General features: G+C 50.5%; 1 protein-coding gene, 1 long non-coding RNA gene and 1 pseudogene across 3 annotated transcripts; 2 read left to right on the forward strand and 1 right to left on the reverse strand.

Annotated features, from left to right (window-relative positions):
• Positions 1-35,433: 35,433 nt before the first annotated feature.
• Positions 35,434-95,965, reverse strand: SLC9A1 (solute carrier family 9 member A1). 2 transcript variants are annotated; one of them, XR_004028425.1, is made up of 13 exons: positions 94,779-95,965; positions 55,113-55,573; positions 50,828-51,078; positions 48,982-49,199; positions 46,015-46,217; positions 43,371-43,460; positions 42,820-42,890; positions 42,532-42,705; positions 42,164-42,278; positions 41,874-41,975; positions 41,348-41,420; positions 38,953-40,774; positions 35,434-36,068 (listed from the first exon to the last, which is right to left on the reverse strand). XR_004028425.1 is itself a non-coding variant. In XM_003271670.4 (12 exons), the coding sequence occupies exons 1-12, from the start codon at positions 95,128-95,130 to the stop codon at positions 40,437-40,439; spliced, it is 2,448 nt and encodes an 815-aa protein (XP_003271718.2). In that variant the 5' UTR covers positions 95,131-95,965; the 3' UTR covers positions 38,937-40,436. The 2 variants fall into 2 exon arrangements, 1 of the variants encoding a protein (XP_003271718.2); XM_003271670.4 differs by lacking the exon at positions 35,434-36,068 and having other exon boundaries at positions 38,937-40,774.
• On the forward strand, positions 57,388-62,169 carry LOC115833002. Its single transcript, XR_004028426.1, has 2 exons — positions 57,388-57,425; positions 62,074-62,169. It is a non-coding gene; the product is annotated as an uncharacterized LOC115833002 (long non-coding RNA).
• Positions 95,966-117,072: 21,107 nt separating the features above from the next.
• LOC100581621 lies at positions 117,073-117,598 on the forward strand (annotated as a pseudogene).
• The last annotated feature ends 4,298 nt before the right edge of the window (positions 117,599-121,896 follow it).

The raw sequence follows: 121,896 nt of genomic DNA on the forward strand, positions 1-121,896 counted from the left end.
CCCGTAGGCAGAACCCATGGTTGGTAGCTGGGGTCCGCCAGCCCACTGGGATTGAAATAAGGCTGGCTCAGACCGTATCCCTTACTTTCCACAAGGCTTCTGCAATTTCTCAGGCTTACAATTGTGTGCCTCTGATTTCCGGCTTCTGCTGAATTCTAGCAGCTGTTCCCTTTATTTCTGCCCTGGAATTGACTCAAATGTAGGATGCAGCCCGTTTCTTCTCCCAAGAAACCGTGGATACCAGACTGCTCTGTAAGCAGAATTTCACTGAAGATTTGTGGGTCCCTGGAAGAGTTACAGAGTGGCTCAGCACACGACTGAAAGTGGCACCGGGACGTCTCTGCTCTTCCAAGCTGGTTCCTCAGGCATCCTCCAGCCCCGCCCGCGCAGGGCTGCTGCTCCCATCTGCTGGTGCCCATCTACCCGCCTCCCTCCTTCAGCCCCTGCGGGACACCTGGATGCCCCAGGGGCTTCCAATTCTCACACAGGAGACCCTGCATTTCAGCTCTCCCTAGCCCCTCCTGCTCTTCCCAAACCAGGCTGCCAAGCCAAACCCAGTCAGGGCCCTTTAAGAACAAAAGGGCCTTTTAGTTAATGCAGCAGGATCTACTTTCCTTAGAAGGAAGCTTTGATTATAAATAACAACCCTTCCCCTCTGGATTCCTCCAGGTGCATTGGAAATTCAAATTTCAGAATAAGCTGACTGCCAAGAGGGCCCTCCCCGTGTTGGGACCTGTCTGAGCCCCTTAGTCCGTGGGAAATTCACAGAGAAGGAAACGGTCACTTTTCCTGCACCTGAGAAGGTAAAAATCAAACTGCCTTAGAAAGATACTGTCCTCCTAAAAACTGGTGCCTCTGTACACCTCAAGGAGTCAGCAGGCTCTGCCTCCGAGGCTTAAAAGCCTCAGGGATTTCTTTCTTTCTGTCTGTCTGTCTGTCTTTTTTTGAGACAGGGTCTTGCTCTGTTACCCAGGCTGGAGTGCAGTGGTGTGATCTTGGCTCCCCTGCAGTCTCAACCTCCCAGGCTCAAGCCATCCTCCTACCTCACCCTCCCACATAGCTGGGACTACAGGCGCACATCACCACATCTGGCTGATTTTTGTATTTTTTGTAGAGAAGGGGTTTCGCCATGTTGGCCAGGCTGGTCTGGAACTCCTGGACTCAAGAGATCCACCTGCCTCGGCCTCCCAAAGCCCACGCCCAACCAGCCTCAGTGATTTTTGTTTTGTTTTGTTTTGTTTTTGAGACGGAGTCTCGCTCTGTCGCCCGGACTGGAGCGCAGTGGCACGGTCTCGGCTCACTGCAACGTCTGCCTGCCGGGTTCAAGGGATTTTCCCGCCTCAGCCACCTGTGAGCCACCATGCAGGCCAGCCTCAGGGATTTCTTAGGAGCCTGTTGTATGCAATCTTGAGAGCTGAAGAAGTGAGAGGGACCCACCCCATCCTACTTCTACAGAATCCTTGGCACCCCCACCAATGTTCCTAGACTTCATCTCAGGACCAAGGTAATGCAGACCCGAAGCCCAGCCCTATCCTGGCTCCCATGCATCCCACAGCCTCTGGGGGAGAGGTGGTTAGAGGCACCAGCTCCAGACCTTGGCTGCCTTCTGTCTGCCCTCAGGGTCTGCTCAGATCAGGGCACCCCCTCCCCCAGGCTGGGGCTCAGCCTCAGCATCCTCAGCAGGGCTTCCCACAGCGGCATTTCCACAACTTGCCAGCCCTGGCGCCTGTTCAAGGGTTTGGCCTCGGGCAGGACTAGAGCTGAGTGGCAGAGGAGGAGGAGGAGCGGGGAGAGAGCCGAGTAGTTCAGGTTGCCGCAGGGGAGAGAGGAGGGAGGAGAAGAGGAGGAGGGGAGGGAGCGAAGGTCCTCAGAACCCAAGTGCGGGGCGGCGTCAGGAAGGTGACTTCTGTTATTCTCCCTGTGCGCTGTGTCTTTAGGAAAATCCCCCTCACACGACAGCCCAACAGCCTTATCCCCGCAGTTGCTCTGGGAGCAGGAGAAAGCGTCCTGCAGTTCTTGCCCCTCATTTGGGTCAACTCCAGGGCAGAATTAAAGGCGACAGCTGCAAGGAATCAGCAGAAGCAAGACAGCTGCCATGAGCACGAGCCCCCAGAGCTGGCAGAAACCTTGGAGGCTTCGTGTAGCTACAGCGATGGCCACGTCTGGGCTGGCACTCACCTTATGCCAGTCTCTAGGGAGGAGCCTGCATTTGCAGACTGGGTTACATCTTTTCTTTTCCCCTCTTCCACGCTGGGATTCTTTTTTTTTTTTTTTTTTTGAGACAGAGTCTCGCTCTGTTGCCCAGGCTGGAGTGCAGTGGCGTGATCTCGGCTCACTGCAACCTCTGCCTCCCAGGTTCAAGCGATTCTCCTGCCTCAGCCTCCTGAGTAGCTGGGATTACAGGCGCCCACCCCCATGCCCGGCTAATTTTTGTATTTTTAGTAGAGACGGGGTTTCGCCATGTTGGCCAAGCTGGTCTCAAACTCCTGACCTCAGGTGATCCGCCTGCTTTGGCCTCCCAAAGTGCTGGGATTACAAGCGTGAGCCACCGTGCCTGGCCTGGAAATTGTTTTTTTTTTTAAACCCTTAGGTGATTCTGACTCTCCTGGAACCTGAGAACCATCAGTCTATGGGAACAGAGCCCTGCTTTGGGTCAGGTGTGTAGAACTATGGTATTCCCTTTCTTTTCTGCCTCTATTTGTTGTTGTTGTTGTTTTGTGTTTTGTTTTTTTTGAAACGGAGTCTCGCTGTCACCCAGGCTGGAGTGCAGTGGTGCAATCTCGGCTCACTACAATCTCCGCCTCCCGGGTTCACACCATTCTCCTGCCTCAGCCTCCCGAGTAGCTGGTAAGGGAGGAGACCACCCCTCATATTGTCTTATGCCCAATTTCTGCCTCCAAAGAAAGAAGTAAAAACTAAAAGGCAGAAATGAAATCCACAGGCAGACAGTCCGGTGCTGCTGGGCCTGGTAGTTAAAGATTGACCCCTGACCTAATCAGTTATGTTGTCTATAGATTACAGACATTGTATAGAAATGCACTGTGAGGCTGGGTGCGGTGGCTCACGCCTGTAATGCCAGCACTTTGGGAGGCCCAGGCAGGCGGATCACTTGAGGTCAGGAGTTCGAGACCAGCCTGACCAACATGGAGAAACCCTGTCTCTACTAAAAATACAAAATTAGCTGGGTGTGGTGATGCATGCCTGTAATCCCAGCTACTCCGGAGGCTGAGGCAGGAGAATCACTTGAACCTAGGAGGTGGAGGTTGCGGTGAGCCGAGATTGTGCCATTGCACTCCAGCCTGGGCAACAAGAGCAAAAAACTCTGTCTCCAAAAAAAAAAAAAAAAAAAAAAAAGAAATGCACTGTGAAAATCCCTATCCTGTTTTGTTCCGATCTAATTACCAGTGCATGCAGCCCCCAGTCACGTACCCCCTGCTTGCTCAATCAATCATGACCCCCTCACACGCACCCCCCCTTAGAGTTGTGAGCCCTTAAAAGGGATAGGAATTGCTCACTCGGGGAGCCTGGCTGTCAAGATAGGAGTCTTGCCGATATGCTCCCGGCCGAATAAACCCCTTCCTTCTTTTTTTTTTGAGACAGAGTCTGGCTCTGTCCCCCAGGCTGGAGTGCAGTGGCACCATCTCGGCTCACTGCAAGCTCCGCCTCCCGGGTTCACGCCATTCTCCTGCCTCAGCCTCCCAAGTAGCTGGGACTACAGGCGCCTGCCACCACGCCCGGCTAATTTTTTTTTGTATTTTTAGTAGAGACAGGGTTTCACTATGTTGTCCAGGATGGTCTCGAACTCCTGACCTCGTGATCCGCCCACCTCGGCCTCCCAAAGTGCTAGGATTACAGGCTTGAGCCACCGCGCCCGGCCATCCCCCTTCCTTCTTTAACTCGGTGTCTGAGGAGTTTTGTCTGCGGCTGGTCCTGCTACACTGGGACTACAGGCGCTCGCCACCACACCCGGCTAATTTTTTATATTTTTTAGTAGAGGCAGGGTTTCACCGTGTTAGCCAGGATGGTCTCGATCGCCTGACCTCATGATCCATCTGCCTTGGCCTCCCAAAGTGCTGGGATTACAGGCGTGAGCCACCGCGCCCAGCCCTACTCTCTGCCTCTGTTTGTTTAGGGGCAGGCATAGAATCCCATTCTAGTCAATGAGACAGAAGGGGGTTCCGGAAAGGTCCCCCACCCCCTTATGAAACAAGGAGGACGTCTGAGGAGAAGCTTTGCCGTGGCCTTTTGCCTTTGGATACTGCCAGAGGGATTAGAAGGCGGAGCTCCACAGTCAGGCAGCTGGGGTGTGTCTCCTAGTGCGGGGAGAGCAAGAGATAGTGGGACAAAAATAATAACAGTAACAGCAGCAATGCTTCTTGAGGACTTTCTGCATGGCAGGCCCTATTCTAAGCACCTCATGTAGCATATTTCACCCTCAAACAGTCCTAAGGTAGGTTCTGTTATTCCCATTTTATAAATGAGGAAACTGAAGCACAGACAAGTTTAAATACCTTGTTCAAAGTCATACAGCTCATACATGGAGCCAGCATGCAGACCAGGTGCGTGGGGTATGGGCATTGCGGGCTACTGTAGGGACTCTGGCCTTTTCCTCAGCACGGTGGGAAGCTGGTGAAAGGTTTTAAGCAGGGGTGGCCCCTCTGATTTACCTTTTTTTTTTTTTTTTTTTTGAGACAGGGTCTCACTCTGTTGCCCAGGCTGGCACGCACTGGTGAGATCTCGGCTCACTGCAGCCTCAAACTCCTGGGCTCAAGCGATCCTCCCACCTCAGCCTCCTGAGAAGCTGGGACTACAGGCAAATGCCACAGTGGCTGGCTCCTTTTTGTATTTTTTGTAGAGACGGAGTTTCACCATGTTACCCAGGCTGGTTTTGAACTCCTGAGCTCAAGCAATCCGTCCATCTCTGCCTCCCAAAGTGCTGGGATTACAGGCATGAGCCACCACATCTGGCCTGATTTACTTTTAAAAGTCACTGAAATGCTTTGCTCATAAAATTCTCTGCTGGGGACAAGCCAGCCATACTTGCACGGCCTGTTCTTCAGCCTCTTTTCCTCCCTGAGACATCAGTCCCTTAGCAAACCCAGCGTCTTGGGTGACTGGGACCAGGGTGACTCAATGGCAGGTGCTGATGGGTGAGACAGCCACAAAGATGATCTTTGGAGAGTGAGTTATAGGTGATTTGTTTTATTTAATTTTTTATTTTTTTTGAGACGGAGTCTCACTCTGTCACCTAGGCTGGAGTGCAGTGGCATGATCTCAGCTCACTGCAACCTCCTCCTCCCGGTTCAAGCTACTGTCCTGCCTCAGCCTCCAGAGTAGCTGGGATTCCAGGCATGTGCCACCACACCCAGCTAATCTTTGTATTTTTAGTATAGACAGGGTTTCACCATATTGGCCAGGCTGTTCTCCAACTCCTTACCTCAAGTGATCCACCAACCTTGGCCTCCCAAAGTGTTGGGATTACAGGAGTGAGCCACCACCTCTGGCCAGGTGATTTGTTTTAAATCTGAATTTTTACATTTTTCTATAGTAAGTGACCATATATCACTTGCTATTTAAAAAACAATTTTCTTTTTGAGACAGAGTTTCACCCTTGTTGCCCAGGCTGGAGTGCAATGGCACGATCTTGGGCCACTGCAATCTCTGCCTCCCGGGTTCAAGCGATTCTCCTGCCTCAGCCTCCGAGTAGCTGGGACTACAGGCATGCGCCACCACGCCCAGATAATTTTTGTATTTTTAGTAGAGACGGGGTTTCACCATGTTGGCCAGGCTGGTCTCAAACTCCTGACCTCTGGTGAGTCTCCTGCCTTGGCCTCCCAAAGTGCTGGGATTACAGGCATGAGCCACTGTGCCCAGCCAAAAGTCATTATTTATAAAGAGAAAGATGAGGGGCCAGCACCCCGCCCTCCCCAGGGTTGTTGACTCCTGCTGGTACTGGCTGTAGCGGAAGTCATCATCGCGGAGGCTATAACCCTTGGAGGGCGGATAGTGCAGTGGCAGCGTCCTAAGTGCTTTATGTGACCTGTATGAACTCATTTAATTCCCACTGGCTTGGCCAAGGCCACAGAGCTGAAGAGTGGCAGGCTAGTGTCCGGACTCTCAGCTATGTACCAGGCTGCTTTTCTGGAAATGGTTTCCACTTCCCCCGTGGGTGAAAGGCCTGTCCTTCCCACACCTTCCACAGTGGAAGTGCCCTCCATTCTCTGCTGTGCAGAATTGCTGGTGGAGAAGTGGGTGTTGGGGAGCTGGGGGCAGGAAATAGAAGAGATTGGACAGAAATGTCCTGCAGTTGTTTGAAGCCTAAACAAAAACCCTTTCTTGGCCAGGCACGGTGGCTCATGCCTATAATGCCAGCACTTTGGGAGGCTGAGGTGGGCCGATCACTTGAGGTCAGGAGTTCAAAACCAGCCTGGCTAACATGGCGAAACTCCATCTATTCTAAAAATACAAAAATTAGCCGAGTGTGGTGGTGGGTGCCTCTAATCCCAGCTACTCGGGAGGCTGAGGCAGGAGAATCACTTGAACCCGGGAGGCGGAGGTTGCAGTGAGCCGAGATCGCACCACTGCACTCCAGCCTGGGTGACACAGCGAGACTCCATCTCAAAAAAAACAAACTCATTCTTCTTGTGGTGTCAGCCCACAGAGCCGTCACCTTAGATAGGCTCTGCCCTTCTCGGGACCTTAGGCTCCTGGATCTGTCACGGTACGAGTGGGCAGGGAGGGGTGGTCATTTGAGGGATGTAGACACCTGATAATTATGGTTAAGAATTTGTAGGCCGGGCGCGGTGGCTCACACCTGTAATCCTAGCACTCTGGGGGGCTGAGGTGGGTGGATCACGAGGTCAGGAGTTCGAGACCAGCCTGACCAACATGGTGAAACCCCGTCTCTACTAAAAATACAAAAATTAGCTGGGAGTGGTGGCATGTGCCTATAATCTCAGCTACTCAGGAGGCTGAGGCAGGAGAATCGCTTGACCCTGGGAGGCAGAGGTTGCAGCGAGCCGAGGTTGCGCCAATGCACTCCAACCTGGGCAAAAAAAAAAAAAAAAAAAATTTGCATATTCAAATTTCTGCTCTGACACTTACCAGCTATGAGACCTTTGGCAAGTACCTAAGTTTTGTGAGTCTCCATTTATTTTTATTTAGAGATGGGGTCTCGCTCTGTTGCCCAGGCTAGATTGCAGTTGCATGATCATAACTCACTGTAACTTAGAACTCCTGGACTCAAGTAATCCTCCCGCCTCAGCCTCCCAAATAGCTAACACTATAGGTTCATGCCAGCATGCCTATGCCTGGCTAATTAAGAAAAAATTTTTTTTGTAGAGGCAGAGTTTCCCTATGTTGTCCAGGCTGGTCTTGAACTCCAGGTCTCAAGAGATCCTCCTACCTCAGCTTCCCAAAGTGTGGGGATTATAGGCATAAGCTACAACATTCAGCCTGAATCTTAGTTTCTTTATGGGTAAAATGAAGATTTTGGCAGTTGTCAGGGTCAAATGGCAGAATATATGTAAAGTCCTTAGCATGGTGCCTGGCACATGGTAAGCACTTATTAAATAATGGTTGTCATTATTAATTCAACAAGCGTTTACTGAGCATCCCTGTGGTACCTGGCACTGCATCAGAAGCAGACCCACTGGCAGTGCCAGAGCCCAGCAATTGTACCTCGAGGCTCCAAACACGCACAGACTTAAGAATTCAGCAGAAGCAAGAAGCCAGAGTTAGAAGTTCCCTGAGAACAAAAATCCCTAGAGTGTACAGAGGATGGAGGGAGGGCTTCCATGACCCAGGGCATGGGATGGGGCTTGAGGAAAACTTGCCTCAGTCTCATGGGCACCCCTGACACCCAGTTTATAGACATGGCAGAGTGTGCCCCCTCCTCCTGGCTGGCAGAGGCCTGACTCTGTGAAGGTGTTGGGGCGACATCCCCAGGTGGAGGGGGTGAATTTTGTTTGGTCCTAATTAAATATGGCTTCCATTCCTTTTTTATTTTTGTTTGTTTTGAGACAGTCTCACTCTGTTGCCCAGGTTGCAGAGCAGTGGCACGATCTTGACTTACTGAAACCTCCGTCTCCCGGGTTCAAGCAATTCTCCCGCCTCAGCCTCCCGAGTAGCTGGGATTAAAGGTGCCCACTACCACGCCCGGCTAATTTTTGTATTTTTCGTAGAGATGGGGTTTCATCATGTTGGCCAGGCTGGTCTTGAACTCTTGACCTCAAGTGATCTGCCCGCCTCAGCCTCCCAAAGAGCTGAGATTACAGGTGTGAGCCACCGCACCCCACCACATTCCCTTTCATTAGCAAAGAACTTGCTCAGAGTCATGAAGGTAGCAAGCAGGCAAAGCTCATCTTTCTGAGTAGTTTGGGTTGAGGGGTGGGTTGTGTGTGTCCCTGTTCCAGAAGATAAGAAATAGTAGGACCAGGCTGGGCACGGTGGCTCATGCCTGTAATCCCAGCGCTTTGGGAGGCCGAGGTGGGCAGATCACGAGGTCAAGAGTTCGAGACCAGCCTGACCAACATGGTGAAACCCCGTCTTTACTAAAAATACAAAAAATTAGCTGGTTGTGGTGGTGCATGCCTGTAATCCCAACTACTCAGGAGGCTGAGGCAGGAGAATCGCTTGAACCAGCGATTCTCTGAACCAGGGAGGCGGAGGTAGCAGTGAGCTGAGATCACGCCACTGTACTCCAGCCTGGGTGACAGAGTGAGACTCCATCTCAAAAAAAAAAAAAAAAAAAAAAAAAAGTAGGTCCAACCTCACAGAATTGTGGGAGAAATTAGGCTTAGAACTGTAACTGGCACTCAGGAAGTACACAATTGAGGTTAGCCGATTTTATGTTTAGCTTGCGCCATCTTCTCCCTCTCTCTATTTTAGCTTCTTTTTTTTGAGATGGAGTCTTGCTCTGTCGCCCAGGCTGGAGTACAGTGGCGCGATCTCGACTCACTGCAAGCTCCGCCTCCTGGGTTCACGCCATTCTCCTGCCTCAGCCTTCCGAGTAGCTGGGACTACAGGTGCCCGCCACCACACCCGGCTAATTTTTTAATATTTTTAGTAGAGATGGGGTTTCACCGTGTTAGCCAGGATGGTCTCGATCTCCTGACCTCGTGATCCACCCGCCTCGGCCTCCCAAAGTGCTGGGATTACAGGCGTGAGTTACTGCGCCTGGCCTTTCTTTTTTTTTTTTTTTTTTTTTTGAGACAGAGTTTCGCTCTTGTTGCCCAGGCTGGAGTACAATGGCACGATCTCGGCTCACTGCAACCTACGCCTCCCAGGTTCAACCGATTCTCCTGCCTCAGCCTCCCAAGTGGCTGGGATTACAGGCATTAGCCATCACGCCTGGCTAATTTTTGTATTTTTAGTAGAGACGGGGTTTCACCCCGTTAGTCAAGCTGGCCTCGAACTCCTGACCTCAGGTGATCCACCTGCCTCGGCCTCCCAAAGTGCTGCGATTACAGGTGTGAGCCACTGTGCCCGGCCTGTTTCAGCTTCTTTAGATACTCTTTGTGTGCCTTAAATCACTATCTACAAAAAATTAAATACATTTCTACATTTTCCCACCTCCCTTGCAGTAGCTGTAGCCAAAATAACTAAGTTCTGGCACGTGTAAGTGGCATATGCAACTTTCAAGAATTGCCCTTAAATGGAGGCATTGTGTCTTTCTCCTCCCCTTTCGTCTTTCCTGCTGCATGAAATGTAGGCATGATGGCTCGAGCTGGAGCAGCTATTTTGGGCCATGAGACAAAAGACGAATGCAGAGAATTTGGGAGCAACAAGACAGAAAAAGTCTAGGTCCCCAATGATTGTGGCATCACTGTGCCAGCATGGACTGTATTCCTAGAGAGAATAAAATTTAAATGTGAGAAACAAAATTCTATCACATTTAGGCTTCTGTTATTCAGGTATCCATCATTCGTAGCTGAAATGAATCCAGATTAATGCTGGAGTAGAACTGGGATTTACATTGAGGCTTGCCTGAGCCTGAGAAACTCCACCAGTGTTTCTTAAAGTGTTGATGGGTGACTACCTGAATCAGAATCATGGTGAGAAGCATGTTTAAAACACAGATTATAGGCCAGGTGCAGTGGCTTACATCTATCATCCTAGCACTTCGGGAGGCTGAGGAGGGAGGATCACTTGAGTCTGGCAGTTTGAGACCAGGCTGGGCAACATAGCAAGATCCCATCTCTACAAAAGAATTTTTTTTTTTTTTTTTTTGAGACAAAGTCTGGCTGTCGCCCAGGCTGGAGTGCAGTGGCGCCATCTCAGCTCACTGCAAGCTCCACCTCCCAGGTTCAAGTGATTCTCCTGCCTCAGCCTCCCAAGTAGCTATGATTACAGATGCACGCCACCACGCTTGGCTACTTTTTGTTGTGGTTGTTCGTTTGTTTTTTTTTGAGACGGAGTCTTGCTCTGTCGTCCAGGCTGGAGTGCAGTGGCGTGATCTCGGCTCACTGCAACCTTCACCTCCTGGTTTCAAGCAGTTCTCTGCCTCAGCCTCCCAAGTAGCTGGGATTACAGACACCCGCCACCACGCCCAGCTAATTTTTGTATTTTTAGTAGTGATGAGGTTTCACCATCTCGGCCAGGCTGGTCTTAATCTCCTGACCTCGTGATCCACCCACCTCGGTCTCCCAAAGTGCTGGGATTACAGGCGTGAACCACTGCGCCCGGCCTTTTTTTGTATTTTTAGTAGAGACGGGGTTTCACCATGTTGGCCAGGCTGGTCTCAAACTCCTGACCTCAAGTGATCTGCCTGCTTTGGCCTCCCAGAGTGCTGGGATTACAGGAGTGAGCCACTATGTCCAGTCCCTACACAAATTTTTTAATTAGCCAGGTGTGGTGACGCACACCTCTCTATAGTCCCAGCTACTCAGGAGGCTGAGGCAGGAGGATCACTTGAGCCCAGGAGTTTGGGGTTGAAGTGAGTGCCACTGCATTCCAGCCTGGGTGACAGAAGTAGACCCTGTCTCTAAAAAAAATAAATAAAATAAGTCTATTCTGGTATACCACTCAGCTCTGCTGAATTAGACTCTCTAGAGCTGGGACCTGAGCAGCTCTCCTTTAACCACGTTCCCCAGGCAGAGGACTTCGAGGCACACTCAAGTTGGAGACCACAGGCCTTCATTCTGTGTCCTCATGTAACTCTTAAGAAAATCAGGAGTCCATTCCGATCCCTTGGGTGAACTGAATGCAGATGGAGATCAGGGGACTTGGGGGAGGCAGTGAGGGTGGAGGGCAGGGGTCAAGCACCCAGGGCCTCAGGTCATGTGTGTTCATCCCCTAAGGCAGGCTCTGGGCAGCCCTCCCTGAGGAGGTAGGCCTGTCCCCAGGGCCCTGGATGGTGAGGATGACCCAGCCTTCATACCCCTGCCCTCACACACAGCGCTCACTCTAAAGTTTGCTGGAATCATCTGAGGCCACCAGTGTCTACAGCACAATGAGCTGCCTTTATGGAGCCTGGGACCAGCCCCAGGAAGCCAATCTCAGCTCAGGGGCCAGGATTTTAATGCAAAGCTCTGCCCTCTTCTGTAAACCATGGTTCTCCTGAGAAACAGCTCATGCCTTTGGTAAGCTGCTGGGCCCTGGGGAGATGGAACACCTGACTTGTGGCACCTGGGGACCACGTGACCAGAGCCGAGCACTGTCTGACCTTGCCACAAAGTCAGGTGTGCCCAGCAGTTTCTGTCATCAAGGCAAGAAAGCACACGTGGGTGAGGGCTGAGTGCAGGCGTGTCCTAAAGCCCAGCTGAGCCTCTCAGCAGGCGGCTCCTTCCCCAGAGTCCCTTCTCCAGCTTCCCAAAGCCCCTGCCTCCGCCCATACCTTGGGTACAGGTCCCTAAGACCAACTGAACACTCGAGCCTGAGCCAGGCAGAGAGCCTGGGTGGATGCCAGCAGAAAGATTGGTGAAGACTGGATCTCCTGGGCAGAAGTGACAGGCACGTGGCGTCCAGTGTGAGGCTGGAGGCATCAGGGAGCAGAGGGATGCAAGCCCCTCTACGGTCTCCCTTGTCATGGCTGGGTGTGAGAATGACCTTGGGCAGTGGGGTGGGGCATGAATATTTTGAGCTTGTGCCAGCTGTGTGGCAGAGTGCGGGCCTGTACGGAGGCCTCCACCCCTCGGCTCCCATCTCCCTCCGTGGGAAGCTGAGTTCAGGCACTGCCCCTCCTGCAGGGACAGGGAGCCACTGGTCCCAGCTTGCTGGTTGCCAGGCAACCCAGGATGAGCCTTCGAGGTCATTCCTGAGACAACTCTGAGCTCTCTCCACAGCCTGGGAACAGATGGCTTCCGCAGCAGCCAGCCCCAGCCTGAAATGAGTTGCGGAGGCACTGCTGCCTGTCTCCACCAGCAAGAGGGAGGAGAGGCCCTTCCCGTGCCTGCAGTAGTCCAGGGTAGATGCAAGCAGAAAGACTGGTGAAGACTGGAGCTCCTGGACAGAAGCACTGACAGGCAGGTGAGGTCCTGTATGAAGAGTTGCACTTTGTGTGAAAGGAAATGTGGCCCGAGGTCTGGCTCTACTTCAGCCGGTGCAGTGGCTGATGGTCTTGCCGGGTGGGCCAGTCTTGGGAGGGCGTGATGGGGAAGTTGGTGAAACACAGGCACTGGGTGAGCAACTATGTGGCAGGACTCTCAGAAACGGCCCAGATTACAAGAGAATGCTTGACCAGAGTGACTGTTTACCAAAGCCCTCCCCCTCAAAAGAGGCTTTTAACAGGTGACACCTGTGGGTGTCACCATCTTCCCTTTCTCTATTATTAGGACTTGGACAAAATTCAAGAAGATGTCCCAACCACATGTAGCCTTACCTTTGATACTTCCAATTGCAATGAGACTTAAGTTTTAGAATAAGAGATACAGGCTGGGCACGGTGGCTCACATCTGTAATCCCAGCACTTTGGGAGGCCAAGGTGGGTGGATCACCTGAGGTCAGGAGTTTGAGACCAGCCTGGCTAACATGGCAAAACCCCATGTCTACTAAAAATACGAAAATTAGCCGAGTGTGGTAATGCACGCCTGTAATCCCAGCTACTCAGGAGGTGGAAGCAGGAGAATCGCTTGAACTCGGGAGGCAGAGGTTGCAGTGAGCCGAGATTGTGCCATTGCACTCCAGCCTGGGTGACAGAGCAAGACTCCCTCAAAAAAAAAAAAAATAATAATAATAATAAAAAGAGATACAGACCATTTACAGGGTTTTTCCTGGTCCATTTTCCTGCTGTAATAATGCCAATCAACATCTGATCATTATTCCCTGGGGACAGAACTGGTCACCACTAGTTTGTGACTCTATCTCATTTGAGGTGGCATCCAGGGTGACATCCCAGACTTCCTTACCTTACTTGAAGCACAATGAGCCTTAATTTTCGAATAGAAATGTTGACCAGCAAGCCAGCTTTTTTTTTTTTTTTTTTTTTTTCCAGGACAAGGATAGATTCCCTTAAGAATTTTGTGAACATCACATGTTTTCTTTCCCCTTGTTGCAATATATGTAATTTATCTCCTGGTGTAACTTGCTTAATAGTTACCGTTTGTTAATTCCATCTGCTTCCCAAGAGGAGAACACACTGTTATGTGGTGATGTCCTGGGTTCTGTGAGTCTCCCATAAGCCGCGGCTGGTCAAGAAACGGATCAATGGGACCACGAACAAAGTGGCCATGGACGCAGGTATGGGGGTAGGCACGGGGGCAGGCACGGGGGCAGGCACGGGGGCAGGCACGGGGGCAGGCACGGAGGTTTTGCCCAGCTTCTCCAGTACGAGCTTCCCTCACCAAAGCCAACCTGGCTGCCATCACCTCTGAGTGGCCACACCTGAGCCAGCTCAGGTGACTGCCTGATTACACAAACATTTTCCTTCATGGAAGACAGCAATTTGTCCTCCTTCGATGGATCCTTGTTGTCGAGCTGGACTTGCATTTCCATCCTCCCTCTGCACCTCCAATCAGGGTCTCACTGAAGGCCACCGGTTGGGTGTCCTACAGAGCATTGCCTCCTGCCGAGAAGCTCATGCTTCTGTGAAGGCTGCAGAGGTGTGAAACAGTGGGCCGGGCCAGGCACAGTGGCTCACGCCTGTAATCCCAGCACTTTGGGAGGCTGAGGCAGGTGGATCACCTGAGGTCCGAGGTTCAAGACCAGCCTGGCCAACATGGTGAAACCCCATCTCTACTAAAAATATAAAAATTAGCTGGGCATGGTGGCAGGTGCCTGTAGTCCCAGCTACTCAGGAGGCTGAGGCAGGAGAATCACTTGAACCTGGGAGGTGGAGGCTGGAGTGAGCCGAGATCAAGCCACTGCACTCCAGCCTGGGCAACAGAGTAAGACTCTGTCTCAAAAACAAAAAAAAACAAACAAACCAACAACAGCAACAAAAAAAAAACAGTGGGCCGGTCCCTGTGGGGCTCATTGGACTTTCCTTATACCCATGACCCTGGGTTTAGGTGGTCTCTGCATGGTGAACTGCCCTGGCAGCCAAGTCACACCACCTTGGAAGCCTGCAGATCTGCAGGAGGGGGCATATGTTCTGTGCCAGTAACAACATGTGATGCGGCCGGGTGCGGTGACTCCGCGACTGAAATCCCAGCACTTTGCGAGGCCAAGGCGGGAGGATTGCTTGAGCACAGGAGTTTAAGACCAGCCTGAGCAATGTAGTGAGACCCTGTGTTTTTTTTTTTTTTTTTTTTTTTTTTGAGACGGAGTCTCGCTCTGTCGCCCAGGCTGGAGTGCAGTGGCGCGATCTCGGCTCACTGCAAGCTCCGCCTCCCGGGCTCACGCCATTCTCCTGCCTCAGCCTCTCCGAGTAGCTGGGACTACAGGCGCCCGCCACTACGCCCGGCTAATTTTTTGTATTTTAGTAGAGACGGGTTTCACCGTGGTCTCGATCTCCTGACCTCGTGATCCGCCCGCCTCGGCCTCCCAAAGTGCTGGGATTACAAGCGTGAGCCTGTCTTTAAAAAAAAAAAAAAAATTAGCCAGGTATAGTGGCACACACCTGTAGTCTCAGGTACTTGGGCAGCTGAGGTGGGTGGATCACCCGAGCCTTTAAGGTCGAGGCTGCAGTTAGCCGTGATCACACCACTGCACTCCAACCTGGGTGACAGAGCAAGGCTTTGTCTCACAAAAACACATGATGCTATTTCTCCTGGAGTTAACGTCCATGGGTCTGGGAGCCAGCGCAGGGAGTGGCACATTCTTGGTCCTCAGGGGAGGACTGGGTCCATCAGGAGGTTAAAAAATGATTCCTCTGAAGTGGAAGCTGAGACTGTCACCGCCACTGAGAGAACAGATGATAAAATAAGAGTCATTATGGTGTTGACCCTGAGTCTCAAAGGGAAGTAGAACCTGCTGTTGAGCAGAGATAGGGAGGATCTGAAGAGCCCAGGGTGGGGTTGGATCATCTGCGATGCCTCCTGGTTCCCCCATGCCCAGTGGTGAAATCAATGGAGAAACCTCACCCTAGATGGGCAAACACACAAGGGTTCAGGTTCTTCCTGAATAACAGTTTGTGTCATGAATGAATCCTCTAGCTGCAGTGCCCGTGCTGGCTAAAAGCAAAAGGAACTTAAAATAGGTAGAACTGGAGAGTAATACTGCCCTCAGGACCAACAGGATGAGAAGCCCCTTCGTGCGGCCTGTGGAGGGACTTGGGGGCTGGCCTGGAGCAGTCAGAGGGAGCCTGGCCAGACTCTTCCAGCCCCTCCTGGAGTCACCCATGACCGCAAGTCCTTCCAGCCTTTCTTTCCTCCTTCTCCAGCCCCAGGGGCCTGGTTCTCTCTTTCTGTAGGAAAGGACAGGGCCACTGGCCCTAGAGAATAGTTTGGTGTGGTTCCTTCTTTCCAGAGAACCCTACTACCTTGAGGAGGAGGCCCCACTGCCCCTTTCAGAAGTGGCACCGAGCGGTGTCAGAGCCTGGGTCTGTAGCCTACTGCCTGGATTCCTGTTCCAGCTTCCAGCACAATCACTTACTAGGATTGTGTGTGTGCACATGGCTGTGCATGTGTGTGCCCAAGTGCAAGTTACTTAGCCTTTCTATGGCCTTAGTTTCCTCCCCTATAAAGAAAGAAAAACACCATCTAATTATTATTATTATTATTATTATTATTATTACTATTACTATTTGAGTCAGAGTCTCGCTCTGTGACCCAGGCTGTGCAGTGGCATGATCTCGGCTCACTGCAACCTCTGCCTCCCAGTTCAGGTAATTCTCCTGCCTTAGCATCCGAGTAGCTGGGATTACAGGCACGCACCACCATGCCCAGCTAATTTTTGTATTTTTAGTAGAGATGGGGTTTCACCATGTTGGCCAGGCTGGTCTTGAACTCCTGACCTCAGGTGGTCCTCCCACCTTGGCCTCCCAAAGTGCTGGGATTACAGGCATGAGCCACCGCACCCTGCCAAATTCTTGAGTTGTTGTCAAAATTAAATGTCGAACTAAAACCACACAGGTTCTAGAAGAAAACGGGAGAAAATCTTAGCAACCTGGGGGTAGGCAACATTTTCTTTCTTTTGTTCTTTTTTTTTTTTTTTTTTTTTTTTGAGATGGAGTCTTGCTCTGTTGCCCAGGCTGGAGTACAATAGTGGGATCTCAGCTCACTGCAACCTCCACCTCCTGGGTTCAAGCTATTCTCCTGCCTCAGCCTCCCGAGTAGCTGAGATTACAGGCGCCCGCCACCACACCCAGCTAATTTTTGTATTTTAGAAGAGACAGGGTTTCACCATGTTGGCCAGGCTGGTCTTCAACTCCTGATCTCAGGTGATCTGCCCACCTCAGCCTCCCAAAATGCTGGGATTACAGGCATGAGCCACCGAGCCCAGCCAGCAACTGTTTCTTAGACTGGACACAGCAATAATCATTAAAAAATGATAAATTTGACTTCATCATAATTTCAAACTTCTATCATCAAAAGTCATCATTAGGCCGGCCACGGTGACTCACGCCTGTAATCCCAGCATGTTGGGAGGCCGAGGCAGGTGGATCACTTGAGGTCAGAATTTTGCGACCACCCTGGCCAACATGGCTAACATACAAAAATTAGCTGGGCGTGGTGGCTCACACCTTGTAATCCCAGCTACTTGGGAGGCTGAGGCAGGGGAATTGCTTGAACCCAGGAGGCGGAGGTTGCAGTGAGCTGAGATCATGCCACTGCACTCCAGCCTGGGTGACAGAGTGAGACTCTGGCTCAAAAAAAAAAAAAAAGTCATCACTGAGAAAATGAATAGACAAGCCACTTCGGAAGAAAATATTCACAAAGCATGTATCATGACAAATGATTTGTTTCCAGAATATACACAACTTTTTTTTTGTTTTGACAATCTTACTCTGTCACCCAGGCTGGAGTGCAGTGGCATGATCTCAGCTCACAGCAGCCTCTGTCTCCCGGGTTTAAATGATTCTCATGGCTCAGCCTCCTAATCAGCTGGGATTACAGGTGTGGTCCGCAATGCCTGGCTAATATTTGTATTTTTATTAGGTTGGTGCAGAAGTAATTGTGGTTTTTGTCATTTGTAAGTAACGTAATAGTAGGGACAGGGTTTTGCCATGTTGGCCAGGCTGGTCTCGAACTCCTGGCCTCAAGTAATCTGCCCACCTCGGCCTCCCAAAGTGCTGGCATTACAGGCATGAGCCACTGTGACTGGCCAGAATATAAATAATTTCTAAAACTCAATAATAAAAAGCCAAACACCCAATTTTAAAATGGGTGAAAGATTTGAACAAACATTTGACAAAGAAAGATATGTGCATAACCAATAAATATAAGACAAAATGTTCAATATCATTAGCCATCAAGGAAATGCAAATTAAAACCCCAATGAGATGCTATGGAATAAAATGACCCATCAGAATGGCTAAAAATGAAGACTGTCAACACCAAGTGTGTCCAAGACAAGGATCAACTGAAACTCATATATTGTTGACAAGAGGAAAAGTTTTCCTTCCTTCTTTCCTTCCTTCCTCCTTCCTTCCCTCCTTTCCTTTTTTTCCCTCCTCTTTTCTCCCCTCCCTTCCCATTCCCTTCTTCCCCTTCCCCTTCCTTCTTTCTTTCTTTCTCTTTTAGAAATGGGGTCTTGCTATGTTGCTAAGGCTGTACTTAATACTTCTGAGCTCAAGTGATTCTCCTGCCTCAGCCTCCCAATGGCAGTTTCTTATAAAACTAAATATTTGTGTACCCCATGATCAGTAATTCCACTTGCAGGTATTTACCTGCAATGAAATGAAATGAAAATATATATCCACAAAAAAATTCGTACAAGGTTCATAGCCGCTTTGTTACAGTCCAAAATTGGAAACAGCCCAAGTGTTCATCAAAATAATAATTTTGTTGTACTCAAACAATAGAATACCACTCATCAACAAAACAGAAGGGACTGCTATACAGACAGCAGTGTGGATGAGTCTCAGAAACATTGGGCTGAGTGAAAGAAGGCAGGGCCAGGCACTGTGGATCACACCTGTAATTCCAGCTACTTGGGAGGCTGAGGCAGGGAGAATCGCTTGAACCTGGGAGGCGGAGGTTACAGTGAGCCGAGATCGCGCCACTATACTCCAGCCTGGGTGACAGAGCAAGACTCCGTCTCAAAAAAAACAACAACAACAACAACAAAAAAAGGCAGACACGAAAGAGCACTTATTGCATGAAGTTCTAGAAGGGGCAAAACCTATCTCTGGAAAATAACTAAAAAAAATGTGTTGATGAATCAATAGAGGGATAGCTCTATGATAAAGCAAATAGAGAAAAATATTAGCAACTATAGAATCTAGGTGGTGAGTATATGTGCATTTACTGTACAGTTATCTCCATTTTTCTTTATGTTTGAAAATTTTCATAATAAAATGTTGGAAAGATTAGGTATAGAACATAGTACGAGTGTAAATTAGTACAACATTCCTGGAAAAGAAATCAGCAGCATTTGTCAAGAGCTTTGCCTCATTAATTTCCCCGTTCTAAGGGAATAATTGGAAATGAGGACAACGATTTATGTAAGATCAGAATTGTTACTTTAACACTTGGCAGAACTGAGCAGGCATGGGTGGAGTTTTCTTTACGGGAAGATATTTGACTACTGATTCAATTCCTTTACTCACAAGGTGGGCAGACTCCATGACCCCCAGTGATCGCTGCCTCTTGTTATCAACCCTTTGTATAATCCCCTGCCCTTGAGTGTGGGTGGGATGAGTGGTTCGTTTCTTTTTCTTTCTCTTTCTTTTCTTTTCTTTTCTTTTTTTTTTTGAGACAGTTTCCCTCTTATTGCCCAGGCTGGAGTGCAGTGGCTTGATCTCAGCTCACTGCAACCTCTGCCTCCTGGGTTCAAGCGATTCTCTTGCCTCAGCCTCCCAAGTAGCTGGGATTACAGGCGCCCACCACCACACACGGCTAATTTTTTGTATTTTTAGTGGAGACAGGGTTTCGCCATGTTGGGCAGGCTGGTCTCGAACTCCTGATCTCACGTGATCTGCCCGCCTCAGCCTCCCAAAGTGCTGGGATTACAGGCATGAGCCACCTCGCCCAGCAGGGTAAGTGATTTGTTTCTAACCAATAGAATATGGCAAAGGTAATGCAATGTCACTTCCATGATTAGATTACATAAGATGGTAACTTTTGTCTTGCTAGCAGCCTCTCCCTATTGCCTTTTTTTTTTTTGACAGCACCTCTGTTGTTCCGGCTGGAGTGGAGTGGGACTACAGGCACAAGCCACCATGCCCAGCTAATTAAAAAAAAAATGTTGTGGCCGGATGCAGCAGCTCACGCCTGTAATCCCAGCACTTTGGGAGGCCGAGACGGGTGGATCATGAGGTCAGGAGATCGAGACCATCCTGGCTAACATGGTGAAACCCCATCTCTACTAAAAATACAAAAAAATTAGCTGGGCGTGGTGGCGGGTGCCTGTAGTCCCAGCTATTCAGGAGGCTGAGACAGGAGAATGGCGGGAACCCAGGAGGCGGAGCTTGCAGTGAGCCAAGATCATGCCACTGCACTCCAGCCTGGGCGACAGAGCGAGGCTCCGTCTCAAAAAAAAAAAAAAAAATGTTGTAGAAATGGGGTCCCACTATGTTGCCCAGGCTTCTATTGCCTCTCTGATTGCACACTTTGATGAAGCAAGTGGCTGTATGGGAGAGGTCCATCCCGCAAGAAACAGAGGGTGTCCTCTGGCCAATAGCCAGCTAGGAACTGAGGCCCATGGTGCAACAACCCTTTAATAACTGGGTGCTGCCAACAACTGTGTGAACTTGGACATGGGTCTTTCCCCAGTTGAGTCTGCAGATGACACCTCAGCCCTGGCCAACAACTGCAACCCTGTGAGAGACTGACACAGAGCACCCAGCTAAGCCATGCCAGGACTCCTAACCCACAGAAACCATCAGGTAGTAAATGTGTAAATGTGTGCCTTTTTCTTGTTTTTGTTTTTTTGCGATGGAGTCTCACTCTGTCACCCAGACTGGAGTATAGTGGTGTGATCTTGGCTCACTGCAACCTCCTCCTCCTAGATTCAAGCGATTCTCCTGCCTCAGCCTCCCAAGTAGTTGGTACTACAGGCACCCGCCACCACGCCTGGCTAATTTTTTGTATTTTTAGTAGAGATAGGGTTTCACCGTGTTAGCCAGGATGGTCTCGATCTCCTGACCTCGTGATCTGCCCACCTTGGCCTCCTAAAGTGCTGGGATTACAGGCATGAGCCGCTGTGCCTGGCTGCAAATGTGTGTTTTTAAGCAGCTGAGTTTGTGGTAATTTGTTACACAGCAATAGCTAACTAGTGCAACTAGTAATAGAACTATTCAGGTATTTTATTTCTGTTTGATTCAGTTTTGGAGAGTAATAGTTTTCTAGAAATTTGTTCATTTTGCCTATTTATTTATTTATTTTTTTTTTGAGATAGAGTTTCGCTCTGTTGCCCAGGCTGGAGTGCAGTTGTGCAATCTCGGCTCGCTGCAACCTCCACTTCCCTGGTTCAAGTGATTCTCCTGCCTCAGCCTCCCCAATAGGTGGGATTACAGGTGCCCACCACCATGCCTGGCTAATTTTTGTATTTTTAGTAGAGACAGGGTTTCACCATGTTGGCCAGGCTGGTCTCAAGCTCCTGACCTCAAGTGATCCACCCGCCTCAGCCTCCCAAAGTGTTGAGATTACAGGCGTGAGCCACTGCATCTGGCCTATTTTGCCTGAATCTTTAAATATATTAGCATAAAGCTATTCATAATAACTTCTTTCTGTTTAAAAGCTTAACTATAAAATATAGCTCACGAACAGAAAGGTACATAAATTAGAATTGCATAATATAATGTGTAATTATAAAATAAACATCTGTGTATTCATCACCCGACTCAAGAAATAGAAATAATTCCAGCACCACAGGAATCCCCACGTGCCCCTTTTCAATCACATCCCTCCTTTCCTCTTAAGGGTAATCATCCTTGTATTTTTATGATAATCTCTGTCTGCCAGTATAGTTTTATGGTTCTTTATAGTTTATCCATCCCTATACAATATAATTTAGATTTTTCTGTTCTTGAACTTTATGTAAATGGAATCATTCCCTGTAGATCTCTTGTGTTTTGCTTCTTTTGCTCACTATTGGATTCACAACATCAATATATGTTATTGTGAAGTTCTAGCTTGTTTTCATTGCTGTTTAATATTCCATAGTATGATTATAAAAATTATCCACTTTACTGTATATATATATATATGTGTATGTATTTTTTTTCTTTTTTTTTTATTTTTTTGTGGAGACAGTCTTACTCTGTTGCCTAGGCTGGATGTGATCTTGGCTCATTGCAGCCTCAACCTCCAGGGCTCGTGATCCTCTCAACTTAGCCTCCCGAGTAGCCAGGACTACAGGCATGTGCCACTACGCCTGGCTAATTTTTGTATTTTTTGTAGAAACAGGGGTCTTGCCATATTGCCTAGGCTGGTCTCGAACTCCTAGGCTCAAGTGATCTGCTCACCTTGGCCTCCCAAAGTGCTGAGACCACTTTACTATTGACAGGCATTTGAATTATTTCACTTTGAGTGTACATGAACAATTCTACTCTGAACATTTGTGGACATGTTTTCTGGTACATAGTGCATATACTTCTTAGGGGATTTTTCCTGTCCTGTTTCTGAGTCTTAGGGCATGAGTATTTATACCACTTTACTGGAAAATGCCAAACTCTCCTGGCGGTCGTTATGCTGATATACGCTAGCAGCATATGAGAGGCTATGCTGCACCACGTCCTTGCCACTATTTGACATTACCAGGCTTTTGCATTTTCCTAACTGGCACATGTATCATGGTATTTCGTTACAGTTTTTGCATTTCCCTGATTATTTATGGAGTGAAGCACTTTTCCATATATTTATTAGCCATTTGAGTTTTCTTTTTCTGTCATATGTCTATTATATGTATTTATTTTTCTTTTCTTTTTTTAAATTGAGACAGAATCTTGCTCTGTCGCCCAGGTTGGAGTGCAGTGGCGTGATCTCGGCTCACTGCAGCCTTGATCTCCCAGACTCAAGCCATCCTCCCACCTCAGCCTCCTGAGTAGCTGGAACTATAGGCTCATGCCATCACACCTGGCTAATCTTTGTATATTTTGTAGAGATGGGGTCTCACCATTTTGCCTAGGCCGGTCTCGAACTCCCAGGTTCAAGTGATCTGTAGGCCTCAGCCTCCCAAACTGCTGGGAATTACAGGTGTGCCAGTTTGTCTATTTTTCTATTCGTGGATTTGTCTTTTTCTCTTTTTTATTGAGATGGAGTCTTGCTCTGTCGCCAGGCTGGAGTGCAGTGGTGCGATCTCAGCTCACTGCACCCTCCGACTCCCTGGTTCAAGTGATTCTCCTGCCTCAGCCTCCTGAGTAGCTGGGATTACAGGCTATGCGCCACCACGCCCAGCTAGTTTTTATATTTTTAGTAGAGATGAAGTTTCACCATGTTGGCCAGACTGGTCTCGATCTCCTGACCTCATGATTTGCCTGCCTCAGCCTCCCAAAGTGCTGGGATTTATAGGCCGGAGCCACCGCGCCCAGTTGGATTTGTCTTTTTCTTATTGATTTGTAGGAGTACTTCATATATTCTGGATAGAACTCCTTTATTAGTTTTATGAGTTCAAGTATTATTCTATGTTATGCCTCATTTTTTCATTCTCTTTATGGGGTCTCTGAATTTTAACATACTTAAAAGTGTCTGCCTTTTATGGTCTCTCATAGTACCTTATTCCCTTGTTTGCATGGTTAACAGTTCACTTTTCTTTTTTTTTGAGACAGAGTCTTGCTCTGTCTCCCAGGCTGGAGTGCAGTGGCTCGATCCTGGCTCACTGCGACCTCTGCCCCCCGGGTTCAAGCGATTCTCCTGCCTCAGCTTCCCGAGTAGCTGGGACTCCAGGCGCCTGCCACCACGCCCGGCTAGTTTTTGTATTTTTAGTAGAGACAAGGTTTCACTATCTTGGCCAGGCTGCTCTTGAACTCCTGACCCTGTGATCCACTCGCCTCGGCCTCCCAGAGTGCTAGGATTACAGGCGTGAGCCACTGTGCCCAGCCGACCCTGTCTCTTTTTTTTTTCTTTTTTGAGACGGAGTTTTGCTCTTTTTGTTTTTTTTTTTTTTTTTTTTTAGATGGAGTCTCACTCTGTCGCCCAGGCTGGAGTGCAGTGGCGCAATCTTGGCTCACTGCAAGCTCCGCCTCCCAGGTTCACGCCATTCTCCTGCCTCAGCCTCTCCGAGTAGCTGGGACTACAGGCGCCTGCCACCACGCCCAGCTAATTTTTTGTAGTTTTAGTAGAGACGGGGTTTCACCGTGGTCTCGATCTCCTGACCTCGTGATCCGCCCGAGTTTCGCTCTTCTTGCCCAGGCTGGAGTGCAGTGGCGCGACCTTGGCTCACCGCAACCTCCGCCTCCCAGGTTCAAGCGATTCTCCTGCCCTCAGCCTCCCAAGTAGCTGGGATTACAGGCATGCGCCATCATGCCTGGCTAATTTTGTATTTTTAGTAGAGACGGGGTTTCTCCATGTTGGTCAGGCTGGTCTTGAACTCCTGACTTCAGGTGATCCACCAGCCTCGGCCTCCCAAAGTGCTCGGATTACAGGCGTGAGCCACCACGCCCAGCCCCGACCCTGTCTCTTAAAAGCCCAGTTCGCATTTTTAAAAAACATAATTTATTGAAATCTTGAGGCTGAGGATGATGGTGCATTCCTTCAGAGAGCAGTTGCATTTGCTTCTATCAGGTGCTAGGGGCATTACAAGCCCAGGGTCATTTTAAACTGAATTCACAGTTTGAAGATGTGTAGAGCATGGGAGGTGATGTGTTTCATGTGTGATTCTGCATAACGGATAGTGTCAGGATGCAACTTCTCATATATCTGATTGTCTTCTTCCTGCTCTTTGTGGCACCAGGGCATATTTCCTTGCAGTCCCCTGGCGGGGGGGATTGGTTTATGCTGGCTCACCCTTACCCTGAGAGTATGACACTTTGGGGTCTCATATCAGATTCTCCTTCTTGGTTAAGTTCTGGACTTTGTGAGACCACCCAAGCTGAAGCCCCTGTATACCTGGCTAGCAAATGATCTCAGGAAAAACAGGCTTAACTCTCATTTCACTTAGATTTGTCTGGTGATTTCATTATTAGCTGGTCATTGCTTTTCAGGAAGATGTTTTTAGGAAGATGTTTACCAGAAACTGTACTCTCTAAAGCTTATGTACTGAGATGTCAATTGGCAAACTAGTTATAATAGGTAAAATGTTATAATAGGCAAATGTGTTCAAAACAGGGGAATTATTAAATAAATTTACGAGATAACATATTACAATTATCATGCTCATTTGCTAAAATACCCTTTATGGCAAAGACTGCTGGGTGTCCACCAAAATCTATTCTTTCTTTTGTATAAACAGTAGAGTTACTTAGCTGCCCACCTAGAGACTACAGTTCCCAGCCTCTCTGCAGCTGGGTGGGGCTACGTGATGTTATTGGCAATGGATGTGAGCAGAATTGACGTGTGTCACCTCCAAGTACAGGCTTTAGAATTTAGGTGCCTTCTCCTTCATGCTCATTTCCTTCCCATGGGTTAAACATGGACCATGGTTTGACCATGAAAATTAGGAGGACACCTTAGGGGATGTCAGAGGAGCAATGAGATGGAAGGAACCTGGCATTGAATGACTGCAGGGCACACAGTGGCCCCAACAACCTGGACCACTTATCTCAGGATCGTTACATGAGAAAAAAACTAACTTATGCGAAGCTGCTGTATTTGGGGACATCTTTGTGACAGCACCTTAGCCTAATCCCCAACTAACAGAGATCCATTTAATAATGTTCCCATCCAGGCATATGTCCAGTACATTAATCCTAGTTCTCAGCTTCCTCCAGTCTTAACCTCTCTTTGGGTCTCTTCTAGGGTCTATGGTTTGTCATTATCACCATCTCTTTGCGAATACCTGGAACTCCGTAACCCCTCTTTGACTTCATCTTATTTGCCCGGCAAAACCCATCTGTCTTGGTGCCTGCACTCAAGTATCTGAAGATCACTGACACATTCGTACAGCTGAGCTGAGCAGTGCCACTATTCTCAAACATCGAAGGGCCTCGACAGGGAAAACTCTACTGTTTTTCTAATACGAACAGTTTCTTCTCCACTTTCTCAAGGTAAGTATTTCACTTCTTTTCCTCTTTCTTCAAATTTCCTATTTCCCTTTCTAGATTCATTCTCATTTGATTTGGTAACCTTGCCTCATTATTTATTGAGAGAATTAATGCCTTCAATCACACAGACACCTTTTCATCTTTCCTCCACAAAATCTGCAAACCCACCTGCTTCTTCCTACCTTGGAGATGTTGTCCCTGCTTTTCTCGAGGGTGTCTTTTTTTTTTTTTTTCTCTTCTTTCTTTTCTTCTTCTTCTCCTCCTTCTTCTTCCCCTTCTTTTCATCCTTCTCCTTCTTTTTAAGACAGGATCTCGCTCTGTCACCAAGACTGGAGTGCAGTGGTGCAATCATGCCTCAATCTCCTGGGCCAAGCGATCCACCCACCTCAGCCTCCTGAGTAGCTGGGGCCACAGGCATGGGCCACCACCCACGCCTGGCTTGTTTTTTTGTCTTTTGTTTTTTTGTAGAGACACAGTCTATGTTGCCCAGGCTTGTCTTGAACTCCTGGGCTCAAGAGCTCCTCCTGCCTCAGCCTCCCAAAGTGCTGGGATTACAGATGTGAGCCACTGTGCCTGGCCTCAAGAATGTCTTGATTCTGAATCTGTACCTCTTTTACTTTATCAAAGTGTTTCTTTCTCTACTGGGTCATTTCCCACCACTTTAAAAACATTTCTAATATCCACTCTCCAACCGCAACACACACACAAACAAAACAAAAGTAAACTAATGGCTGTATTAGTTTTCTATTGCTGTGTAATACATTACCACAAACTTAGTGGCTTAAAAGAACACACATTTGCCAGGCGTGGTGGCTCATGCCTATAATCTCAGCACTTTGGGAGGATGAGGTGGGTGGATCACCTGAGGTCAGGAGTTCGAGACCACCCTGGTCAACATGGCGAAACCCTGTCTCTACTAAAAATACAAAAATTAGCCAGGTGTGGTGGCGTGCGCCTGTAATCCCAGCTACTTGGGAGGCTGAGGCAGGAGAATCTCTTGAACCCAGGAGGTGGAAGTTGCAGTGAGCCGAGATTGTGCCATTGCACTCCAGCCTGGGTGACAGGGCGAGACTCTGTCAAAACAAACAAAAAACACATTTATTGTGTCAGTTTCTGTGGGTCAGAAGCCCAGCATGTTTTGAGTCCTCTGCTTAGCATCTCACCAGGCTGAAATCAAGGAACTGGCCCAGACTGTGACCCCAGCTGGGGCTCAGGGTCATCTTCCAAGCTTATTGGTTGTTGCAGAATTCAGTTTCCTGCAATTGGAGGACTGAGGTTTCCACTTTCTTGCTGGCTGCCAACAGGGGGCCATTCGTAGCTCCTAGAGGCCACCAGTTGCTCACTGACGTGTGACCCCCTTCATAAGAGGACAGTTTGCTCCTTCAAGGCCAGCAGTAAAGTGCTCTGTAAAAGGCTCACCTGATTAGATCAGGCCCACCAAGATGAGTTTCTTCTGATTAATTCAAAGTCAACTGATTAGGGGCCTTAATTATATTTGCAATATTCACCTTTGCTATATAATGTAACCTAAATCACAGCAATATCCCACCATACAGCTTCTGCCTGTATACCCTCAAGGGGAGGGGATTATACATGTCTTGTACAATAAGAGGCAGGAATCTTGGAGGCCATCTTAGAATTCTGCCAACCACAACACACACCATACACCACACACCCCACACACCTCACACATGCCACACCACACACCTCCCCACACACATCACATCACACACACACCCCACGACACACACACTACACACCACACAACCCACACACCACACACACACCACACCCACACCGCACACCCCACATACCACACCACACACACACACCACACATACCACCATACACACCAAACACCACACATACCCCACACACCACACACACGAGACATACTACATACCCCACATAGCACAAACACCACACAGGCAACACAGAAACCATACACACCACACACACACCACACAACACACCACACACCACACACCCTACACACACAACACGCACACCATACACACCACACATATCACACACCCCCACGCACACCACACACACCACACCACATACCACACACACAACACACACACACCATATACACGAAACGCCACACACGCAACACACACTATATACACCAACACCATGCACACATCGCACACACACCACACGCCTGACACATCACACACACCCCACACACCATACACATACACCACACACAAACCACGTGCCACACACACACACGCACTCCCTCCACACATACCACACACACATCACACACAAAGATGACACACACACACCACATACCCCACGTACCACACAGACACCACACACCACATCCATACACCACACCACACACCCCATACACACCCTGCACACCACACACATCACACAGAGACACTGCATATCCCACACCCACCACACACATGCACTGCACCCACACCACACACCCACATAATACCAGACCACACACACACCACATCCACACACACACCATACACAACACCCATAGACAACACACACCACACACACACATAACCACACACCACATGCATACCTCACACCACACACTCACACCACCCCCTGCCACACAACACACACACACACAGCAGGTGCTCTGGACCTATCTGTCAAATTGCATGGGGCAGCTGAGCCTCAGTTTTCTTTGAGACAGAGTCTCACTCTTGTCACCCAGACTGGAGTGCAGTGGCACGACGTTGGCTCACCGCAACCTCCACCTCCTGGGTTCAAGCAATTCTCTTGCCTCAGCCTCTTGAGTAGCTGGGATTACAGGCATGCGCCCAGCTAATTTTTGTATTTTTAGTAAAGACAGGTTTCACCATGTTGGCCAAGCTGGTTTTGAACTCCTGACCTCAAGTCATCTGCCTGCTTCAGCCTCCCAAAGTGCTGGGATTGCAGGCGAGTCACTGCACCTCGCCCAGTCTTCTTATCTGTAAAATGGGTGTCGGGTCATATGTTCCTCCTGCCAGTCCAGGTGCTCTCTTCACCTTTCTCCATTCTGTGCTGGGCCTAGAGGCTGACCTCTCCCCAGGCTCCAGCTCTCACCAGATTCCAGGACCTTCCCTGCTCTCCGGCTGGTAAGAGCTTCCTGCTGCTGCAGACCCTGCAGGCTTCACCAGCCTTTCTTGGTTCCTTTAACTCTGCCCAGCACTTTGTAAGAGTCCCTTCATCAAACCCACAATACCCCTTTGAATGTGCCATCTGTTTCCACCCAGGGCCCTGATTGCTGCAATAATTGGTACCAGAATAGCTCTGGGAGACAGATCCTTGGAAGGGATGCTGGGGTTGGGTTGCTCACGCTTCTTGATTAGTGCGTGAATAACCTCCTCGACATGGGGTAATGGACAATGGTCATCTATGGCACGCAGTGGCATCACAGTTAGTTACTTTATGACCAGTGGTGGCTTGATGTTGGGAGATCAAGTGGCTATGGCATTTGGTCAATATGATGACAATAATGACTAACAAATAGTGACAAAGACTGTGGCATGGGCTTCTGACTGTACATTTGACTGCCCTAGAAACACACACAAAGGAACAGATTGCAAACCTTGAATTCCCGACTCAGTGCAAGGCTGGAGATTCCGAAAGGCCCCAGGGTGGCTCTGAAAGTATCTTTGATCTCTGCCAGCCACAGGGCAGATGTGGCTGAGAACCAAGCTCAGGCTCTGACTGTGAGGATCACAGAGTTGCAGAGCCAATTAAATGCACAACCTCGCTCAGTCTCTTCTGCTAAGGGAAGGGCACTGGTTAAGAAGGAACAGATCCCAAGATGGGGACATTTGGATAGAACTTTGAACACCAGCACCTCCTGAATCTTTCCTGTTGGTAAAGGCAGCACCCCTTGTCTTCAGTCTGAGAAAACTGGTCTTTCCCAGCACAGAACTCTTTCAGTGACTTCACTTGAGGCGGCTGCCTCACCAGGGAAGATGCACCCCAGGATCCACTCCCATCACCTCTTGTTTCCTCCAGGCCTATAATGAGAATTATATCCCCATAGAGCCCAGCCAAGAAAAGGACAAGGTGTATCCCAGGAGGAGATAGTTTATACATTAAAGGAGTTGCAGAACCTTGACAATTTGTATTGGCAGGAGTCTGGGTTGCATCCAAGGGTGGTAGATTAAGGAAGACAAAATATAAGATTAGGCCGGGCATGGTGGCTCACGCCTGTAATCCCAGCACTTTGGGAGGCCAAGGTGGGCGGATCACAAGGTCAGGAGATCAAGACCATCTTGGTTAACATGATGAAACCCTGTCTCTACTAAAAATACAAAAAATTAGCCGGGCGTGGTGGCGGGCACCTGTAGTCCCAGCTACTTGGGAGGCTGAGGCAGGAGAATGGCGTGAACCCGGGAGGTGGAGCTTGCAGTGAGCCAAGATAGTGCCACTGCACTCCAGCCTGGGTGACAGAGCGAGACTCTGTCTCAAAACAAAACAAAAAAACAGTTCCCGGCCAGATGCAGTGGCTCACACCTGAAATCCCAGCACTTTGGAAGTCGAGGTGGGTAGATCACCTGAGATCAGCAGTTCAAGACCAACCTGGCCAATGTGGTGAAACCCCGTGTCTACTAAAAATACAAAAATTAGCCGGGCATGATGGTGGGTGCCTGTAGTCCCAGCTACTCGGGAGGTTGAGGCGGGAGAATCGCTTGAACCCAGGTGGCGGAGGTTGCAGTGAGCCAAGATCACGCCATTGCACTCCAGCCTGGGTGACAGAGTGAGACTCTGTCTCAAAAAAATAAAAAAACAGCTCCTGGTTCACAACTGGACACGGTGAAGGTGTAATGCCTGACTGTGGGACACCAAGTGACCCACACCACCAGAAGTAGATGTGATCTGATCCACCTGATTGTAAGATTGGACATGCATGGAAGTGTTCTGTTATTTTTCTCTCCTCCCCCTCTGTCAACCAGTTGCCAGCACTAGGAATGGCAATTCTATTACTGAATAGTATATGTAAGATCGGGTCTGAGCAAGTCCACAAGGTACAAAGAAGTTGCATGAGCAGGTGGTTCAAATTCCCTGGGTACCCACCCTTACTGCCTCACTGTTTCTCTCTCTACCCACACTTGGTGAAGTTGCTATGACCAGTTAACACAGAGGAAAAAGCACAGACCTGATTTCTAAATGAGTCTGCATGGTACTCAGCACAACTACGAAGAGACAGCTACTGCATTATAGCCACACTCAGGGTGTCCCTGCAGGACAGCGATGACGGTTCTGTCCCAGCAGGCAGAACCTCTGACTGTGTGGATTATCCACTTGCACGGAAGGAAAGATGACCTGAGGGGCAGATCCACACTGACTCATGAGCAGTGGCTAACAAGTTAGGGGCTGGTTGGGGGCTTACAAATCACAAGACTGAGAGATTGGTGATGAGCAGGTGTAAGGGAGAGAACTATGGATGGGCTGCTTGAAATGGGCATAGGTGGTGAAGCTAATTTTAACACACGCAAGTACCCTGAGAGGGCATCTATTGTAGAGAAGCCCTCAGTAATCAGGTGGACAAGGTGACCCGCCCTGTAGATGGCAACTTCGATTCCCAGCTACCCTGGTTCTTGCTTAATGGGCCTATATACATGCTGGGGTGGCAGGGATGGCTGGCTATGTGTGGTGTGGTAGGCAGAGTAACAGCACTCCAAAAATGTCCATGTTCTAATCCTCAGAACTAAATATGTTGCATGGTACATGGCAAAGGGTGATTTTTTATTCTGAGACAGTGTCTTGCTCTCTCACTCAGGCTGGAGTGCAGTGGTGCGATCTCAGCTCACTGCAACCTCTGCTTCCCGGGTTCAAGATTCTTCTGCCTCAGCCTCCCGAGTAGCTTGGTACTACAGATACCCACCATGCCCGATTAGTTTTTGTATTTTTAGTAGAGATGGGGTTTCCCCATGTTGGCCAGGCTGGTTTCGAACTCCTGACCTCAAGAGATCCACCCACCTCAGCCTCCCAAAGTGCTGGGATTACAGGCGTGAGCCACTGTGCCCAGCTGCAAAGGGTGAATTAAGGCAGAAGATGGAATAAGGTTGCTAATCAGCTGACCTTAAAAATAGGGCGATTACGGCTGGGTGCGGTGGCTCCCATCTGTAGTCCCAGCACTTTTGGAGGCCGAGGCAGGAGGATCGCTTGAACTCAGGGGGCCGAGACCAGCCTGGACAACACAGGAAGATCTCATCTCTACTACTTAATAAAAAAAAAAAATTAGCTGGGTGTGGTGGTGTGCACCTGTAGTCCCAGCTACTTGGGAGGCTGACCCAGGAGGATCGCTTGAGCCTGGGAGATGGAAGCTGCAGTGAGCTACGACTGTGCCACTGCACTCCAGCTCGGGCAACAGAGAGAGACCATCTTAAAAAAGGTGGGGTTGGAGGTTACCCTGAATTATCTGGGTTGGCCTAATGTAATCACAATGTGGAAGAAGTCTTTTTTTTTTTTTGAGACAGAGTTTTGCTCTTGTTGCCCAGGCTGGAGTGCAAGGGCACGATCTCAGCTCACCACAACCTCTACCTCCCAGGTTCAAGCGATTCTCCTGCCTCAGCCTCCCGAGTAGCTGAGATTACAGGCATAATTTTGTATTTTTAGTAGATACGGGGTTTCTCCATGTTGGTCAGGCTGGTCTCAAACTCCCAACCTCAGGTGATCTGCCCTCCTCGGCCTCCCAAAGTGCTGGGATTACAAGCGTGAGCCACCGCACCTGGCCGGAAGAAGTCTTTAAATCCAGAAGAGTTGGGCAGAGTGATGTGATGTGAGAAACACCCAACCAGATGTTACCGGCTTTCAAGATGGTAGGGGGCGTCTAGAAACTGGCAATGGCAAGACAAGATTCTCTTCAGAACCTCCAGAAAGGAGGGCAGACTTGCTGACACCTTGATTTCAGTCTAGGGAAATGCATTTCAGACTTTTAGAGCTGTAAGAAAATAGTGTTTCAAGCTACTAAGCTTGTGATAATTTGTTACAGCAGCCACAGAAAACTAATACACATAGACTCAACACATTTCCCTCACCAAATCTGACACGGCAATGGCGTTGTTCAGTGCCAAGCTGTCCAACAGCAAAGACCAAGCTGAGTTTCCTACATGGCACCATTCGCTGGGGGTCCCCAAGACCCCTGCAGGAATTCTGTGAGGTCAAATCTATTTTCATATGAATACTAAGACATTATTTGCCCTCTTCACTGTCATTGAGTCTAATGGAGTGGAATTTCCCATAGGCTACATGACAAGTACACAACAGATCAAATGCTGAAGATCTGAGAATGTTGCTATCTTCTATTAAGCCAGCTCTAGAGATCTGCCAAAATGTCAAATGCCATTCTAACAATTTTTGTTTTGAAAAAGTTATTTTTCATTAAAAATTTTATATTTATATTAACATGGAATGGGCTTATTAGTTTTTAATTAATACAATTTTAATTTCTAATTCAGGAAAATTGATAGATCTAACTCACATAAAAAAAAAAGAACCCACTGGGATCCTCAAAGATTCTAAGTTTCTAAGACTGTAAAAGACTCCTGAGACCAAAAATGGTGAGACTCACTTAAGGGGGCAAGGTAGTCACCCACTGGCAGATTGACTACACCGACCCCTGTCATGAAAAGAGCAGTCTTTCTTTATTCTTTTCTTCTCTTTTTTCTTTCTTTCCTTTTTTTTTTTTTTTTTTCTTTTTTTTTTCGGAATCTCACTCTGTCGCCCAGGCTGGAGTGCAGTGGCGTGATCTCAGCTCACTGTCACCTCCTGCTCCCTGGTTCCAGCAATTCTCCTGCCTCAGCTTCCTGAGTAGCTGGGATTATAGGTGCCTGCCACCACGCCCGGCTAATTTTTGTATTTTTGTTAGAAACAGGGTTTCACCATGTTGGCTAGGCTGGTCTCGAACTCCTGACTTCAAGTGATCTGCCCACCTCGACCGCCTAAAGTGCTGGGATTACAGGCGTGAGACACTGCGCCCAGCTCAGAACACACTGGTCTTAAAACAGGCCCTGCAACCAGAAGAAGCTGACTGGGCAGAATAGTTACGGTGCCAGGGGAGAGACAACCCCCGCAGCTGAGCTGTTGATGGGTAGGAGGCAGCACACACTTGAAATCAGTGGCTAATATATGGTCCTACCTCTTTGACAGCTGAAATACACAGGCCCAGGGACCAAGGAATGGAGATAGGAGTAGCTTTTCTCACCACTATTCTCAATTACCTACTGGAGGAGTTTGGGCTTCCTATCCCCTCAATTTTGTGTTCAGTGGGCGAACTTAATGCTTAAAGGAGGAACACTCCCTCCAGGGAATGTGGATATGACTCCTTTAGAATTGGAAGTAGAGCGGCTGGGCGTGGTGGCTCACACCTGTAATCCCAGCATTTCGGGAGGCCGAGGCGGGTGGGTCACTTGAGGTCAGGAGTTTAAGACCAGCCTGGCCAACATGGTGAAACTCCATCCCTACTAACAATACAAAAATTAGTCGGGCATGGTGGTGCAGGCCTGTAATCCCAGCTACTCGGGAGGCTGGGGCACGAGTATCACTTGAACCCAGGAGGCAGAGGTTGCAGTGAGCCGAGATCGTGCCACTGCACTCCAGCCTGGGTGACAGAGCGAGATTCTTGTCTCAAAAAAAAAAAAAAGAATTGGAAGTAGAATGTTCTCCCCTGGTCATTTTGAGGTCTGTATGTTGCTTAACTAAAAGGCAGAGAAGAGGGTCAACTGTTCTGTACCTGACAGGGTGATCAGCTAGGATTGCCAGAAGGAAAGTAAGTTCCTGCTACACAATGTGGGGAGGGCAGACGACAATGACAGAAAAGAGGGGATTCACCAGGTGCCTCAGTCCCCCCAGTCCCCCTTCCAGTATTGACAGTGAAGGGGAAATGTGACAGTCCAACAAACATAAGACCAGAAGAGGCTGCATTGCACAAGAGTAAAGGTTTAGGACACCCCACCTATAAAAACCCCAGTCAGCCACAGTGCTGTACACGGTTAGAGGAAAGTGGGGGTGGAGGAAGGATGCTGTGATTGCTAACTTGGGCCTGGTGACCAGCTGCCAAAGTGGGGGCTGTAGCAATTTTCTGTTATTTGCATGCCCCGTTGTCTTATTTAAAGAGCCCGGTTGCATGGTGGCTCATGCCTGTAATCTCAGTGCTTTGGGAGGCCGAGGCGGGCAGATCGAGAGGTCAGGAGATCGAGACCATCCTGACACGGCTAACACGGTGGAACCCCGTCTCTACTAAAAACACAAAAAGTCAGCCGGGCGTGGTGGCGGGCGCCTGTAGTCCCAGCTACTTGGGAGGCTGAGGCAGGAGAATGGCGTGAACCCGGGAGGCAGAGCTTGCAGTGAGCTGAGATCACGCCACTGCACTCCTGCCTGGGCAACACAGCAAGACTCCGTCTCAAAAAAAAAAAAAAAAAAAAGCCCTGTTGATGACTAATGTGTTAAGTTAGGTGCTCCAGGTGAATATGACTGAAGGTTAATAAGAACAGGGTGAATCTGACAAGGTTGATGGTGTTGACGAGATTGTTCCTTCCATTAAAAAAAGATGAAATTCACATAACATAAAACTAACCTTTTTTTTGAGACGGAGTCTTGCTCTGTCACCCAGGCTGGAGTGCAGTGGCCCGATCTCGGCTCACTGCAAGCTCCGCCTCCCGGGTTCACGCCATTCTCCTGCCTCAGCCTCTCCGAGTAGCTGGGACTACAGGCGCCCACCACCACGCCCGGCTAATTTTTTGTATTTTTAGTAGAGACGGGGTTTCATCGTGGTCTCGATCTCCTGACCTCGTGATCCGCCTGCCTCGGCCTCCCAACGTGCTGGGATTACAAGCGTGAGCCACCGCGCCCGGCCTAAAACTAACCGTTTTAAAGCAAACACTTCAGTGGTATCTAGTACATTCACAATATTGTACAATCATCACCACAACCTATTTCCCAAACTTTTTCATCATCCCAAACAGCAATTCTGCAACCATTAAGCAATAGGGACACAAGTTTTTCACCCAAAGGACAAGAGTGGGTGCTGAGGGGTAAAAGGAATAGCCCTGCTTGGACCTCCTGTTTCCCTTCCACATCCACACACCCCATTCGACGAAGGGCCGACCTGCTCTGGCTGCCTTCCTTTCAGGCTTTCAGCTGGGACTGGCCAGTGGGAGGCACCATCAGGATGAAAACTGTCCACCCCCAACCTCCCCGGGTCCTCCTCTGGCAGGGGCTGTTCTAAGCATGGCCACAGTTCTAGCTGGGCAGCCCCCTCCCATGATGAGAGCTTCCTCCTCTTGCCCTTTCAGGTCTATGGGTTGTAATGGCTTCCTGTAGTGTGAGCCCTGCTGGGTCCCATCCCTGGTAGGTTCCCACGACCCCACCCACACCTTTAATTAATCCCTTAGTTGAAGGCTCTTGGTACCCCTTTGAATATACAGTCGGCCTCTGTACCCTCGGGTTCTGCAGCCTCAGTTTCAACCTAGCACAAATTGAAAACATAAAAATGAGTAAACAAAAAATAACAACACAATCAAAATACAACTTTAAAACCAGTATAACAACTTTTTTTTTTTTTTTTTTAGACAGGGTCTTGCTCTGTTGCCCAGGCTAGAGTGCAGTGGCATGAACGTGGCTCACTGCAGCCTCGACCTCCTGGGCTCAAGCAGTCCTTCCACCTCAGCCTCCCAAGTAGCTGGACCGGTGCACGACCATGCCTGGCCAATTTTTGTATTTTTTGTAGAGATGGGGTTTCACCATGTTGCACAGGCTGGTCTTGAATTCCTAGGCTCAAGTGATCCGCCCATCTCCACCTCCCAAAGTGCCAAGATTATAGGAGTGGGCTACCGTACCCAGCTGACAACTACTTACACAGCATTTACATTGTATTAGGTATTATAGGTAGTCTACGGATGATTTAAAGTATATGGGAAGATGAGTGTTGGTTATATGCAAATGCATCCATCTCTTGGTATCCATGATACCTCCCAGGTACCAAAATCCAAGGAAACTCAAGTCCCTTATATAAAATAAGGTAGTATTTGTCTATAACCTACATACATTCTCCCATATACCTTTTTTGTCACCCAGGCTGGAGTGCAGTGGCACAATCTTGGCTCACTGGAAAGTCCACCTCCCGGATTCAAGTGATTCTCCTGCCTCAGCCTCCCTAGTAGCTGGGACTACAAGCATGCACCACCACATCCAGCTAATTTTCTTATTTTTAGTAGAGACGGGGTTTCACCATGTTGGTCAGGCTGGTCTCAAACTCCTGTCCGCAAATGATCTGCCCGCCTCGGCCTCCCAAAGTGCTGGGATTACAGGCGTGAACCGTTGTGCCCAGCCATTCTCCCATATAGGTTAAATCATCTTTAGATTACAATGTAAATACTATGTAAATAGCTGTTACACTTTATTATTTGAATTTTTTTCCCCCAAATAGTCTCAATTTGCAGTTGGTTGAATCCATGGATGCAGAATCTATGAAGGGCCAACAGCACTACACCATTTTACATCAGGAACCTGAGCATGCAAGGATTTTGGTTTCCATGTGGGTCCTGGAACCAATCCCCGGAAAATATGGAGGGATGGCTGTAACATCCATTTCCTGCTAGGGAACCGATGGATACAAGAATAATCCTTTAATAATAACCCTGTAATCCTCTTGGCACTAACCACTTCAGATTTTGTGAGTCAAACCAGCTCCATTCTCAGGTCCCAGACTGGGCAAAGGAGATGCTTTCCTGGACAGCCCAGGTTCGAAGGGTGCCCAGGGGTGCGCGCCAAGGCCCCACTGCCCTCTGGTGGTTGGATCCAGGAAATGCACCTCGGGGCTCCAACCTCTGCTGAACCGAGCCCACTAGGGATTGAGCAATCCTTACCCCAAATGCTTGAAAGCAGAAGTGTTTCAGATTTTGGAATATTTGCACATACATAATGAGATATCTTGGGGATAGAATCCAAGTCTAAACACGAAATTCATTTATGTTTCATATACAGTTTCTATCCATAGCCTGAAATTAATGTTATATATTTTATTTTTTTTGAGACAGAGTCTTGCTCTGTTGCCCAGGCTGGAGTGCAGTGGTTAGATCTCAGCTCACTGCAACCTCCGCCTCCTGGGTTCAAGTGACTCTCCTGCCTCAGCCTCCCGAGTAGCTGGGATTACATGCATACATCACCATGCCCAGCTAATTTTCGTATTTTTAGTAGAGATGGGGTTTTGCCATGTTGGCCAGGCTGGTCTCGAACTCCTGACCTCAGGTGATCCACCCAGCTTGGCCTCCCAAAGTACTGGGATTACAGGCGTGAGCCACCGCGCCCTGCCCAATTTTATATATTTTAAATATTGCACATGAAGCAAAGTCTTGACTGCAACCTGTCTCATGAGGTCAGGTCTGCATTCTCCATTCTGGCGTTGTGTTGGGTTTTCTGATTAGGGATGCTCAGTCTGTACACACCTGAGCTTATCTCATGCAGGGGTCACTGTCCCCACTTTACAGGTGAGAACTTGAGGGCTTCAGTGACTTCCCACTGCCCTTTTGGTCTTCCCACGGTTAAGAGCAAAATCTTAGGCCGGGCACGGTGGCTCATGCTTATAATCCCAGCACTTTGGGAGGCCGAGGCGGGCAGATCACGAGGTCAGGAGATCGAGAGCACGGTGAAACCCTGTCTCTACTAAAAATACAAAAAAATTAGCTGGGCGTGGTGGCGGGCGCCTGTAGTCCCAGCTACTCGGAGAGGCTGAGGCGGGAGAATGGCGTGAACCTGGGAGGCGGAGCTTGCAGTGAGCCGAGATTGCGCCACTGCACTCCAGCCTGGGTGACAGAGCGAGACTCCGTCTCAACAGAAAAAAAAAAAAAAAAAAAAAAAGAGCAAAATCTTAACCGTGGAACATGCAGCCCCATCCTTGCCTCCCCTGTCACTCTGACCCAGCCACCTGGCCTTTTCTCAGGGCCCAGCGTTCGTGGGCACAGCTCCCAGTTACAACGTTTGGGAACTTTCTGGGTCCTTTTCCACCCGGAAGCCCCCAGCTCCTTCTTCAGTCCCCTCCTGGGATCTCACTCACTCAGGACTCAGGAGGGTTCTCCTTGCCGTCCCCTCCCTCCCCTCTGCTTCTTATTCACCTCTTGCACAAACACTGGGCACTGGTTAGTGCCGCTCTCCCCCGTGGGGCAGGGCACGTCCTGCTCAGCTTGTTGTGGTATCTCAGTGCCTGGCATGTGGGAACAACCACCCCAGCAGCTGACAGCCATGAAGTGTTTCTGTGCCAGCCTTTGAACGAAGTACTTCAGGCCCTCAGGCCACCCTCCCTCCTAAAGACCCTCGTCCCCAGGAAGCAGCCCTTGACTCTATTAAAAACTCACGTTGATTTATTAGAGTATGAAAAAGATTCAGTTTCTTCTGTACAGGCGGCAGAGTGGCAGCAGCTGCGGTGGCTTGGTACGTGGTTGTCGACGTCACCCTTGCATGGTGACTCCTGCCCAAACAGCACTTGCATGGAGAGGAGGATGGACAGATGGGCCGAGGACCCATGGCCCAGTCCCCTGCAAAGAGGGACACTCTATTGCACAATCCTGAGGGAGTGCCCCAGGGACAAGGGGAAGGAGTGTGTGTGAGCAAAGGTCTCTGGGGGCCCAGGATTCTGCCCAACCCACCAGCCCTGGGGGACAGGAGATCCTCAGGGGAGGCCTTCTCCCCTCCCACCACCTCCACAATGGGCTCCACAGCAGGTAGGGTGTGGTACACACAAGGGAAAGGTTCCAGGGGACAAACCCAGGGTGGGGGAAGTAACAGCAGGCCAGCAGGACTGGAGGTCAGGCCCAAGAGCTAGGCAGGTGCCAAGAGGCCAGCATCTGTGAGGCTGGAGAGACTCTTGATTAGGAGTGGGAGTTACTTCTGATGTCACAGTCTTCGAGCAACAGTTAAGAGCCCAGCAGGCAGAGAAACGTGGGGGAGGGGGTTGGACAGACAGGCACAAATGAGGAAGGGTAATTCCTGGAGTGTGAGGAGGGAGTTAGAGGCAGAGCACTGTTCAGCCAGGAGTTTTCAAAATGTTTTAAAAACAGGAGTGCCCTCTGTGCAAACAATTATATATAGAAGTGTGAACAAACGAAACTTTAAAAGGCAGCACATTCTGGAGCCACGGCCAGTCCTTCCCCTAGCAGCATCCCCTGAGGGGCCCACTGGTCCCTGTGGGAGCATAGTTCGAAAAGCTCTGAGTCACGTCACTGTCATCGTAGAAACCACCCCTGCTCCAGGCAGAGACGCTCAGAGATGCCCTCAGCCCGCAGCTCTGAGTAAGGACAGGTTGGGTGGTAGCCAGGGTGACAGAGCTGGCAGGAGGACTATGAGACCTTGGTGGGTCAGCAGCCCCTCCCCCAGCCATGTGCCTGGTACCCCTGGTGTGTCCCCTGATAAAGCAGGGCCTGCTCGAGGGAGGCCTCAGCTCCCTCCCTTCCTGGGTGGGACCACAGCTGAGCCAGAGACTCTTTGGTTAGAAACTAAGATTGGTCTGAATGAGGAGGAGGAGGCTGAGGCAGAGGGAGGAGCCTCCGAGGCCCTAGTCCAGGTCTGGGAGAAGCCTGGATCTAGGGAGGGGCAGGGGCGGCCTCACCAGCCCCAGCAGTTCTGCCAAATGGATTGGGGAGGCAGCTCTGGTGGGGAGGATGCTTCCCAGGAGGCGGCGGGGGAGGAGCTGTGCTGGGGTGGGGGCTGTGGGCCCAGCTGCCATGCGGTAGGGGGAGGGGCAGGGCCAATCCGGGTCAGGAAGGGCAAGGGGAGCCCCCAGCAGCCCCCGCTCTGGTGGGAGAGTCTGTGAGGGGACGGGCGCTGCCTGCTGGCCCTGGTGCTACTGCCCCTTGGGGATGAACGGTTCTCCCTCCCCAGGCTCAGGGTGGGGGCCTGGGTCGCTGAGGCAGCGCTGTATCCTCTGGGAGCTGGGGCTGTCACTGGGCGCGGGGGTGAAGACATCGTCGGTTCCTGGGGACGAAGTCTCCTTGCTCCTCATCATGATGCCCCCATCGTCGTCCTCGTCCTCCTCGGCCACCTTTGCAGGATCCCGGCTCAACCCCAAGACTTTGCCCTTCAGCTCCTCGTTCACCAGGTCCACAGACTCGGGTGACTGCGGGGAAGCCGGGTCGATGGTGATCACAGGCAGGTCCTCTTTCGGCTCATAGGCCAGTGGGTCTGGGGACCAAGAGCAAGGCACAAGCTGGGTTCCGCTCTGGAGCCCGGCCCAGCACGTGCCACTCGGCTGCATCAGCGCCTCCTGCAGGCCTTCTCAAGAGCACAGCCGTCCCCGTCCCGACAGGCCTCAGAAGCGGGCCTCTGCCACCCTCCACCCCACAGCTTCTCTTCCTCAGACTGTGGCCCTCTCCTCTGACAGGGGCTCCCAGAGGTGTCCCTCCACAGGCCAAGACCTGGGGCTCCTCCCCGAGTCACAGTCTGCCCTGGGGCCCTGCCCTCACGTTCCCCACACGTGCTGGGGGTCTTGATGGGGCAGATACCCTGCCTTCCTGCCAGGCACCGTGGCTCTCCCAGCTCCCCACACAGCCCTCACCCGGAACGTCTCTCTCCCTAGGGATGGCCCCTGACCTAGAAGCAGCTCATGGCTTGGGAGGGGCCCCTGAGGTCAGCGAGGGCCAGGCCTGTCCTCCCAGTGGCTGAGGCCTGTTCCTGTGGAGCCCTATCTGCAGGAGATGGTGGCAGGAGATGGCGGCTCAGAGCGCCCCGTCCTGAGGCCCCTCGCCAGGCCCTTACCTGAGCCGATGCGGGCCCGAGACATGGTGGGCGAGTCCAGCTTGTGGGCTGGCACTGTCAGGTAGTTGTTGATCTGACAGAGAGGACAGACGGGGTGAGCACAGGCAGCTGGGCAGACGGAGCCCCTCAGGACAGAACCCAGCCAGTGCACATCCCACCTTCCGTATATGCGGAGTGCTCGCTCCCCCTCCCTCGTGCCTGTGTGGGCGCCCGTACTGGCCCTTCAGGAGCTCCTGAGGGCTCATCCCAGGCTCCTGTCACAGCCTCCCTGAACACACCCACACTGCCCAGCCTTAAATCCACCCATTCCTCTGTCCCCTGCCACTGCCCTAACCCAGGACACGTCCCACACCCCCACGCCAATCCCTGGCTTAGAACTCTTCATGGCTCTCCATGCCCTTACACTGCCAACAAGCCCCTCGAAAGCCAAACCCTGTTCCTAGAATGGTTACATTTCCTCAGAGGCTGTGGTGGGGCTTGGGCGAGTGGGGTGGGATACAGATTCCCAGAGAAAGGCAGAGGCTACCTTCTGCTCCAGCTGCCGGGCCTTCTGCCTCCGGAGAAGCATCTGGTTCCAGGCTTCCTCGTAGGGGTCTGCCACCAGCGTGTGTCTGTTGTAGGACCGCAGCTGTGGGAGGGACAGCGTCAGGGCAGTGCAGGCCCCGGAAGTCTCTGCTCATGGAGGGGTGGGGGCAGTGCCGGAGGGCGGGCCAGTCCCGGGGTGGGTGCCGAGGGGCACGGGCAGGGCAGGGCTGCGGTGGAGAGGGGCTGAAGGCTCCTGTACCCTGGGGTCGGGCTGGGGAGCAGGTCCCTCACCCGCTGCCTGGTCTTCTGCAAGTTGTTCCTCAGGATTTTGCGGATCTCCTCCTCCTTGTCCTTGGACAGTGCTGGCAGGATACGCTCGGAAGGCAGGGACTTGGGGTGGATGTTCCTGGGGCAATAGGGCATAGGTTAGGTCCCCAAGATTCTTGGGATCCTGGTGCCTCCCAGGTTTGGCCAGAAGGAAGTCACCCTAGGGATGACCCAGGTGGGCACCAAAGCCTCAGGTCCTTGGTGCGAGCCCACAGCTCTCTTGTCTGCCCCAACAGGACGACAGAGGGCCCCGCCCCCGGGTGGCCACCTCCAGCTGGGCTTGAGGGGCCGGTGTGTGGGAGCAGAAGCTGCCTGGTTGCCCTGGCACTCACTGCATGGAGACGGTGGAGACGGCAGAGGGGATCTTGCCCATGCCCCCGCTCTCCACCAGCTCGATGGCCTGCTTCATCTCCATCTTGTGGTAGAAGGCGATGAGCTGGGGCTCCTTGGAGCGCTCGCCGGCTATCAGACACTTCTTCACATATTTCTTATTAAACCGGTTGAGCCTGGTGGGAGGAGGAGGGAGACGGATGGAGCCAGCTTCCAGGAGTGGGGAGATGCCCAGGCCCAGGAGACCCTTACCTGCCCCTCCCTGCCTGCCCACCAGGCCTGCCACCTACTTGTCCTTCCAGTGGTGGTGACCGTAGTGGCCACAGATGTCCTCGATGCCTGTCAGAAGGTGGTCCAGGAACTGAAAGGGGCCCAGGGCCAGGTCAAGCCTCGCTGTGGGGCGCCTTCCCTACCAAGACCTCTGACTAGCCCCACTCCCTCCTGTAGGGGCAGCCCTGCTGGGTCCGGCCCTGTGGTTCCACGAGCAGCCAGGAGGTGGCGCCCACACTCCACTCATCGAACCCAGTGGCCCTGACTCTGGGTATCTCCAAGCCTTGCCTGTGTCCAGCTGAGCCCCCTTCTCTAATCCCACCTGGGACCCATGCCTGGGATAGGTTTCAAATGGAGGCAGAGATGGCATGATGCCCCCTCCTCAGGCTCCCAGCTGCTCACACCACACCTTCCTATGGCTAGACCCTGGCGGCCTCCTGGGGCAGAGGGAGCCCCTGGGCACCGGCACAGGGAGAAGGGGCTGATGGGGGGCAGGGACTTGAGGCCCAGCTGCTCCCTATCTCCCTGGTTCCTCCTTCTGCAACCGAGGGCCCAGCCCGCACTCCAGTACCTGTGTGTGGATCTCTTCGTTGATGGAGCGCTTCGTCTCTTGCTTTTTCTTCACAGCCAACAGGTCTACCAGGGGCCGAATGGTCATGCCCTGGGGGGCAGGCAGGTGTCATGCACTCCAGTTCTGCTACCCAGGCAGGGAGGCCGCAGAGCCTCCCTCCCTCACCCCAGGCCCCCAAGGCTAGGATGCCTTCTCTGCTCTGCTCTCTCCCAGGACCCAAGGGTGTGAGAACTCTCCCACCTCCCAGCGCTCATCTAAAGACAGGTCCTTAAGGCCTGCTTCTTCCTGGAGACACGGTCAGAGGTGTGACCGCCAAATGCCCCCCACACTGGTCATCTGGCCTGGGCCAGGCAGCAGACAGCCTGGGTTCGGATGTGGACTGCACCACAGACTTGCTCTGCAACCCCACGGACGTCAGGCCCCACACACAGGGAAAGCTGCCTCTGCACTGCCTCCCCACCAGGACTGCGAGGAGGACCGAGTAGCAACAGCAGCGGCGGATGGAACTGCACACCTGCCGTGTGACCAACACATGTGCTTGGAAGTGTTCTAGCATCAGCTCTCCAATACCCACAACACAAAGAGGAAGGTCCTTCCATTGTCGCTATTTAACAGACGCAGAAACTGAGGCTCAGAGAGGTTAAGCAGCTTGCTAAGATCCCACAGAAGCAGTAAAGCCACGATTCAAACCCAGGCAGGCTGGCTCTGGAGGGAGGCCCCCTCCCCAATGCTGCCTTCAATGAAAATGGGCTTGGAAAATCACTAGCACATACAACTGCAAAATCAAGGTAAAAAAAACATTTTGAAGATGGAAGCAGGGCAAGAGGACAAAAGTGGCAGCCTCCTCCTCTTTTTCTTTTTTTTTTTTGAGATGGAGTCTTGCTCTGTCACCTAGGCTGGAGTGCAGTGGCGTGATTTCAGCTCACTGCAACCTCCACCTACCGGGTTCAAGTGATTCTCCTGCCTCAGCCTCCCGAATAGCTGGGATTACAGGCACCCGCCACCATGCTCAGCTAATTTTTGTATTTTTAGTAGAGACAGGGTTTCACCATGTTGGCCAGGCTGGTCTCGAACTCCTGACCTCAGGCGATCCGCCTGCCTCGGCCTCCCAAAGTGCTGGGATTACAAGCGTGAGCCACCACGCCCAGCCTCTCTCCTTTTTCTTAACTCGAGACAGAGTCTCACTCTGTCACACAGGCTGGAGGAGCGCAGTGGCTCAATCACAGCTCACAGCTGCCTCAATCTCCTGGGCTCAAGCTATCCTCCCACCTCAGCTTCCCAAGTAGCTGGGACTACAGGTGTGTACTACCATACCTACTAATTTTTTTTTATTTTTTGTAGAGACAAGGTCTTGCCATGTTGCCTAGGCTGCTCTTGAACTCCTGGGCTCAAGGGATCCTCCCGCCTCAGCCTCTCAAAGTCCTGGGATCATAGGCGTGAGCCACTGCACCAGGGTCCCCTCTCCCTTTAAAGGACAGAAAATAAGCCCAGCCCCAGGTTTCCCCTATTTTTTTTTCTCAAGAGAATGCAGAGATGTACCCCATCTAGGGCTTTTTGAGTATCAGTGCCCAGAAAAGACAGAAGGGATGGTAAAGAAATGGAGGCTCAGACAGAGTGTTTTTCATTTGCCCAAGGTCAGGCAAAGTCAGGTAAGGCACAGCAATTTGCACCATCACAGGCTGGGCTTCCTTGGGGACCTTAGGCAGGAGAGTGGCTCTCAGCTAAGCGTGAGCCGTTTAAATGCACAGAAATCACTGAGCAGCAGGCTGGAAGGATTCTTGGGAATCATCTCGCCTGGTTCCCTCACTTTACAGATGGGAACTGAGACCCAGAGAAGGGTGGGGGTCTTTCTTAGGGTCAAACGGACACCAACACAGAGCTAGGGCTGACTCCAGGCCTCCTGCTGCCTGGCTCATGGCCCTTTCCAGTTCCCCAGGCTGTGATATTATTCCCATTTTACAGATGCAGAAACTGAGACCCTAAGATATGAAATCTCTTGCTAAAGCCCTACAATGAGTTAGTAGCAAAGAGAGATCTTGGGCCTGTTGACTGTACCCACTTCTTTTTTTTTTTTTTTTGAGATGGAATTTCACTCTTGTTGCCCAGGCTGGAGTGCAATGGCACGATCTCAGCTCACTGCAACCTCCACCTCCCGGGTTCAAGTGATTCTCCTGCCTCAGCCTCCCAAGTAGCTGGGATTACAGGCATGCATCACCATGCCCACTAATTTTGTATTTTTAGTAGAAATGGGGTTTCACCATGTTGGTCAGGCTGGTCTCAAACTCCTGACCTCAGGTGATCCACCCCCCTCAGCCTCCCAAAGTGCTGGGATTACAGGCATGTGTCACCGTGCCCGGCCAGTACCCACTTCTCTTAATGCTCTATGAGTTCCAAATTAAGTTGGGCAGCATTCTGGTTCCTTTACATTCTGATCAGTCACTCTGCAATGACTCATCACAATTCTCACTTCGCGATTGAAGGAACTGAGGCCCAGAAAGGGGGAGTGGCTTGCCCAAGGTCACACAGCAAGTTAGTGGTGGAGCTGGGACTAGAATCGCATTTCAAATCACACGCTTTCCTCTCTTTCCACGGGAACAGCGTGAGGGTCCCCAAGGCAAGGGCCTGCCCTGCCCTGGCCCAGCACCTGCACAAAGACGGTGAAGAAGATGACGGTGATGATGGCAGTGAGGAAGAGGTCACACATGGGGAAGTGCTTCTTGTCCAGGAGGTAGCCCAGAGAGAAGGCGATGGCCCCTCGCAGGCCCCCATAGGCGATGATGAACTGGTCCTTGGGGGTCAGCTTCACGATACGGAATTTGTTGATGAACCAGGTCAGGCCCAGCACCCCTGCAGGGGAGGGCAGGGGGTGATGAGGGTCAGGTCGGGCTGTCCCCAGTCCCTCCTGGCTTCTACATCAGTGATTTCTCTGTGCATCCAGGAAGTCTCCATTACTAAACCCACCCCGCTCACTCAATTCCTGGATCCCTCAGCCCAGAGTGCCCTGAACCCCTCAATCCAAGAGCTGGGTGGATCCTTAAGGGACTTCCCCAACCTGGATGTGCTTTAGAGACACCATGGAGGCCTCCAGTGGCTGGAGGGCTGGGGGCAGGAAGAGGGAGAAAAGATCAAACAAGATGGGTCACAGGTCAACACTTGTTAAACGTGATGGGTACGTGGGGGGTCATGATCCTATTCTCTCTACTTTTCTAAGTACTTGAAATTTTCCATAATAAAGCTTAAAAAATGCAGAGGGCTGGGCCCAACCTCCACCCACAGAACTAGAATCCCTGGAGGATGAGGCTCAGGAACAAAGGGGATTTCAAAAGTGCACCAAATAAATGTGAGGTCCTGCCAGGCTTGGGGGCACGGGCCTAACCCTCAGAGAGGAAGCGAGAGATCCAGGGAGGAGGCGACTGAGACGCTGGGGTGAGGCATGTGGGGCACATGTGAGTGGAACCCATGCACCTGGGGCCTGCTCCCCACGTGTGCCCCGGCCTGCTGCATAGGTTTGGAGGACTGCACGTGGCTCTGCACGCGATTCGGCACGTGCTCACGTCACCTGTCTTGAGACGGTGCAGAGAGCACTCAGCTCAGAGTCACAGACCTGGGTTCTGTGGGCCTCAGGCCCCTCATCAGGACAGCCACAGGCTCAGAGTCTCAGGGCCCCCTCACTTTGACACAGCCTAACTCTGTCTCCAGAGACCACAGCCTTGCTGTGACACAGGCTTCTTCCTGCTGAAGGGCCCATCATGGAAAAGGGAAGTCCCTCCTGTCCAGCTGTACTGGGAGCAGGCAGGAAGCCTGCACCCACAAACTTCATCACACACACACCCCCAGCCCCTCCACACACACACACACCCCCAGCCCCTCCACACACACACACCCCCCCACACACACACCCAGCCCCTCCACACACACACATACACCCAGCCCCTCCACACACCACACACCCCCCCCACACACACACCCAGCCCCTCCACACCCCCCACACACACACACACCCAGCCCCTCCACACACACACCCCCCACACACCCCCCCACACACCCAGCCCCTCCACACACACACACCCACACACACACCCCCAGCCCCTCCACACACACACACACACACACACCCACACACCCAGCCCCTCCACACACACACACCCACACACACACCCCCAGCCCCTCCACACACACACACACACAGCCCCTCCACATACACACACCCAGCCCCTCCACACACACACAGCCCCTCCACACACACACACACACAGCCCCTCCACACACACCCCCCCCACACACACCCAGCCCCTCCACACACACACACCCAGCCCCTCCACACATACACACCCACACACACACCCCCAGCCCCTCCACACACACACACACACCCACCCACACACCCAGCCCCTCCACACACACAGCCCCTCCACAAACACACCCAGCCCCTCCACACACACAGCCCCTCCACACACACACACACACCCAGCCCCTCCACACACACACACACAGCCCCTCCACACACACACACACCCAGCCCCTCCACACACACACACACACCCAGCCCCTCCACACACACACACACACACCCAGCCCCTCCACACACACACACACACCCAGCCCCTCCACACACACACACACCCAGCCCCTCCACACACACACACCCACACCCAGCCCCTCCACACACACCCACACCCAGCCCCTACACACACACACACACCCAGCCCCTACACACACACACACACCCAGCCCCTCCACACACACACACCCAGCCCCATCCACACACACACATCCAGCCTCATCCACACACACACCCAGCCCTCCACACACACACACACACACACACACACACACCCAGCCCCTCCACACACACACCCAGCCCCATCCACATGCATACACCCAGCCCCTCCACACGCATACACCCAGCCCCATCCACACACACACACACAGCCCCATCCACACACACACACAGCTCCATCCACACGCACACACACCCAGCCCCTCCACACGCATACACCCAGCCCCTCCACACACACACACACAGCTCCATCCACACGCACACACACACAGCCCCTCCATACACACACCCATCTCCACACACACACACCCATCTCCACACACACACACCCAGCCCCTCCACCCCCACCTCCCCACACCCAGCCCCTCCACACACACCCAGCCCCTCACACACACACCCAGCCCCTTCACACACACACCCAGCCCCTACACACATACACACACAAAGCCCCTTCACACAACACTACACACACACCCAGCGCCTCCACACACACCCAACCCCTACACACACACCCAGTCCCTCCACACAACTATACACACACTGCACCACAGCCCAACCCCTCCACACAACACACACACATATACAAAGCCCTCCACACAACATACTACACACACACGCCCCCAAGCCCTCCACACACTACACACACACCATACACACACACACACACACACCACACATGCAATATGCACACACACACACACCACACATGCAATATGCACACACACACACACACACACACCACACATGCAATATGCACACACACACACACACAGCACCACAGCCCCCCACCCCTCACCACACCCCCCACCCCGCCCCAGCCCTGGCCCTCACCCAGCACGCGGGCGATGAGGCAGAAGAGCAGGGTGCTGATGACGAAGGTCCAGTTCCAGTGGTGGGAGCCGGCCACCGTGGAGACGCCGAGGAAGATGAAGATGAGGGTCTCGCTGACGCTGCTCCACATCTTCAGGAAGTATTTGATGGTGGTGTGGGACTTGTGGGAGATGTTGGCCTCCACATAGGGGCGCATCACCACCCCCGAGGCTATGAGCCTGGAGCAGGAAAGAGCGGGGTCAGGGCTCCGTGTTGAGCTGCACCTGCCCGAGCCCCTCCACTGCCAGGGGCAATGGGGCCACGACCCAGCTGCCCGTGTTCCAAGCTCCTCTATGGGCCAGGGGCCCGCTGCGTGCTTTACACCCTGTTGCCACTCATGCTCGCATCAACCCTACAGACACGGTGTATTCCTCTATTTTTTTTTTCTTTTTTTTTTGAGACGAGTCTCACTCTGTCGCCCAGGCTGGAGTGCAGTAGCGCGATGTCGGCTCACTGCAACCTCCGCCTCCCGGGTTTAAGCAATTCTCTGCCTCAGCCTCCCGAGTGGCTGGGATTACACGCGCCCACCACCATGCCTGGCTAATTTTTTTGTATTTTTAGTAGAGACGGGGTTTCACCATCTTGGCCACGCTGGTCTTGAACTCCTGACCTTGTGATCCACCTGCCTCAGCCTCCCAAAGTGCTGGGATTACAGGCGTGAGCCACCGTGCCCGGCCCTATTCCTCCATTTTTAAAATGAGTGATCTTGGCTGGGCACAGTGGCTCACGCCTGTAATCCCAGTACTTTGGGAGACCGACAAAGGTGGATCACTTGAGGCCAGGAGTTCGAGACCAGCTTGGCCAATGTGGTGAAACCCAGTATCTTCTAAAAATACAAAAATTAGCCAGGTGCGGTGGTGGGCACCTGTAATCCCACCTAATTGAGAGGCTGAGGTGGGAGAATCTCGAACCCAGACGGGGGAGGCTGCAGAGTGGGACCCCGTCTCAAATAAAAAAAATGAGAGATCTTATGCTAAGAGAAATAGTCACCTGTCCCGTCATGCTGCCTGCGGGGCAGCAAAGCCAAGACACACAAACCACACTGTGCCCAACTCCAAAGCCTGCACCTTTGCCCCAATGCCACACTGCCTCTTGACCCAACAGGAGTCAATGACACAGACCCATGGTCTTCTGGGTTCATTCCCCTCAAGGGTGGCATCTGCCATTACACAGGGGTCTCCACAGGGAGCTGTGTTCCAAGCAGCTGCTTGGAGCTCGGAGTCCTCCCAGCCCAGTGCTCACACCCAGGCTCTGCTCCTGGGAGCCAGGGGCCCTGAACCCCAGTTCTGCCCTGCCTCAGCACTGGAACACCTTCACCCCTCACTGCCTCTCCACAGCCCATTCTCCCCATTTCCAGACCCGGCGGAGACCTCAGGACCGCCAGGACTCAGGCCTGGTGAGCCTCCTACTGGGGCTGCTGAGGGGACTCCCTTCGAGACAATGAAGTAGCAGGGCTGTGGCTTTCTTCAACCTGAAGCTTAGTGGCTTCGAAGGCTCTGCTCTCCTATACCCTGGGCTTGCCCTCATGCAGGTCACTCTTGCATCATCTGCTCATAGCCTGAAATGCCCTCTCCAGATTCCTGGACCCCAGGGGGCGCTGCAGAAGGGCTCCTCTTCTAGGAAGCCACTGATGCCCTTGGCCATTTAAATGGCTACCAAGCAGGTCTGGAGCCTGGAGCTCATGTCTCATCCCTGGAGCTCAAGGCTGGGCCCTGGGAGCTCCGTGACCCTACGAGCTTGGGGAATCCAAGCTGGCAGCCCCCACCCCCACCCTGCCAAGCCCACTGCCTGCTGCACGCAGACTCACGCCATGATGCCTGACAGGTGGAAGAGCTCGGCTGACAAGTAGGCCATGTAGCTGTAGAGGAAGACGAAGAGCGGCTCGATGACGCGGATGTGGGAGGTAAATCGGGAGGTGAAGGCTGCGATGACCCCGTAGACCACGCCCACAAACACCCCGCCCAGGGCCACCACGAAGAAGCTCAGGAAGCCGAGGAAGATGTCCACGATGCCCACGTGTTCGTAGTTGGCAAACTCCTCAAACAGGTGATACAGGACCTGAGGAGGATGTGCAGGCTGGTGGGTGGGAGGAGAGGGCCCTGGCCCCACGGCTCCCTGGGGTCCACCCAGGGCGATCCAGTCCCCTCCGTTAACCATGGCCACAAGAAGAGGCCACACGGTAGCAGAGAAACCCTAGAGCCAAGCAGGTGCTCAAAACCTCAGCCTGGGGCTGAGGGGCTTGCTCTGGGCCGGCCACGTGCCACACTGGTGAAGGGTGGGCCCTGGGAAGCTCTGTGAAGACCCTGAAGCCAAACTGCCTGGACTGGAATCCTGGCTCTGCCACTCCTGAGCTGTGTACAGGAAGCAAATTCATCTCCCTGTGTTTCAGTTTTCCCGTCTATAAAATGAGGATAAGAATGCCAAATCTTAGGACTGCTGTGAGGACTAAATCAGTGAATCCAGTGCTCGGAGCCTTACCTGATGCAGTGTTAGCCACGCCTGGTGCTATCAAGTCTGCCTCTCATTGCCTGACCTTGGGCATGTCATGCCCATCACTGGGTTTCAGTCCCTCCTTCAGCACAAAAAAGGGACGTTCACACAATGAACTAGAATGTGATTTCTTAACCTCTGGAGCTTTCTGAAAATACACATGTTCAGGCCATACTGGACTTGGACTCTCTGGGATAGGGCCAAGAATTCTCTATGTAACAAGCACCCCAGGGGTTGCAATGAACAGCCAAGTTCAGATGCTATGGAATCAGAGGCTAAGGCGTCCCTGTCTCCTGGACTGGGCAATAGATGGTCATTGCAACACTACCATCAGACGTTTAAGTGGCACTTCATACACTGTAAAGCCCTTTGATGGTCTTTATCTGAATCGACACTCAACAACCATGTGAGGCAGGTGGGTCAAGGATGCTCCTTTGCTAAACCGAGGCTCACAGTGGTAAAACAACATGCCAGGGGGCCCCCAGCCCAGAAGCAGAAGAACTGGGCCCAGAACTTGTTCCCTGACAGCCATGGCTGAGGCCTCCCCAGGAGGCTCAGCTTTGAGGGTCTACCCCTCCTACTGCTAGGTCCCTGAGCTGCCTGGCTTACTCAAGTCTGTCCTAGACAGCTCTGCCAGGAAGGAGCAGGGAGTTTCCAGGCCTGGGGGAAGGGAGGGAAGGACTTGAGGATCCATGACAGGGAACCCCCCGAAGCCCCCAGGACCTGGAGCAGGAGGAATGGACTGTGAGGAGTGACCTGTCTAGGGCACAGACCTGAGACCAGGCAGCTCAGGGTCAGCCTCTGGCTTTACTCTCTGGGAAATGGGGCACTCATACTCACGCCGAGAGCTCCAGAAAGACCTGACTTGGGCCAGGCAGCAAGGGGAGATGCAGAGCACTGGCCAGGCCTGGTGCTGCCTGGCCCCAGCCGTCTGGGGGATAGGACAGGGCCCCAGCGGCAGAGAGCCTCTTAGCAGGTGTGTGTTCAGCCGTGGGCTACCTAAACTCATTCCTGGCCTGAGGGGATTCATGGGTCCGCATGGTCTACCACATGGGCCCATGGAGTGGGCACAGAGGGGAAAGTCCTCCTTTCTGGCCTGGTGCTATTACCCCTGGAACTATAGAGAAGCAGAGTAACACACTAGTAAGCACTTGGGCTTTGGACTCAGACCACGGATTTGAACCTCAGCTGTATCATGTATCAGGCTTATGTAACCTCTCGGTTCCTCAGTTTCCTCATCTCAAAGAAATTGGAATATAACCGTGTCAACCTCATGGAGTTACTGTATAGATTAAATGAAGCAATACAGGCCAGGCACAGTGGCTCACACCTGTAATCTCAGCACTTTGGGAGGCCAAGGAGGGAGCATCGCTTGTGCCCGGGAGCTTGAGACCAGCCCAGGCAACATAATGAGACCCCATATTTACAAAATAAATAAACAAATAAATAAATTAGCTGGGTGTGATGGCCAGCACCTACAGTCCCAGCTACTCGGGAGGCTAAGAGGGGAGGATCATTTGAGGAGTTTGAGGGTGCAATGAGCTAGATTGTGCCACTGCACTCCTGGGCGACACTGTCTGTGTGACAGGAGACTCTGTCCCTAAATAAATAAATAAAAATGAGGCAATACACATTCAGACAGGAAGCACCCAGTGAACACCAGCAATCACTACCACCGCTGCCACTGCCTTTGGGAGACACGACCGTGGGTCCACAAATGGCTGGGTCTGTTACCGGCTTGATGCAACCATGCCCCAAGCTCCACAGCAGTGCTCACCTGAACCCCAACACCCAGATCCCACTGGAGAGGGCTTTATCTTTGGCACCCACTGGCTTCACAGACATTAGTATGACTCACTAATGTAAGTAACCCTGTAAGAAGCCTGGGAGGATGACGGGCTGAGTACTGCAATCCGTGTGTCACAGATGGGGAAACTGAGGCTCATGTGGTAACCCTGGGCAAGAGCTACTGCTAGAGGAGGCCAGGACGGAGGGCTGCCTGCTCAGGTCAGGCTGCTATTCTACCCAGCCCCATGAGGAGGCGGGGGAGGAACAGGAAGCCAAGGCTGCCAGCAGCTGAACACCACAGTCTGTCTCTACTCTGAGGTGCTGCTTCCTGAAGGCTGGGGCTGCAGAGGAGGGAGTCATGGCCTGGGCACGCACATGTGCCCTTGAGCTTTCGTGTGTGTGCAGCTGCTCTGAGGGGGACAGCTCAGGAGGGGGTGGGAGTGTTCTCACAACACAACGTGAGCATGCACACGCACACATCTGTTTCCCAAGGAAACCAGCTGGGAGCAAGGGCATGTGCAGGTGTATATGGTGCCACCACGTGCAGACCCTGGAGGAAAGCACTAATCCTCTGCCACTTTGCAGCTATCAAAGGTGAGGCCGGCTGGGCGCGGCGGCTCACGCCTGTAATCCCAGGCTGAGGTGGGCGGATCACCTGAGGTCAGGAGTTCGAGATTAGCCTGGCCAACATGGCGAAACCCAGTCTCTACTAAAAACACAAAAATTAGCTGGGCATGGTGACACACGCCTGTAATCCCAGCTACTTGGGAGACTGAGGCAGGAGAATTGCTTGAACCTGGGAGGCGGAGGTTGCAGTGAGCTGAGATTGCATCACTGCACTCCTGTCTGGGAGACACAGCAAGACTCCGTCTCAAAAAAAAAAAAAAAAAAAAAGGTGAGGGCCACAGAGGTATAGCATTTGCTTAAGGTCACACAGCAAGCAAGTGGCCAACTTATTTTACTTATCACCTTCTAGATGTTTTGGAGACAAGGCCCCTTTCCATAATCTCTGCCCAAAAACTGTGCACAAACCGAATTCTAACTTAAGATATAGCCAACACGAGAGCTGAAAGGCCCCTCACAGATGATATGGTCTGTGAAGAGGGAACTGAGGCACAGAGAGTATAAGTAATTTGCCCAAGATCACATCAAAATGCAAGTGAAGGGCCAGGCTTGTTGGCTCAGGTCTGTAATCTCAGCACTTTGGGAGGCCGAGGCAGGAGGATCTTTTGAGGCCAAGAGTTCGAGACCAGCCTGGGCAACATGGTCAAACCCCATCTCCACAAAAAATTTAAAAAATTAGCCAGGTGTGGTGGTGCATGCCTGTAGTCCTAGCCACTCGGAAGGCTGAGGCAAGAGGATCTCAGGCCCAGGTATTTGAGGCTGCAGTGAGTTATGACCGTACCATTTCACCAGCCTAGAAGACAGGGCAAGACCCTGTCTCTCAAAAAACAAAAAGCAAGTCAAGTCAAGGAGGGAGCATATAACCTAGCAAAACCAAGAGCTTAGGCCCTGGAGTCAGAAAGACCTGGTTCAACCACAAACTGGTTCATACTCCAACAGGTTATTTAACTTCTTTGGGCCTGTGTCTCCCCTGGAAAATGAGAATAATAAGCACCTCCTAAGGCAGCCATGAGGACTTAAATGAGATAATCCATGCCGAAGGGCTCAGCACGGTGCCTGGCACACAGAGGGTGGGAATGGGCCTCAGCTGTTTTTATTACTGTTATTAGCGGGCGGATGAGGGATTCACTGGTGGGCCTGGATTCGGGTTTGTACCGTTTGGACATGGGCATGGCCCCTGGCCTCCTCACCACAGTGACGGCGTCATTGAGCAAGGACTCCCCAAAAACAAGGATGTGCAGCAGCTCATTGATGTGAATTTCCTCAAAGACAGCCAGAACCGCCACGGGGTCCACGGCCGAGATGATGCTGCCGAAGAGCAGGTTGTCCAGGAGGCCGATGTTGTTGATCTGTTCACCGCCCACCAGGCACACGGCGTACATGAGGCCGCCCAGGAAGAAGGCGTTCCACAGCGTGCCCACCACGGCAAAGATCAGGATGGTGCCCAGGTTTTCCGTGAACTGCCGCAGTGGCAGGAAGTAGCCCGCGTCCAGGATGATGGGCGGCAGCAGGAAGAGGAAGAAGACGTCGGACTGCAGGAAGGGGGGTGTCTCGCCTACACCCTTGATCAGGCCCCCCACCAGCAGCCCCACCACGATCAGCAGGCAGCTCTCCGGGACGATGCTTGAGATAGTGGGGATCACATGGAAACCTGCGGAGGGCGAGAGAACGGGAGGCCGTGGGCTTTTGGAGGAGCCAGGAGAATAGAAGGCTGGGGACGGGCCGGGGATGAGGAGCGCAGCTGGCGAGAGGTGCACAGGCTGGGTCTCAGAGGGCTGCTCTGTTAACTCTCTGAGCCTCCACTTCCTCGCCTGTAAAATGGAAGGGACAATGCTAGCTTCACAGGTTTGCCATCATAAACCAAGTGACAGTGTTTTTAAAGCACTTTTTTCAAAGGATATATACATGCTATCTTTGTCGCTGTCATAAAGTGTTAGAAAGCAGCAGTTCTATATGCCTCCAGAAGGCAGAAATTATAAATTGATTACGGACGTGCCAAGTACCTACGGGCATCACCTACGCCTGAACCCAAGGCATTATTCCAGGCACAAGCTCAGGGAGGCAGATCTGAGCTCAACCTGAGGAATAACAATCTAACAATTCTGTCTGAGGGAAGATGGTAGTTCCCCATCACGGAGCTGTTTAAGCAGAAGGCAGACAACCAGCTGGTGGGGAGTGGCAGAGGAGACAGAAGAAAGCACAGAAGAATCTAAGAATACCAGCGTGGGAAGGAACTTGGGGATAATAAGGCCCGGGGTCTGCAAACCTGCAAAACAGCAGGCTTTCCGACTGAGTCCAGGCAGCTGCTCGAGACACGGCTCAAGGGTGTCAATGGCAACCAGCTTTGGCAGGTGAGATAAAATCTATTTGCTATGCCGCTTCTAGCTCAATGCCACCCACTTTAAAGATGGAGCAACTAAGGCTCAGAAAAGGGAAGGGACTTGCCCAAAGTCACACAGCAAATGGGGAGCAGAACCAGAATAGAACACAGGTCTGATGCCCCAGGTCCCATCAAACTGCACAGTTCTGTAATTCAAGCTCTCCTATCCTTCCCTCCCATCAAGGCCTCCTCACACACCCCTCTGCCTGGGACCCACCAGCCATCTCCCCAGGCCATGTCCTGGCCAGCAGCAGGCCACTCTACTGTAGTCCACCTTGAGGCTCCAAACCCAGAGCTGAGAAGTAGCAAAAATCCCCGTGAGAGGGCCTCTCTCAATACCAGGTATGGCCAGAGAACCCTGAGCTCCTGTGAGTGGTTTACTTGTTTGTTTTGTTTTGGGGTAGGAAAGTAGTTGGAAAAAATCTGAGCATCTAGTTGTATGTTGGGTACTATGCTCCCAGGGTTGGCATAGCCAAGAGGGTATGACCCTTTGCTCAAGAGGAAAGCTCTCTCTGGCCTGGCATGGTGACTCATGCCTGTATTCCAGCACTTTAGGAGGCTGAGGTGGGAGGATCACTTGAGGCCAATAATTTGACACCAGCTTGTACAACATAGGAGACCTCATTTCCACTTAAAAAAAAAATAGCTGGGCATGGCATGCGCCTGTAGTCTCAGCTAGTCAGGAGGGCTGAGGCAGGAAGATCACTTGAGCCAAGCCTCAAAAAAAAAAAAAAAAAAAAAAAAAAAAAGAAAGCAAAGCTCTCTCTCCTGCCCTTCCCTATCTTGCAAGCTCTGTGCAGGCAGATCCCATAACTGCTCATCATTATACACCCAGGGCTAGGACACAAGAGGAGCTCAACAAACATCGGCTGACTTGAAAATACACAGGGCTGGGACATCACCCAAGATTTCCGATAACCTGCATGCCTGGCCAGGCCTCTGCTCTCATTACTTACTCTCGAGATCCCTGGGACAGAGGAGGACCTTCCCTCTCCATGCCCAAAGCCCTTCCTACTCTCAGGTAGGAATCTGGGCAGTGCTAGTACAGTGACAAGTCAAAGTTCACACTGCTGGCTGGGCACGGTGGCTCACGCCTGTAATCCCAGCACTTTGGGAGGCCAAGGTGGGTGGATCACCTGAAGTCAGGAATTCAAGACCAGCCTGACCAATACGGTGAAACCCTGTCTCTACTAAAAATATAAAAATTGGCCAGGCGTGGTGGCGGGCGCCTGTAGTCCCAGCTACTTGGGAGGCTGAGACAGGAGAATTGCTTGAACACGGGAGGTGGAAGTTGCAGTGAGCTGAGATCACGCCACTGAACTCCAGCCGAGATCACACCACTGCACTCCAGCCTGGGCAACAGAGCAAGACTCCATCTCAAAAAAAAAAAGGAAAAAAAAAAAAAAGTTCACACAGTGAACACTATCCAGGCCCAGAATCCTGGCACAGTGCCAAGCACCCTGAAGACACTCAAAACACATTGGGAAAAAAAGACGTCTCCATCCTAGGCCAAGAAGACCTCGAAGGCACCGTGTGCATTCTCCTAATTTCAAAATAGACACGACCAAAAGTCGCTTTTTGTTCATCTACTTCCCACATCGATAAAAGGGAAAATAATTCCCAAATCACCCCTTTTGCTGAAAAGTCCCCCAGTCTTTGTACTGTCCACCAGTCAACATCCAGTGTGTAGCTGCCTGGTCCACTGGGAAGGGCTAGTCGTGTTGAACCCAAGTCTCTCCTGCTGCAGAGGATAAAGCCCACATTTTCAGCACTGCCTCTGTCATCTGGTCTTGCCTCATGTCCCATTCTCCCCACTGTCAACTCTTAGGTTTCAGCCTTGCCAAATTCCTTGCAATTGCCCCATATGAGCCACATCCTCTTTTGCCTGCCAACCTTCACCTAGTCTAGTTCCTCTCTCTAGAAATCATTCCTCTACCTCTACCTCTACCCCCACCATATGTGGCTGACACCATATCCTCTGCCTGCCTCCTCCTCCAGGAAGCATTCCCTGACCACCACCTGTCTGCCCAGGTTAGGGCAGGAATCTTCTGGTGCCTCCCTCTCTCATAACCTTCAATCCACAGTCATCTCCCAGGTTCCTCTCTCTCTTCCTGGCATCCACTGAGATCAGTCAGACAACCTAGGCAGAAGCAGCTGAGACAAGACAATGACACCACACCCCAAAGACCTGCAGTGTGCTGGAGGGGAGACAGGCACAGTGCAGGGGAGATAAGCAGGATGAAGATTTAGGGGAGCAGAGCTCCTATAGGCAGGGACCAGAAAGCACCTTCCCAAGGCCAGAAGTCCAGCTCCAGCCAGCTGCATGCTGACCTCCCCTCCACAGCCTCCCTGCCCCTGTCCTGGTGTTAGCACCAAGAGCTGCCTTAAGAGAAGGCAGAGTCTAAAGAGATAGTTCAGGGTAGGCAGATGATGGCTTCCACCTCCACCTAAGGGGTCAGGCTCTAAAAATGCCTCCTACCCTCACTCTGTGCCATCAGCCCAATCCACAGAGCTTTCCTGGGCCCATAAATCGCCAGACAGTGCCTGGGAGACCCAGAGAAGAGTTGGCCACAGCTCCTGCCTGGGGAGGGGGCAGGCATGTGAAACAAGCCAAGAGCAGCAACATGAAGATGGCTCCTCAGGTCTGAGGGCGTCCCATGAGCCAGAACCATGCTGGGAGCCTGGCACGCACCATCTCATTCAGTCCTCACCACAGCCCTTGGGATAGGTGTTGCCTCCATTTTGCAGAAGAGAAAGCTGAGGCTCAGCAAGGTTATGCCGCTTCCCTAGTGTCTAAGGGAGGACCTCTATTCCAGCTTAGCTGTCTCAAACCCGTAGCAGAGAGCGCTGATTAATTCTTTACTCAAAGCTCGGTTTTTTCTCCGAGCCGGGCCATATTGGACACTGGGGACATTGAGGTGACTCAGACTCTGAAGCTCCGGGAGCAGCTGATGGGGAGGGCCATGCTATTCCAGTCCTTGGAGCCTCTATGACCAGGTGAAAGGAGAGCTGGCATTCCTACTGAACACAAGAAAAACTAGCTCTGAGAGGAGGCTGCATGCACTCAGCCAGGCCAACCAGGACCAGGTCCCGGGCCTCCTGACTACAGCGCAGCGACCTCCTTCTCCTTCAGCCAGCTCCAGGGTACCTGGGGCTGCAGCCACGTTCCTGGAACTGGTTTCCCCGGCTTTCCTGTTTTGTCTCTGGCGCTCAGTGAGCTGAAGGAGCTCTAGGCCCTGATGGGCTCTCTGGGCTCGAGGGGAGGGCTGGGCCGGGCCAGGCTGAGGAGAAAGGTCTGAGATCCACTCTTGGCTCCCTGCCCGTGGGTAGGTGGCACATTACTGGAAAGTGCTTCTAGGGCTGGGGGAGGAAGGGATTTTGTCATCAAGAGGAGGCTCCTTCAGGAGCAACAGCTCAGGGAAGTGGGAAGCAACCCCCGGACCTGCGCTGGCTTGTCCCTCTCCTAATGCCCTGACTCCACCAACTGCGCTCACTCTGCATCCCTACAGAGTCCCCACAAAGTGTAGGATGCTTGCTGACACCCAGTGTGGTGAAAGGGGCACAGAAGGATGGCTGGGGCCCCTGGTACCCTGACAAAAGCTCTGCATGGAGGCAAGATCCCAGGATGCCAAGAGATGAGGCAAAACTTTCAGGGCCCAAACATGCAGCAGCAGTGATGTCACCAGGGTGAAATCAGGGGTGGGAAGAGGCAGTTAGAGTAAGAACCAGAGACGTGAGAGCCGGAATGGATCTTGGAGAGCATCTAAATTCTCCATTATACAGTCAGGGAAACGGAGACAGAGACAGCCAGCGACCTGTCAATGATCACATGTCCAGTTCTACCCCAGCAGTCTGTGACACTCCAAGCCCCGTGGTCTGCACAAGCCACACAGCCTCCTTCGAGGACGTCCAGTCCTCCCAGGACAAGGAGGCACGGAAGTGTGGAATTCGGCATCTCCAAGCACAGCCACAGGCCAAACCTTCTGACACAGTTCAGAGTTGGCTCTCCTTTTAGAAGAGGCTGGGGGATGGGAGAAGTGTTTTTCAACCTATCTAGTGTAGGTGGTAGCTGGAACGAACACACACACACACACACACACACACACACACACACACACACACACACTCTTGCTGAGCAGATACCTCACCAAACTTCCAATTGATGGAAGCTCCCAGCCCCCTGCAGCTGCTCTGCACCACAAGAATGTTTTATTTATATCTCCTCGGACGGTCCCCATCTGCTGAGACTGGCTCAGTGGAGCAGGCAAGGCTGTCCCACATCACCCTGGGTTGCCAGGGTGACCAGACATGCCTGATCCCCCTTCCCGCAACCCTCCTCTGGCCTGGGAAGTCAGAGGGGAGTGCTGGGAAGAGGGGTCTCTTTGGCCCATAGTGCCAGGTCACCAGGGACCCAGGGGCACACTGAGGGCTCTGTCGCCCTACTTCCAGGCCTGAGGACTGCTCTGGGGCTGCAACTCGGCCAGGTCCCAAGGGATTCCTAGTTGCACAACGATTCCATTTCTTTAACTCCCTCTTCAACTGCCCCAGCAACCAGTCTCAACTGCAGCAATGGAAGGTAATACTTCCCAATGAAAGCCCAGCACTCTACAGTTTGCAGCAGCACACTCTCAACCCGTTTGCTCTTCACCACAGTTCTGGGAAGTCACAATTACCATCCCCTTATTTTACAGATGAGGAAACTGAAGCACACAATGGTTAAGCAACTTGATCAAAGTCACATAGCTGGTAACTGGGATTCAAACCCAGGTAGTCTGGCTCCAGAGTCTGTGTTCTTGGCCACTCACTGTATTATCCCTGGCTTTCTTCTTACCTTGTTTCTAAGGGGTGTGTGAGCCTAGGACTAAAGAGGCCCAAAGCAGTTCCCAAAGGGCCAGAGGTAGGTTTTTCTTTCCATGAGCTCTTCTCCAGGAAGTCTCCCCCTGCTCCCCTTCTACTCTAGTGGCCTAGTAAAGACTTCATGAAATCCTTCCTGTCTTCTAAGGCTGCCCTCTCCAGGAAGCCCTCCTGAGTTAACTCAGCCAGGAGGGGTCAATCATTTCTACCAAACTTGCAGGGCAAGAAGTGATAATTATTCAGACTGTTCAGCCCCTGCCTGGCTGATCTGCACTCAGCCCTGGTGTCCACCGGGCTGGAGGCCCCATGGGTCCGGGAGGGCTCTGACTCCTTTTGCGTCTGAATCTCCTCAAAGCTGATTATTCCTACCATCAATGTCAGCTATGAGGACCAGGGAGAAAGAAAAGTCACATTATGACAGACTCAGCCACTGCCTCAGCAGGTTCACAGCCAGGCCTGCAGAGGAGACAAAGACATGTGGCGCTGACCACCCCACCCTATGTTCCCACTGTCAGAAAACTGAGTTCTAATCAGAGCCCAGCCACAACTTGCTGGGTGGCTTTAGACAAGTTACTTTACATCCCTCCCCTCAAAGTTTCTCCATCTGTGTAAAAGCCTATTTCAGAGGGTTTCTGGAGTACAAGAGGAGATAAGGATAAAGAGCACCAAGCAATAATGGTACTCAATGTTAGCCAAAGGTGGTGACTACTATTACTATTATAATTTTCTTTAAAACCCAAGTATAATACAATTCACTCTGCATTATTGTGACCTGTTGGTGTGCATGTGTTCATCACTGGGCTATAAGCTCCCTGAGGGTAGGAACTGTCTAGATTCATGTGGGTCTCCAGCTTCTAGCACAGAGTAGGCATCAAATATTTGTGAGCTGAAGCAAACTGACTCCAGCACTTTGGGAGGCCGAAGAGAGAAGACTGCTTGAGACTAGGAATTTAGAGCAGTCTGGGCAATATAGTGAGACCCCATCTCTACAAAAATAAAAACAAAAATAATTAGCTGGATGTGGGGGTGTACGAGGCAGGAGGATTGCTTACGTCCAGGAGTTTGGGACTGCAGTGAGCTATGACAGTGCCACTACTCTCCAGCCTGGAAGACAAAGTGAGACCTTATCTCTAATTTAAAAAGGAAAGAAAAATGAAGTCAACTTCACTTGTTAGATGTGAAGTATGGGAAAGAAAGAGGTGGGGATGGGTCTGGACTTTCAAGACTAAGTGGTGTTCCCAGAGCAGGGACCATTTGAATTGGGCTTTGAAGGATCAATAGAAGTTTGCCAGAAGAGAAGGGTTTGTATCCTTTAAAAAGTCTAGTATAGTACCTTGCACATAGTAAATGGATATGTGGGTAATGAATGAAAGAAAAACAAGTAAAGGAGACAATAAATAGGAAGGCAGGCTGACTTCACCAAGCTTTTGTCAATATCCAAACAAGAGGGCTCTTGTGAAGATTAAATATGATTAAAGATATGGTGTACATAAAAGACTTAGCACAATACCTGGTACATGTGTCTTTTAGTCTCATTTTGTCTCTGTAACTGGGATGATGATGATTAAAAGCAACTTTGAGATAATTTAATTAGAACTCCCGAAAAAGCGGGTTAAGGGAATGATGAACACTTCCTGAAGGATGTAGGACTAATGTTTGGTCTCAAAGGTGGGTGACTAAAGGGGGAAGAGTGTGAACAAATGAAAGGAGAGGGAACCTCAAAAGCCTTCTGAGGATCCTGAAGCCTGCAGCCAGCCTGGAAATGAGAGTGAACAGTGCAGGAGATGCTGGCACACAGGCCTGACCTGGGCAGACCAAGGAAGGAACTGAGTCAAGGAGCCTGAGCTGACACAGCAGGCCTCAGAGGGTCCCCTGACCTTCAGCCTGGCCCTGAATGCCCCATCCTAGCCTGCAGCCTGGTTCTACCGCCACCAGCCTTCTCCCTGGGTCTCAAGGACCCATTTCCGTAACCCCTATACCACTCCAAGCTGGGGCAGCACCTCTTGGTATCCAGCCCGACCTTCCCAATCATCCAAGCTCTGCATAAACATTTGTTGAATAAATTTCACTCCAGCAGATTGCCCCTCCCCCTGCAGGAAAGGCGCTGGATCAAGAGTCCCCATGCAGTGAAGAAGAGGATGACTCACAGGGGAGGGGGGGGACAGGGACTGGGACTGGCAGTAAACAGCCTGTGTGTGTTGACAAGAGGCAGAGCTCCAACAGGCCCAACAGTGCCTGGCAAGGGAGAGGTGCCAGGCAGTGGGGTGCTTACCTGGGGAGGGGGTTACCTGGGGAAGCGGTGGGGGGCAGCTCAGGGGGTGGGCTTTACTTGGGGCAGGGGTAGGACCTCAAGCTCCAAAGACTGTCATGGCTGGACTGGGTGTCTGATAGGTGACCATATGCTACACACTGGTTTCTTTTGATTTTCTCAAAATGGAAATACATTATATTGCTTTGGTGATTTTAAATAAAACTTATGGTCATTAAAATTTTTTTCTAACAGTCATATAAGTGTTTAAGTATAAGGACAATCATCTCACAGTGATTCTCCCCCTTCCCCTTTACCAACTATACCAGTCTCCCCCACAACCGAATTTCTGTTAAGTTTGGTATATATTCCTGAAGACTTTTCTGTATCTATAGGTTGTTTAAAATTACGTGTGAATGGCAAATCACACATGCTGTGCTTCAACTGCTTCTATGGGGCAGAGACTGCACTAAGTACTGAGGCATCTCATTTAATTCTCTCAACAACCCTAATGCAGTGGGTATAATTATTATCCGCTTTTTATTTTTATTGGGCTTTTTTTTTTTTTTTTTAGACGGAGTCTCGCTCTGTCACCCAGGCTGGAGTGTTGGAGTGCAATGGCACAATCTTGGCTCACTGCAACCTCCACCTCCTGGGTTCAAGTGATCCTCCTGCCTCAGCCTCCCGAGTAGCTGGGATTACAGATGCCCACCACCACACCTGGCTAATTTTTGTGTTTTTAGTAGAGATGGGGTTTCACTATGTTGGCCAGGCTGGTCTTGGACTCCTGACCTCAGCTGATCCACCTGCCTTGGCGTCCCAAAGTGCTGGGATTACAGGCGTGAGCCATCGTGCCCAGCCCTTTTATTGGGCTTAAAAAAAACTTTTTTTTTTTTTTTTGAGACAGAGTCCCGCACAGTCACCCAGGCTGGAGTGCAGTGGCATGATCTCGGCTCACTGCAACCTCTGCCTCCCGGGTTCAAGCGATTCTCCTGCCTCAGCCTCCTGAGTAGCTGGGATTACAGGTGCGTGCCACGCCCGGCTAATTTTGTATTTCAAGCCACCATCTCCCTCCTTTCCTCTCCCAGTGTCCCGGGTGTGTGGCTCCCCAGCTCAGGTGCTCCCTTCCCCACTCCATCTCTATCCCTGGCCTGTCCTTGCCTCTTGCCAGACTGCTGTCAGGACTTACAGACGGTATCAGGTGCTCCAGGCACCAGTTTGCCCCACACCTGGGGTGGGGCAGAGATGGGGGAAGAAGCAGAGGCTCGGCCGGGCGCGGTGGCTCACGCTTGTAATCCCAGCACTTTGGGAGGCCGAGGCGGGCGGATCACGAGGTCAGGAGATCGAGACCACGGTGAAACCCCGTCTCTACTAAAAATACAAAAAAATTAGCCGGGCGTGGTGGCGGGCGCCTGTAGTCCCAGCTACTCGGAGAGGCTGAGGCAGGAAAATGGTGTGAATCCAGGAGGCGGAGCTTGCAGTGAGCCGAGATTGCGCCACTGCACTCCAGCCTGGGCGACAGAGCGAGACTCCGTCTCAAAAAAAAAAAAAAAAAGAAGCAGAGGCTCAGTAAGAGAGCTTCCATTTCTAGAAACTTTAGAGCCATGGGAAAGCTAGATTGTTCTTTCCTCTTTGCTGGAGGTACAGTAGAGCTTGCAAAATGCAAATCTGAGAGAAAAAAAATTGAGTGTACCAAATATCTGTTGTTCTTAGTATTGCTTCCAGTTGAAAGTCAGTTAGCTTAGAAGCTTACCAATGTGTTAAGTTCATTATATGTAACTTCAACTTGCTTGAAATCTCATCCTACTTGGCTACAGAGAGGTGGAATATAGAGAGACAGCAGTAGGAAAGCAACACGAAAAGAAATTCTACAATTTCCAGGACAATTGCCCTGCAGAAAGCAAGTCACAGTGTCCTATTTTCAGCACTACAAGGAATGCGGGGGACTGCAAAGGAAGAACAAAACACAGGTGGCACTGGCTGGGTGGGGAAGAGAGACCAGCAGCCTCTGGGAGGCCACTGGGGCCCCTTCTATCCCTTGTAGCTTAATGAGCTTTATGGGGTCTATTGCGTGCTTCACAGCATCTGAGGGCAGTCATGAAGAAGGGGTGTTAGCCATCTTCCACTTGGGCATTTTACTGACCTCTCAGAAGGGCCAGAAAATGATCAGTGAGAGAAAATGACTCTCAGGGGACAGAGCCTGGAGTAGGGCAGAAAAGATGGGGGGCCTTCCCAGAGGGGTGAGGCATGAGCATCCTTAGGCTGGTGTGTTACCGTGTGCGTGGGGTGGACTGCAGAATGGCAAATGCACAGGAACTGGGTGCTCCTGACAGGAAATTCTTATTTTCTCGTCCCCAAACCTGCTCCTCAGGCCCCAAACTTTGGAGTTCTCCCGACTCCTTTCTTCCTCTCACTCCTGACATCCAATCCATCATCAAACCCTGCCGGCTCTGCCTTCTAGATGTGAACAGACCCTGACACTTCTCACCACCTCCATTGCTAACACCCATCCAAGCCAGAATGATCACTTGCCTGGACCATGGCAGCAGCATCCAATCAGTCTCCTGCATCCACTTTTCTTTCTCTCTTTCTTTCCTTCCTTCCTTCTTTCTTTTTTTTTTGAGAAAGAGTCTCGCTCTGTTGTCTAGGCTGGAGTGCAATGGCGCAATCTTGGCTCACTTCAACCTCCGCCTCCTGGGTTCAAGCGATTCTTGTGCCTCAGCCACCTGAGTAGCTGGGATTACGGGCACATGCTACCACACCTGGCCAATTTTTATATTTTCAGTAGAGACAGGGTTTCACCATGTTGGTCAGGCTGGTCTCGAACTACTGGCCTCAAGTGATCTGCCCACCGTGGTCTCCCAAAGTGCTGGGATTACAGTCGTGAGCCACTGTGCCTGGCCAAGAGTGAAGCTTTATAAGAGGTAAGACATACTACTGAAAGGTAGGGACTACACCCCCCTCCGCGTCTTTCCACCACACCTGAATCTCCACTCACTCTCCCCTAGCTCCACCAGCCTCCTTGCTTTTCCTTGAGCACAAACATGCTTCCACCTCAGGGCCTTTGCATTTGCTGTTCCCTGTGCCTGAGACACTCTTCCCCATGTAGGTGAACAACAGATTCCCTCCCTTCTTTCAGGTCCCTGCTCAGATGCCACCTCCCCAGAGAGGTCCTCCCAACCCTCTCTATCCGCTTACTCTTGCCACTTCCTGATGTCTAGATGTGCTTTCTGACCATTCCCCACCCAGAACATAAGCCTCGTGAGGGCAGCCTCTGTCCCAATCACTGTTGTATCCCTGGCACCTCAGGCTGTACCTGGCACACAGGAGGCTCGCAATCAATGTTTGCTGGATGGATGACTTTCTCTTACCTCAGTGACCTCACGAGGCTGTTGTGAGGATTACATGAGACCACAAACACAAAAGCACCGGGCAAACCACAAGATGTTGTCAGGGTGGGTCACCATCAGCTTGTCCCTTGGAGAGCCACTCCTCCTCCAAGGTGCCGCTGAGCAGCTTTTCCCAAATACCCCAGGGAGAAGAACCCAGTCACGCTCAGTTCTGTGGCCTGCAGAGCCTGGGATCACACAGCCCTCTATTAAGCGTCTGATGACACGGCACAGCTGGTTGGTCTGTCTCCCCCTCCAGACCACAAGCAAGTTTCCACCTGCAAGCAACCGTAGGGACCCGGTCCTATTCGTCTTTCACTCGCTAGGCCTCAGCACGGAGCCTGACACATGGGAACGATAGAGACTTGTTGAGCCAGCAGAACTGTTTGAGGGCAAAAGTCATGTCTGGTTTAACTTTTTTTCCTTCCCTTTTGTGTATATATCTTTCGGTTTAACTTAAACTCCAGTGTTCGGCACTAAGCACATGGACACTAAACTCCAGCTGAACTGGCCTTTTCGTTGAAGGAAGGGTGAGAGTTAGGCACCAAGAAGGCCTGGCAGGCAAATCAGCAGCATCTGGAAAGGCAGGACAGGGAAACGAGAGTGGTGCAGGTAGAAGATTTTTTTTTTTTTTGGTGGGGAGGGGGCAAGGAAAACAGAGTCTGGCTGTGTTGCCCAGGCTGGAGTGCAGTGGTGCAAACACGGCTCACTGCAGCCTTGACTTCCTGGGCTGAAGTGATCCTCTCGCCTCAGCCCTCCACGTAACTGGGACTACAGGCGCACGCCGGCACGTCTGGCTAGTTTTTGTATTTTTTGTAGAGATGGGGGTTTTGCCATGTTGCCCAGGGTGGTCTCAAACTCCTGAGCTCAAGAGATCTGCCTGCCTTGGCCTCCCAAAGTGCTGAGATTACAGGTGTGAGCCACCGAGCCCAGCCCAGGTAGAGGATTTCTATTGCAGCAAATGGCAGTGGACTGGAGTGGAAATCATTACTTAGATGCTATAAAGCAGCCTTTTCTCTCACCCTCACAACAAGCCCTGGCAGTGGGCAACAGATGAGAGAACAGACATTGAGAGAGGTCCAGACACAGGCCCAAGATCACACGGGTGGCAATGGAGACGGGTCCCAAACCCAGAACTACTGACTCCCAATCCAGCACTCAGCCAAGCCAGTTAGGAAAGGCCACAAATACCCTGCGGGAAGAGAATTCCCAATCACCCTGCTGAGCCAGGCAGAGCCACTGGAGGGCTCTGGCCTGGGGAACAACATGAAATTCTGCCACCTCAGGGAGATGGTCAAGGGAGACAGCGCTGGCCACCCAGGCTCAGCACCTGGCGTAAGGCAAAGTTGTCCAACTGCATAGCCATTTAGTCTCAGCTCCAGGGACAGCTGGCACTGCCTCCTGCACAATACCAGCAGGATGGGTGAGCTCCCCCCCCGCCCATCCTACCTCCAAATGCCTCAAAAGACCAGAAAACTACAATTCTGAGAAAAGAAAGGCCTGAGTCAAGCCCAGGCTGGGGATCAGGGGAACTGGGCTTCAGTCTAGACTCACCCACTAACATTCTGTGGGCTTTGAACAAGCCCTTGCTTTTCTTTGGTCTCAGTTTTTCCATCCTTGGGGGCTTGTTGAGAGCCTCTCTACCTCTGACATCTGACTGATGAACTCTGCAGCTGGACAAAGTCGGGCCATGTGATACTCACCATCTCTGTCCATGCCAGCAACTGTGGCATCTGGGTACAGAATAGCATTCGTGCCATAGCAAGCTTGCACGGGGCAGCAGCGGGCAGCGTAAAGAGCTCTGGTCCATCAATGAGGGAGGTAGTTTCTGTCCCAATTCTAAATCTTAACTTTCTCTGTGACCTAATAAGGCAAATCACAGTACTGCCCTGAACCTCAGTTTCTTCCTAACACTGGGATAAAGAATGTCTATGGCACAGGGTTGCTGTAAGAGGAGAGAACAGAGACAAAAACACTCAGAAAAAAGCAAAAACAAAAATATATGCCCAGGCCAGGTGAGGTGGCTCACAACTGTAATCCCAGCAGCTGGGGAGGCCAAGGCGAGAGGATAACTTGAGCCCAGGAGTTTGAGACCAGCCTGGGTAACGTGGCAAAACCCATCTCTACAAAAAATTTAAAAATTAGCTGGGCATGGTTGGTGCATACCTGTAGTCCCAGCTACTAGGGAGGCTGAGGTGGGAGAATCACCTGAGCCCAGGAGGTTGAGGTTTCAGTGAGCCAAGATCCTGCCAACTGCACTCTAGCCTGGGCAACAGGGTGAGACCCTGTCTTAAAAAAAAAAAAAAAAAAAGGCCAGGCGTAGTGGCTCGTGCCTATAATCCCAGCACTTTTGAGACGCCACGGGGCGGATCACCTGAGGTCAGGAGTTTGAGACCAGCCTGGCCAACATGGTGAAACCCCATCTCTACTAAAAATACAAAATTAGGCCAGGCGCGGTGGCTCACGCTTGTAATCCCAGCACTTTGGGAGGCCAAGGCGGGCGGATCATGAGGTCAGGAGATCGAGACCACAGTGAAACCCCGTCTCTACTAAAAATACAAAAAATTAGCCGGGCGTGGTGGCGGGCGCCTGTAGTCCCAGCCACTCGGAGAGGCTGAGGCAGGAGAATGGCGTGAACCCGGGAGGCGGAGCTTGCAGTGAGCCGAGATTGCGCCACTGCACTCCAGCCTGGGTGACAGAGCAAGACTCTGTCTCAAAAATAAATAAATAAATAAATAAATAAAAATAAAAATACAAAATTAGCTGGGCGTGGTGCTGCATGCCTGTAATCCCAGCTACTTGGGAGGCTGAGGCAGGAGAATCACTTGAACCCAGGAGGTGAAGGTTGCAGTGAGCCGAGATCCTCACACCATTGCACTCCAGCCTGGGCAAAAAGAGGGAAACTCCATAAATAAATAAGTAAATAAACAAACAAACAAATAAATAAATGCACGCACGCACGCATGCCAGACGCTCCCGTGCAGATCTAGGTTCCCAGAAACCGGCAGCAGCAGGGTCCCAGAGGCAAGCTGGCAGCACGAAGGAGGCAAGAGCTTCTCCTAAACAGGCGCCTGAGGGGGAAGCTGTCCAAGTGCACAGCATTAAGGCTCCATGGGCAGCAGGCACTGCCTCCTGCATAATACCAGCAAGATGGGTGAGCCCTCCTGATACCGGATCCTCTATCTCAAGGGGATCCCTTAAGGGTCTCCCATACACTTCTGATAACAATCCAGCTGGCTGGGCTACGTGTGTGGTGGGAGAGACAGGGCATGCTTGGAGGGCCTCTCCCTGCCTCCTCTCCCACCACACTGGGGTTAGTTTGTCACTTCAGGCCTCTAGGAGCCATGAGATGTAGAGTGGATAGGAAAACTGAGCATGCTCGGAGGAGGCTGCCCTTTAGAGGACACTGCAGAGAAAAGATGAGGACACAGCCAGCTGCAGGGCTTGGTCCTGGTGCCAGGAGGGCCCAGCGCTCTAGGAACAGCAATGGGAGGTCAGGTCTCTCCTGCGGGAGAAAAGGGGCAGCAAGAAGTCAGAGATTAGAAGAGGGAGGGCCCTCTGAGACCATCCAGTGCAACCCCTCTATTTCACAGATGCAAAGGATGAAGTCCAGAGAGGGGATGGAACTTGGCTGAGGTTACACGGCAAAGTGGTAGCAGAGCTGGGACACACACCCAGGATGGTCCACTCCAAAACTGGTCCTTGCTTGGAACATGGTGCCAACGCCCCATTCCACTCCCACTTTTTTTTTTTAATTACCTTCTATTGAGTGCCTCGCTTTGATGCTCTGTATACTTCAACCACATGATTCTCCCAGCAGCCCTCTGACACAGGGCTCACTCTCCTCATTCTACAGCTGAGCAAACTGGGGCAGACAGAAATGGTCTGACTCCAGAGCCATGGCCCCAACCATGCTGCCTGCAGCTCTGAGCCCCAGTTTTCTGGACCAAATGGTGGATGTGGGGAGCAGGAGCCCTGATTTATTGCCAGGTCTGTCACTCCTTTGCTGTGTGACCTTGGGCAGGTCACTCACCCATTCTAAACTGCTGGTCTTTCGTTTTGTTTGTTTGAGACAGTCTCATTCTGTCACCCAGGCTGGAGTGCAGTGGCACGATCTTGGCTCACTGCAACCTCCGCCTCCTGGGTTCACGTGATTCTTCTGCCTCAGCCTCCTGAGTAGCTGGGATTACAGGCGCACACCACCACACCTGGCTAATTTTTTGTGTATTTTTAGTAGAGACAGGGTTTCACTATGTTGAAACCAGACTGGTCTCGAATGCCTGACCTCGTGATCCGCCCACCTCAGCCTCCCAGAGTGCTGGGATTATAGGCGTGAGCCACCGCACCCGGCCTAAACTGCTCGTCCTTCTAAGACCCCTAGCAGTATCAGTGTGCCTTCGTTCTGTGTGTGCCTTGCAAGGAGAGAAGCAGGAGCTATCTGGCACTCTAGTAATGGGGAATGGAGCTCCACTGGCAGCAGCTCCCCAGACTGGGTCTAACCTGCAGGCCTCTGCTCAAAACCCATGTGCAATGCCTCAGGAGACACAGTGTAGCCCTCCAGCACATGCCACTGTGGGAAGGGAGAATTACTACCAAGCCCTGTGCCTTCTCATTTAGCCTCAGCAATGCCATGAGGTAGACATTACTGTTTCCATTTTCCAGTAGAGAAATTGAGGCTCAGAGCTTAATGAAGTAGCTCAAATGACACACAGCCAGGAAACAACCAAACTGGTATTTGATCCCAGAAGCCGAGCTCTGCCCTCAAGCCGGGCCTGGTTAACTGCTTCCTGCTGGCACTCTGGTCCTCAGGGCACAGGTTCTAGAGCCCACTGGTGATAAGCTGAGCACAAAGGGCCAAGGGTTCTGGCAGGCTGAGAGGTTGCCTGCCTGCCTACTTGTCTGCCAACCAGTCCACCCCATAGAAGTGCCCCATGCCCAGGAAGGAGATAAGGAAGCCTTTGTCAGTGCCCCACTTCCGCCTGGCCTGTGCTGGCTGCTGAGACTGGGCAGGGTCCATCGTATGATCCTGCACATGGCACTGGCACGAGGTGCACCTGCCTCCCTCCAGCAGGGCAGGGGAGATACCTGGGGCAGCCGGAACTGGGGAAGCAGCCACCACTGGGCAGGACAAGAAGGGTCAAGAATTCAGGCAAGAGCCATGGTTCTTTTTTCTTTTTTGCCACCCCGCCCCCAGACCATGGTTCTAATCAGCCCTGTCACACAGCTTCCAGTTGAAATGGGGATGTTAATAATAATAATAGTGGCTGGGTGTGGTGGCTCACACCTGTACTCTCAGCACTTTGGGAGGCTTAGGGGGAGTGGATCACTTGAGGTCAAGAGTTCAAGACCAGCCTGGCCAACATGGTGAAACCCCATCTCTACTAAAAATACAAAAAAAAAAAAAAAAAAAAAAAAAAGGGCCGTGCACGGTGGCTGATGCCTGTAATCCCAGTACTTTGGGAGGCCAAGGTGGGTGGATCACAAGGTCAAGAAATCAAGACCATCCTGGCCAGCATGGTGAAACCCCATCTCTACTCAAAATACAAAAATTAGCTGGGCGTGGTGGCACACGCCTGTAGTCCCAGCTACTCAGAAAGCTGGGGCAGGAGAATTGCTTGAACCCAGAGGGTGGAGTTGCAGTGATCTGAGATCACACCACTGCACTCCAGCCTGGCGACAGAATGAAACTCTGTCTCAAAAAAAAAAAAAAAAAATTATCCAGGCATGGTGGCACACCCCTAAAATACCATAATCTCAGCTACATGGGAGGCCAAGGCAGTAGAATTGCCTGAACCCAGGAGGCGGAGGTTGCAGTGAGCAGAGATGGCACCGCTGCATTCTAGCCTGGGCAATAAAGGGAGACTCCATCTCAAAAACAAGAAGAAGAAAAAAAAATACATATATATATATATAAAATTATGGCTACACTTATTGAAGGTTTCTTAATCTTCACAACTATTCAAAGAGGTAGGCGCTATCACACCCATATCACAGATGAGGAAACTGAGGCTCAGAGAGGCTACATTACAGGGCCAAGCAGGACTCAAGCCCAGAAACTGACTCTACAGCAGACAGGTGCTCATGCTCAACTACTTCCTCATACGAGCCACAGAGAAAATGATCTGGATGAGTATTTTCTCAATTCTCCAAAAGGAGGACACAACCACAGTTCTCCCAGAATGTTCAAAGGAGCAGGCTGGGGGCCTCAGTATGGTAATGGTGACTGTTGTCATCAATGGAGAGGAAAGAACACTGTCCCTGATCGCCAGTCCCCATACTACCCTCTTTCAGGAAGTGACTCTCTGGGTCTCAGGTTTGCTCAGCCATATAATGAGGGGAATGGACTATGTGACCTCAAATGGCTCTTTTGCCCTGACTCCCTAGGATTCAAGGCCACCCAGTTCCACTACTTTCTTGTGTGTGTGATCCCGGGTAAGTTAGTTACTCTCTATGGACCTCAGGGTCTTTATTTTTAAAATGAAGATGCCTCTCCCCTCCTCACAGGGTCAGGTGAGGACCACTCAAAATGATGAAGGCAGAGAGCCTAGCATAGGACCAGACAAAGCAAGTACTGAAACATGAGGTGGGGGTGCCTCCTACTATTAGAGCAGGACTTTTTCTCATCACTGTTCACTGCCACTGGAATGAGTGTCACTCCATGACCTCACCCTGAAAGCAGATACCAGGGCTAGCAGTCCCTCCCCAACTCCCACCATGGGCCAACAGGGCACTTCCGGACAGCCCCGCCTAGCTCCCTGATTATCATTGCCACAGTGCTTGCTTAATGAGCTGTGGCTCCAGGGAAGGGCGGACGCCGGAGCACCAGGAGCCATTTCCACTGCCTGGTACCTGGTACTGCACTGTGACGTGATAGCTAAACACCCGGCAGAGTGGGGCCCACCTGGCTCAGTACCATGGAAATCTTATCATGCCAAGTGCTTCCTGGGAGGGAGCGGGGTGGGTGAGGCAAAGGCCTAGCCCAAGCCCATCAGGGTTTCGTTTCCTGATTCTTTTTTTTTTTTTTTTTTTGAGATGGAGTCTCACTCTGTTGCCCAGGCTGGAGTGCAGTGGTGCGATCTCAGCTCACTGCAACCTCCGTCTCCCGGGTTCAAGCGATTCTCGTGCCCCAGCCTCCCCAGCAGCTGGTATTACAGTCATGCACTACCACGCCCGGCTAATTTTTGTATTTTTTAGTAGAGATGTGGTTTCGTCATGTTGGCCAGGCTGGTCTCAAACTCCTCGCCTCAAGTGACCCACCCGTGCTTGGCCTCCCAAAGTGCTGTGATTACAGGCATGAGCCATCACACCTGGCCCATTTCCTGGTTCTTGACATCAACCTAGGTTGTAATCTCGTAAGTATGGGGGCCCCCTCTTTATCTTCCTGAAGCTGAGGGGACCCAAACACTGAGCTAGAAGAAGTGTAAGAGACTACTCAAAGCCAGGACTTCATCTGACTAAGAGGTGAGGGAGTGGGGTCCTGGCTTGACTTCTTGGGGATGGGAGTGAGCCTGGTGGGAGCAGGGAACTGAGGCCCAGGTTTAGAGGTAGTTAGGACAGGAAGGGTGCTGTGCGCCCTACTGGGTCAGCATCTCCCGCCCCATCCAAACACCCACTCTACTGCCTTCTTAGACCAGAAGATGTTGGGCACACTTCACTGCCTGGAAGTTCCTCAGCTAGGGACAGGGAGAGAACTGGAGCCCTGGACTTTTTTTTTTTTTTTTTTTTTTTTTGAGACGGAGTCTCAGTCTGCTGCCTAGGCTGGAGTGCAGTGGCGCGATCTCGGCTCACTGCAACCTCTGCTGCCCCGGTTCAAGCAATTCTCCTGCCGCAGCCTCCCGAGTAGCTGGAATTACAGGTGCCTGCCACCACACCCTGCTAATTTTTGTATTTTTAGCAGAGATGGGGTTTCACCATCTTGGCCAGGCTGGTCTTGAACTCCTGACCTCGTGACCTACCCATCTCAGCCTCCCAAAGTGCTGGGATTACAGGCATGAGCTACTGCACCCCTGACCTCGTGACCTACCCATCTCAGCCTCCCAAAGTGCTGGGATTACAGGCATGAGCTACTGCACCCAGCCTGAGCCCTGGACATTTTCTAAAGTGCCTTTCCACTGTAGCAGGAAGCCCTACTATTAAGAAGCGAGTCGGTCAGAGCTGAGCTCTGGCCCAGAGAGAGTGAGAAGCCTCCAGGGGAGTTCCCGCTGCCCAGGAAGAGGAACAGTACAGACTCCTGGGTTCAGAAACCCTTGGTTCAGTTTTGGCTCTATTATTTGCTGGCTCTATGACCTTCCCTGGGCTACAGTTTCCTCACAGATAAGATGATGGGGCTGGGTTAACTTCTCAAAGATTTCCTCTAGCTCTGACAGCCCACAATTTTACATAATAACCAGCACACATCACTTTTCATTTTGCTTTGTTCTTTCATGTACATTATTCCATTTACACCTCATGGTATCTCTCCGAGGGTCCTCCTACGTTAAAGATGAGAAAACCAAAGCTCAGGGCATTTAAGCCTGAGAACACACCCAGACAGGGAGCAACAGAGCCAAGATTTACACCCTGGGTTCCAGAAACCAGATCCTGGGTTCCACCTAGAAGGAAATCTGCCCGGCCAGGGTGAACAGCAAGTGACTGGTTTCAGGGTCCATCCCAGACTCTCCCTTCTTGAAGCTATTCTCTTGATGCAGATAAGGAAACTCTTTCAAAAGATCCGATTTAATTTAAAAAGTTAAGCTGCAAAAGAGTACAGACAGCATGATTTTGTTTGTTTCGAGAGCAAATTGCTCTGTCACCCAGGCTGGAGTGCAGTGGTGCAATCTTGGCTCACTGCAACCTCTGCCTCCCGGGTTCAAATGATTCTCCCACCTTAGCCTCCCGAGAAGCTGGGACTTCAGGTACGTGCCACCATGCCCAGTTAATTTTTGTATTTTTAGTTGAGATGGGGTTTCACCATGTTGGCCAGGCTGGTCTCCAACTCCTGACTTCAGGTGATCTGCCTGCCTCGGGCTCCCAAAGTGCTGGGACTACAGGCGTGAGCCACCATGCTAGACCAGCATGGTTGTCTTTATGCCACATTTTTTTGTTTTGTTTTGTTTTTTAAGGCAGAGTCTTGCTCTGTCAGGCTGGAGTGCAGTGGCACAATCATGGCTCACTGCAGCTTCGACCTCTTGAGCTCAAGCAATCCTCCCACTTCAGCCTCCCAAGTAGCTGGGACCACAGGCCTGTGCCACCATGCCCTGCTAATTTTTTATTTTTGTAGAGACAGGGTCTCCCTAGGTTGCCCAGGCTGGTCTGAAACTCCCAGGTTCAAATGATGCTCCCACCTTGGTCTCCCAAAGTGCTGGGATTACAGGGGTGAGCCACTGTGCTGGGCTTAACATTTTTTATGAAAAAGCCGTTCACACCACTGTAGAGAAAAGCCCAGGATGAACTATTCAGAGTGCTTGGCCTGCGAAGCAAGGGAGTAAAAGGGGTATGACTTGCATTTTTCTTCTTTATATACTTAAGCAGTGTTTGAATTTTTTTTTTTATTTCTTCCTTTTTTCTGAAAAAAAAAAAAAAAAAAAAAAAATCTGGAGGGAAAACGTTCTGAGCACCTGCTCTGAGTCAAAATTCAGTATTAAACACTTTACTGTCACAGATTATTTCATTTAATTCTCACAAAACCCTATGGAGTACAAGAATGCTCAGAGCAGCTTTATTCACAATTGTCAAAAAAAGGGAACCAATCCAAACGCCCATCAACAGGAGAGTGAGCCAACTGTGGTGTATTCATACGAGGCAACACTGAACAGCAATAAAATGAACAAACCTCTGGTACATGTGACAGTGAAGAGGAATCTCACAGATAGGCTGAGCAAAAGCAGCCAGACACACAAGAGTACCTATGATTCCATTCAGATGAAGTTCAAGAACAGGTAAGACCAAGTGATGATGATCCAAGTCAGAATTGTGGTTACCCCAGAATTATTTGCAGGCATATAGCAGGCAGGTAGTAGAGCTGGCATTCAGACAGGTCTGTTGGACTCTGCAGTCTCTATTGGCCCCTGACTGCCCAGAAGGATGCCTTGAATCTCCACCTGCAGAGCCTTCTGGGCCCCTGTAGAGGCAGTCTCGCACCTGGCTTCAGATGTGGGGAGCCCCTTGTCCTCAGCGCTAAGCACCCGTCGCTGTGGTTCAGTCACTAAGGGAAGCCTGGCTCTCCAGAAGCCTCAGCACATGGAGAGCTGCTGCTTAACTAGCAAGGGGACAGCAGCCAGGTCCACGACTCAAGCTCTGGGTCTGCTGGGAGCAGGGGGGCAGGAGGAGGACTGCTCTGTGCCAAGGGAGGATGCCCAGTGCACACTCACCACTCCTAACTAGCCCTGGCCCACAATAAGGGAATTTCCAAGCAGAGCTGGGCCTGGGCTCGGCCCCGCCCACTGGGCCACACTGCCTCACACTTTCCCCAGCTCTTGTTGACCCGGAAAAGTCAGACCCTGCCAGTCACCCTAACCCCTCTCCTCAACCGAGGGTAAGACCAGGAGTTTTGGGGGACTCGGCTCCCCGAGAAGCACCTGCATCCTCCTGCTCTAAATTCCCAGCCCTGCCCAGACTTCCCTCCCTCCCCTCTGAAGGGAGCCACCACCTGCTGCTTGGCACGGATCCCCCTCTCCGGCTACATCCTCTCCACTCTCCCCTCAACTCCTACACAATCCCTGTCCCAAACAATTTCCTGCAGTTTCCCATCTGATCAGTTTCTTAGGAAGGATAATTACCCATGGAAGGAGGAGGCGGAAAATTCCCAGAGCCAAGAACACTGGGGAAAAAGCTTCATCTAATCCCTTCTCCATCAGCCAGGAGAGCCCTCATTCTAAACACAGGCCAGTCATGGTCATGGCTCCACCAGAACCTCTGCAGTTCCCCCATCTTCAGGAAAGAGCCCACACTCCTCTGCATTGAATCCAAGGCCCTCTTGATCTGTTCTAACTTAGGTTTGGGCCTCATTGCCATTCCATTGTAAGTGGTAGTGCCAGATGGAGCCCCATCTGCCCCCAGGGCCCACCTGCAACGTGCTGTGTCCCTGCGGCACTTCAGCCTGCCTTGTGTTTTAGCTGTTTATGTGTCTGTCTCCCACACACAAATGTCAGTGCCAGCGCTTCCAGGGTGGGAACCACCAACCACGCAGCTGTGTCTGCTGCATGGTAGGTGCTCAGAGGCAGGCTGAAAAGAAAGTGGGACAGGCAGGAGGCCACCTCACCTCTGCGGAGGGAACGATGTGGGAAGAAGGACCACTTATAGCATCACAGGAGAGCCTGGACTAGAGGTCGGGGAGCTGAGCTCAATGCAGCTCTGTGGCCCTTAAGCAAGTCACTTCCGCCCTGGCCTCTGCTTCCTCTGTGAGCTGAGGGGGATGGGCCGGGCTCTGTCACCATGTCAGACATTTAAAAGCCCTTACTGCTAGGTGCTCGCCTCAGCATTCTCATTTAACCTCCACACCTTTGCACATGGGGACCACACAGCTGCAAGTGGGAGAGGGGGGTTTCAGTCCTGGTCTTTTGATTCCCTAACCCCTTATCTTTTCCTCCTGGACTTCTGCAGTCTCTAGGGTCCCTCCCAGCGCTAAAGTCTGATTCTGATTCTAGGTCTGCCCTTTCCTGACCTGACAACTCCCCAGGCCATGACCATAGGGTTCAGCAGGGAACAGGCATGTCCAACCCTGGTGTTCAGCAATGCCACGCCTCCCACATGACAGGTCTGGTGACTGTTTGCCTGCAGGCGCTGAGGCCCAGCAAGGGAGGGATGGCCAGCAGGAGTCCAGCAGAGCCTGGTGCCCACTCAGCCCCTCCCTCCCCAACGTGCCCCTGACTCCACGCCCACTCTGCTCCAGCGTCCTGCTCGCCCCTCCCTGCTAGCAGCTCTCCTAGGCTGGAGCTTCCATCCCACTGCTGGCTTGGCCAGTGGTGCCTGTCGGGAAGCTTTACTCTGGTGCCCTCACAGACCCAGCCTGAGCTGCTGGTAGGCAGGGCACTGAGTAGGGCCAGCCCAGGGCCTGAGCTGACTCTATTGCACTCCCAGGCTGTCCGCACATCCCTCCCCAGGTCAGACCATGTCATGCTACTCAAGAGCCTTTGACGGTGCCACACAGCACCATGAATCCTAGCCCCAGGCCCACGGGCCCGGCATGATCTGGCCCCTGCTCTCTTCTCCATTCTCACACCATGCTTCCCCTCTTCCCCCGCACTTCAGGTTCCTCAAACACACCCCCCTCAGGGGCCCTGGTCTTTGGAAGATGAGCTCTTCTTGTCCTTTGGGTCTCAGCTCAGACACCAGCTCCTTAGAGAACCCTTGCTGGCCATCCAGCAGCCCCACCTCTCCCTCATGTCTGCCTTCTTCAGGACACTTAACACTACCTAACACTGCTTTGTCCACATCCAATGCTCCATGCTGGCATGGGAGCCCCCTGACATCAGGAGCCTCTTCTGTCTTGTTCCTGGCTGTGTCCTCAGATCCAGAATAGTGTCTGACATGGGGGCAGAGGCAGCTGGTGGGGCGTGTGCTGCCCGTTAGACTGGACAGTCAGGGAGGCCTCTCTGAAGAGATGACGTTTGATCTAGGGCCTGAAGGAGAGCGCCGGCGTGCGGCAGTCTATGGGCAGTGCTCCAGGCTGGGGATCGAGCAAATGCCACAGCTTTATGGAGGAACAGGCCTGGCAAGGCAGATGTGCGTTAAGGACACAGGAAGGCCGGTGCGACTGGAACAGGGGAAAGGGTAGCGGGGCATGAAGTGGAGACAGGGGTGGGCCACACTTTCCTTGCATTTTCTCCCAAGTTCATCAGGAAGCATTTGAAGGGTTTTCAGCAGGGGGAACACCATGCTCTCTGGTTTACAGGTCTCAAAGCTCCCTGTGGCTGCTCTGTGGAGAGCTGACTGCAGGCAGACAGCAGCGGAGCCACAAGACCATTCAGGAGGCCCGGGAATCACCCGGGTTGGAGATGCTTGTGGTGAAGATGGAGTGAAGAGGCAAGCCTCTGACAGGTGTGGTTGTGTTTGCCACCAGTCTGAGGAGCCCTGGCCAAGTCTACACCCCTCTGGAGTTCCAGATGCTTCATCCAGCCCCGCCCACCTACTGTCTTATTTCTCACTGACTCCTCACCCACACTTTTCCTGCAGCTGGCTGGGCTCCCCAACAGGTGCCTGCCCATACCCAGTACTCAGAGCCTGCAAAGAGCCTTGACTGATGTCACGGCCCTTGCCTGATTGGTCACCTTCTCTCCCTCTTAGAAGGGTCTGGTGAAGGTGTCTGCACAAAGATCTCTGCTCCATGCTCATTCCAGCCACATTTCTCCCCTTCCTAAAGGTCTCCTGTTCTTTGAGGCAACAGCACAGCAATCCTCGAGCACTTAATTATTCCCTGTTTCACTTTCCTAAAGTAGCTGTAAGCTAAATAAAGCTAGATACCATGACTCGCACCCTTCGGGGCCATCACATAGTGCAGAAGGCAACGATGCACTATGCGAAGCCCTGAGCACAAAGCTAGGCACTGGCAGGGTCTCAGTAAGTAGTAGGTAGCTCTGTCCTCATTGCCTATACCAGGGCGACAGCCATCACGGGTGCTCAGTGCCCCACAGGTGCAGTTAGCTTCTCTGCCCAGCCAAGCAGGTGAGTGAGGCGTGTTTGGGGGTGAGGTGGAAGGGTTGGAAACATCCCAATGAGTTTCAGAAGCAAAGGTCAATGGTTCTGCATGATCTGTGGCTCTGTATCATTCACATCTCTGTGCCCTTCTCTAGTTCTCCCCTCTATGTGAGCTAAGCACACTCATTCTTTTTTTTTTTTTGAAACAGAGTTTCGCTGTCGCCCAGGCTAGAGTGCAGTGATGTGATCTCGGCTCACAGCAACCTCCACCTCCTGGGTTCAAGCCATTCTCCTGTCTCAACCTCCCAAGTAGCTGGGAATAGAGACTTGCGCCATCACACCTGGCTAATTTTTGTATTTTTAGTAGAGATGAGCTTTCACCATGTTGTCCAGGCTGGTCTGGAACTCCTGACCTCAAGTGATCCACCCATCTCAGCCTCCCAAAGTGCTGGGATTACAGGTGTGAGCCACGGCACCTGGCCAAAACACTCATTCTTAACCTTCAGGACCCAGCTCAAAGCTCTGGGAAGCCTTTCCTGACCCACCCACCTCCGCTCCTCCCTCCCGCGCACCCACAGCTCTGCAGGCTCCTGCTGCAGCACTTCACAGCACATCACAAGTGCCTGTTTACATGCCAGCCTCTCCCTTGAGGCTGGGATTATATTTATCTATCTTTCCATCTTCAGTACAGTGTTTATCAGCCCGAATCCGTTTGCTGAACATGTGTCTCCCCACCTCCCAACTAAAGAACAAGCTCAGACAATTCAGCTCATGGTCTCATTTGCACCCCTAACCTCAGTACTCAGCTCACCCCAATGCCCTCCAGTCCATATACCTGAAACCATCCTCCAGTGCTTGACCCCACCCTCACCTCTTCCTTTAAGGCTCCAGGAATAGTAGCAATTCCCATTACTGAGCACTTACAATGTGCTCAGGGCTTTACAGACATCACTCCCTTTAGACTGGGGAAACCGAGGCTCAGACAGGGTGATGTAGCTTAAAAAGGGCACACCTTCTCCCCTTAATACTGGCATCACTCACCTAGCACTTATCATAGCTGGGACTATTTTTAAAATCATCATCTGTTCTGCAAAATTGAGTGCTTTTATAGCTACACATCAAGTTGTCATACAAAATCACGCTTTGCTCATTAAATGTTTCAGGCAATCAGTCTTGCTACTCTAGCTAGGTGGGGTAACATAACATAAATGTTATGTAGGAGAAATGGCACAGGACTTGGAAGGGGAAGTCCTGGAGTCCGGCTTCAGCTGTGCCACAGTCAGGCTATATGACACCAGGCGGGTCACCTCCACAGGCCAGGCGCGGCAGCTCAAGCCTGTAATCCCAGCACTTTGGGAGGACAAGGTGGGGAGATCACTTGAGGTCAGGAGTTCAAAACCAGCCTGGCCAACATGACGAAACCCCATCTCTATTAAAAATACAAAAATTAGCCAGGCGTGGTGGCACAAGCCTCCAGCTACTCGGGAGGCAGGAGAATCCCTTGAAGCAGGGAGGCGGAGGTTGCAATGAGCCAAGATTGTGCCACTGTACTCCAGTCTGGGTGACAGAGAGAATCTCCATCTCAAAATAAAAAATTAAAAAAAAAATTGTTAAAACAGGATAAGTGACTTGCCCAAGGTCACGGTGCTACAAAGTAGTAGAGCTGAGATTTGAACCCAGGTCTGTCAAGCTGCAAAGCTTGTTTTTCTAACCACCATGCCTGTGGGCATGTCTCCAAAGGGAACTGCTCTAGGACACTCTCCCGCAATCCAGAGGTTCTGCCCCAAGTTGAAGCTTCTGGCTGTGCCCAGTGAGCTTTCATTCAAGTATCTCATCTAAACCCTGCATATACTTCAAGGCCTAGCTCAGTGATCACTTGCACAGCCTACCGGGATCTTCCCAGATACGAAGTTCTCTCTCCCACCTCTCAACTCCCATAGAATTCCATCTGCACTTCAAATCACACCCCCTTTCTACTGTCTGACTGTTCTGCATCTGTACCGCATTTCTCAAACAAGTCCATTTCTCAAACAAGTCGTTGAGCTTGGTAAAAGCAGCAGTTCTCATGCATCTCTGCACCTTCCACCAGCCAGGCAGGCGGGGCTCAGTCAGGGAAGCGGGTGGGGTAGGGTGCCCGCTCCCCCTCCCCTATCTTGCTGTAACCTGAGTCTTAGGCTTTGCCCAGTTAGGTGAGTTGGCTCCGCCTCATGCTGGCATAACGCCTACCTGGTACAGCATCCAGATTCCTGTGGGTCCTGGCCACCGGGGAGATAAGATCTTATTCCCTGGCTTGATGGCAAAGATGCTATAAAAAGCACCCAAGCTCAACATTGGCTTGTGATGGACTACCCAACCTGTGGGATTCAATGGGTGAAGGCAGAAGCCTCTGGGCTGTCTCAGAGGTCCCAAGACCTGTACTTGGCTCCCCTGTAAGGACCAGTGTAAGGACCAATGGTTTCTCTGCCAAGGACAGCTCCCTAATAGATACCCCAGGGGGACGCTGCCCTTCTTTGGGCTTAAAGGGCCCACTGGAAGAACTGAGATTTGCCAATGCTAGCAATATCCAAGCCAAAACCCACAGCCTCTCCTCTTGGTCCACTGTCCAGGTCTTACTGCCTAGGGACTCCTGAGTTAGTTAACAGAGCAGGGAAGAAGACTGCCTCTGCCATTAATTCATGTGTGGTCTGGGGCCAATCCTCTCTGGGCCTCAACTGGAAAAACAGAGAACTCGATCAAAACATCTCCATTTCCCTTTGGGCCTGGGGGTTACAAGCTATGATAAGGATTTTTCCATCTCTAACATTCTAGAATTAGAATATCCTATACTTTCACTCCCAGAAGCAGAGTGAGAACAGAGAAGAGGGACCTTCAGTCCAGGAAACAGCAGAGGCCAGTCAGGGCTTCCTAGCTGCATCCTCAAAGCCTGTCCACCTTCAGAGGCTTTCTCTTGCGTTTGCTGCCTCAAAGGTGGCTGCTTCCCCACTAGCAGAGCCTCAGAGGTGTGCCTGGGCCCTAGCTGCTTTAGGGAAATGGGCAGGTGGCCTGAGTCACCTACTGGGTGTGAGCTGGGCTCACCATGGCAACCCAGGCAACCCAGAGGGCATAAAGAAGCCGGTACCCTCCCTGCTGCACAGTGTAGGCGGAGCATGTTGCATCTGCTTTGATTTCCAACCTAGAAAAGTTTTTCTCTACTTTAAGGACTCATTTCCCCTTCCCTTCTCTCAGGACACAGCTTACTCACTCTGGGGTCCTTTCTCCTTGCCTGGAAGGTATTTTGCAGTCCCCCCAGGCAAACCCCACTCATCCCAGAATTAAGTACCACCTCCTCCAAGGATTCATCCCAGACCAGTTAGTCCTTTACCCTTCTTCAAGTTCCCACCACAAAAAAGGCAGAAGCTCTTAACCTTCAGAATCTGTGGCTTACACACTGACAATCAACTGTGTAAAAAAAAAAAAAAAAAAAAAAAAAAAAAATCTGAGTCTATTATGGGCCTTCTCCCTTGATAAAATCACGTATATACAACTGTCTGCAGACTATTTTGGGAGCTCCACAAACTTTATCATGGACTCAGAAACAATCTTAGAAACCTAGATCCTAGAACGACAGATCATCCAGTCCATCCTCTCACCTAGACCAGAATCCCTTAGCAACTCCTCCTGAATGATGTTCCTCTTCCACCCCTGGCCTACCTCTCAAGGCCGCCTCCTTCAAGAAGCTTCCCTCATCTCTCCTCCTCTCCTCTGATTCCCCCAAGCATCCAGCCTGAACCACACAATTTCCCACCTGTGCTTTCTCCCTTCTATGTTGTCTCACTTTCCCAGCAAGAAAGCTGACTCCCTGTGGGCTCATTTCTTCAACCTTGTAACCCTCAGCTGGACTTAGAGATGACCGTGATCTGTGCTTGTACTGAATTCTGTGCTTTGAAGCCAGGGCTCAATGACAGCATTGGCCCACTCCCAAAGCATAGAGCTGTGGAATTCCCCATCTGAGGGCCTCACAGTCTGCTTAGGCCTCAACAGAACAGAGGCTTCCCTGGAACAACCGCCTTTCCCACAGGACAGCCCCAGACAGCCCTTCAAGATGAAATTGACAGATAGGGAAACTAAGGCCCAGGAAGGCAAACATAGCTTAGCAAAGGTCAATATGCAGGAAAGAGGCGAGCTAGGACTAGGACCCAGGTCCCCAGTTACCAGCCTAGAACTCTTTTCCTTTATGCAATGGCTTTATGAAAGCTAAATTTGCCTTGCATGCATGCACACTCACATACTCAATATATGCATGGAGAATTTCTAAAAAAGATGGACAAGACAGTTAACAGTGGTAACCTCTGCAATGTATGACAGTGGGGGTGGTCAGAGAAGTAATGAGGGGGACTTTTCCTTTTCACCTCAATACCCTCTGTACTGTTGAGTTTTATTTTTGTTGTTTTGTTTTTACCATTGACATGTTTCATTTATTCATATTATAAAAATAAATCTGCTACAGAAAGGAGATTCTGGCCCAGCCCACCCATTCCCAACACACATAAAAGCAAAGAGAAGCCATAAGTAAACCTGTCCAGGTACAACTACAAATTAACAAGATTGCCTTCTTGTATGGTTTCCAGCCACTGGTCTCATTAATTCACAGTCACAGTGCAGTTTATGGCTTGAGGAATCTTCCCAGGAAAAGCTTAATTCAATTAGGGCTCTCGGCAGCTCCCCAAGGAAGCTCTGGTATCTTACTTTTACTTACAGAAATTGAGGGCAGACCAAACAGATCCAGATCTTCCCAGAGAGACCCCACCCGGCCCAGAGAGGATGCCCTTGCAGACCCTCCATTAGAGCCAAGCCGAGGGAGGTGGCCACGGCAGCACCCCTTAAATACTGGCTGGTGCCTAAGGCATCATTCTGTGAGTGTCGCTCCCAGCCAGCTCAGTTAAACTCCCTGGCTTGGCAGTCTGGTGCCAAGGAGCCTCTGCAACCTTTGCTCTCCCTCCTCTCTGAGCAGTCAAACTGGTTTCTTGTCTGCCCCAGGGCTTTGCAGGGATCCTATCTTTACACTGAAGTCAATCACATATTCATTCATGTGTTCCTTCCCCAAATATTTATGGAGCCCTTACTCCGTGCTAGGCACAGATAAGAAAGTGAACAGGCCGGGCATGGTCGCTCACGCCTGTAATCTCAGCACTTTGGGAGGCCAAAGTGGGTGAATCACCTGAGGTCAGGAGTTCTAGACCAGACTGGCCAACATAGCAAAACCCCGTCTCTACTAAAAACACAAAAAATTAGCTGGGCATGGTGATGTGAGCCTGTAATCCCAGCTACTCTGGAGGCTGAGGCAGGAGAATTGCTTGAACCTGGGAGGCAGAAGTTGCAGTGAGCTGAGATCGCACCACTGCACTGTGGCACTCCAACCCTGGTGAAGAGCAAGACTCCATCTCAAAAGAAAAAGGAAAAAAAAAAAAAAGAAAGTGAACAAAGGCCCTGTCCTCAAGAGGCTTACATTCTTATGGAAATTGGTACTAAGTATAGCCTGCTTATCTAATTCCTTTCTATCCTTCAAGACTCAGACTCATGTTCCACATCCTTTGAGAGGCCATCTCTAAACACCCCAGTCCTCAGGGACTGCTTGCTCCCTCTGCACTTTGCCTCTGCCAGGAGTCCACCCAGCCCTGGCAGGCTGGAAGCTCCTAAAGAGCAGGGCCTGGGTTTACTCTTTTGTTCCTTGATGGCCATATGCTAAATGCCTGCTGGCTGATTTCAGCTGACCTGCCTCTTCCACCCAGGATCTTAGCGAGCTGCTCTTGGTCCTGGCTGGCTGATGCAAAGACACAGCCTCTTCCAGCTTCACTTGGCATACGGCAAATGCTATGCAAGTGTTAGCTATTTACTGGTTTAGTGAACTTGTGGGCTCTAACACACAGCTGTGATATCACTCCTCTGCCTTCTGTGGCCTGGTCTCAAACAGGCTCAGCACTGTGGAAAGGCCAGTCTGGGCTTAGGGGTAAGTGCTTCCCAAGGGATAGGGAAGGGGGCCTGGGAAGGAACAGAGCTTCTCATCCTGAATCTCAGTTAGAACTGCTTAAGGACATATCTTTTCAGGAAAGAACTTGCTGGGGTAATTTGGGGGAACTCTGGATTCTTGGCAAGTAGTATAAAAACTCAGGGCTCAGGTCTGGCCTAATAGAGCCCAAAACCGGCCCTGTATATTAGATGAGCTTTAGGGGGAAGAAAATGAAGTCAGCATGATCCCAGGGAAGGCGGGCAGCCCACCGATCCAGGCCCAACCCAAAACTTAGTTCAGTTAAAATTAGATTAGCCCATAAGATTAAAATACCAACATATAATCACGAGCTGCTTTAAAGTATCAGTTGATGTTTATCGGCATCTAAAGAGACAGTTTGGTCCAGTGCAGTGTGTGCAGACAACCTTGGGGAGACATGTCTGACTCAGACATTTGCAGGGGGAGCGAGTGCTGCAAAATGAGGCCCACACAGGCAATGGATGACTCAGGAATAACCCAGGTCCTGGGTGTGCTGAGCGAGCCTTCTCTCCCTGCCTCAGGAGGAAAGGGGGCAGGTGGGAGAGGCGGTGAGGAGGAAAGGAGGCTGTGTATGGGCCGGCATTCCCAGAGAGAGCCTCAGGCCCCCAGCTCCAGTTCCCCGTCACTCCCGTATTTTTCTGCATGCTGCCACCTCCGAGAAAGGTTATTTGCTTCACAGTGGGACTTGGAGTGGGTCAGCTTTTTCCCCAAACCCAAGAAGTGATCCACAGAAAGCAGCCAAGGCTCAAAATACTAAAGTCTTTAAATCGCCCCCAATTCAAAATGATTATGGGAAAAATTACATTTCTAAACTGAAAAGGCCCTTGGAATCAGGGCATGAGGATGAAAAGAACACAGGCTCTGAAGTCAGACAAATCTGGGCTTAAACCCCAATGTTTTCTAGCTGTGCAAGTACCTTTCACAACCTCTAAACTAGATATGAATAAGTGGCAGCTTAGCCGTATGTGGTAGCCTGTGCCTGTGGTCCCAGATACTCAGGAGGCTGAGGTGGGGGGATTGCCTGAGCCCGGGAGGTTGAAGCTGCAGTGAGCCGTCTTTGTGCCACTGCACTCCAGCCTGGGAGACAGAGCGAAATCCTGTCTCAAAAATAAACAAAATAAAAAATTAATCAGTGACAGCTAATATAATTAACAAGTATTTAACAAATGTATCACCAATTACCGGCTGGGTGCAGTGGCTCATGCCTGTAATCCCAGCACTTTGGGAGGCCAGGACGGGCAGATAGCCTGAGGTCAGGAGTTCAAGACCAGCCTGGCCAACATGGCGAAAACCCATCTCTACTAAAAATACAAAAATTAGGCCAGGCGTGGTGGCTCATGCCTGTAATATCAGGACTTCGGGAGGCTGAGGCGGGCAGATCACCTGAGGTCAGGAGTTCGAGACCAGCCTGGCCAACATGGTGAAACCCTGTCTCTATTAATAAAAATATATATACAAAAAGTTAGCCAGGCACGATGGTTGGTGCCTGTAATCCCAGCTACTCGGGAGGCTGAGGCAGGAGAATCACTTGAACCCGGGAGGCAGAGGTTGCAGTGAGCTGAGATCGTGCCTCTGCACTCCAGCCTGTGCAACAGAGCGAGACTCTGTCTCAAAAAAAAAAAAAAAAAAAAGAAAAGAAAAAAGAAAAAAAAATACAAAAATTAGCTGGGGGTGGTAGCACATGCCTGTAGTCCCAGCTACTTGGGAGGCTGAGGTAGGGGAATCACTTGAACCCGGAGGCGGAGGTTGCTGTGAGCCGAGATTGCCTCATTGCATTCCAGCCTGGGCGACAGAGTGAGACTCCATCTCAAAAAAATTAATAAAAATAAAATAATAGGGAGTCAGGCGTGATGGTTCATGCCTGTAATCCCAGCTACTCAGGAGACTGAGGCGGGAGAGTCATTTGAGGCCAGGGATTCAAAACCAGCCTGGACAACAACAATGGAAGACCCTCCATCCCCCATCTCTAAAAAACCAAAACAAAACAAAATGAAAAATTAAGTATCTATATTATCAATTAGAAAACAGGGGCTCAGGCCGGGAGCAGTGGCTCACACCTGTAATCCCAGCACTTTGGGAGGCCAAGGTGAGCGGATCAGCTAAGGTCAGGAGTTCAAGACGGGCCTGACCAACACGGCAAAACCCCATCCCTACTAAAAATACAAAATTAGCCAGGTGTGGTGGCACATGCCTGTAATCCCCACTACTCAGGAGGCTGAGGCAGGAGAATTGCTTGAACCCGAGAGGCAGAGGTTGCAGCGAGCTGGGATTGCACTATTGCACTCCAGCCTGGGCAACAAGAGCGAAACTCTTGTATCAAAAAAAAGAAAAGAAAAAAGAAAACAGGGGCTCAGAGAGGTTATGCCTTCCCTAAAGTCACACAGCTGGGCAACAGAGAGCTGAGACTAGATCTCAGGTATCTTGACCTTTCACCCCATCCTGCATGTTTTCCATTGTAATCATTTCTCTGCCTCTCCTTTTCTCTCCCAGAGGGCATACAACATTTTGGGGGAAAGGCCAAGTCCTCCATTTCAAAGATTTGCTGCTCCACAGATAAAGGCTATGAGAATGACAGTCCCCAGTGCGACTCTGGCCCTCATCCTCCTTCATGCAAATACAGGTATGTTCAAGTTGTAGAGAAGAACTCGGAGCTGAGCCAAAGCTGTCAAGGCTCCAGACCACCCAGACCCTTTAGCCCTTCCTTCCTATAGGAGGAACAGGTGTCCCTCCTGACAACAATCCAGGTTACCAATGTGGATGTGTCTGGTCATTGACTCTCCTCAAAGCCCCTTTAAATCTCTCATCCCCCTTGATCCAACAAGAACCCAGCGTGTCGGCTTGGCAGGAGAGAGTTTGGCCTTGAGTGATTAGTCCCAGGCTTGCTAAGTGACCTCAGGCAGGTCACAACCGAAGGCTCAATTTCTTTAGATGTAAAATGAACACATCAATACCACATGCTATTCTAACCCACAGGACCACTGAGAAGATCTAAATTAAATATTGTACACGCAAGTGCTTTGGAAACAAATTTCATTGCTAATGAGAAGTACTATTAAACTCCTCCTGCCTTGTAGAGCTAAACAAAGTTGTGCCACCTGCTCCCAACAGAGGCTGCCTCTCAGGGGACTCTGCTGGGCCCTGAGGGTAACCAAAAGCAGCCTGTCACCTTTCTGCGCAGAGGCGGGAGGTCATAAGGTCAGCCACCCCTTGTGGCTAAAGGAGACCACCCTTTGCCTGGCACTTCCCTGCCCAAGCAGGGAAGAAGCAAGCTCTGGTCTGATGGCTGAGAGGGCACTGGCAGAGAGATAGCAGGCAGGGTCGCTAGCAGAGAACAAGGGATAGGCCATACCTGAATGCAGGATATAGGTGCATCCAAGAAGACTCACAAAAACGAAGGACAGGCGCACAGCTGGACACAGAACACCTACAGCTTTCTCAAGGCAGGGACAAGGCTCCCACCAATGACATGTGCCCAGCTCCTAGAGGGAGTCCTACAATTCCTGAGTGCAGGTGCAGTGAGCTGGGCGCTTCTCAGCGCAGGGCTGTGTGCATCTGCTGCGGGAATGCCAGAGGCAGGAGATGCAGCTGCACCCCTCTAAGGAGGCTATGCCAAGACTCGAACAGACAATAAATAGCAATTCGACATCACTGAAGATAACCTCTCTGAGCCATTTCCTCATCTGCAAAACAGAGACACCTTTTATCTCATGTGATTTGAGTAGGGATTAAATAAGATTGCTTTTATAAAGTGCCTGATGCTACTCCGTAGATACCAAGTGGCAACTATTATGAAAACACACACACCCGTTCAACACAGGAGCTGTCACAGGGCAGGCAAGGCCTAATGCCAATGTTATGGGTAAACAATAAGGGAAAAGGGTTTGGGAGAGAAAGAGAAAGTGACTGCTGTGGGCTGGGAAGACCTCCCAAAAGGGGAAGAATCTGCACGGCCCTGAAAGTTACTACAGTGAGCTGGGCACTCTACTGGGCATTCCCACGTTCAGCCTCTACGTTGGTCTTAAGGATGAGGCAAGTCAGATTCAGAGAATGAGGTGCACGAACCTCAAGGTTCATGGTCACACAGGTACCGAGAGGCAGCGTCAGGAGGAGAACCCAGGGCTTCTGACTACGTCTTTCCTTTATACCAGGGCTGGACGCCATGGGGCTGGCTTGGAAGGAGAGGAAAGGCAAACTTCGTGGGTGCTCAGCTGAATGAAGTCTGGGCAATCTGACCAACTAAGCCCTCTAAGTGCCTTGGCGCTCCTAGAGACACATGTCCTACCTGAAGCCTTCCTCCCAGTCCCCAGCTGACCTCCCTCCCACTGTTCTGCGGTCAATCTGCTATTTTCCCAGAGAAAAAGGTCATCGCTTCCTTTTTAGAGAGTCCTATCTGGGCTTTTTGAGACAGTTTCAAGGTGACCTTTAAGCTATTTGTTCTTCTCTTCTTTTGAGAAGTGAGAGAGGCACCTTCTAGTGTCATTTTTACAGGAAACCAGTTGCTGGGTCTGATATCCACGCAGATGAAGTGGGCAGTGACCCCATCTCCCCTATTCACAGACTTAATCTACAGAGGAGATGGCAGGATTCGCCTTGCAAAGACCAGAACCAAAAAAGGCTATAAGATGTAAAGGGACAAAAGAAACCTTTTGTGTCCCTGGTCAGGAGACAAGATGAATACCTGCTTTATGGGCGCCTGGGCCTCTGCCAGGCATTCTGGGTCAGGAACATGGGTAAACAACTGCAGGAGATGCCAGTGGTGAGCTGAGTTACAGTGAAGCTCTCCTCTGGAACAAGTACTAGCCTGGGAGTCAGGTGAACTCGGAACAAAGCAGAGTTCACGCAGGGTCCACAGCACAATGTGGGGTGGGGAATGCACCTAACTCCTAAGGCTTGGAGTCATTCCCAGTTTTCCCAATAACCTAAATCCTCTTCACCCTTCACTGGCCCCTCCCCACCAAGGACAAGCAAGAATTCCCGACTGCTGGGGAGAGAAAAAAGGTCCAGAGAGGGAAGGTGACTTACCTAATGTCACCTCCTGAGTCAGAGGTAGACTAGAACCCAGAAGCAACTATTCTAGAACTTCAGCTCCCACCCTGCTCCTCCCACCCCAGTCTCTGCAAGAGTCTACCTGAGGCTTTGCTCCATGGTTAGGGTAGGAAGGAAAACTGCAAAGCACTTTCTATTCTTATAGGAGGGGTAACCTGCAAGGGAAGCAGCTGCCATAGATGACAGAATGAGGGCTCAACGGAACTCCTACCCACGCTGGGGTGTTGAGAGAATAGGCAAGACCCCAAAAATCAGCTCCCAGGCTCTTGGGTATCTGAGAGTGCAGAGGGAGCATGGCCTCAGCCCCCCACCCTTATCCCCACAAGGCAGCTGGTGCCATCTTCCCTCCCGCCATGACCAGCTCAAGTGAACAGTATAGGACACATGGAAACCCTGATACCTTAAGGAAGGACATCAGTGGCAGCCTAGGTTTGAGAGGTTTGTAATCCTTCAGCTCAGAGGAAGGTTGTAGGAGGCTGAGGTAGGGATGCATTTGCTGTAGGTGGTTAAAATATTAACAGGGGCAGCTGTCACTCATTGAACACTTCCTGTACATACAAACTCAGTTTTATGTGCATTCATTTATGTAATAATCACATTAATAGCACTGTAACTGGATACTATTAGTTCCCATTTTATTTTTATTTATTTATTTATTTATTTATTTTGAGACGGAATTTCACTCTTGTTGCCCAGGCTGGAGTGCAATGGCGCAATCTTGGCTCACTGCAACCTCCGCCTCCTGGGCTCAAGCGATCCTCCTGCCTCAGCCTCTGGAGTAGCTGGGATTACAGGCAGCCGCCACCATGCCCAGCTAATTTTTTGTATTTTTAGTAGAGATGGGGTTTCACCATGTTGGCCAGGCTGGTCTCAAAACTCCTGACTTCAGGCGATCCACCCTGCCTCAGCCTCCCAAAGTGCTGGGATTACACGCGTGAGCTACTGCGCCCAGCTTAGTTCCCCTTTTATACATGAGGAAACTGAGGCTCAGAGATGCTGCTAAGTGGCAGAGTGGTAGCTGAATTCCACACTGCAAAGGTGAAGCTGGGAAAAATGGGCTTTCATTTTTGAGGCCTGAACAGGGACTCTTCAGATCTTTAGACCACCTTTCTCTCCACTCATGGCCAGATGCTAGAGCTCCTGTTTTCAGAAGCAGAAAAATGCCTTTCCAAGGCAGAAACAGACTTCTGGAAAGGAGACCATGTCCAGCCTCATCATTTTACAATGGGAAAAGTGAAGTCCAAGGCTGAGTGACTTGCCAGAGTTTCCAGAGTCAGTAGAATGACAGAAATATCACACCTGGAAGGGACCACGAAGATCAACTGATGGGTAGGGAGGCGTGATTGGTCCAAGGACAGAGGGAGGTGGGAAGAGAAGCCAGATTTTCCTGACTTCTAGACTGATATTGTTGCCATGGCACCATCTCTGCTCTCCAGCTGCCCAGGGTCCTGGGCACAGCACTTGGGTGGTGACAAAGCAGGCCAGGCCAAGCTGACCTCATTAGCACTAGAGATACCAGGCCTGCAGGGACAAACTTCTGACTGCCTAGAGTGGGGTCTCTGCAGTCATGCTGTTGTCCCACCAGCAGCCACTGAGACTCAAAGTGTGTCTGCCAGCCCTGAATGCCCTAATATAATGCCAGGTGTGGTGGGCAGGTGAGGGGATCGGGGACAGGAGGCAATTTATAGACTGCACTTGTGAGGTCTCCTCCTGGTCTCACACAGTCAAATGACATCACTGTCACTTCAGCTTCTTACAGCAAATCAGACAACATTTCATGACTCAATTGGTATGGTCAAATTTGAGAGTCTTACCTATTTCACAGGTGAGGGAGACCTGCAGAAAAAGGCCTCAGCTATTCAAGGTCATGCATTTATGTCGGAATCAGTACACATGGTTCCCCTTGTCCAGTCCTTGATTTCTCTCCAGGAAGCTAACTGCCATCAGGGTATAGGTGCTGATGGCTTAGTTCCATGTAAGGCTCTGCTGCTGTGACCAGCTTGGCACAAGAGCCCTGCACCAGGAACCCAGCTCCTGGATCTATCAAATTAGAGGCACCACTTCCCTCCCGCATCATGTCCCAGAGCCTGCCTCACACCAGCCCGGCAGCACCGCTCAGCTCCTGCATGTCCTTGGGAGAGCTGGAAGGTTTCCTGCCAAATCCCCAAACCCAAATCTCAGGCAGAGGGGACAGCAGAGTCCGAGGACCTCATGCCTTCCACAGCCAGCTGGGGGCAAGCTAAAAATGCAAAGGCAGCTGTCAAAGCCCCCCTGAACACCACTTCCAGGGATTTCTGGGCAATGTAGGCTCCAGTAAGCTCCCCCAATCACTCAGCAGAACAGAGTGCTCAGGCCTAGCAGGGAGACCAATACTCTGAGAGCGAATAACTTGTCTGTTTCCTTCTCCCCAAAAGAAGGTTTCAAAGTCTCTTCAGGCCTGAACATCCCTAGGCTCCCCCATCAGGCCTGAACATCCCTAGGCCCCCCCATGTACTTCACCTACTTGATTGAGCAGCAGGCCAGACAGCACCCTGAGACACAGCCAGGCAGCGACCTGGGGGTGAGCTGGGGTCAGACCAAGCCTCAACCTCCTCTACTCTCCCTCCACTTCCAAAACAGACTTCAGAAATTTCCAGGGCCCCTTGTCCCACAGATTCTATAAAGTATGGCATTCCTGGGCCAGAAATTGACTCAGGGGCTCCTAACTAGCCTGGACAAGCAAAGCTGACAGATAACATTCTGGAGATGAAGGAAAGGTGGGAATATTGGGATCCCCTGTGTTCCACCACACTTGTAAGTTTCCTGTGCCCAGGTCACTATGCTTAAACTCCTCAAGCAGGCCAAGTAGAAATATAGTCCATCCTGCAACACGCTCCAGTGAAGCCTGTCATAAATTGCACTGGTTGCTGTTGACAGAGCAGAATGTGCCACCCGCCAGAAGACACTCCTTTCTGTCTCACACACAGCGGGGTGCCTGGCTCCCCTGGGGGTCTGGCCCAGTCAGAGGAGACTTGCCAGTTGTGGAAGCCTTACTGAAGGGACCTAGGATCAGAAGCATCCCATTCTCTAATCCTGCTCTCTTCTGTGCACCGTGCTGGCTCCAATCTTGGGAAGCCTCAGATCACAGATCAGAAGCCACAGAACTGGAACCTGAGAAGGACCAAGGTGGCAGGATGGAGACTGCCTACCTTACGGGGGTAGTTCAGATCCTTACTCCTGGACAGCCTCAAACGGTGCGAGATGAGGCAAGAAGCTCACCAGTCTGGTGGCGGCCGCCGCATCGGAGCAAACGGGACTTACCTATCTTCATGAGGCAGGCCAGAAGGATCCAGAGGGAGATCTCGAAGGGGGTGCGTACGTGTGTGTAGTCGATGCCCAGGACTGGAAAGGCCTTGCGCGGCTTCATGCCATGATCAGTGACGGAATGATTAACAGGGCGGCTCTCTGGGGTGACCTCCGGTGGAGCGGTGGTGACATCCCCAATCGAGCGTTCTCGTGGTGGCTCTGAGCTTCGAATGGTGCTGGCAGTTGGGCTGAGCTGGAGGCCATGGCTCCTGAGAACAGGCAGCAGCCCCACCAAAGCGACCACCACGAGCAAGGAAGGGAAGATCCGAGGTGGAGAGAGGCCACTGATGCCAGACCGCAGAACCATGGTGCTGCTCCCAGAGCCGGCCTCGACCTTACCCAAGTGAGAGTAAAACCGGGCACATAGGTAGCAAGGGGTCAGCAAGCGGGAAGAGAGACTGGCGTGGTCTCTAGGAAAAGTTCATGTTTTAGAGAGGCATTTCCCTGGAAGCAATTTTCTGGGGATGGAGGGAGGCTGGGTTTGCAATCTGGAACTCCAAAGTGGGGAAAGGGGGCAAGGACCCAGGAAGGACCACGGAAGGAGACCAAAAGGTCTGGAACTCCGGGCCTGGGAAGGGGGAGGAGGGATGTGGGAAACTGAGCCCTAGGGATAGAGGAAGGGGCAGGATAGGCTGGACCCGTGCAAGGGAAAGGAAGAGGGAAGGCTGAGCCCTTTGGCTGAGGAAAGTGACTGAGGAGCTGGGACTCTGGGCTGTGGGCTAAAGGAAGCGGTAGGGAGCCTGAGCTAAAGGAAGGGGACCGAAGAGGGTGAGACCCAGTCCAGGAAAAGGAGAGAGGGGGCTGGGAGCCCACGCTGAGAAGAAATGAAACCGGGAAGCGGCCGGGAGCTTGTCCACCCAGAGAGGGGCTGGGGTCCAGGCGCGCCGGGCTGAGATTCCGGGGAAATGGAAAGAGGCGGAAGGCAGGCGGCCTGGCGGGAAGGCGCCTCGGCGCGGGCTGGGGGCGGCTCGCGGTGGGCCAGCAGCAACACGCCCCTCCTCGCGGCCCCGGCGCGGCGCGGCGCTCCGCCCCGGCCCAGTTGCAGCTCCTCCTGGTCCAGCTCCAGAACTAACCCTAGCACCGGCCCCGGCGGCAGCGGACTGAAGCCTAGCTGAGCCCGGCGCTGTCACTTATAGGCGCCAGCGAGCAGCCGGTGCGGCGGGCTAGAGAGACCGTCGGCACCCGCCCAGCGCAGCGGCCCCTGTCGCTGAGGGAAGGAAGTATCGCGTAGGAAGAGGAAGGCGAGTCAGAGATGACAAAAAAAAAAAAGTCCTGAACATACAGGGAACCTCACTAACGCGAGTAAAATGCCGACCACTTACAAAGCGATTTCACGTCCACATCTGCAGTCTCATAAGCGCTTTCCAACAATCCTGTGAAGAATGTATTATTAGTTTATGTATTTAGTTACCGTGTGACCTTGAGCAAGTTACTTAACCTTTCTTTTTCACAACTTTCTCATCTGTTAAGTAGAGACAGTAATAGTGACTATGTCAGAGGGATGATGTAATGACTGAGACAATCCGTGTAAACTATTTGGAATGCACCCTGGCACATTATTACAATTCCACTTTTAGAGATGAGGAAACAGGTGAAGAGAGTCCCCTGGCTTCTACGTAAGTAGTTGTATTGCTTACTAGGGCTGCAATAACAAAGTATCACAAACTGGCCCGGTGCGGTGGCTCACGCTTGTAATCCCAGCACTTTGGGAGGCCGAGGCGGGTGGATCACGAGGTCAGGAGATTGAGACCAGGTGAAACCCCGTCTCTACTAAAAACACAAAAAATTAGCCGGGCGTGGTGGCGGGCGCCTGTAGTCCCAGCTACTCGGAGAGGCTGAGGCAGGAGAATGGCGTGAACCCGGGAGGCGGAGCTTGCAGTGAGCGGAGATTGCGCCACTGCACTCCAGCCTGGGCGACAGAGCGAGACTCCGTCTCAAAAAACAAACAAACAAACAAAGTATCACAAACTGAGTGGCTGCAACAACAGAAATTGATTGTCTCACAGTTCTGGAGGCTGGAGGTCGGATCTAGGTGTTGGCAGGGTTGGTTTCAGCTGAGAGCTATGAGGGAGAATCTGTCCCATGCCTTTCTCCTACCTTCCACTGGTTTGTTGGGACTAACTGGTATTCCATGGAGTTCTGGTGTCTCTGTCTCTGCGTCCAGATTCCCCGCCCACACTTTTTTTTTTTTTTTTTTTTTTTTTTTTTTAGATAGAGTCTGGCTCTTGTTGCCCAGGCTGGGGGGCGGTGGCGCCATCTCGGCTCACTGCAACCTCTGCCTCCTGGATTCAAGCGATTCTCCTGCCTCAGCCTCCAGAGTAGCTGGGATTACTGGCACCCACCACCACGTCCAGCTAATTTTTGTATTTTTAGTAGAGATGGGGTTTCACCATTTTGGTCAGGCTGGTCTCGAACTCCTGACCTCAGGTGATCCACCCGCCTCGGCCTCCCAAAGTGCTGGGATTACAGAGGTGAGCCACAACCCCCAGCCAGATTTCCCCTTTTTATAAGGACACCAGTCATTGGATTAGAAATCCAACCTAATTACCTCATCTTAACCTGATCATCTTCAAAGACTCCATCCTAATTAGTCCATCTTCATAGGCACTGGGCATTAGGACTTCAACTTCTTTTGCGGGGACACAATTCGACCCGCAACAGTGGCATGCTTTAAGTAGTGGAACTTAAATTTGAACCTATGGTTTGGTTGAAATTGGTGAGGTTCAAGGGATCATGGCTATACAATGGAATCACTGGAAAGCTTCTTTAACATACCATTGTCTAGGCTCGTGGTGGCTCATGCCTGTAATCCCAGCACTTTGGGAGGCCGAGGCAGGTGGATCACGAGGTCAGGAGTTCGAGACCAGCCTGACCAACATGCTGAAACCCCGTCTCTACTAAACATACAAAAATTAGCCGGGTGTGGTGGCGCGTGCCTGTAATCCCAGCTACTCAGGAGGCTGAGGCAGGAGAATCTCTTGAACCCAGGAGGCGGAGGTTGCAGTGAGTCAAGATTGCACCACTGTATTCCAGCCTGGGCGAGAGAGCGAGACTCTGTCTCAAAAAAATAAAAATAAAAATAAAAATAAATACCATCGTCTGATAAAAGTAGCTGGGCTTGGTAGTCCTAGCCGCTTGGGAGGCTGAGGCAGGAGTATCATTTGAACCTAGGAGTTTGAGACTGCAGTGAACTATGATCACACCACAGCAATCTAGCCTGGGCAACAAAGAGAGACCCTGTCAATAATAGTAATAATAGTCATCATCATCTTTTGTAAAATACCATTTCTGGGGACCCACCGTCGGAGATTTAGATTCAATTACTTCAGGGTAGTGCCCAAGTATTTTTTTCAAAGGCTCTGATATACAACTAGGGTTGGGAGGTACAGAAATCACTGAAATGCTGTCCCTGTTTTGCAGAAGAGTACATTAAGGCCAAAACAGTCAAAGTGTCTAGCTCAAGGTCACATCACAAGTACTTGAGGTTCAATTTATTTTCACAAATGTTTACTGGGCCTCTCGATAGGGCTTTGTGCTGGGCTCTGGCAACACAGAGATAAGCCAGAGGGAGGAAGGAGGTGGTAGGAATTGGGAGGGGGCATAAAGTGGACATAATGAGGGCTTCTAGAATGCTGGTAATGTTCTATTTCTTTACTGGGCGATAGCTACAAAGGTTACAGCGATGTAGTTGTTCCGTGATAACTCATTGAAGACTCAAGATGTGTGCACTTTGTTCTAGGTATGCTATCCTTCCATGGAAAAATATATTAAAATAATAATAAGCTAGCAGCAGTGGCTCATGCCTGTAATCCCCACAACTCAGGAGCCTGAGATGGGAGTATCAGTTGAGGCCAGGAGTTTAAGACCAACCTAGGCAACATAGGGAGACCCTGTCTCTAAAAAAAATAAGTAAAATAAAATAATAATATCCAGGTGCAGTGGCATGCACCTGTAGTACCAGCTACTTGGGAAGCTGAGGCAGAAGAATCACTTGAACCCAGGAATTTGAGGCTGTAATGCACTATGATTGTGCTTGTGAAATAGCCACTGCACTCCAGCCTGGGAAACATAGTGAGACCCATCTCTAAAAATTTATTAGGCCAGGCACAGTGGTTCAAGCCTGTAATTCCAGCATGTGGGAGGCTGAGGCAAGCAGATCACTTGAGGTCCGGAGTTCAAGACCAGCCTGGCTAACATGGCAAAACCCTGTCTCTACCAAAAAACACAAAAATTGGCTGGGCGTGGTGGCACACGCCTATAGTCCCAGCTACTTGGGAGGCTGAGGTGGGAGAATCCCCTGAACCCAGGAGATGGAGGTTGCAGTGAGCTGAGATTGTGCCACTGCATTCCACCCTGGGTGACAGAGGGAGACTCTGTCTCAAAATAAATAAATAAATATAAAAATAATTAATAGAGTGATACGATAGTAACCGAAGGTGGCAACATTAAACTGAGTTCTCTCTCTCTCTTTTTATATTCCCATGCCTAAACTGAGTTCTCCGTACCTCACATTCTCCAGGCACAAATTCCAGCCACCTGGGAAATGACAAAAGAGATTTCAGAGAAGGGCAGGGGACTTGTGTCATCTGGGAGCAGATGAAAGGAGAACATCAGCTAGAATAAAAGTAACCAAAGAGCATTTAGAGCAAGGATCAGAATAATAACAATAATGCCTCACAATTGTTCAGCCCTTTAGAGTTCACAACCAAATGCCCCAGGTTTATCAATGATCCAAATGCTAGGCTGGGCGCGGTGGCTCACGCCTGTAATCCCAGCACTTTGGGAGGCCAAGGCAGGTGGATCACCTGAGGTCAGGAATTCGTGACGAGCCTGGCCAACACAGCGAAATCCCGTCTCCTCTAAAAATGCAAAAATTAGCTGGGTGGAGTGGCACGTGCCTGTAGCCCCAGCTACTTGGGAGGCTGAGGCATGAGAATCACTTGAACCTGGGAGGCAGAGGTTGCAGTGAGCCGAGATCACACCACTGCACTCCAGCTTGGGTGACAAGAGTGAGACCCTGTCTCAGAAAAAACAGTACCTATTATTCTTTTTTTTTTTTTTTTTTTTTTGGGACAGAGTTTCACTCTTGTTGCCCAGGCTGGAGTGCAGTGGCAATCTTGGCTCACTTGCAATCTCCACCTCCCAGGTTCAAGTGATTCTCCTGCCTCAGCCTCCCGAGTACCTGGGATTACAAGCACCTGCCACCACACCCAGCTAATTGTTGTATTTTTAGTAGAGACGGGGTTTCACTATGTTGACCAGGCTGGTCAGGAACTCCTGACTTCAGGTGATCCACCTGCCTTGGCCTCCCAAAGTGCTAGGATTACAGGCGTGAGTCACCGCACCTGGCCAAAGAGTAGCTTTTATTCTCATTCCCATTTTACAGGTGAAAAGACAACGGCCCAGAGACATAAAGCTATTTGCCCAAGGTCACACATCTATTAAGATGCAGATCCATGCCTGGCACAGTGGCTTACACCTGTAATCCCAACACTTTGGGAGGCCAAGCCAGGCAGATCACTTGAAATCAGAAGTTCAAGACCAGCCTGGGCAACATGGTGAAACCCCATCTCTACTGAAAATACGAAAATTAGCTGGGTGTGGTGGCGGGCACCTGTAATCTCAGCTACTCAGAAGGTTGAGGCAGGAGAATCACTTGAACCTGGGAGGCAGAGGTTGCAGTGAGCCAATAAAATTAAATTAAAATTTAAAAAAAAGAAGCAGATCCAGGACTTAAGTCAGGTTTCTAACACCTAAGTCCAGCACCCTTTTAAAACATCACAGGTTCAGTGTAAAAAGAAAAGAGGGAAAGGATGGGGCTGGTGGAGTGACTTTCCACAGGTGCCCTGGGGCCAGAAGCCGAAGACCTACTGTTCTTTCCAGTCTTGAAGGCAGCATTCACTGGTGTGCTCCCCACTCTCTAACTCTCCCTCACTCAGGCCTCAGTGAGTCTCTGGGTGCCAGTCTGGGACGTGGTAGATCCCAGTACAACCAGGAAATGCCAGCCCTGAGATCTTCCACGGCTTGGAGAAGGTTATAACAACAGGACAATATCAGGAAACAGGCCTCGGGAGAAACCACATGGGACAGCCGATGGCCAAGGCCCAGGCTGAGCAGGCAGTGTAGAATAATGAATAGTTAAATGCTGGGACTGCCGAACATGGGTAGCCACCTTGTCTCCTTTCAGTGCTCTGGCACCACCGCCCACTAGTCATGAGACCCTGGGCAAATCAGTGCCTGTTCTGCAGCTCCATAAGGGGGGACAACAATAGTGTCAACCTCATGGGGCTCTCATGAAGATATTAGCCAATGTATACGAAGCATTTACCACTGCCCCCAGCAAGTACCACATATATTTACCATCATTCTATTTATTTACATGCACTGAGGACCTCGAGAGTAGACTTTTGATGTTGGGAACCACATGAAGTTATGCCTTCAGTCACAGAGAAAATTGACAGGCTGGAAAACAGACCTTCACATCTGTGAGATGGGTCCCACCATCAGACCACCACCTTCAGCATGCTATGAATTTAATATTTTTGTAAATGAATCACACTGATGTGTATTGTATGTTAGAAGCCTTATCTTCTTCTTCCTCTTCTTTTTTTTTTTTTTTTGAGACGGAGTCTTGCTCTGTCGCCCAGGCTGGAGTGCAGTGGCAGGATCTCCGCTCACTGCAAGCTCCACCTCCCGGGTTCACGCCATTCTCCTGCCTCGGCCTCCCGAGTAGCTGGGACTACAGGCTCCTGCCGTCACGCCCGCTAATTTTTTGTATTTTTAGTAGAGACGGGGTTTCACCATGTTAGCCAGAATGGTCTCGATCTCCTGACCTCGTGATCCGCCTGCCTCGGCCTTAAAAGCCTTGTCTTCTTAAAAATAATCAGTTAAGGCTAGGCGCGGTGGCTCACGCCTGTAATCCCAGCATCTTTGGGAGGCCAAGGTGGGCGGATCACGAGGTCAGGAGATCAAGACCATCCTGGCTAACACGGTGAAACCCCGTCTGTACTAAAAATACAAAAAATTAGCCGGGCGTGGTGGCGGGAGCTTGTAGTCCCAGCTACTCGGGAGGCCGAGGCAGGAGAATGGCGTGAACCTGGGAGGCGGAGCTTGCAGTGAGCAGAGATCGCCCCACTGCACTCCAGCCTGGGCGACAGAGCAAGACTCTGTCTCAAAAAAGAAAAACAAATCAGTTAAAATACATAGCAATATTTGTAACCATGTTTGAGCAAGTCATTTTTTGTTTTTTGTTTTTTTGGTTTTTTTAAGATGGAGTTTCACTCTTGTTGCCCAGGCTGCAGTGCAATGGCGCAATCTCAGCTCACTACAACCTCTGCCTCCTGGGTTCAAGCGATTCTGCTGCCTCAGCCTCCCGAGTAGCAGGGATTACAGGCGCCTGCCACCATGCCCGGCTAATTTTTTGTATTTTTTATAGAGACAGGGTTTCACCATGTTGGCCAGGCTGGTCTCGAACTCTTGACCTCAGGTGATCCACCTGCCTCGGCCTCCAAAAGTGCTGGGATTACAGGCGTGAGCTAACACGCCCAGCCAAGTCCTCATTTTTTAACCATTCCAGGCCCACACTGCTTCTGACTCAGAGAGGCCAGGTCTCTGCAGACCCTTCCCCTGCAGATCCAGGACAGCCTCAGGAAGCCTGGGCCCTGGGTGGCATCTCCCCCTGCTTAAGCCATGTCTGCTCCCCAATCCCCTCCTTGAATCCTTTCACTAAAAGTGCTTGGAGTTTTATGGCACATAATGCATGGCGCCAGGAAAGAATCTGCTCAGCCCCTAGTAGCTGCACATTATGAGCAAGTCACACCTTGTTTCTGTCTCTCGGTGTGTTCATGTATATGAAAGGTGGGTGGAGTCACATTGCTTGCTTTGTAAGGTTTATTGTAAGGATGAAAAGGCCAATGTATGTCAAGCATAGTTCCTGGTACACAGTCAGCACTCAGTGACTGGGTTCATTTCCTTCTTTTTTTTTTTTTTTGAGACAGAGTCTTGCTGTCACCTAGGCTAGAGTGCAATGGTGCAATCATAGCTCACTGCAACCTCAAATTCCTGGGCTCAACCGATCCTCCAGCCTCACCCTCCCGAGTTGGGCTACAGGCACACGCCACCACACCTGACTAATTTTTAAAAATATTTTTGGTAGGGATAGGGTCTTGCTATATTGCCCAGGCTGGTCTCAAACCCCTGGTCTTGATTGATTCTTTTGCCTCGGCGTCCCGAAGTGTTGGGATTACAGGGGTAAGCCATTGTACTCAGCCGCTCCTTCTTTCGTCATAATGTCACAGCCCAGCAAAGCCTTCTTCCGGTCTCCTCGGCACTCACTTCACCACTGCCTCCTATTTCTCAAACACTGGCAGACACACTTCTTTGCACTCGCTATTCCTTCTGCCTGGAACACTCTTCCCCAGATATCCACATGGCTGGTTACCTGAACTTCTTCAAGCCTTTCTGTGAATCTCGCTTCCTGACATGGCCTACTACATTATAATCCTATGTAATAGTGACACTTCCCCTGCCTGGCCACCACCACTACCACCCAGTCCCTTCCCCTGCTCCTTTTTTCTTTTTTGTATAGCACGTTTCACCTTCTCACATACAGTATAATTCTCCTATTTGTTACTTTTATTCTTTTTTTTTTTTTGAGACAGAGTCTTGCTCTGTCACCCAGGCTGGAGTGCAATGGCATGATCTCGGCTCACTGCAACCTCTGCCTGTTGGGTTCAAGCAGTTCTCCTGCTTCAGCCTCCTGAGTAGCTGGGATTACAGGCACGTGCCACCATGCCTAGCTAATTTATTTATTTTTTTTTTGAGACAGAGTTTTGCTCTTGTTGCCCAGGCTGGAGTGCAATGGTGCAATCTTGGCTCATTGCAACCTCTGCCTCCTGGGTTCAAGTGATTCTCCCACCTCAGCCTCCCTAGTAGCTGGGATTATAGGCACCCACCACCACGCCCAGCTGATTTCTTTTTATTTTTAGTAGAGACGGGGTTTCACCATGGCCAGGCTGGTCTCGAACTCCTGACCTCAGGCAATCCACCTGCCTCGGCCTCCCAAGGTGCTGGGATTACAGGCATGAGCCACTGCACTTGGCCTAATTTTTGTATTTTTAGTAGAGATGGGGTTTCACCATGTTGGTCAGGCTGGTCTCGAACTCCTGACCTCGTGATCCACCTGCCTCTGCCTCCCAAAGTGCCAGGATTACAGGTGTGAGCCACCGCGCCCGGCCTGTTACTTTTATTTTTTTACTGCATTTTTCTCCCTTCAGGATGTGAGCTCAGCTAGGGCAGGGACCACGTCTATCTCATCCATCACTGTTTCTCCACCATGTAGAACAATGCCCAGTGCATATTGGTACTCAATAAATATTTGCTGAGTGAAAGAATCACAGAATGCATTATTTGCACATGAGAAAGCCAAGACTCCCAGAGGAGAATTGCTTGTCTGAGGCCACACAGCTGGGAAGAAGAGGAGCCAGGTTTGGAGGCAGGTCTGCCCAACTCTGAAGTCCAGGCTTTTCCCAGTTCGCCATGCTGATAGCTACCATGAAAAAGCATGTACACGCTGGGTAACTAGAAGAGAGTTCGGAGGTTGGTAAGCAGTTGGAATTTAGGATCCAGCGAATTGCCTTTAAGCTAAGTTCATAATTTTACAATAAACAGTGAGTTCCTACTATGTGCAATTCCCTGTGTTTTCTGCTGGAGGAAAATCAATAATGGATTTGATAAACACCCATCGGCAACCTTGACACCCTAATGTTCACTGACTGGGTATCCCACAGGCACCTCCATCAACTTCACCCACCATCTTCCACTCAACTTGCCCCCATTCTACACTGTCAGAATCGTGTGTGTGTGTGTGTGTGTGTGTGTGTGTGTGTGTGTGTGTGTGTCTGTGCTGGAAAAGTTAGGATTTTAGCAGATCTGAGGGAACGGGTCCAGGATTGACTTTTTTTTTTTTTTTTTGAGACAGAGTCTGGCTCTTTAGCCCAGGCTGGAGTGCAGTGGCGCAATCTCGGCTCACTGCAAGCTCCGCCTCCCGGGTTCACGCCATTCTCCTGCCTCAGCCTCCTGAGTAGCTGGGACTACAGGCGCCCGCCACCACGCCCGGCTAATTTTTTGTATTTTTAGTAGAGGCGGGGTTTCACCGTGTTAGCCAGGATGGTCTTGATCTCCTGAGCTCGTGATCCGCCCGCCTCGGCCTCCCTAAGTGCTGGGATTACAGGCGTGAGCCACCACCCTCAGCCTACACAGCTTTCAGGAAGAGCTGTCTGAGCCATGGTCATCCCCTGATTAGACAGGCACATACCCCATCCCAGCATGGCACTCAAAGTCCTGCACACATTTGGCCCACAGACCTTTTTTTCCCCTAATTATTTATAAGAAAATTTAAAAGTATAAAGGTAATATAGCAAACATCCAAATTCAGAATTATCAGCTGTAACAGTTTGTTATATTTACTTTCAATAATATATGTATATTTTGGCCAGACACAGTAGCTCACTCCAGTAATCCCAGCACCTTAGAAGGCTGAGGTGGGAGGATCACTTGAGGTCAGGAGTTCAAGACCAGCCTGGCCAACATGCTGAAACGCCGTCTCTACTAAAAATACAAAAGTTAGCCGGGCATGGTGGTGCTTGCCTGTAGTCCCAGCTACTCGGGAGGCTGAGAAATGAGAATTGCTTGAACCTGAGAGGTGGAGTTTGCAGTGAGCTGAGATCGTACCACTGTACTCCAGCTTGGGTGTCAGAGTGAGACTCCATCTCAAAAAAACAAAACAAAACGAAAAAAACTCCCCTATGTGTGCGTGTGTGTGCGCGCGTGTGTGTGTGTACGCTTTTGATGTGTTTTACAGATATCTGTAAAATTTTTATCAAATTTTAAAGTCTTTTAAACTATCAATGACACTTTTCTCCCTTCCTGCTGCCCCAGGCAACGTCTATCATAAGTATAATGTGTTATTTTAACACTTTAACACACGTCTCTTCATCCCGCACCCACTCCTAGCACTGCCAAATGCTTAAGAGAGTTGTCTCCACTGCCTGCATTGTTTTTCTCTCCCATTGTCTCCAACTGATCCGTGGGCTTGCCCTCTCATATGCTGTCCCTAATCTGCTCTTGGCCAGGTGCAGTGGCTCATGACGGTAATCCCAGCACTTTGGGACACTGAGGTGGGAGGATCACTTGAGCCCAGGAGTTTGAGACCAGCCTAGGCAAATAGGGAGACTCCTATCTCTAAAAAATATATATATATATGTATAAATAAAAATAAAATAGGCCAGGTGCAGTGGCTCATGCCTGTAATCCCAGCACTTTGGAAGGCCAAGATGGGCAGATCACCTGAAGTCAGGAGTTCAAGACCAGCCTGGCCAACATGGTGAAATCCTGTCTCTACTAAAAATACAAAAATTAGCTGGACGTGGTGGCAGGCACCTGTAATCCCAGCTACTCTGGAGGCTGAGGCAGGAGAATCACTTGAACCCGGGAGGGGGAGGTTGCAGTGAACCAAGATCGTGCCACTGCACTCCAGCCTGGGTGACAGAGTGAGACTCCGTCTCAATAGATAAATAAATACATAAATAAATAGCTGCCCTTGTCAATGTTGCCAGTGACCCTCCATGTTGTTCAATCACGTGGTCATTTCTCGATCCTCATCTTTCTTTCCCCATCAGCAGACTTCAACATATATAATCACTTGCTCCTTCTGAAAACACTTTCTTCAAATAGCTTATGAGACCCTGCAACCTTCTGGCTTTCCTCCCACTTAATTGGCTGTTCCTTCTCAATTTCCCCTTGTTGACTCCTCCTCCTTCTCTCCTTTCTCCCCCTCTGCCATAACCTCTACATACTGAGGGCCCCAGGGCTTGGTTCTTGCCTTTTCACTGCTCTATCTACATTCTTTTCTCTGATGACCTCATCTATTCTCATGATTTCAAGCCCCATCTATATGAGGACAACTCATAGATTTCTATCTCTAGCCCAGTTCCCTACTGTAAACTCCAGACTCCCGCATCCAACTGAACATTCAACATTTTTACCTGGTCATGCAACAGGCATCTCAAAATCAGCACGTCCAAAACTGAACTCCAGACCTTTCCACCCTCTCCGCAAACCTGCTTCTCCCACTGTCTTCCCCATCCAAGAGATAGCCTCTCCATCTTCCCACTTACTCTGGCCAAAAACTTGAGTCATCCTTGGCTCCTTTCTGTCATATCAATCCTCCACAAACAGTGTCAATTCAATCTTCAAAATATATCCAGAATCCATCCATTTCTGGCCACCTCCATTGCCCACTCTGGTCCAAGCAGTGCCATTTTCCCCGCCCAGATTATTGTTTCAACAAAGCAGCCAGAAGGATCCCTTTAAAAGCCTAAGTCAGATGGTGTCATCCCCTGCCAGATCCCCGCCTCGGGGTCCTTATTATGACCTACAAAGCCCCACCCAGTCTACTCCCACCTCTCTCTCTGGCCTCCTCTCCTTTATTCCTTCCTCTTCCCTTTTCTCTCCACGTTAGCCACCCTGGCTTCCTTGCTATTTATTCCTTAAATACTCCAGGTTTACCCCTATCAGAGGCTTTGAGCTTACTGCTTCCCCCAGATAGCTGCATGGTTTCCTCCTTCACTTCCTTGCTATCTTTGCACAAATGTCTCTCAGTGAGGCATTCCCCGACCAGTCTATTTTTTTTTTTTTTTTTGAGATGGAGTCTCGCTCTGTCGCCTAGGTTGGAGTGCAGTGGCTTGATCTTGGCTCACTGCGACCTCCACCTCCCGGGTTTGAGCGATTCTCCTGCCTCAGCCTCCCAAGTAGCTAGGATTATAGGCGCGTGCCACCATGCCTGGCTAATTTTTGTATTTTTAGTAGAGACGGGGGTTTCACCATGTTGGCCAGGCTGGTCTCGAACTCCCGACCTCAGGTGATCCACCCGCCTCGGCCTCCCAAAGTGCTGGGATTACAGGCGTGAGCCACTGCACCCAGCCTTAATGTTTTATTTTTTGTAGAGATGAGACCTTGTTATGTTGCCCAGGCTGGCCTAAAACTCCTGAGCTCAAGCAGTCTTCCTTCCTCGACCTCCCAAAGTGCTGAGATTACAGGCGTGAGCCACTGTCCCCAGCCTCTACCACTGTCTAGTCATGTGACCTTTGGCAAGTTATTTAACTTCACTGCACCTCAGTGTCTTAATCTAAAAGATGGGGTAGGAGGGTTGGGCGCGGTAGCTCATGTCTGTAATCCTAGCACTTTGGGAGGCTGAAGCGGGAGGATTGCTTGAGCTCAGAAGTTCGAGACCAGCCTGGGCAACATGGTGAAACCCCATATCTACCAAAATACAAAAAAAAAAAAAAAAATTAGCTGGGCGTGGTGGTGTGCACCTGTAGTCCCAGCTAGTTGGGAGGCTGAGGCAGGAGAATTGCTTGAACCTGGGAGGCAGAGGTTGCAGTCAGCCAAGATCGTGCCACTGCACTCCAGCCTGGGCAACAGAGCAAGACTCTGTCTCTAAAAAAAAAAAAAAAAAAAGGAGGATAATAGTAGAACTTATGTTGTAAGGATATTGTAAGGATTAAATGAGTTAATGAATGTAAACTGTTTGGAATTGTACCTACATAAGTGTTTGCTGCAATTATTATTTATGAATGGCTGGGCACAGTGGCTCATGTCTGTAATCCCAGCATTTTGGGAGGCCAAAGCAGCCAGATCGCTTGGACTCAGGAGTTCAAGACCAGCCTGGGCAACATGGTGAAACCCCATCTCTACTAAAAACAGAAAAAATTAGCCAAGTGTGGTGGCACATGCCTGTGGTCCCAGCTACTTGGGAGGCTGGGGCGGAAGGATTGCTTGAGCCTGGAAGGTAGAGTTTGCAGTGAGTCAAGATCGTGCTACTGCACTCCAGCCTAGGCAATAGAATGAGACTCTGTCTTAAAAAAAAAAAAAGAATGATTGGCTGGCTCCTTGTAAGTCCTAAATAATTAAATAATTGTTAGCTATAGTTGTTCACTGCTGTATCCCCAGACCTGAGAATAGCACTTAGAACATAATAAGACATTCAGGAAAAAATTTGTGAGATGAATTAATTAAGACGTGCACACATAAACAATGGTATTTTTGTGTGCCCTTAAAATGTATATCAATAGCATTATATCATACACATTCTTCATCTTTACTTTTTCACACATTATATTTATAACATCAAGCCATGCTGATACATATAAATCTCATCGTGTCCTTTTAACTGTTTTAAATATTCCGTATATTAATATACCTCAATTTTTATATCTGTTCTTTTTTTTTTTTTTTGAGAGAGGGTCTCCCTCTGGCACCCAGGCTTGAGTGCAGTGGCACAATCTCGGCTCAGTGCAACCTCTGCCTCCCAGGTTCAAGCAATTCTCGTGTCTCAGCCTCCTGAGTAGCTAGGATTGCAGGCATGTGCCACCACATCTGGCTAATTTTTGTATTTTTAGTAGAGATGGGATTTTGCCTTGTTGGCCAGGCTGGTCTCGAACTCCTGACCTCAGGTGATCCACCCACCTCGGCCTCTCAAAGTACTGGAATTACAGGTGTGAACCACTAAGCCCAGCCTCTGTTCCCCTGTTAATAGCCATTCAGGTTGTTCCAATTTTATGTTATTATGAACAATGTTGTATCAAACATCTTTGTAAATCTCTCTCTCTTTTTTTTTTTTTTTGAGATGGAGTCTCGCTCTGTCGCCCATACTGGAGTGCAATGGCGTGATCTCAGCTCACCGCACCTCCGCCTCGCGGGTTCAAGCGATTCTTTTGCCTCAGCCTCCTGAGTAGCTGGGATTACAGGCACTCACCACCAAGCTCAGCTAATTTTTGTATTTTTAGTAGAAATGGGGTTTTACCATGTTGGCCAGGCTGGCCTTGAGCTCCTGACTTCAGTTGATTCACCCACCTCAGCCTCTCAAAGTGCTGAGATTGCAGGCATGAGCCACTGCACCTGGCCCCAAATCTTTTTTTTTTTTTTTTTTTTTTTTTGAGACAGAGTCTCTCTCTGTCCCCAGGCTGGAGTGCAGTGGCGCAATCTCGGCTCACTGCAAGCTTCGCCTCCCGGGTTCACGCCATTCTCCTGCCTCAGCCTCTCCGAGTAGCTGGGACTACAGGTGCCCGCCACCAGGCCCGGCTAATTTTTTTGTATTTTTAGTAGAGACGGGGTTTCACCGTGGTCTCGATCTCCTGACCTCGTGATCCGCCCACCTCGGCCTCCCGAAGTGCTGGGATTACAAGCATGAGCCACCGCACCTGGCCCCAAATCTTTATTAAAGCACATATTCCACTCTATTAATTGTCGTTTGTTTAATTGTGTGCCTGTTGCTCCCACTACTTTGTTACTACTTGAGAAGAGGGGCCTTAGTCGGTTTGTCTTTAACCAAGCACTGAGCTTGATGCAGTCAGTGTTTACTGAACAAATGAATGAGGGAATGAATGAATGAGGCTACCGTCTGGATCGGTGGTCCTTGGACGTTTTTCTCTTGTGCCCCCTAAAATAATTATTTTATATTTATTTTATTATTTCATTTATTTTTTGAGACGGTCTCGCTCTGTCACCCAGACTGAAGTGCAGTGGTGCAATCTCAGCTCCTATAGTCTCGACTTCCCAGGCTCAGGTGATCCTTCCATCTCAGTCTCCTAAGCAGCTGAGACTATAGGTGCACGCTACTACGCCTGGCTAATTTTTGCATTTTTTGCAGAGACAAGGTTTCACCATGTTGCCCAGGCTGGTTTCAAATTCCCGAGCTCAAGTGATCCACCCACTCGGCCTCCCAAAGTGCTGGGATTACAGGCATGAGCCACTACGCCTGGCTTAAAATAATTTTTTAAAACTTTGCACCCCCTTTTTGTGAAGATTCTAACAGGAAACAAATGTTACACTCAAGACAATTCAAGGAGGTTATATACACAAAACGACTAATTTGGCCAGGCGCGGTGGCTCACGCTTGTAATCCCAGCACTTTGGGAGGCCGAGGCGGGCGGATCACAAGGTCAGGAGATTGAGACCATCCTGGCTAACACAGTGAAACCCCGTCTCTACTAAAAGTACAAAAAAATTAGCCAGGTGTGGTGGCGGGCGCCTGTAGTCCCAGCTACTCGGAGAGGCTGAGGCAGGAGAATGGCGTGAACCCGGGAGGCGGAGCTTGCAGTGAGCCGAGATTGCGCCACTGCACTCCAGCCTGGGCGACAGAGCGAGACTCCGTCTCAAAAAAAAAAAACAACAAAAAGTGACTAATGTGGATGTGTGCTCAGGGTATAGGGAAATCACAGGAGATCGGGCAGGAAGCTGGGACTGGTGGCAGCCAGGCTGTTACCACCCCAGGCCTGAAAAGGCAAATCCTCTATCTTAAAAGGAGCACTACTAACTTTCTGCCCAGGGACAGGACCAGCTTCACTGGGCCTCACAGGGCAGGAACCAGAGGGATACATCCTGGCCTCACTCCTTTCCCTCTCTCGGATTTCCTGCCAGGACTCCCTAGTGGCCAAACCAAAGTAGAACCCAAGACCAGCGGGCACAGGAGCCACTGATATCCTCCATCCAAGTCAGCCAACCAGGGGAGAGGCAGGGTGGAGGACACAGCCTGGATCTGCAGGGATACAGCTAAACTCTTCACTTTAAACACAAGTCATTGCCAAGGCTATACCTCCTAGCATATTGGAAATATTAATATGTTATTTATCTTTATTTATTATTAATTAATTAATTAATTGAGATGGAGTCTCACTCTGTTGCCCAGGCTGGAGTGCGGTGGCACAATCTTGGCTCACTGCAAACTATGCCTCCTGGGTTCAAGCGATTCTCCTCCCTCAGCCTCCCAAGTAGCTGGGATTACAGGCACCTGCCACCACGTCTGGCTAATTTTTGTATTTTTGGTAGAGATGGGGTTTCACAATGTTGGCCAGGCTGGTCTCGAATTCCTGACCTCAGGTGATCCACCCGCCTCAGCCTCCCAAAGTGTTGGGATTACAGGCATGAGCCACTGTGCCCAGCCAATATTAATATTTTAAATAAAACTGTTCTATCACTCGACTCAATGTAAGTACCATGGTGATTTGATATCCACTATTACCCATTTAAAGAAATTACTGGGCCAGGTGCGGTGGCTCATGCCTCTAATCCCAGCAGTTTGGGAGGCCGAGGCAGGCGGATCACCTGAGGTCAGGAGTTCGAGACCAGCCTGGCCAATATGGCGAAATCCTGTCTCTTCTAAAAATACAAAAATTAGCCGTGCCTGGTGGCGGGTGCCTGTAGTCCCAGCTACTCAGGAGGCTGAGGCAGGAGAATCACTTGAACCCGGGAGGCGGAGGTTGCAGTGAGCCGAGATTTTGCCACTGAACTCCTGCCTCGGCGACAGAGCAAGACTCTGTCTGGGGGGAAAACAAAGAAAAGAAAATACTGAACAAGCTCTACTTTAAACAACAGAAAGCTACATCATCACTTTTCTTCTTGAATGTATGGTTATATTTTGCTTCCTCTTACAGAATGGTATTCTAGTGTAATATATTTTATGCTTGAAAGCTTGTTATTTGGCTGGGCACAGTGGCTCACGCCTGTAATCCCAGAACTTTGGGAGGCCAAAGTAAGTGGATTCCTTGAGGTCAGGAGTTCAAGACCAGCCTGGCCAATATGGCAAAACCCTGTCTCTACTGAAAATACAAAAACTAGCCAGGCACCATGGTGCACACCTGTAATCCCAGGTACTTGGGAGGCTGAGGCAGGAGAATCGTTTGACCTAGGAGGCAGAGGTTGCAATGAGTTGAGATCGTGTGCCACTGTGCTCCAGCCTGGGCAACAGGGCGAGAAAAAGGAAAGCTTGTTATTGATCACCTAATTTATATTTTCACAGAAATTTATATAGTGTTAAATTACAATTTACAAATTTGGGAGTCAGGCAGTGGTGGCTCACTTTGGGAGGCCAAGGTGGGAGGATCGCTTGAGCTTGAGGCCAGGAGTTTGAGACTATAGTGAGCTGTGACTGCATCACTGCACTCCAGCCTGGGTGACAGCGAGACCCCGTCTCTAAAAAATAAAAATAACAGGCCAGGTGCAGTGGCTCACGCCTATAATCCCAGGACTTTGGGAGGCCAAGGAGGATTGCTTAAGCTCAGGAGTTCGAGACCAGCCTGGGAAACATAGTGAGACCCTGTCTCTACAGAAAAATACAAAAGTTAGCCGGGCATGGTGGTACATGCCTTTAGTCCCAGCTACTTGGGAGGCCGAGGTGGGAGGATTGCTTGAGCCTGGGAGGCAGAGGTTGCAGTGAGCTGAGGTCATACCACTGCACTCCAGCCTGGGTGACAGAGCCAGATGCTATCTTTAAAAAGTAAAATTATGGCCAGGTGCAGTGGCTCATGCCTGTAATCCCAGCACGTTGGGAGGCCAAGGTTGGTGGATGACCTGAGGTTGGGAGTTCGAGACCAGCCTGACCAACATGGAGAAACCCTGTCTCTACTAAAAAATACAAAATTAGCTGGGTGTGGTGGCGCACATCTTTAATCCCAGCTACTTGGGAGGCTGAGACAGGAGAATAGCTTGAACCTGGGAGATGGAGGCTGTTCAGCTTGTGCAGTGAGCCGAGATCATGCCATTGCACTCCAGCCCGGGCAACAAGAGCGAAATTCCATCTCAAAAAAAAAAAAAAGTAAAATCGTATTTATATATAAAATAAAAATAATAATAATAAAATATTAGGTTGGTGCAAAAGTTATTGCGGTTTCAGACCATGAATTTTAAATCATTATAATTAGGCTCAAACACATCTTTATTAATCAAAATAGGAACCATTACAATCAACACATTTTTGCCAACGAGAAATAAGTTTGTTAATTCCTGTAGTGTAAAAATCTGTGCTTCAGGATTCTACGAACTCTTGGAAAGCATTTTCTGCGTCCTGCTGGTTGTGGAAGCATTTTCCCTGCAAAAAGTTGTCAAGGTGCTTGAAGAAGTGGTGATCGGTTGGCGAGCCGTCAGGTGACTATGGCAGATGAGGCAAAACTTTTTAGCCTAATTCGTTCAACTTTTGAAGAGTTCGTTGTGCGATCTGCAGTTGGATGTCGTGGAGAAGAATTGGGCCCTCTGTATTGACCAATGCCGGCTGCAGGCGTTGCAGTTTTTGTCACATCTCATCGATTTGCTGAGCATACTTCCCAGATGTAAGGGTTTCACCAGGATTCAGAAAGCTGGAGTGGATCAGACCAGCAATAGACAACCAAACAGTGACCAGAACCTTTTTTTTGGTGCAAGTTTGGTTTTGGGAAGTGCTTTGGAGCTTCTTCTCAGTCCAACCATTGAGCTAGTTGTTCCCACTTGTCTAAAATCCACTTCTTGTCCCATGTTACAGTCCGATCAAGAAATGGTTGTCGCGTAGAATAAGAGAAAACAATACTTCAAAACGACAAAATTTTATGTAATTTTCGCTCATCTCATGAGGCACCCACTTATCTAGCTTTTTCACCTTTCCAATTTGCTTCAAATGCCAGATGACAGTAGAATGGTCGATTTCCTTGGCAACTTCTTTTTTTTTTTTTGAGACAGAGTCTCGCTGTCGCCCAGGCTAGAGTGCGGTGGCGCGATCTCGGCTCACTGCAGGCTCCGCCCCTCGGGGTTCACGCCATTCTCCTGCCTCAGCCTCCCGAGTAGCTGGGACTACAGGTGCCCACCACCACGCCCGGCTAATATTTTGTATTTTTAGTAGAGACAGGGTTTCACTGTGTTAGCCAGGATGGTCTCGATCTCCTGACCTCATGATCCACCCGCCTCGGCCTCCCAAAGTGCTGGGATTACAGGCGTGAGCCACCGCGCCCGGCCTTCCTTGGCAACTTCTTGTGTAGTCAAGCCGGGCCGCGGTGGCCTCAAGCCTGTAATCCCAGCACTTTGGGAGGCCCGAGGCGGGGCGGATCACGAGGTGAGGAGATCGAGACCATCCTGGCTAAACACAGTGAAACCCCGTCTCTACTAAAAATACAAAAAATTAGCCAGGCGTGGTGGCAGGCGGCAGCGCCTGTAGTCCCAGCTACTCGGGAGGCTGAGGCAGGAGAATGGCTTGAACCCGGGAGGCGGAGCTTGCAGTGAGCCGAGATCGCGCCACTGCACTCCAGCCTGGGCAACAAAATCAAAACTCTGTCTCAAAAAAAAAAGAATTACTGGAGGCCAAACACACAGACTCATGCCTATAATCCCAACACTTTGGGGAGGCCAAAGCAGGAGGATCACTTGAGCCCAGAATTTTGAAGTTGCAGTCAGCTATGATTACACCACTGCACTCCAGCCTGGGTAAAACCAGCCTGGGTGACACAGCAAGACCTGTCTCTCTTTTTTTTTTTTGAGATGGAGTCTCGCTCTGTTGCCCAGGCAGGAGTGCAGTGGCACGATCTCCGCTCACTGCAAGCTCCGCCTCCCGGTTCACGCCATTCTCCTGCCTCAGCCTCCCGAGTAACTGGGACTACAGGCGTCCGCGACCACGCCCGGCTAATTTTCTTGTGTGTTTTTAGTAGAGATAGGGTTTCACCGTGTTAGCCAGGATGGTCTCCATCTCCTGAACTCGTGATCTGCCCACCTCAGCCTCCCAAAATGTTGGGATTACAGGCACGAGCCACCGTGCCCGGCCTTTTTTTTTTTTTTTTTTGAGGAAAAAAAAAAAAGTCTCACTCTGTCACCCACGCTGGAGGGCAGTGGTTCGATCTCAGCTCACTGCAACCTCTGCCTCCCGGGTTCAAGCAGTTCTCTGCCTCAGCCTCCCAAGTAGCTGTGATTATAGGCACCTGCCACCACATCTGGCTAATTTTTGTATTTTTTAGTAGAGATGGGGGTTTCACCATGTTGGCCAGGCTGGTTTTGAACTCCTGACCTCGTGATCCACCTGCCTTGGCCTCCCAAAGTGCTGGGATTACAGGCGTGAGCCACCGAGCCCGGCCAAGATCCTGTCTTTAAAAGAAAAAAAGAAAAAAGAATGGAGGGAATTTTGTTACAATAGTGTCTGTCACCCAGGCTGGAGTGTGGTGACACAATCTTGGCTCACTGCAACCTCCACCTCCCAGGTTCAAGTGAGTCTCATTCCTCAACCTCCCGAGTAGCTAGGACTACAGGTGCCACCATGCCCAGCTAATTTTGTATTTTAGTAGAGACAGGGTTTCACCATGTTGACCAGGCTGGTCTCAAACTCCTGACCTCAAGTGATTCATTCACTTCGGCCTCCCAAAGTGCTAGGATTACATACAGGTGAGAGCCACCATGCCTGGCTTTTTTTTTTTTTTTTTTTTTTTTTTGAGATGGAGTCTTCCTCTGTCACCCAGGCTGGAGTGTAGTGTCATGATCTCAGCTCGCTGCAACCTCTGCCTCCTGGGTTCAAGCAATCCTCCCACCTCAGGCTCCTGAGTAGCTAGGATTATAGTTGTGTGGCACCACGTCTGGCTATGTGTTTCGTATTTTTAGTAGAGACTAGTTTTCACCATGTTGGCCAGGCTGGTCTCGAACTCCTGACCTCAAGTGATCCACCCACTAGGCCTCCCAAAGTACTGGAATTATAGGTGTGAGCCACCGCGCCTGGCCATAGTAATGTCACTTAATTATTTGAATTCCTTCTGGGTTACAAGCCAAAAATCACATAGTGACCTATCACCCAAAGTTATTTTTAATGACAACAGAATGAGAACCTCCTTTGCATTTCTTGAAAGCAAAGATCTGGCAACTGCCAGGTATGCAAAGCTCCTTGTTACTTGGTCAATAGAGCCCTTCACTTTTGACTGGTGCCCCTGGAGGTTTTCATTCCCTATCCAGCCCCCAAACCCCAACGCTGTAGGGTAAAATTCCTTTGCAAAGTGTGAGGAGGGAGGTGAGAAAGAAGCAGCACCTGGATGTCAGTGCCAGTTCTCCTGAAGATGGATCATAGGAAAGAAAACCAATGGAGGTTGGGGACCTGGATGTCAATTTCCTAGAAACACAGGAAACTAATGCAAAAGTAAGACCTGGCCAGGCAGGGTGACTCACGCCTGTAATCCCAGGAATTTAGGAGGCGGAGGTAGGAGGATCCCTTGAGCCCAGTAGTTGGAGATCAGCCTGGGCAACATAGTGAGACCCCTGGGAGTAGGGGAGCTAAGGATCACTTACACCTGGGAGGTTGAGGCTGCAGTGAGCTAGGATCGCACCACTGCACTTCAGCCTGGGCAATAAAGTGTGACCGTGACTTTAAAAAAAAGAGAAAGAGTCCTTTTGCGGGTGGCACCAGCGCCGAGAGGATGCCATGAAGGCCTTGGGCACACTGTGAGAGTACAAGGTGGTGGGTCGCTGCCTGCCCACCCCCAAATGCCACACACCGCTCCTCTGCCTCATGGAAATCTTTGCGCCTAATCATGTCGGCGCCGAGTCCCGCTTCTGGTACTTCGTGTCTCAGTTAAAGAAGAATTTTTCAGGGGAGATTGTATACTGTGGGCTGGTGTTTCAGAAGTTCCCCCTGGGGGTGAAGAGCTTCGGCACCCGGCTGCACTATGACTCCCGGAGCGGCCCCCCGCAACATGTACTGAGAATAGCGGGACCTGAACACCGCAGGCGCTGTCACCCAGTGCTACCGAGACATGGGCGCCTGGCACCGCGCCTGGACCCATTCCATCCAGATCACGAAGGTGGAGGAGATCGCAGCCAGCAAGTGCCCGCGGCCGACCATCAAGCAGTTCCACGACTCCAAGATCAGGTTCCCGCTGCCCCACCGGGTCCTGCCCTGTCAGCACAAGCCACACTTCACCACCCGGAGACCCAACACCTTCTTCTAGGTACAGGGCCCTCACCCGATGTGTGCCCCAAATAAACTCAGGAACGCCCCAGTATTAAAAGAAAAAAAGAAAGAAAGATTCTGGACGCGGTGGCTCACACCTGTAATCCCAGCTACTCGGGAGGCTGAGGCAGGAGAATCGCTTGAACCTGGGAGGCGGAGGTTGCAATGAGCTGAGATCATGTCATTGCATTCCAGCCTGGGCAACAAGAGCAAAACTCCATCTCAAAAAAAAAAAAAAAAATGTATCGTAAAGATCACCTAATCCTGAAGCTAAGCTATGAGTGAGGCAGGAGAATAGGGTCAGGGGACAGGGAACCTAAGGACTTCCTAGAACTAAGTCAAATGGAAACACTTCAGCTATGACAGGAAATATCCTCTTCATTTACATAGGGACTACACCAAATAACCAATGGAAACCTCTAGAGGATATTTAAACCCCAGAAAATTATGTAACAGGGCTCTTGAGCCCCTGTGTCCAGCCCCGCTCCCACCCTATGGAGTGTACTTTCATTTTCAATAAATCTCTTATTTTGTTGCTTCATTCTTTCCTTGCTTTGTTTGTGTGTTTTGTCCAATTCTTTGTTCAAGACGCCAAGAACGTGGACACCCTCCACCGGTTACATGAGGATGCAAAGGCATAAAGAATGATACAATGGGTGAGGTGTGGTGGCTCACACCTGTAATCCCAGCACTTTGGGAGGTGGAGGAGAGCTGATCACGAGGTCAGGAGTTTGAGACCAGCCTGGCCAACATAGTGAAACCTCATCTCTACTAAAAATACAAAAAATTAGCCAGGTGTAGTGGTGGGCACCTGTAGTCCCAGCTATTCGGGAGGCTGAGGCAGGAGAATGGGGTGAACCCAGGAGGCAGGGCTTGCAGTGAGCCAAGATCACGCCACTGCACTCCAGCCTGGACGACAGAGCGAAAACTCCATCTCAAAATAATAATAATAATAATAATAATAATAATAATAATAATAAGTTAAAGGTTTAAAACACTTAATATTATGAAATAGAATTCCAGGTTACCGTAAGTCATTCATTTAGCCAAAATGATGACTAAAAAACTTTTGAAAGGCAAAAACCTTTACTCATTGATAGAGGGAAGACTTAGCTTTCCAAACAATCTGTCTCTTGTCTTTCCCTTCTTTTTTTTTTTCCATTAGTTTATTCGAAAGGCAAACAAAAATCTTTCATTATCATTTAAAATTACATGGAAATCTTGTTCAAGAGAGAAAGCCAAATTTCGCCCTTGCATTACTGTACTATTAATGTCAACCCCAAACCCAATTTTTAATAAAACCTTATAGACAAATCTTTCCAATCTTTTTTTTGAGATGGAGTCTTTAACTTATTTGACTTCATTAACTCACCTTTAACTTATTTAATAGGCTTCCTAAAATCAAATTTCAGCTTCAAAATTGTCTTTTCTTTTCTTTTTCTTTTTTTTCTTTACGAGGGAATCTTACTCTGTTGCCCAGACTGGAGTGCAGTGGTGCTATATCGGCTCACTGCAACATCGGTCTTCCAATGATTCTCTTGCCTCAGCCTCCCGAGTAGCTGGGACTACAGGTGCACACCACCATGCCAAGCTAATTTTTTGTATTTTTAGTAGAGACAGGTTTCACCATGTTGGCCAGGCTGGTCTTGAACTCCTAACCTCAGGTGATTTGCCCATCTCGACTTTCCAAAGTGCTGGGATTACAAAATGTTCTTTTCTGACCTCTAATTTGATATACTATAGAGGGCTCCTGAAGCATTCAAAAGAGAGGTAAACAGGATTATTTGATATGTTTAGTTACCTTGGAAGCACTGTCAAAATAAAAAAATGTTTAATCTTCTTCACATTATATTTTGGTAAATATTAATGTATGTTAGAAAATTGTATGGGATTTCTAAAATTCTAAATGTCTGAGTATATGCTATCAACCATAATTATGTTTATTATGTTGAGTTACTGTAGACCACAGAAATAAGCAAATTTCCTTGTATAAAACTGCTAACCCAAGTAGAACAAAAATTAATTGAATACCAAGAAAATACATTCCCAGATTTGCATGCTAAATCAGCTGATGCTGAAATTGTTTAGATATACAATTTGAATAAACCCCATGGTCTAAGTCAAATTACCTGTGATAACCCATTAGTTATCAGTGCTATGCACCTAAATTCGAGAAACAACTGATATTCAAAAGGACATAAGTCCAGTGTTAAGCATGGACTCACGGAGAACCAGGACAGCCACCTGTCCTTCCTGAGTCCTTAAAGCTTTTGTTATTAAAGGTTATGCATTCCATGACTCATCATGGAAAAGATAAAATGATACAAATTAAATATATATTGGTGTGCTGACTTATACATTGCTAAGGCAGTTTATAACCAATGTTTGGTTTGTCAAATTCATATTCTTGGGAAGACAATCAAAGCTTCAGGTCACCCGCCTTGGCCTCCTAAAGTGTTAGGATTACAGGCGTGAGCCACTGCACCTGGCCCCAAAGCTTCAGGTACATTTGGCTACCTGATGGGCCATTTAAACATTTCAATTGTCATCTTTGATGCCTGTTTTCTGGTTATATAATAGCTTTCCCATGCAAGAAGGCTGATGTTATAACAGTAGATTATTATGCTACAGTGTATTTTCACCAGGTAAAGAAAGCTTTTTATAGTTCACTGACAGGACAATCAACCCCTTCACAATCTAGAACACAAAGACTGGATCTTCTAAGAACATCAGAGAAAGACTCCCCTTGCCATCCACACTACAGCAAAACTTTGGGACCTTGAACTTTGGATTCATAATCTCACAACGCAGACGGGTCCCTCCACATTCTCGGTACTGTACACCCATTGGAACCCTTAAGATAACGTTAACTAGGGAAGTTTCTCCCCAGAAGAAGATGGCATCCTTGATGTCAACAGCTTTTCCCAAGATCATAGATCAAGACTTCTCTACCGGCCGGGAGTGGTGGCTCATGCCTGTAATCTCAGCACTTTGGGAGGCCAAGGCATGAGGATCACGAGGTCAGGAGTTCGAGACCAGCTCGGCCAACATGGCCAAACCCTGTCTCTACTAAAAATACAAAAAATTAGCTGAGTGTGGTGGTGCATGCCTGTAATCCCAGCTACTTGGGAGGCTGAGGCAGAAGAATCGCTTCAACCCAGGAGGCGGAAGTTGCAGTGAGCCGAGATGATGCCATTGCACTCCAGCCTGGGCAAAAGGGCAAGACTCTGTCTCAAAAAATAAATAAATAAAAAAGACTTCTCTACCATCATGAGACTGAAGACTTCTCTACTATCATGAGACTCTGAATAGTTTTTCCTTGCTTATGCCTCTGTGAACAATAGAAATGGAAAAGGGGTCTGTTGCATGCACTTGTGGGGCATACTTTTATTTATGAAGGGTTTTGCAGCCAGTCTTATAAATGGATAAGCTTATACTCTGACAGATAAAAGATGAAGGCCCAATGTAGGTGAGAAACTTTAATGACACATACATTGCCTCGTAATCAGTCAGAAACAGAACTAGTTCACTCCTCTTCACCCACATAGTGCATTAAAGAGAACATTGCCAGGAGTCCTTCACTCTTCTGAAAGGGCATCATTTGTTAGGTCCTTTTTCCATGGTTTGGAAATGCAATGATTAGACATATATCCCTCATGATAGGCTCTATAGCAGATTCTACTGCAAAGCCTATAATTACGTGATAGACTTTATTTTATTTCATTTTTGAAACAGAGTATTACTCTGTCGCCAAGGCTGGAGTGCAGTGGCACAATCTCGGCTCACCGCAACCTTCGCTTCCTGGGTTCAAGCGATTCTCCAGCCTCAGCCTCCTAAGTAGCTGGGATTACAGAGGCCCGCCACCATCCCCGGCTAATTTTTGTATTTTTAGTAGAGACATGGTTTTGCAATGTTGGCCAGGCTGGTCTCAAACTGCTGACCTCAAGTGATCTGCCTACCTTGGCCTCCCAAAGTGCTGGGATTACAGGTGTGAGCCACCACGCCCGGCCACACGATAGACTTTAAATTCTCTTGTGAAAGTTATAATTGGCTAACAAGGAAATATCTGTACAGCTGCTGGCACTTGTGGCCTATGGAAAAATACATCAAATGAAGACTACAGAGATTCAGTGGTAGGGGATTAGCGAAAAGATTTCTTAGGTGAGTAGACTCTTCAGCTCATTCTTTGGTCTATTTGATTTTAGGAGATTTGGTTTATGGGGACCCTGGGTAAGGAGAATACTCCAAACCCTTGGTGCGCTGTATTCTCTCAAAGGTTTGAAATGTTTGCATGCA

This window comes from Nomascus leucogenys, chromosome 24 (genome assembly GCF_006542625.1).
Source record: "Nomascus leucogenys isolate Asia chromosome 24, Asia_NLE_v1, whole genome shotgun sequence".
NCBI lineage: Eukaryota > Metazoa > Chordata > Mammalia > Primates > Hylobatidae > Nomascus > Nomascus leucogenys.

What these genes read in the sequence shown, in the direction of transcription:
- SLC9A1 (XM_003271670.4), bottom strand. Translation starts at nt 95,130, where the DNA reads ATGGTTCTGCGGTCTGGCATCAGTGGCCTCTCTCCACCTCGGATCTTC. An exon ending in GTCTCCACCGTCTCCATGCA is followed by an intron (nt 42,279 to 42,531) that starts GTGAGTGCCAGG and finishes CTATTGCCCCAG; the next exon opens with GAACATCCACCCCAAGTCCC. An exon ending in CCCGGCAGCTGGAGCAGAAG is followed by an intron (nt 41,421 to 41,873) that starts GTAGCCTCTGCC and finishes CCTCTCTGTCAG; the next exon opens with ATCAACAACTACCTGACAGT.